General features: G+C 38.9%; 1 protein-coding gene and 1 pseudogene across 2 annotated transcripts; both read left to right on the top strand.

Annotated features, from left to right (window-relative positions):
- Positions 1–21,988: 21,988 nt before the first annotated feature.
- On the top strand, positions 21,989–97,906 carry LOC308429186 (sodium channel protein type 3 subunit alpha; the record flags this gene model as incomplete). The annotated part of the gene is made up of 26 exons (XM_080927933.1): positions 21,989–22,252; positions 27,570–27,680; positions 28,956–29,050; positions 31,774–31,902; positions 32,601–32,692; positions 33,501–33,773; positions 34,179–34,242; positions 36,722–36,863; positions 37,580–37,786; positions 42,428–42,718; positions 48,398–48,745; positions 49,766–49,898; positions 50,730–50,968; positions 57,961–58,134; positions 59,185–59,541; positions 61,393–61,863; positions 71,886–72,006; positions 73,175–73,329; positions 74,040–74,213; positions 85,288–85,410; positions 88,972–89,244; positions 90,097–90,150; positions 90,955–91,096; positions 92,159–92,256; positions 94,352–94,622; positions 96,711–97,906. The coding sequence occupies 26 exons, from the start codon at positions 21,989–21,991 to the stop codon at positions 97,904–97,906; spliced, it is 5,997 nt and encodes a 1,998-aa protein (XP_080784059.1).
- A 16,508-nt stretch (positions 97,907–114,414) lies between these two features.
- Positions 114,415–115,215, top strand: LOC308429269 (large ribosomal subunit protein eL8-like; annotated as a pseudogene). Its single transcript has one exon. The product of its transcript is annotated as a large ribosomal subunit protein eL8-like (transcript).
- The last annotated feature ends 367 nt before the right edge of the window (positions 115,216–115,582 follow it).

Here is a 115,582-nt window from a genome sequence, read left to right as displayed (position 1 = left end):
TGCCACAGTCTTCTCTGAGGTAAAGGGCACTCTTTGCCTTTTAGACAGTTTATATCCTAGTCTTTGCCCTGTAAGGTCCTTATCATTCAACTTTACTACTTAACTGGGCTACATGTCCAGCTTCTATCACCCTATTGTTCAAGTCAGTAGAGTGTTCGGTATATCAAGGAGGTCTGCTTAATATACTGATATAGACAACATCTATATTTTGAAGCAGGTAGTTGGTGCTTCTAGAAGTGCAAAAATGTATTACCATGTTCAAAGTCAAATTTATGATGAAGGTCTGTGAGCCAGTACTTGGATTCATACCCTGAGACTAATTCCTTATTTTTAAGAGGTTTATCTTTCTAAAACACACAAAAAAGTTGGGTAATTCACAGTGGAAATATAAATAGTAAGTCAGCAAGGTATTAATATTAATGAAACATCAAAAAAGAGCCCCCTTAAACTTAACAGTGTAGAAAATAAATTTATTGCTGATTTATCCATTCCCCTCTATCAACATGGCAACAGCTACAAAAATAAATTTAATTTGGGTAGAAGGAAGCATTTCAACTCTTTATTCAGTATGATTTGTACATTTTTAAAAGGAAAGGGTAATTAATGTTCAGGAGTCAATGGACAGGTGGCAGAACATATGAAAAATTACGATGTTGATTATATGCAAATGAACATAGAAAAATCAAGATATATCACCAGAATAACTAGAGCCACTTCTTATGTTCCAATAAAATACATTATTTACTCTATACCTCAAAGTTGTAACATTGTAACATGCATTTCTTTACATGCACAGTAATGGTGCGAGTGTCCGACAATATGAGATCAAGCTAATAAGAAAGAGAGAAATATTTTTTGAATAGCCAACACTACACCAGAAAGCTATCCGGGAAGTTTTATGCAGGAAGAAATTACTGCTGATTGTTTTCCTCAGTTTCTTCTGATTAAGAACCCTGAACACTAAATATTTAAGACACAGGAAGGCGCCTGATGTGGAAACTTTCTGTACTTTCCCATCAATTTTCTACAAACCTGAAATAGCTCTAAGAAAGAACCTATGAATTTTTAAAATGTGGAGTAGGGGTGGTCACTTGAACAAGGAACTACACAGTCCCATTCAGAATTGGAATTTTGAATCACCCACATCCTCAATGAGATACCTGGTGCACATAAAATATCTTCCTTCCCTTTTGAGGTTTCCCCTTATGCCTGTCACAGACTGGTTCTTACTTCTAGATTCTTTGTGTTCAGAAGAGTGAGGACAGAGAAACCATGTGAGTGTCCTTGGCTCTCCAGAGAACCTTGCCTCTGTAATCTTATCTAAGACATAAACCTCACTTACCTGTGGTTTAATGGCTCTTCTTTGTCTGCAAAAGAATTGCTCAGTGACCAGCATCCCTCCTGTCTTCCCAGGCGAGAACTTCCTCTCTGCCTTCCCCACTGCAGGACGTGGCATCATCTGCACCTAAATCAGGACAGGGCGCAGGTTCTGCTCTATTTTAGTATCACTGTCTCTGCTCAGTGAGAAGGGGGAAAAAGACAGACTCTCTTGGTCCTGAACTCAGATCCCTGTGAAGATATGTCATTTTTACATTTTCTTTACTATGAAAAGGCTACCCCTTAAGGTGCTTTAACCAAGTAATTATTAATACTTCACTCAAAGAGTAAACACCATTTTGTAGGTTTTTAAAAAACAAAATTTCTGTCATTTGTATAGAGATCCTCCAAAAAGAATTTGATAAGAGAATTTCATGTAAAGTATTGGACATGCATAGTCAGACATTCAGTGCCTAGATCTAGGAAGGATTCAAATCGATTTGTCCAAAAGGCTTTCATACTGTCTATCCAGCAACAGGCAGATTTAATAGAGATAAAGAGGACATTGGCAGGTGCTCAGTTCACTAAAATCTTCCCCAAGTCAATGCACACTCTGATAGGTATAAACACTCTTGTCTCAGAAAAGTCTTTAAAGCAGGGTTCAATGACCTTTGTGGAAAAGACCAAGTACTGTGAGACTCTCCAACCCTAATCTCAGAAGAAATGAACATTTAGAGTACACTATTCAGAGTCCCAAAGTCTAGGCACAGACCTAGGCTTTCCCAGATAAAAATAGTCACTTTTTCTGTATTTTTTTTTCCTCTGGGTGTAGACACTAAATATGTGTGAATTTTTTAAACTATATACCATAGCAAGCAAGAGCAGAAAATAGTGCAATAGTTTAGAACACAAGTTACTTGAATGATAGCCGATGTATGTTCTACACCTTGTTTTTATCTCCCTATTTTTATCTCATTCTGCCCCCTCTGTCTCTCTGTTTGTCTCTGTCTCTGACTGTCTCTGACTGTGTCTCTGACTCTCTCTCTCTCTCTCTCTCTCTCTCTCTCACACACACACACACACACACACACACACACGCACACACATCGATCACTTTCTTAAATCTTGTTTCTAAGAGTCAGGAGTCAGGGGCACACACTGTATGCCACCATCAGGTGACCCAGGGCCTCTGGTGTGAGATCCAACACCTCTCAGAACACTCTTGGCAGAGAAGGCCTCACCACGCGCTTGGCCTTGGGCTAAATGAAGAATCACACAGGATGAAATTCAGAACTTCTCAAATCACTCCATGCCTCATCGGGGCCTGCCCCTTTCACTGTTCTGAAGGAAGTGATCAAAACCTCCCTGGTTGGGAGAAGATAAACCTGCATCTGGGAGGGGTGGCTGGATATCTGTAGGGAAGCCAACATCACCATCTTGAAGTGATAGAAGCAAGTTGTACCCCAAGATCCTCAGGTTGGCAAGCAGAAAAGGCACTCGATTCTCAGCACTGCATTGTGAGAACAGCGTGCTGTCATTTCGGTCTCGTCAGTAAACAGTCTGTGTTTGCCTGGAAAGAAACTGCCTAGAGCACACAGTACCATGGAGCAGGAGCAGAAACACTGCTCAGGGCAACCCACAGGGCTGTCAATATGGCTGATGTTCTAGTGGGTGTAGGGATGGAGGACTGGCCATTTGTCTGAGTGTGTTGTTTGCTTTCTATTCGCAGTGTTACCAATTTATTTCAGAACAGAGAGCATCCCATAATTCTGTTGTGCTCAGATGGAAATGTAAGGTTTGCTCCACTGCACTCACACCGAGAATGTTCGCTTCGGGCAAAGCCAATTTATTCACTGGAGTATTTCTTCATACGAAAATCTCATGCCCTAAGGACAGCAATATGGCTAAAGGAAAGAGAAAATTGTCGATCCAGAGACAAAGACCCTTTCTTTGAGGAATTCTCAGGACATGGAATAGCCCTTGTTAAAGTAATACATTTTCAAGAGCACTTAGCATGTTCCAGGCACTGTTGAAGGAATATGGGATGTATGTCTGCTTGCAGGGGGGTGATGGAGTAAGGGAACCCTCTCTACAAAACAGCCACTATCCTATGGAAATATAACAAGACCCACACATGTGCCTTTAAATCTCCTAGATGCTAACACTAAAATTGAAAAAGGAAGGAAAGTCAAAATAATTCTTACGGATGATATGATTTATTGAAGATGTATATCTAATATATTAGTATTATTTCAAAATTTGGCACCACAATTCCAGTGCTTAGTCTTTATGTGTGATCAGTGGATATATATATATATATATATATACATATGTATAATTAGACAGACATTTTCAAAATTCAAATTAGGTAATGGGGTTCAGCGGGTATTTATTTATTGAACAATTTTCTAGTTACTGTAAGTAGTCGGAATCCTTTTAGCCTCAAAGAATTTGCTAGCAGACAGAGAGGCAGAAACATATCTTTGCGAGGAAACTGAAGACGGAGTTTTCATTGCCGCGTGAATTCGAACACAATGTAAGTGCACTTTGAAGAAGGAAACCTGACTTCTGACTTAGAATTGCTGTGAACTCTGCCATCGAACCCCAAAGTATGACTCAAACCAAGCAGAGTAAGCTTTTTATTTTAACCCCACTCCAGAATCCAGGGGCTTTGTGGGGAATGGAAAGTTAATCATTTTTACTGATGACATAGAAGGGGTTATATGTTTACAGAGAGGTTGGTCATGGTTTTTTTTTTTTTTTTCAGTAGACAGCCATTGGCCTTTGTGGCCTGTGGTCAGTTACTGCCCTATCTTGCTCAAGATTGTTTGCATACCTTAAATATGAGAGCACTAGTCACATGTATCCTGTGTGGTTGTTTTGAACGCATTAGTGCATCGGATACAGTAGGTGCTTAAGCAGTGTTCTTTCTCCCTATCATTATTGTTTCTCTAAGGCATTTTGGAGTGAGATACTTAGAATGAAGAATTCAGTTTTCAGGTTGCCTTATTATGAAGAGAATTCAGTAACCAGCAGAGTTATAGGTTTATCTTTAGGGTACACAGTATTATAATGCATGTTTGATCTGGACCAAATAGGACACATGATAGGAACATACTGTACCTGGAGAGAATGCGGCGTTGTTATTGCTATGAGTCCTTTTCCTGTTTTTATTTCATCCTAATGGGTGGACAAACTACCTTGTTTACTTAACCGACTCTACATCACTGCACACTTCTGTTTTTCTGGTGCTCTTGCTATAAAATGTCTGCATGCATAGGAAATGTGACTTTGAAAAGTGTGTGTGTGGGGGGTGGTGGTGAATATCCTATTACTAACACTAAATGCAAAGCCATGAAATGTTTGCAGGAAAAAGACTGAAATCTTGAGTGATCAAAATAAAATTCATTGAGCACTTAGCAAGTGTTCTGTGCTGTTCCAGGAACGTGTCATGGGTGGTGCCCACGGTGACCTTACAAGAGGGCAAATACTATACCATAGACCAGCTTCTGTGAGGCACCACCCCAAGAGGCAGCAAATGACTAATCAGAATTACAGCTAAGATATGCAGCCCATGCTAAGGGGACTTGCTCTTTGGAGACAGTCAAACAGGCTTGGGAATTGAGGTAAGCAGGTCGGTCTCCTTAGGCAGACAATATTGGTCAGTATTTGAAGATGAGTCTCACGTTTCCCAGATTCCTAAAGGAGAAGCATTTCAGGAAAATTCAGTCTATATGCTTGCAGGCATACAGGAGCACCAGAAGCTAGTTTGGAAGGCAACGTGAAGCAGGCGACTTTTTTTTTCTATGCAGCTGCTGGAGGGTTCTGTGCAGAATGACACGATTGAATTTCTGTTCTCCCAAGATCACTCTGGCTGGTGGGATTAAAATAGGCTATGTGGCAATCAGGCTGGAGGCAGGGAGACAGAGAGCCATTGGTGGCTTCTGGGAGGCACTGCCATCAATCACTCCAAGGCTCCAGAGTCAGTGGAATCACACTGCATGACATTAAGTGGATAAATGAGACAGAGGAAGCTATGCTTGTCGTTTCCGAGAAGTCATTAGATGAGAGACATATTGCATCTATGCACGGGACATTGTGTGTGTTTCTAACTTTAAATGATAAAAACAAAATATTGCCGACTGTGTTGGTGCATGCCTGTAACTCCAATACTTGGGAGGAGGAGGCAGGAAGATCGAGCGTTCAAAGTCATCCTTGGCTGTGCAAGAAACCAGCTGGGCTACATGAGATCATTTTTCAACACAACAAATGCTTAGCTCTGCCCATATTGGGCTTTCTTTTTGGTCCATATTAATCATAATTAAATAGTAAGGTCCTTATTACTTTCTTCTCTCTGCTCCCCCCGCCATGGTTCCTGTTCTTTGCTTGGTCCCCCCCCCCCCTCCTTTTTTTATACTGATCCTATAAACTAGGCATGACCATGGTGCTTGTGGCTTCTAACCAAGCGTGTCAGCACCAGTTGTGTGCAAGTTAGAAATGCAGAACAAACCTTACCCAGCCCCAGCTGTTGCTGCAGCTTTGGGGAGGGGCTGGGAAAGGTTCAATTTAACAACAAGCCCTCTAGGTGAGTCTAATGCTGTGTTTCATGATCTCTGTTACAAACTAAATTAGAGAAACAAGATGACTTGAAAGATCATTTCCAATCTGAAGTTGTTTATTGATGTGTTCAACATTCAATTTTTTTGGTATAAAATTAAGAATAGCTCTATAGGAGGGAAAGAAAGGTTATTTGCAAGAAGTGTAGATCAATGCCCAAGATTGAGTAAACTTTTTTATTTGTTGTCATTGTTTTTCTTTTTTTTAAACAATAGATCCTGAGAGTACAGTATTGTTTTTGTTTTTCAAGACAGGGTTTCTCTGCGTATCCCTGGCTGTCCTGAAACTCATTCTATAGACGAGGCTGGCCTTGAACTCAGAGATCTGCCTGCTTCAGCCTTCTGAGTATTGGGGTTAAAATTGTGTGTGCATGTGCACGCACGTGCACATACACACACACAAACACACACACACACACACACACACACACCCCAGCAAGAATAAATGATACTTTTAAAGGAAATACCTAAATCAATGTGATTTTTAATTATTTTATTTTTACTTCTTTGATAAGAGTTATGATGGTGGGTGGGTTATTTTGTTGTTAATGTTATTGTTCTGATAGAGGTTTTGTTTTTTCATTTGTTTTTTGGTTTTGGTTTTATCCTGGATCATGGTCAGTAGAAAGTTTATGACAGGGAAGATACTTTAAATGTATACATGATATACCACAGTTAGGACTCATAGGTTAATTAGCTGTTCTTTTAAAATATGAGTTTAGCTGTGACTCTCCTGAGTCCAATGTTGAGAGTAGAGAAATCCAGGGAATTTATTTAATGAAAAATTTTATTTTAAGTAAACATGGACTGCCGTGCAGTGTTCGGTTTGCTCCAAGGAGAATGACGTATGGTACACTGAGGGCTGGATGTGTGGTTAATTTCTTAGGCACTTCTCAGTGCTTCCCACCAAGTCACCTAAGACATTTGGCCATTTAAAGCTACCTTCATGATAATGACCTCAAGTCTCAAAATCAAATATGAAGGTATAGGTGTTGCTGTTACCTAGTTATGGAAGTAAAATAGGATGGCCCCTTTCCCATGCCAACATTGCCTGTGGGTCCTTTTCCCAGCTGCTTAGCTCCCTCGGTCTCTGAACCAAGCACTGAGGAGTGAAGGTTTTCCAGGCCATTAAGCTCCAGGATGGTTTTGAACTGGAAAGTTCTGAAGCAGTGTTATTTTGTAAACACAAAGGAAGATTGTGAAATACACAATGTATTTCAGAAGGATGGTCAAATCAATGCAGTGCCAGTGAAATAAAAATATTAAAACCCTGGGAGGGGATCTGGGAAGACAGCGTAGTGGTGAAGTGCCCATTGTGTAAGCAAAAGGACCTGAGTTCAATCCCCAGCTCCCACATAAGAAGCAGGACAGAGCAAGGCTCCCATGTGAACTCATGTTGGAGACCTGCGGTAGGAAGAATTCTGGAACCAGGTGAGCAGCCTGTTCAGCCAGTTAGTTTTTTGAGCTCTAGGCTCACTAGGAGATCTGCTCTTTAATAATGAGATAGTGAACTACTGCTATGACTCCAGGGACTGACCTAAGTGGGGAGGTGATAGAATGAAGGAAGGACAAACATGCGGACACCCCAAAAGCTGGGATCAAGTAGGTTGGGCTCTCTCATGGAGAAGATTCAGCATCTCATCCCAGAAGCCCAGTGTATTTATTTCATACAGTTGAGCCAGGAGGGGTGGGTTATTGCATACAGTTGAACAAAGAAGGGGTTGTTATGTACTGATAAACAGGGAATCAGAGTTCTTATATACCATTCAACAAGGGGGCAGGATTATCTGCTCTTGGTAGGAGAAATCTATAGGGGAACAATCTTCAGGCAGTAAAGATCTTGGGGGAGAAAACTAAGGTAGACTTTTCCCACACACACACACACTGCCAACATTTGCATATGGACCAGAGGAAGGCTTTCCTGTCCCACTGACCCTTATCCAGGGAAAATTTTGCCATTTCCCATGGGTCTGAAGCATTGGGGTCCTTGACATGACCATGCCTATGTCAAACCACACATATTCACTCTCTACACCTACCTGATGTGAATAAGGACGCAAATACATGCTTCCCAACCACAGAACGTTGGGAATTGGGACATATTAAAAGCTTAATAAGCTGTCAGAGCAAATGGAAATTACACAAAGGGGACCATAAAAACTCAACTTTTTAGAAAATTCAATTCTTGATGTTAGTGATATCAAATATAAAAAATAATAATAATTTGGATTAAATATGTCTCCGGCTCTACATTGACCAGTTTCAGAGGAAAATTCCCATCATGCCCTCTGAGCTACCACTTCCTCATTTATGCAGTTTCTCAGCGAAGTTTCTAGAATGCTGAAATTCTATTAAGATTGACTCAAAGGTAGGCTCACCATTTAAGGAGACTCTCTCGGTTTAACATGCAGCTTCGTTCACATGACAGCGATGTTTATGGACCAGTGTATTGCTTTCTAGATGAAATTCACTGTTCTGAACTAATTTTATCCGATAGCCTTAGATGTTTAGGCCTTAGATGAGTCTCTGCTAAATTACTTTTGGATGCCTACTGAGGGCATCGGCCATTGTTTCTTAGGGTAAATGCTAAGAAAACTGTCATTTCTCCAATTTAGTTCTTAGAATAAATGTGTATCTTTGTGCCTGAGTTTTGGAAATTTGTATACAATGATACTCTTCAAGAGGACTCAGGTACAATCCCCAGGACCCACATTGCAGTTCACAAGTGGCAGTAATTACAGTCCCAGTGGACCTGACACTTTTTTCTCCCCTCAGGGGCCATAGCAGGCACACAGTTACACAGGCATACATACAGGCAAACCACCCCAAGACACAAAATAATAAATGAAACAAATACTTTTACTTTAAATATAACATAATGGAGTTTGTGATGTGGGTCAGCTGGTAAAAACCACCAAGACTGCCTGAATTCAAGCCACTAGCCACATGTTAAAAGGAGAGTCCTATGATGGCCTCACTTCCACATTGTGGCCAGCGCTCTTTTCTAGATGCACACTTGCACACACAGAAACAAAAATGCTTTTAAAAATAAAATCAGGCCTAATTGACTTCTATACTAGAGTTCAGATGTCTAATTTTATAGTCCAGTCTGTAAATAAATCATGGTTCACTTTTGAAACTAACTGAGACAGAAGTCACATTAGAATATAATGTAGTCAGGCTCGGTGTGACAGACCTGGAATCCAAACACTTGGGAAACTGAGGCCAAATACCAAGTACAAGGTCAGCCTGAGCTATAACAGTAACCTTCAAAACAGTCCCATCTGGTCAGTGAGTGATACTTTGTCTCCAGCCACACATCACAGAATATCAGAAGCTGGGAGATAGCCTATCTGGAGTGCTGAGTCTGATTCCCCTACACAGGGAGTTTGAAGCAGGGTTAGATGAGACCCTGTCTTAAAATACTAAATTAAAGAAGAAGAATAAGAATAGGAGGAGGAGGAGGATAAAATGCAGATCAGAATGAAAGGCCACATGTAACAATCGCTGCTCTTTCTGGTGGGTACTTGGGATTAGAAAAATTGTCTTCTCATGTAAAGCCTTAGCCAGCAGATACATTAGCTCCAGTTTGTAAATACAGCTTTTTAAGAATGGGAAAGAGAGACCAGAGGTGACCCAGAACCTTCTGGGCTGGGGTTTGGGGGTACACTGAGACTCCCCTCTTCTCTGCTTATACCCCACCTCCACTATGCCCCCGGTGAAGACCTTTCAAATACTTGAGAAATGTGACTAAGCCGACTGTTTGGTTATTTAATGTCATTCTCGTTATATGTCAAGCTAGAGGACAGAATATTTAAAATCTAATTACCTGGAAGTTGTGAAGTCAAGGAAGCGATGTTCAGCAACCGTGTGTCTGGGAAAAGAAAGCATGAACAGTTATTGGATGGCTTTAAGTTCAGAGTAAAGCTTAAGTCTGGGCATTCCTGCTACTGTCTCGTAGTGTATGCTATGTTACACTTCTGACACTTGGACATGATACCTGAGAAAATCTATTTAAAAGATCACATGTTTAATTTGGGCTCGTTTCTGGAGTTCGTGTTTTTATGACCCTGTCAGTGGCTTTGTGCCTGTGATGGAGGAGTTTAGCATGTCGATCTTCTGCTGCAAAGGTTTGTTTACCTTCTAATGGTCAGAAATAGAGGCAGGAAGAGGGAAGAGCAAGCTCCCAATATCTTCTTCAAAGCTATGACTCCAGGAATCAAAGCTCTTCCTGATATACCTGTCTATGGCCACATGGTCTAGGGACCAAGTTTTCCATCAGTGGGCCTTTGGTGAATACTCCATATCTAATCTATACCACATGAGAAAAATAGTATTTGTGATACTATGAACATAACCAACGCTACTAAAAAGTCTCAATTTACACAAATTATGTGTATATGTATCTGTATACACACACACACACACACACACACACACACACACACACACACACACTGTTGGTATCAGGAACTGCTTTTGCCTCCAGCAGTGATGTCACCTGCAAGCTACAGGGACCTGCATATATGTTGCCATGACAATGGCCATACATTCCCAGCATACATTTGGTTCAGCTCCCACCTTCACCTGGGAAAAGTTACATCACAGTTTAAATAAAAGGCAGACCCTCCTGTCCCCTTCTCCCTTTCTCTCTTCTTTCTTTCTTTCCCCTTCTTGTCTCCGTCATCCTCAGTTAAACCTCTTCCACTTGGAATTGTCTTGGCCTGGTGTGGTCTGTCCAGACTCGAGCAGAGATTCTATTGCAGCATATAAAATTTAACCACATTCTAAAATATAAAATTTCTAGATACATTCCTCATTTGCATGTATGAAACTACGGCTGGATTGGTGAGGTGACCCATGCTGACCTGGAGAATGGGAGAGCAACAATGTCCTTACCACAAAGTAAACGACTGGAGAGGAATGTACAGGTCAGGTCACAGAGGCATTTGCAGTCTTGGCTGAAGTGATCCTAAGTCACTGAGAGATGCTGACAGGGTTTAATAATATTCTGTGTCTGGTGACAGGATAGAACCGAAGATTGGCAGCTCTTGAGAGCATTCATCTAGAGACAGAAATTTTAATAGATGTTATGAAATTTTAAAACAAGGATTTAAAATTTTTGCCAGAAAGTAGAAAATGGGAATTTCTTAGTAGGCTTTGTGAATGTTGTGTAAGTGAAGTCAGGCAGGTACTATTTTAAATATCCACTTCTGAGTGTAGACTTGTCACCTTGATTGGTACAGTCGTGTTTATTGAGTTAGCCTGTGATAAGCCATTGCTAGTAGAAAGAGCTCTGATGGTTATTTTAGGTTAGCACGGTGCTCTGGTTTAACATGCTTACCTAAGAGTTACCTTTAGAAGCCACTGAATATGCTTTGTCTTATCTTAATGAGTCAATGAAACAGCTTTTCAGATACTGAGAAAAAATAGTCGACAAGAGAAGCAATGGGAGCGTCTTAGCTCCCTCTGTGCTCTTTGAGACATATGAGGGGGAAAAAAGCAGGAGGGGAGAAAGTTAAAGCAGAGAGGAGATGAAGAGGGAGGAGGCTGGACACATCCCTCCACCTGCCACTTGAGTCTAGAAAGTCTGAATGAATCCGAGCACCTGCAGGAGAGAGTCTTACCCACACCCAAGGGTCCTGGACCCTGCTTACTAGAGCATGCCAGGGTGTGCTGTCTACAAGGACCAAATGGCCCCCTTTGCATCCAGTCAGCTTTTCTGATCAAAAGCCCCAGGTAATCCGAGTCTCAAAGCCAAGACCCAGAGCCAGAGTACTGCCACACTACCAGTGGCCAGGGTACCTGCTTAACTTCACTGTGCTCTCTTCTTACACAGATTATGGCGAAGCAAGGGAGCTGAAGTCACACACACCAGATTTAGTTAGCAATGACATATCTGTCAAGGATTCATGGCAGAATGACTTGCTGGGAGAAAAAACACAGAATCCCTTCTAGGGATATTGTGAGAGCAAATGAGATCATCCCCAGAAGGGTCCTGGAGCTTTTCTAAACAGAGGTGCTGTGACTCTCAAGGGTACCTAACCTACTACTTCGGAATAAAACTTGTGTTTGTAGAAAGGAAACTGAAATCGTTATTGCTAAGGAGGAAAGGGCCATTCCTCTCCCCTCCCAACCCCCATCCTCCTGTTTCACCAAATAAATAGATGAGTCGTGGGTGGCAGGAGTGGCCCTAGGGTAAGTGTGGAATGACACCGAAAGCCAGAAAGGGAAATTAACCCAACTCTATTTCTTTTTCCTTTAAGAGAACATTTGTTCTGTCCATTTTATAGATTGCCTAAAATTGTGTTTGCTTTCGATTTTATTATATTTATTTGGTAATCGGAGCCATAAGTCACCTGTCTCTCCTGGGCAAAGGACATCCAAATGAGTGGTTAGTACTTGATTTGTGCTGGCTTCTGCACTGGCTAAGTTTTGGACTGACCAGTAAGTACTTGTTTATTTGGTATATCAGCCGCAGCTAACTAGGAAAACTGTCAGAACAGATCGTCATCAGGAAGGATGTTTATTGGACAGAACAGGCGGTGCAGAGGTTGTTTGGGTCCAAGAGCTGAGCCGTCCGTCAATAGCCCAGGGGTAAACATGTCTCTGTGATCGGCCACACTCACTGTGTCAGCTCTGCCCTCAAAGTGGCATCCGCTCTTCATGAAGGCTGCCTGAGACGGTGCTACTGATGCGACTGGGATGAGGGAAGGTGCAAGACAGAGAGGATGCCTTCCCCTCGGTCCATTCCTAACCGTCTTAAACAGCTCTTTCAGCCTGCCCCCCCCCCCCCCCCCCCCCGACAAGCTGGCCTCGAAGTTCATTGGCCAGAATGGAGTCGCTTATCGTTGCCTTAAGTGTTGATTGCCTTAGCACTTGGAGGAGGTATCCAGGGTGGAGAGCACACTGGGGATCTCACAAAACCTACTTCAGTGTCCAAACATTCAGCAAGAAATGTCAAGGGCTATTAAAGCCAGTAAGACTGATTCCTGTATAACGAGGTTGGCTTAATTGTTGTCATTAGCTGGCTCTTGTCTCCTCCGCTTATAAGTGATCTGATAAGGACAAAGTCACAGAGAACATCAGCCCATGTAAGCTAATTATTAGTTCCCAGATGATTGTTCCAAAGACAAGTTGAACCCGGGCTTTCCTTGGCAAATCCCGTCTCCCCATAATATGAATCAATGGGGAGCAAAAGACAATAATGAATCCAGTTGTTCAACAGGAAATTAGTAAATAGTGTTCATGTTTGACAATCAGTCATCATTAGACAGTGAGGGAGCATTATCGAAAGAAAGAATAGCATTTGGCTTTGGCAATGGCGTGGTACCCTGGCCACAGGCTTACTTTCATACTAGGTTTGGTCATTCTCCTCAAGGTGCTCAAGTCCTTAGTTAGACACTGAAAAGCACATGACCTAGAAGAACAATCCTAGGGCTTTAATTTGGTTTTATACAACTCTGAAGTTCCCTGAATATCCGTGATCATATATTAATTGCTTATGTGCTAGTATTTTTATCATGAATCTACTTACAAATGTGTCTGTTTATTATCAATGCTTTTCTGTTTTCAATATTTTCTATGTGAGACCACTCTATTGGCGGTACAGATTCTACACATACCAAACCCATATTGAGATGACTAACATCCCGACTCCATGTCAGGAAATATGATTTACGAATCTGTTTCTTTCCACAGTCTTAGAAACATGGTTTTTTGTCTGAACTATCCAGTTTTGAATATTGGTTTCTCAGGTTACTGATTTTGAAATTTAGACAAATGAACCTATATCAACAGAGCAAGACTGTAATCAACATGATAAATTTGCTATTTGGGACTTTATAGACATAAATTACTAGGGTGTATCTGGGATATACAAATCATTTAGCAGAGTTCTGTTTTATCATGGAATCTCAAAGCCATTTGGCTAGGAAATTAGCACAACCAGAAATTACTTCAAAGCTCTTTTAAAATATTGAAAGTAGTATGTAACTCTACCTGTGGATATCTAGTAACTTTTGAGTCAGGGTGCCAAATGTTCAATATATATGTTTAATTAAAAATTATGCTGTTTTTCAAGATATTGACAGAATCATTAATAAGTCTAAGGCGGCCAGTAGTTCTAAATGAGAGTCCTGTTGGAGAAAACAGGTGTAGGCATTACTCAGTGGTCAAGCACTTACTGAATTTGCTTACTAATCTGAGCAGAGATTCAATCCCTAGCAGGCAGGCATGCAAATGTGTGGTTGTCCATCCCCCTCCTCTCCCCTCACCCCACACACTGAAAGGAAGAAGTAAAACCTCTTTTTCAGAGGAGGATGATCTAACTTAGGGCTGGAGTGTTGCCAACAATGCATAAGGACTGGGTAAAATCCTCAGCACAACAAAACAGTTTCTTTAGCAGTGGATATTTAATTAGTTCAACTTATCTTTTAGACTCTGCCTTTCCTATAAAAATCTTTTTTTGTTGATACCAAGAACACAGCACATATTTTCTTGAGCAAAGGGCCCAAACTTTCCTGTTAACTCATTCATCATCAAGTACATAAAAATAAGTTTTTGTGATATTTCAGGTTCTGGGCATAGAGCAATTTTTCATCTTCCAAGATGATGGTAGATTTACTGCCTTCTGACAGACCAGAACTAATTGATTTTTGTCTCCAGTGTGCATTATCAGATTGAGAGAGAGAGAGAGAGAGAGAGAGAGAGAGAGAGAGAGAGAGAGAGAGAGAGAGGGACTTACATAGAGAGAGGGAGGAATGAGAATATTAACCAGTCATACATCTAGCAATGAATTTCCCAAATGTCTGCTCTGGAAATTCTCATAAGAGATGAGAAGCCAGGGACCACATGACTACCAGGGATGAGCGTTGATAGTTCCACAGCATGTCCCTAATGTTTGCTGTGTCATTCTTCTCAGACTTTGATTCACAGACAACTAGTACAGTGTATAATCATGGTATTGGTTGATTTCACAAACATCCATGAGCTCATGATAAAAATCTTAGTACACTGATACAGAAATCAGAGCTGAAGGGACCAGAGGAATTTTTTCATTGTTCTTATGCACGACTTAGATCTTTAAACTCCAATTGTAAAGTAGCTGGGTTCAATGCAACATGACAACAGTACTGGAAAAACTAATTCAACAAAAATGGAATATGTAGAAATTTTTGGTCTTAAAGAAACATGTATGTTTGGCCAGAGCCATTTCAAGAGTTGTTGCTTAGCTTTTCTGGCTCTTTTTCTTATTTTTCTTAAGATGAAGACTTCAGCTCATTGCTGGATCCAATCCAGGGCCTTTAATTAACATCTTTGCAGTTTCCGTTCTGATATGTAGGTAATCACTCTGATTTTACTACCTGACACTCTCCGTGTCATCCCTCCCTCAAGACCCACAGTCATATCTGCTTTTTCATCTTTGCCCATTGCTCTTAAATGATGTCTTGTGGGGTCTCTTAATCAACATTTTCTCAGCTCCAACAAACAGCTTTTCTGCATCTCAGACACATATTTTAATTATGTACCAGAGGTCCTCCAGGCACCTCCAACTCAGCAGGTGCTGAAGAGAATTTACCATCATGCTTTGTGAGCCTACTTTGCTGTTCTCCTAGGTTTTTTATTGTCAGTGTGACTTACTCCAGAGACCTGGGATGAGGTGTAGCTCACATCAAGTCAGGGACCTGGGGATGAGGTATAGCTCACGTCAAGTCAGCATTCTGTGTCCTATCATCCTGCTTTGACTAGACATGTTGACCACGGTCCTCCCACCCCCCAGCTGACTGGCCTCCTCTCTCTATGGGCCACTGTACTCACCCTTTAGGTGGATTTTCATATGTAAATGTCAAATTCAGCCCAGGAAGTGCTTTCCATTCTTGTAGTAATTCTTTCTGTTGCAGAGTGAGGGATGTGGAGCTTAGAAAGAATAACAACCTGTTCTAATACTGCACAGTGGCCAAAGTCCATTTGCAGTTACTGAATTTATGCCTGCTCATATAGGCTGTTGCTATACTCTCTTCTCTCCTTTCCCTATCTGCCTCCTTCTGAAGAACTGTTGTCAGGACATGATGGTGGTCTTAAAAACCCTTTATGGGGAAGACTGTGAAGCTACTCTGTTTTCAGAATCACATCAGGATCGCACTTGCCCTCTCTTGGGAGTTAACCTTGGCATTGGTCATTCAGGCATTGCAGGGATTCAGTCCTCTGCGGGCAGGAAGGCAGATGCATTGATGTGGGCTGTTTATGTTTTTTTTTTTTTTTTTTTTTTTTTTTTTTTTTTACTGCCACATAATGTCAGTAAGAAAACGTAAAAAGTCAGATCACAAAAACAAACCTCCAGTGAAGCAGTCAATGTCAAGCCTAAAGAAGCCATATTTTTAATGTTCTGTATAATGAAACAGGAAATACCCAGGTATCTCTGCTCTGTACTAAAGCCACCAGATTGTCTCTAGAAAGAGCCCCAGGGATTATTAGATTAAAAAACCAAGCAAGTTGGTTCTCTCTTTCTGTCTCTGTCTCTATCTCTGTTTCTGTCTTCTCCCTTTTGCTCTCTTGTGTGTGTGTGAATGTGTGTGTGTGTGTGTGTGTGTGTGTGTGTGTGTATGAGTGAGGTATGTGTGCATGTGAGTGTGTATGTGAGAGAGTGTATTGGATGTGTGTGAATGTTTTTGTGTGTGAGTATATGTGTGTGAGTGTATTGAGTGCGTATATGTATGTGAGTGTGTGTATGAATGTGTGTGTGAGTGTGTGTGTAAGAGTGTGTATGAGTATGTGTGTGTGAATGTGAATGTGTGTGAGTGTATGTGTGAGTGTGTGTGTGTGTGTGTGTATTTCTTGGAACACCATTTTCACTTAAAAAGATCACTGACAAACAATGATATTCACACTTGGGTATTTGTCTCATATATTCAAAAAACGAACAAAAGGGAAGCCTGTCGCTCAGAAAAAGCAAATGACAGCATTTGTTGTCAGTGTTAAAACTGGAGCTCTCAAGTGCAATTGGAATTTTGGAAAGCTCTCACCTGCCACTTGGAGCTTGACAACCCTTAATACACTGTGACTTTTCTCATACACTCTCTGGTGACGTTTCTCATGCACTCTCTGGCAACATTAAGGAATGTTGCTTTACAAATATCATATAATGAAATCCATCAAAATTTGAATGATTTGCATAACAAGGTGTTGGTATCTTCCAAATGAGTCATTTATGGACACAAAAACACATGCATGAATGCATAAGATATATTCAGAAGACTAGATTGGTCAACCATTTGTGGATACTGTTTCCAGCTTCTCGAAGAAACCAGTGGAATTACTTACCATTTGTAGAACCTTGATTTGATAGCAGAGAAAAGTATTCTCAGTTCCTTAGAAAGACAATTGTCTGGTTGTAGATAAACTAGTGAAGGGATAGTAAAGATTCCAGAAACTCAATCATATGAAAAGCATTGGTCTGAGATCTCTCCCTCTCTGTTCATTTGGAGCATCAAATTTGGGATATTAAATTCTGTGATCCAGTTCCACAATAAGAAATACTGAATGGCAATCTTTCTATTAACCCACTGAGGACTGTGTTTGCTTTGCTCATAGGTACCCACATGCAAACAAGAAGCTCATCCCTTTGGATTCCCTTTATTGATTTTGTCTTGAAAAGATAATGCTGGAAACAGTATGGTATATACTTCATACTACCTCTCACTTGCTAGTTTGAGACACAAGCTGATTGTGCCCCTTGGTCTCGATGCTTATCTGAGCATGCTCTATAGCTTGCCTAAGCTTCCAGGTTTACCTCACACCAATCTCTTACTGGGACTTCCTACCAAGCTCTACATATGCCCTCTCAACTTTGTCCACATACATTCACACACACACACACACACACACACTTGCTCAGTGTCTCTTGTGACATATCTTCTGGTCAACCCATCCCAGACTGCCACCACCACTAACATCACCTGTCAATTCCTGTTTGGTTTACCTATTCCTTCCTCTGGAACATTTTAGGGACCACACCTCTGCCTCCCTTTCCTGGTCAGAATAAATCGATCCACTTAGTGAACTTCAGATAGCCAGTTGTTTATATGTTATATTTTGGATATCTGTATTAATATCTGATAGCATCTGTATCTTGTGTTTGTTTGCAATCTTCTCAAGGAAAAGGCTGATGAATGTACTGATATCTTCCATAGCCCATGGACAGTTTCTGGTACATATTATTTCTGTGATGAATATTCCATGAACAAACAGCCCAAGGGTTCCTTCTGGGTATCAAATTCTATGATTCAGCCCCACAATAGGAAACAGCGAATGGCAATCTTTCTATTAGCCCACAGAGGTCTATGTTTGCTCTGCTTGTATGTATGCACACACAGGCTCTTTGCTTTTTAATCAAGAGGATCAACTCTTTGGATTTGTCCATCTTTCCTGTCCTGAAAAGGTAGCTCTCGAGACAACATGGTATATTAAATAGTTTAATTTTAATAAATTATAATTCATATATGCTCATTAATAATACATGTTCCACATCAAGGTTTGAACAAGAATTAAAATTTAAATATCTGTTCTAATATGGATATAAACTTATGTAAGGGTTCTATAATCAGTTCACAATGAACTAGAAGGAAGTGGGAGAAATTTTAAACGGATTGATCCCCTGGGAGCTGATGGGATCTTACTATACAGCAAAATGGTAAGTGAAGTTAGCAGCTCCTAGTATCACTGAATATGAAAGTCTGTCCAAATATTGGCTGTTCTCTGATTTTCCCTAGCCTGTGAAAGATTAGAAGAGGGGACTGACCTGTCTGCTCAGGGTTTAGACAGATGTCAGAGAATTCTACACACATTTATACTCCATTTTGCCCAGGAACCAAATTCTCCACTATGTACCCCTATAAGCAAGTAATGTAAATTATTATTTCTTTGTAAGTAAATATTTATGATTTTTTGTGACAATATCTTGCTCTGTATCATTTTATAGAATTCAGAATGAGCTGTGGAGATTTTTGAGAGATTTTCACATGTGACATTTAAAATATAATTTTATTTCGAAACGTGGAGATTTAGAAGCTTTCAATTAAATGAAACAGAATCAGTGTATGAGCAGCCATTTCTCTATGACCAACTATTAGCACCAAGCAGATGTATGTGTGTGTGTGTGTGTGTGTGTGTGTGTGTGCCTGTGTGTGGAGACACCCATAACACTGTACACATGTGGAAAACAGACTTAAACTACTTGGTTCCCTCCCTCCACGTGTATTCTGGCAATAGAGTCCAGAGTGTGAGGCTTTGCTACACATCCTTATCTGCTGAGTCTTCCTGAGCTTCTTCCATACTGAGATGGCTTTGGCAAGGCTAAATGATACACACAGGACCTCTGAGACTGACTCCATGGGATCCCCAGATGCTCACCCCATATCCAACATCATTTTCTCCCAGTGCCAGGAAAAAAGGCAGCATCAGTTCAAAGTGATGCTCAAATATAAAAGCAACTTTACCCTACCAGGAGAGCTCTTTTGCCCTGCGCTGCCTTCCCATAGGCACCAAGCTCACGACCATGATATGAAACTGGTATCCTTTGACTCTGGATATTAGAAACTAGCAGGAAGCACCAACTTCCTCTGTATTTAGAAACATGCAACCAAGAGAAGTTTGAAAATAGACCAGCGGCGGCTGAAAGCCCCAGTTCAGTTTTGTGCAGCCTGCTACTGGGAAAGAACACAAAGGAAGTGAGTGGTTAGTTCACTTCTAAGTAAATCAGAGCTGCCATCTCCCTTTCTGACCTCTGTGCTACCTGATCTAGAAAAATAAAATGAAACAAGCAAAACACCCGGTGTCATAAAATAGGATCTCTTTTTACAAAATTAGTGGAAGAATAACTGATTGTTTTGATGGGACTCAAACATTGTGTGATGGTGGGCTGTTATAAATGCCAACTTGATATCTTGGATTGAAAACTATCTTTTTTTATGACCAAGAGGCATCAGGGGACTAGTAATTCCAGTACAAATTCAATAAAAACAAACAATATGATCTGTTCTCTTTACTAAACAGTCCAGATTTTCTCATTGTCTGTGTGCTCAGTATTTCCACATGACAATCATCAGAGGGCGGTTTAGGAGTAAATTGCTCCAAGACTAGAATGAATGTGGGGGCTGGTGGGGGCAGGGAGGGGGTGGGAAATGTCAGAACGACTTTGATGCTTAATTCTGTGCCATAGTTGCAGATCCTTCTCCAAGGTGACTGAGGGACGAGTCATGTTTCATTATTGCCATGGTTTCGACTTTTCTCTCTGCAATTTAAAGACGGGACTTTTGTGGACAACACACAAAAAGACTGCGACTTCTGTTTTGACATTCTCATAGTTTTTTAACAGCTTGTCATACTTCCTGCTGAAGTAATTGTTTTACCTTCCTTGAGAAACTGAGCCAGGCAACACTCCTTGCTCTCCCAAAGCCGGAGTCAGCAGTGGCCCCAGCACACCAAGAGCTTGTCTAAAGGAGATTGGTTAAATGGTGAAGAGTCCTGATAAAATAGCAAGTAAAATGGTTGGTAGAGATGACAATACATACCTTTAGCAAAGTGATTTTTTTACTGCAAGGAAACTATTTTTTAGAAACAATATAAATGGATACATTTATTTCCAGAAATATGAGGAGGTCTAATTTTCTATTATTCCCTTCTTGTAGATGAGGACTGATGCAATAAGGGGGCACAGTATCCAGTATCATACAACCCATAAGCAACAGAGTCACAGTGAATAGCCCAGGAAAGCAGTTCTCAGGATCCATTCTTCAGAGCCTACTCTGTCTGCAAAGTCCAGTACTACAACATCAAAGTTGTTTCAAGTACTTGAAAGGCAGTAAACCCAAAGAGGAACTAAGTAGAATTTAACCTGTTCAGAAAATGCCTCCAAAGGGTCCAAGGAGAAAAAAAAGAAAAAAGAAAGAAAAGAAAACAGAAAAAAGCTAAAAGGCAAAAAGATTGGCTTAATTAAAAAGAGGAAACAGAACTTGGGTGTTGGAGAGGGCAATACCTCAATTGTTAAAGTTTTAGCCCTATAAACAGAGTACCTGAGTTCAATTCCCAGAACTCACATAAAATATCAGGGTAGGCACACACAACTGCAGTATCAGTGATGCAGAGGCTGAAACTGGTAGGTCCCTGGTACTGCTGGCTGGCTAGTCTACCATGTTCAATACTCAGCCAATAAGATACTGCCTCAAAGGTGAGGGGTGTTCCTGAGCATGACCTAGGTTGTTTTCTTGCACTCCCAAGCCCACCCAGGCACACTACTAGTGTGTACACATACATGCACACCTGCATATACACGAACAGACTCCCGTAAATAACAGAAATGCATATATGTATTTTGCAAAGATGAGTCTCTTTTTCTAGAAGTGCTGGTGATTTCTGGTGACTCGGTTGATGATGCTGACAACTAGAACATGGGCTGGATGAGACAAAATTTCTCCCCTGTCTTGCCAAGCAATACATTAGGCATGTATTGAAATAACTATATTTTTACCAACATTTCTTTATTTGGGGAGCATATATTGTGATGCCGGAAGGGTGGTGAAAATAGCCCCTTAAACAAATTGATAAGCATTACTGCCATTGCTGTTTTAACCAAAGTGCACAATAGTACATTTGAAATCTTAGGACTTCAGAAAAGACTATTTTTAAATGTTTTATTTTTTCTATTTAACCAATATACCCTATGTATTGTGTATAATTTGAAACACGCATACATTGAAAATGGCTCAATTAGGCTAATAAATGTTCAAAACAGGTTTCTGCACTGTTTATGAAATTTACCATTTAAAATTACTGAAACATGTTGAAATAACAGAAAATCACATTGAATGTTATTTCACAATAAAAATTTGTAGCTAATCACCAAAACAGGACATTTTCCCCCAAAGCCAATAACTGCAGGGTTTTCTTTTTTATTCCTTCTCTGTCTCTTGCTTTCTTAACAATCGTGCATGTTTTCCATCCACTTAGGCAATTCTTATGCAAGAAGCTTAACATAATTAAATGTGCAGGATGAAAAGATGGCCCAGGCACTGTTGGTACCCCCGGGACCTGAGAGCTTCCGCCTTTTCACTCGAGAATCTCTTGCTGCTATCGAAAAGCGTGCTGCAGAAGAGAAAGCCAAGAAACCCAAGAAAGAACAAGACGTTGATGATGAGAACAAACCAAAGCCAAACAGTGACTTGGAAGCTGGGAAGAACCTTCCATTTATCTATGGAGACATTCCTCCAGAGATGGTGTCGGAGCCCCTGGAGGACCTGGACCCCTACTATATCAGTAAAAAAGTGAGTGATTACTTTATCTGGCCAATGCATTCTCAATTAAATGTGCAAACCAGGGGCTTATATGCATTAGAACATTGTAATTACTGTCTGTAAAATAGTTCATGGCACTCTTTAATGCTATACATCTTGAAGAATAGAAACATTGATGAGAAATAAAATCTCTGCTACAGAGGAATAGGCATAAACAATTTCCACCACTTCACAGCATCAAGATAAATGGGAAAACTTAAATTTGACAGCAAAGATAGTGATCTGCTACTACTAATTTATTCAACTGCTAGATATACAGCCAGATTGTAGTTGTAAAGTGGATGCTATACTTATTTTTTAGTTCATACTTGGCTTCTATAAGACAGCAATCAATTTATCTATTCCTATATACAGGTAATTCATGGAGAAGCATGTTTTCTGAGACATTCATTTTTTTTCCAACTTGTTGTGAGTAAGAACTTCTATAGGCTTCATTAAGGTTGTGATAGGAGAAATTCTAGACAAACTGCAAGTAGTTAAATCATTACCACAAGGAAAGAAGAGAAGACTGGAAGAGAAAACACAGGAATAATAATGACAAGAGTCTCCATGTCATTTAAAGGAACAACTATGACTATGTTTTTCTGATGTTTAAAATGACTACACGGTTTAGTCAGAATTAGTTTCAATAATCGAACCAGCTTTGTGAGACCCATCAACAATCGAAATAAAGAATATTGTTTTAATATCTAAATGAACATTTTGGCACCTCTTAATCACAATTTATAGCTTACCTTCACAATGAGAAAACAGTTTATTGTAAAGACAAATTAACACCATTCCAAGTTGACAATTTTTGGATTAACAACTAAACAGAACAACTTGACTTGTCAGAGTAGAACTTCACAAAGCAATGGTTGAAGACACTGCATTCTTTAAGTAGTGCACAATATGAACTCTTAAGTCCTGGGACTAGGAGATGTCTCATTCAGAGCACTCGCTGGTCCTACAGAAGACTGGGGTTTGGTTCACAGGGCCCATGTCAGGCGGCTCAGGGTTATCTGCCAGCTCCAGCAGATCTGACCCTCTCTCTGCGAGTACTCTCACACATATGTGCATACACATACAAAGACATACACAGATTAAAATAAACAAAGTTTTACAAACATTACAGGTCCATTATGCTAAGTTTAACAAAGGAAGGCATCAAACTACATCCATATGCTTTGACAACAAACTGTGATATACCTCAGAGATGGTCAAGAACTATTTGAAATTTAGAAACCCTGACATTATAAAGGATGATTAACAATAAGAAACTTCTCTCAGAGACTAAGAAAATAGACCTCACTTGAGGGACAAATGAGTCTTAACATGTACATTTGCAAACATGTCTACTCTCTCATACTTGTAAGCCCAGACTTGGAAGACAGAGTCAGAGTCATGAGCTCGAGGCTAGCCTAAGCTACAGAGAACAGCCTGAGCTACAAACCCAAAAGTATATGTCTTAAAAGTTATTTGCAATACACAAGAGTTTGTTTTACATTGATTTGAATTTGTTATTACTCCTTTAAAAACAAACAAAATCAAAGAGCCAATAAGTTTGTTAGGCTTACCAGGGTAGAAAGGGAGAAAATGGAGATATTACTCAATGGAAGGAGAATTATATTTTTTTTGTATTAAAAGTATTTCCTTTCCAATGACAATATTATCTCTATATGAAAGGCCTACCTTGGACTAAAACCCACCATTTGATTAAGTAAGCTGTTTGGATTCCATGATCAACAAGGACTCTCCTGTCTGATTTGTTTTCCCATGGATTTCCTGAGGAAAAAGCACCACTAAAATTCTTTCTCTACATAAGACTATAACATACACATTTTAATGACAATGGCTGGCATCTGATTTTACAGGCCAGGATTTTTAATTTGGTTAATTCCCTAGTTTGCTACTAGAAAACAGAATTGTTCTCTGTGCACGGGAAAGGGCGGGCATTACTCACTCCTCACTGGAAACCAGACTTGGATCATAATTCGTTGACAGTGACTTTGAACTATCAAGGGAGAAGCCCTGCCTTTAGTCATGAAATACCTCTGAGGATGAGGATGCAGGTGCTCCTTGCAGAAACGTGATTTAGGACTCACAGAAGCTAAAGGGAGACGGTAGTGTATCAACTCATAGAATTTTACCATAGTGCAAAGCCATGTTACTACATGACAGTTTGTGTAGAAGGCAACATGGAGGCCAAGGGCTTCATGTAACGAGTTGCTGTTACTGATTAGTGATGCATCTTAGTGCCTAATATAACTAGATGAGTAAGAGCACAGTATATTTTAATAGCATTTAAGTTGGCCAGGTTAACAGCTGAAAAATAGTGGCATGTTAATAATAGCTAACATTTGTTGGGCTCACCCTGTGTCAGGGGCCACTTGACTACTCCAGTTCACTTCATACCACTGAGCAGTGAAGCCCTTACTGTTGTTAGCCTCAGTTTCCAGATGGGGAAGTAAAGCCAAAACCAGTTTTTTCACTTACCAAAGTCACACTCCAAGGATTGGAGCCGCATCTGACCAGCTTGGGGCGCTTGACTGGTAGTCAAACTCTCTGCAGTAACAATAAATGTAAAATAAGATTGTCAAAAGGTGCTTGTACCATCTTTTTACACACTTTTTACTGACTCTTTGTGAATTCCACATCCTGCACCCCAATCCCACTCATCTCCCTGTCCCTCCATATCTACCCTCTCCACCCCACATATAAAAACAAAACCAACCAAACAAGCAAAATCTATCCAGCCATGGAAGCTGCAGTGTGTCTTGGTGATCACACGGTACACTTTTTGCCCAAACAGCCTTCCTGGCAAATGTTCATTGCTATGAGTCATTGGTCTGGTTCCAGGCCTCTGGCCTCTGCTACATCATCAATACTGAATCCTCATAGGGACTCCTCTCAGACATCCTGTTGTTGCCCTGGGCTGTACCGTCTTTTTAAATTCGCTGCTGGATATATTCCACTGAGGTGTAAACTAGCTGCTTCCTTTACAAAACGTATTAGTATTTATTCAGGAAAGCAAGTCATCAGCACTACAGATAATAACCTTTATAACAAGCTTCAGCCACAGCGTTTATAACAATACTGGGGACAAACACCAAATCTTGTCACGTGCCCAACCACCTACTGTTACTTGGAAACCTGACCTGACAGTTGGTGTTACTTTTCTGCGTTCCAGCCATCTCTTACACTCTTGTGTAGTTTTTGGTGCAGGTACATCATTTGGTACCACCGGAACCTCAGACTTCAACCATTTCCTTGTAATTCTTTCACTACCGAGATCATTAGACTTTTGTTCCTGGTTTCTCGGCCCTTGAGGTCTCCATGGTTAAACATTCAGAGAAGAAGCACCACGTTCATCAGTCTAGGAGTCACTTGCACCTGCAGGCTAACCTTGCAGGAGAGGCAGAGGGTTTCCTGTTTAAAAGGACAATTCATTCTTGCGTAGTCTATTTTGGGAGAAATTTCAAAAGCACACCCCCTTTCTAATGTTGCAAGGAGAAATTGCTTTTTCGGGGAGATTGTTTCAAAGAGCACAAGTTAATGCACTTTAAATCATTGTGAAATTTTACACACGGTGGCTGCCACTAATGCCTAAATGGATCTTGATTGCTGTACTGTGACTTCGTGACAGCCCACTAACGTTTCTGTAGTTCAAGAGCAGGCGTCGTGAGGCTCATCATCACTGGCAGGCAATCTTGATGTGAGTAAGGGAGAGTTTGCTTGCCCCCTTCCTCAAGTTTATAGAGCTCAGCTCATTGAAAATGGGTAGTTAAGTAACAGCTGGCTCGATGGTCTTAAACCCAGAAGGGCAGTGAAGGGGTTGCTCGTTGTCCCTGCTCTTCCTGTTCACAGTAGAAACATTCCTGCCTGCCTCCTCAAACAGAGTGTGTTGCGAGTTGCTGTAAACGTATGGGATATAGCCTTAGTAAAAGGGTGCAAACATATTACTAAGGAAATCAGCACATACAACAGATGTCATGAAGGTGAACCGTACCTTAAAGGTAAACCCGTATTTAATTAGAACAAGCATTTATTGGCAAAGCATGCTATTAAGAACTGTGGGGGAACTGCGGATTCTTTGTGCTCAGTCATTTATAAAAGCATCTAACCAGCTTCTCCCACAAATGAACCCTACGTGAAAATTGCTACTTGATAGGGATTACCAGCAATGTGTGAGAGAGTGCAACGTAATATACTAAGAGTTGGTGGCCGGAGAAACAGCTAAAGACTGATCAGAAGGCAATGCAATTTATCTGGGAAAACGTAAAAGGGGGGATGATCTGGGTACTGAGAATGGGGAAAGAGATTGGCTAATAAGACTGCCTGCATATTAGAATCACCTGAAGAGAATGTTGAAAACACCTAAATATCTGCCTGTACCCCCAAAACTTAAATATTGACAAGTCTGAAGAACTTTTAGGACATCCTAGCATGAGGGTCATAGTAGGCAGGATAAGCTTTCTACAGGTATAGCTTTCTTCACTGAGTCTACGACCACACCAATCACAGCTGGAGGGATAGATTGACAGGTTCTGAGGGGACTGACAAGTAGATTAAATGGCTGGGATAGAAATGACTGTAGTCGTAAAAAATAAAGGATGATCCATCCTGGGAGCCTTGAAAAGTAGCCCTGGGTCTGCATAGCTTAAATGATATAATACGTTGTCTGCTTCAGATCATAGACTTTTAACCATGGCTTGGTCTTTGAAGTCACGTATTTAAAATTAATTTTCAATGCAGCTGTCTTTACGCAGTATAAGCTATGAAGTGGATCCTGTTCAGCACCCAAAATCAGGTTCTATAACTCACTTAAATGCCTTAGATCAAGGCAGCTGCCTACAGAAATGATGGAAGGCCACCACAGAACTAGGATTAGAGGGTTTGAAGTTACTAATTTCCATAATTAAATAATGATATCCATAAAAGATGACCTTAACACTTATATGTACTGAATGATCTGAACAGCTACCAAAGCTGGAAACAGATGACAAACCTCAGATAGACATGAACCTTGAAAAGTTCTTTAATTTAATTTTTTAAAAATATTTAAGTTTGTATCAAGTTCGGAGACTTACAGGCAGGTAAGGTCCACTGGGCCTTTGTGTGGCTATTTCTACAGGGGAGAAATACTTATCCTATGCCTATTAAACAAGATATTGGCAATGTTCCAACTGGTCTAAATGAACACATTTGTACAAAAAAAATTAGGTAAAAGTTCTTGATATGTGTCGTAAACACTTCAAATAAGCCCGCATGTCTAATTTAGTAATCTCTCTCGTATTTTCTTTTTCAGACGTTTGTAGTGTTGAATAAAGGGAAGGCAATTTTTCGATTCAGCGCCACCTCCGCCTTGTATATTTTAACTCCACTAAACCCCGTTAGGAAAATTGCTATTAAGATTTTGGTACACTCATATCCTTTTCGTGCAGAAATTTCATTTCCAACAGCTGGCTTTCAACGAAATGCCCTTCTAAGGTTTTTATATTTGTTAAAATTTCTTTACAGCAAACTATAACATTGCTAGTTTAAGCAATTGATTTCCATTGGCCTTCTGTTGTTTACAAAGTGCATATAGTTTATCATGAAATTATTATCTTGGTTCTAAAAGCGAGGATGAAGCATGGTAGCAAGTTTGCCGATGAACTCACCATGTTGTACAGCAAGAGAAGTGCTAATCCTTGTTCTGTTCTCATCCTCAACTAAGCCATTTATTATTGTGAAGAAGCCTGGCCTACTACAGTTATTACAGTGCATTATACCACATAGAATGCACAGTGTCACCATAGGTATCACCTATGGTGATGCCTCCTTCCTTTCCCTCCTACTTCCCCATATTCTCCCGTTTCTTTCTTGTTTGCTTCTTTCTTCTCTTTTCTTCCTTCTTTAAATATTCATGAAACTGCTATGAGTCTATGTACTTGGATAATAATATATTAAAAAGTCACCAACCTTGAAATTTTTTATGGGTCTGTGACATGACTTGGTGATACAAAACTAGCCCAGCATGTTCAAGGGGCTAAATTTGAGTCCTAGCATGGCATATATAGGTGTATAGTATAATAGTAAAAACTTCATGTTATGGGAAGAATAAGTATAGATTACAATAGACCCTGAAGTAACGACAAATATGTTTAAATGGTGTTCTGTAGTGGGCCTTTTCTATAGGCTACTTCAGAATAGGCTTATATAAAGTAAGACACATTATCATATGGATACAGAAAACAGGGGATGATAACCTTTTGGCATCCTTATGAATTCTCTCTTTCTCAAGCTTGGTATTAGAAGGTATTTATATTTTAAAATAAAATTATTTGTCACATGAATTTCTGTGTAGTGAAATCTGTATTAAACTAGCAAGACCAATGTTCCTACCAGAATAGCTAATGATTCCATTTTATCAGCACAAACATCCCACACACAGCATGCTGTTAACTATAAAGAAATGAGTTACATCACTATGAGGCTGCTTCAGGACCTGATTACAAGAGAATTCCTAATCAGTTCCTAATCTTTTGGGGAGAATAGTAAGCCATAAGGCAGGCTTTGTCTTTTCTTATTAACCATGGTCTTAACCCAGCTAAGTAAGATTGATTTCGTACTTAAACTGTACTTTTGAATCTTTTGTGTTGGATAGACCTTTGGTGTCTCTGATGAATTGACCTTTATTCCTTAACCACAGTTTACTTTATTCAGCATGTTAATCATGTGCACTATTTTGACCAACTGTGTATTTATGACGTTGAGTAATCCTCCCGACTGGACAAAGAATGTGGAGTAAGTAGAACTATGCTTTTGGGATGAAACACACACACAGACATACAGACACACAGACACACACTCAGATTCCCTGGCAATCTCTTTGTGGTACTGGTCTGACTTGTGCCTTCTGCTTTTTGAAGTCGCGCTGAACACTTTGTCTGTATTTATTCTGTAGTTTCGAGAATGGCATCCAAGCGAACAACATCAATTTTTATTTTCAGTACTTTTGGAGATTACCATGAGATTACCTCCCCATTGTAAGCCACCATTTGTCAACAATTTATATTTTAGCAAAACAACACTTAGAATATTTAAAAATATTTTCAACTAGATGTTATTGTCATCATGGATCCCATTCTTAGGTTGAGGCAGATTTTTCAGCTGAACTACCAGGTACCCTTTATGACTTACAGTTAACAAAACTGAAACACTTATAAACTTTGACTCTGTATAAACTTTATCCAATAAGACTAAATGAGGCATTTAGGCACCTATAAATTTCATTTAATTTTAATAATATAATATGAAAGCTTAAGTAAAGGAGATATTTGGATATGAATCTTTTTATTTTATTTTTTTATTCGTATGTGTATATGAGTGTTTTGCCTGCATATATGTCTATACAACACATACACGTAGTACACAAAGAGATCAAAAGAAAGTGTTAAATACCCTGAACTGGAGTACAAAAAATGCAATCATAGTCATTTGAGAGACCAACCATCTGTCTAGCCCTGAATGTCTTTTTTTTTTTTTAAGCAAAAAGTAGCATCTTTGAGATGTTATACATGCTATTAAAACAGTTTGAGTGTCCCAGAGATTTTGTCTTGTACATTTCAGTTAGGTAACTGTACAACATTTCTAATCAGCAACAACTGGTAGTTCTGGATGTTGTTGTTTGCATTGTAGCAGGAGACAAGAACAATTGTGGCTGTCACTGCAGATAAATAAATAAAATGCAACTAGTGAAGCCAAACAGAAACAAATCACTGTGGAATCTAAGGAAAAGAGAGGGCAGGAAGAAAACCCAGCTCTGAGATAAAAACTGATTACTTCACATAGTTCCCAGACATCCAAACTGAAATACAAGCATCACGTAGTAAAATGCTTCTCTTCCTAACACCCAGCTACTTCCTCAGTACCCATTATACTTTCTGCCTCTGTAACCTCTGGGGTTGGGTGGGGGTGAGGGATGGAGAGAGAATGTGCTTGGGAAACTAAATATAATGATTTCTGCAACTGTTTCTTTAGACCTCCTTATGAGAGAATGTCTCACACAAAAGCATTTTACAAACACTGATTCTAACACTTCGCACATATCAAGCAATTTAGCCTATAAAACACAATGAGTTGCCATAAGACAATCAAATGTTTCTTAGATGACATACTCTGAAAACTACACTCAAATTGTGCTTTTAAAGGACATGATATTTAAAAAACAAGTACTTCCCACTATTTTTGGAAGAGACAAAAATAACTTAAGAAATAACTCTGTCATCACACAGAAAAATGGGCTGGAACACACGAAGTCAGACCACAAACTCAAAAGCTGTTTGCCCCACTTGAAGGCTGAAGCTGGATTTCAAGCAAATTTAAATAGAAAATTAGATTAAAGAATTTAGAATATCTGTGATCTGAGGATTTTAGGCAAACACGAATACTTAAAAACTGATACATTTTATGTGATCATAAACATATACGTGAAGGAGACAGAGAAACAGATGGGAGGCAGTTTTATAATTCTCTACCTGACTCTTAAGAATAAGAAATGAATAACCCAGTCACAAAAGAACAGACATAATATGCAGTCACTGATATTGGGATGCTAACCCCAGAGGCTTGCACTCTCCCAGAAACAACTCACAGACTGTATGAAGTCCAGGAAATAAAGAAAACAATATATATATATATATATATATATATATATTTACAAAACAAGAAGACTTTGACAATTTCCATGTTGCGTTTTGTTTTGCATGTACTTTATGCTCATTGTAACTATTAGGTTTTCAATGCATACTGTCAAGCCCTTGAAAAAATCAAGTACTGACTAAAAAATATATTCACATAGTTTTATGTAAAAATTATTTTAATATCTGAAAAAACAGTACTGACAAAAATGTATAATTTTAAGCAAAATATGTTTAAAATCTGTACATTTATCTTTGTTTTGTAAAATAAAGTCGTTCAAAAAAAAGAATAAGAAATGAAATGTATATCCAATCCATTGTAATAACTTTGAATGTGTTTAGCCATTGAAAACTTGAATAGGAATATTTCAATATAAATAACTGAATGCACACCGTGTGGCCTCTCAAAGAAGACACCAACTATTGGTTACTGGAAGTTAAAGTTTGGCTAGTTCTTGTGGGCACAGAATATGGAAAACTATTCTTCTTTTTAGGAACGTCTTTATTAATTCTTTGAGAATTTCACACAGTGAATTTTGATCCTATTCATTCTCCCGAACTCCTCCAAGAATCTATTGTTATAAAAATGTAAGCAGCTTAACAACAGCTTTGAAGTACACATTTATGACAAAGGTATTATTTTCTCTTAAGTTTAATACTTCACTCAGTCTGATAAGAATAATTAAATTAAGATTCTTAGGTAAGTACAAATAAGAAACTTTATTTTGTAAAACTAAGGGGGAAAAAGAGCTAGTGTTGGTCATGCTCACAAAAACCATCTCTTTAACTTTTTGTGAGTTGTTAACTTGGCCTGGGTACTTTTTCTAGGTATACATTCACTGGGATCTATACCTTTGAGTCACTTATAAAGATCTTGGCTAGAGGGTTTTGCTTAGAAGATTTCACATTCCTTCGTGACCCATGGAACTGGCTGGATTTCAGTGTCATCGTGATGGCGTGAGTAATATTTTTTTTTTAAGTCTGGCAAATTCAAAGGGATGAAAAAGTTTGCTTTACAAATCAATTTAAGACATGTTTTGAATACGAAGCTTCTTTGTTAGTAAGATACATTATGATAATATGAATTAGACTAACTAATAAAAAGTAGGTATGTCCAACAAATTAGCAACATATGAAATTATTTTATTGCCTCTTAGTCTTTGAGCAATAAATAGAGATATTTTATATCCCACCACTTTTTCCTCATCAAAATCAAGTTACTTATTAACTACAATTTAATAGAAACTAAAGTGCCATGATATGTTTTACAAACAACCACTGTCATGTAGATGAACATTACATTAAAATGAAGCTATATATTTTTTCCCTTAAAGGCAGCTTTTAGCCTTTGGCATCCTGAGCTTTCTATCAATCCTGTTTGAATATCTCAAGGGGCTTTAGATGCCAACCCAGCAATAGTCACTTAAAATGAACTTTGCCAAAACTATCAGTAACTCTGATTTAATCCTACAGGTATGTAACAGAATTTGTAAGCCTAGGCAATGTTTCAGCTCTTCGAACTTTCAGAGTCCTGAGAGCTCTGAAAACTATTTCTGTAATTCCAGGTAAGAAGAAAACGGTGTAAGGTGGTAGGCCCTTATATCTCCAACTTTTCTTGTGTGTTATTGTGTTTGTGTGTGAACTCCCTATTACAGATATGTGACAGAGTTTGTGGACCTGGGCAATGTCTCAGCGCTGAGAACGTTCAGAGTTCTCCGAGCATTGAAAACAATTTCAGTCATTCCAGGTGAGAGCTAGGTTAAACACAGAGGCTGACTTTAATTATACCATAATCATATTGGAATCGCTACCCCACCATTGGCCATGTGGATTTCTGTTCCGGTCTGTCACATTCAGAAAATGGCAGACAGTGTTTCAGTGTTTGTTCAGTTCTTTTAAAACAATGATGATTTCAACTTTACTCATAAAGTCAGCCTCTGAGTTTAACAGAAAGTCGCATGAGATATCCACATATCATTGATGAGTGTTTTTGTAATCTCCTGCATTTAAGATCTATGTCTTCTCCTGCACTCGGATAAAGCTTTGATGTCATGCCCTTACTGACTGTCCTGTATTTTACCATTTGCTCCAGATCTATTTCAAAAATAGATCATTATTCATAAAGGAGAAAAGGCTATGGAGCGGCATGTGTGTGGCATGGGATCTTTATGGCCTTAAAATTCTTTTTGCCTTTTAATTTGCTGCTAGTTGCAAGCTGGCAGAAAGAATGGGTTGAGAGAAACAGCTTCATGAAGCACAAAAATGGAAAGAAAAAGTAATTTAGTATTCCACATGTTTGGGGCAACACTTGATAACACACAGACAGAACTTCCTAAAGATTTGAGAACATTGGTTCAGAACCCTCTGGCAGCATGGTGTTTATATAGAAGTGGTCAGCCTTCCATCTGTTTGCAAGTCATGAGACTGTATGTAAACCTTTTACGTCTATGTAACCAAACTACCATTCATGGAGGCTGTAGAATGTGTGCACCTATTAAGAAGAGCTCTTGTCATATACTGCACTCCTAAGCTGACATATAGTTCTCTCTTTAAAGGTTTAAAGACCATCGTGGGGGCCCTGATCCAGTCGGTGAAGAAGCTGTCTGACGTCATGATCCTCACTGTGTTCTGTCTCAGTGTGTTTGCTCTAATCGGGCTGCAGCTGTTCATGGGCAACCTGAGGAATAAATGCTTGCAGTGGCCTCCGAGCGATTCTGCTTTTGTAACCAACACTACTTCCTACTTCAATAGCACAATGGATTCAAATGGGACATTTGTTAATATAACAATGAGCACATTCAACTGGAAGGATTATATCGCAGATGACAGTAAGACTCGTTGCCACTGTGGGTTAGCCTTAGTGTCACTGAGTGAGTTTTCAACTGTAAACAATCCAGACTGTGTTTGAAAGCCACTTTCTAGATAGATTTTATTGATGAGCCATTGGGAAGTGACTAATATAATCAAACTGATGAATTATTTAAAAACATTATTGAGGGGGAGGTGTGGATGTACCTGTGCACAAATGCACACATGAAGGTCAGGGGGATTGTGGGAATCACTTCTCTCCATCTAACAGTGTGTATCCTGGGGATCAAATTCAGGTGATCCAGGTCAAAAGCAAGCACCTTTTCCCTGTGAGTCATCTCAGCACATCAGCCCCAAACTCTGCTCTGTCGTTAAAATAAATAGATTTATTATGGAATCAAATTGGTTATTTTTTATATTAACAGGCCACTTTTATGTTTTGGATGGACAAAAAGATCCTTTACTCTGTGGAAATGGCTCCGATGCAGGGTAAGGAGAAAATAGTACATTGTTATTACTACTAATAATATAATAATAATAATAATAATAAATAATGTAGAAGAGGTGGGAGAAATGCCATATGTGTAAATAATAAAGAATGACTGTCTCTCTTTAGGAAGTGCAGTCTCTGAGCCATAGATGAGCATTGGAAAGAGAGTTTGGAAGATTTTTAGAGAATAAACATAGTCACACCACCATACTGCCAGATAAGCCAGGTAGTTAGAAAATACATTTACAAAAGAAAGAAAGGAAGGAAGGAAGGAAGGAAGGAAGGAAGGAAGAAAGGAAGAAAAAGGAAAAAAGGAAGGAAAGAAGAAAGAAAGAAAAAGGAAGGAAGGAAAGAAGAAAGAAAGAAAGAAAGAAAGAAAGAAAGAGAAAGAAAGAAAGAAAGAAAGAAAGAAAGAAGGAAGGAAGGAAGGAAGAAAGGAAGGAAGGAAAGAAGAAAGAAAGAAAAAGGAAGGAAGGAAAGAAGAAAGAAAGAAGGAAGGAAGGACAAAAAAACACATTTACCCAGAAATCTGCATGCTAACATGGTCCTCAGCTGTACACATAAATCAGACCAAAATGGAAACAGCTGAGATGTCTTTGCATCTGCAAATAAACACATAAGCTGTTGTATGCACATTATAACGAAATATTGTTAAATGATGAATGAATCTAAAACTCATGCTCATACATGAGGAAGATAAAAAAATTCAACCTGAAGAAGCTATGCACTACAAGATTCTAACCATGTGTTGTCTGAAAAAGACGAAACAACAGAGATGAACAAAAGCTCAGGGCTTAAAGGGACGCAGATGGGGAGAGAACCTTGTGAATCACAGTATATTTCAGGAGAAAAGAGTGTTCCATCTGATTCTGTGATCATACAAACATCAAGCTATTGTCAAGTGATGGGAGACATATTAAAAAAAATTGATCAAGCTTTGGAAGGTAGGTTTGGAGATCCCACAATGAAACTAAAAAAAAAAAAATGCATATGACAAGAGAATTTAAGGATAGCACTAATACATGAAACGAACTTTAATGTGAGTTAAAGAGAGCAGTGGAGGTACATTCCTAAATGTACCTTAGGGAGTAAAGCCTGTGACACTAGGAGAAAGGAGCAGTTGCCTAGCAATGAAGTGTCTCCCACCATATTGTGGATGGCCAATCACGAAGCCCCTGTGTGTATACGCTATTGTTGAGCAGCCAAGGAAACAGAGAGAGATGGTGTGAGGCAGCCTGCTCACTGTGAGCGAGAACAGTTACAAACAAGCAATGGGAAAGGTCTAGAATGATCCTTGTGCTGGTGGGTTAGAGTTCTTGGTAAAAGAGGTACTTCAAGTGCAGCTCAACAGAAATGCTTACATGTACAAATATTCATGTGTTTGTGTGTGTGCACATTACAAGTCAAAATGCACACACGTACCTTCTTGTTCCACCAGCTGAGGGAAGGGCCAAGAAGTACTAAGGGTTTACTAGCAATAAAGGCCAGGTGCTACCATGATTGGTTTCTGATACTATTCTCCAGAAGAAGAACCAGGGTTGGCAGAGGCACACTGAAGACTAGCACTGCCCCAGGAAATAGAGATTAGTTTGAAATACACTAGAAGGTTAAGATGTGCTGGTGAATAAAAACAAAAACAAGGTATGAAATCATGGAGATTATCTGTTTTAAGTGCCAATTCAAACAGTTTCCAGAGATCAAAGATGGCAGTTTTTAGCAAGACATAAAATACCATTCAAAATATAAAATAAATACCGATGACTATATACCGATGTGAAAACTTAGTGACTGCAGACAAACATCCTATACAGTAAAGTCCCAGGTAGATTTCGGACATACCCTGCCTTCAAAGAAATCACCACTTCTAAGCTATTAAGTATTCACGGAACATTCTCACTCTATTCCAAAGAGTAGAGTCTAGAAAGGAAGGAAAATGTAAACTCAAGAGTGGAGAAACCTGAGACAGAAGGGTGCTAAGGAAAGACTGAGGACATGAGCAAAGACCATACTTAACCATGATGTGTTGACATTAAAGCCTGACCATCATGATACAGGAAATACCATCTTCATCGTTTCCCATAAGATCACAAGTTCGGAAATGTGTGGTTATTTTAGACAACTGTACAGAGCTGGCTAACAGGTGATCTCACTGAATTATTTCTCATCTGTTGATGGTTTCTTCTTCTTATTTTTAAATGATTAGTTCTTAGCCCTTTGTAAAAAGTGAGTAACGATGACATCAGAGCGGGAAATGTCTGGCTGCTTCCCTCTTGCTTTTCTAAATGGCCATAAAATTGGCTCTCTTGTTCTTCCATTTTTTGGCTGCTGTCTCTAACAGATTTCACCTGTGAGCAATCAGCTAGAGTGTTCTGGAAATGAAATGACTCTGGCTTTTGACAATTCCCATAAATAAAGGGTGATTGGGAGACATAGCTGCACTGTCTCTGCCACCCCCACCATTGCTTCTTTCTTTCCCAGACAATGTCCAGAGGGGTACATCTGTGTGAAGGCTGGACGAAACCCCAACTATGGCTACACCAGCTTTGACACGTTCAGCTGGGCCTTCTTATCACTCTTTCGACTCATGACTCAGGACTACTGGGAGAACCTTTACCAGTTGGTATGGACTTAATGCACCCTGAGTAGGATTTGTGTTGATGAACTCATACAAAATGCTAAGTACTAATTCATAACACCCAGAGACACTAAGGATGTCTTGCTATTAGTGGGAAGGGAGTCCTCCACATGCTCCTCTTCTCTTCCCCCCTTCCCTGCCCTTGCGTTTCCCACTCCCCATTGCCTCTCCCTCGCTCCCATATCACTCATATACAAACTCACATATACACACACTATTGTAAGTTTCATAGATAAAACACCCTCTGCCTATGGGCTTTCTTCTGGAAGTACAGACATGTAAAAATAGACACAGAAAAAAAAAAAAAACATGGGGAGCTTCTTATTTGGAGTATATATATACATTATACAAATGCATGTATGGAGAATTTCTTATATAAAGAACATTTAACTAAATCTATATACTGGCATGGCATTTATAGCGTTGTCCTGCTTTTGAAACTTTAATAATGATACTTTAATATAGATTGAATAACTACTATTTTGAAATGTATTCACGTCAAATGACATGGCATACTGCCGGCAAATTGATTGCTATGTTTGTGTGTACATTTTTGTTCATTTTAACACCAAAAAAAATTTGGTCAAAATAGCTGTATATTAAAAAACCACCAATTTCCTGATTTTTAGTTATTGTAGTCTGCTTTTTCTTGAGGGATACTATAGTAAAACATTAACGAAATTATCCCTTTTCTACACTAGACATTGCGTGCAGCTGGGAAAACCTACATGATATTTTTTGTCCTGGTAATTTTCTTGGGCTCATTTTATTTGGTGAACTTGATCCTGGCTGTGGTGGCCATGGCCTATGAGGAACAGAATCAGGCCACATTGGAGGAGGCTGAACAGAAAGAGGCAGAGTTTCAGCAGATGTTGGAACAGTTGAAAAAGCAGCAGGAGGAGGCTCAGGTATGATGATAGTTGGTTCTTTATTGCTCCTTTAGTTTCTTACTAGGGATCTTTTCCTGCTACCGAGCTGGAGTTACTATTTTGTATTGTATGAAGCTATTGATGTTAGGAGTCTCCAAACTATTCAAACTTCAAATTGTTCATAGAATTGGAATCAAATAAACATTTTAGATTTCATAAAGTGATTAGCATCCAGACTGGTATTCATCAGAGGTGAATTTTCTTATGAAATATTCTCATGAAAACTGAGGGTGGAATGTAAGAAACACAATTAAGCTTTCCAACTACTCATGTACCATCTCACCAGCAATCTATGAAGCTGTGTTCTGTACTTCATTCATCTTTAAAGTTTTCAAGAAACCTGTGTGAATGGCTGTTTGTTTTAAAGGCTTCTCTGGAGTTTCTATATTCTATATAGCTGTTCCAACTAAGGTACCAGAAAGGCGTTTAAATTAAGTAACAATGTTTTTTTTTTTCAGTACTGATGTTTATTTAAGCTAGAGACATGGTGACTGAGAAATTTATACTTTGAAGAGGAGGGAACATGAGACTGGATTATAAGATGTGGGTGTGCACTCTAGTTACTGCTAGGTGAAGGTTGTGGGCAGATGGAGCAGGAACCAATGACTGTCATTGTGGTCATTCCTCCCTCCGTCCCTCCCATCCCTGATAACGTTGGGCAAGGTTAGTCTTTTTTGTGGGCCTTGATTATAAGTATTTCTTTACAGTTATAACGTGTACTTTTCTAACAATGAACAAAGCAGAACAACCTTCTGTGTTTTTTTCTTCTGTACCTTTCTTTTCTGAAGTCTGTCCTGAAACCTTCAGACACTTCCTCCTCTTTCCTTTCCCTTTGTTTGGCTTTGTTTTCATTTTTAACGTTCTTTATTTTCTTAGTGAGTCTGACATGGTCATTGGGCACTAGAGGCACAAGTCTTTGACATATGTATGTTTTGGTGGTGCAGGTTTTCCATTCATCTGATAATAAATTGAAAGCAAATGGTTTTCTTTTCATAAAGCAGAGTTTATTACTTTCCTTTGGTTTTGTTGGATTCAATGCACCTAGACTGTTTTTAAATAAGCACCTCAATTTTGCCCCATACTGTCTCCCAAAGTTATGCAACTTTCTGCATTACCTTGTGCTAAATTCACATTCTATGTGTATGCATGCATAAAATGTTAGTTATATTATATACGTAGGAAATTTTCAAAGCTATTTGGGGAATACAATATAATTTCTCTGCTAAATTGACTTGGTATTTTTGTCAGAAGTTAGTGCCCATATGTGAATCTGGTTGTATACTCTATCCTGTCTAGCTGATGAATTAGTTATATTATTCCTTACACTATAGGAATATATATTATTCCTATATATATATTATTCCTTACACTTAGCACTATAGGTTTAGACTATATAATAAGAGTTTAAAGGAGTTGGTTGTCTACCTCATTTTCAAATCATCCAAAATGTGCCATTCTGCACTAAATTATCAATTATTGAATTGTAGTGATCAAACCAACATGACTGGATATGATGTTAGCTTTAGGTGACTTAAAACATAGTTTATGGGAGGGACACTGGAACTCAGAGTACTTAGTCCATTTTGGTTCTGTATTGATAACATGGCTAATAATGACTTGTGAGTGATGGGGAGAAAAACAGTTACTTGGTGAACCATGAGATTGTGTATACCTCATACCTCATGAGGACCAGGTCTTTCCATTACTTAGGACCTTTTAGAATGTGTCCTCTAGCCAATGACCTCATGAAACATAGCATTGCTTTCATTTGTGTTTAAGGTTTGTTCAGGGTCCTATAGGCTTCCTTGTTTTGTAGAAATAAAATGTACACAACTCAGTGGATTTATTAGATGAAATGTAAGTTTTAAACATGGGAAAACTAACATCAGACCAACATATTCTATTCTCAACCCCTGTAATTGTACCCTTTACTTTATTAGGGACTTTTAAACTTCAATATTGCCCAGTTTAGCTGATTCCAGGCTCATTAGGTCTACTGGGCAAATATTAGCAAAAGCTATTTGAAATCATGACATTTAATAGATATACTACAAAATGATAGAATTGGAGCATGTATAGTTCATGTCTTATGACTTCGAATGGGGTTTTAACTTGATTCCGTGTTTAAAATGAAGGACTAGTCATGTGACTGTGTCTTTTAGAACTTATAGATACAATATAAGTTGTACAGTTTGAGTCAAGAAGAATTGACCTAAGAAAATGTCATTTACTCAGACATCAAGCACTAAGCTGTTATTGGCTGTAAGAGGAATTTAGGATGTTCATTGTGAACAATTGGCTGTTCGTCTGAGCCTGCAGGAAGTTGGTAGCCTGGAAGGCTTGGGCAGGAACAGGTGCATGAACATGAGCAATACAGGAAACATCTGCTTTTGAGGGACTCAGTCAAGCTCCGAGAGTCGAACCAATGTCAGATTTGAGCTGATGAATGACATGGAAATGTGTTTGCTGTGTTGGAGGTTGCTTTGGTTGCCTTAAAAGAAAAAAAAAAAACTGTTTTTGGTTCTGGATTGTTTGGACTGTTACTCACAATGGACAGGGAAATTGTGTCATATGCAAAACAAACTCCAGAAGTGATTTCAGTGAATGATAATTTCAGGACCGTGGCTCGAGGGTATTAGCACCACTTCCTCGGTTTCCAGAGACAAACAAGTTGATCAACTGATCAGCTCTGGCAGCTCCGTGTCAGTGTCTCTCCAAGCAGGAAGGGAAAACTGGGACTTTACTTGGATGGAGCAGATATGTGTGTATTCGTTCATTCGACAATACACAAGTTGCATACCACACTTGCTACCAACAAGTACTTTTGACTTGCTTTATTGCACAAGAAGAGTTATACTCGGAAGCATCTTTGCTACTCCCCGTCTGTCTGCATAACAACAAATGACAGACAACCAAGAATCCAAAGAAATATTGACTGTTGTGCTTCATACCGTGTTATAAACAGCTAAATGCTGTGGAAAGGTTTCAGTTACTACAGGCAGGCCTTCTATCATAGCAATGCTTAAATCTGGGACCCTTCATGGGTCCGGTGCTTCATATAAACATATATGAAACTCAAGATGGGACTCAGTATCCAACAGCCCACTGGGATCCTGATGGTTCCAGAGAAGCTGCACCGTGGTGTTTTTAAGTTTAAGGCTTTTTACTTTAGGTGGACATAAAGTTGAAAAGCAGAATTACTAAAGAGGGCTTGCTTCTGCTCCAGAAAATACAAAGCATGAGGGGCCAACAAAATCGGCTAAGTGGCTTTACCTGTATTCCTTTCTAAAACACAGTTCCTCCACACAGCCATCCCTGAGACCTTGAAAACCAAGACCAAGTTGTCCCCCACTCTACCTCACTGCCAGACAGTTGATAGTAAGATGCCTTTTAAATCTTTGCACACCCAACATTCACTGAGGGTTTTCTAAGTCAAGCGGCGCACCAGCCACTGCAAAGAGTGAAATGCCCATGTGACTTCCAAGAGGAAGATAGGAAAAAAATGTAGATTTATTAGAATTATTTATACTTGATGATGACACATGTAAAAAAAATGAGACCAATATTTTCCTAATTTAACCTTGTTTTGCTCTGAGCTTATGTTTAAAAACAGGAACATACTTAATGGGCACTTGGCTGGATACATGTGTTGCTTCTTATCCTTGTTAATTCATGGTTAAATCATTTCCAGCCTGAAAATATTATTCCTACAATACAAATACAAAACATTTGCCATGGTTTGGTTTCTCTGCCCCCCACAGAAGTGGCTTTGTTTCATTGATAAATCCAGAAATTCAAATTTTATTAGAATGCTCGATGCTGAGATACACAAAGAAAATGCATGAGATGGCTCTCATAGGCTTAAGGAAAGAATCCGTGCATTGTTTATTGATATACTTATCGCTTATAAAAATAGTGTGAAATTTGTAAACACGTACAATTTTGAAACCAAAGTGCTGTGCTGCACTGTGTGACATTAAAACACCCTAGTGATGTGAGCCTTGGGACTAAGTATAGCCCAAGAAAAAGTTCAAAAAGAATTGGCCAGTCTGTGATGGCCCTTCCGTGTCAAAGAGCCACAGACAGGTTTGGGTTTGGTTGAGTTTGGAACGAGACCCATGTAGTTTAGGCTGGCTTCAAAAGCCCTGTCCTCCTTCCTCTGCCCCCCAAATGCCAGGGTTACAAATGCATATCACCACCACCTGAGTTTTAAATTTCACAAGATCCAAAGAAAAGCAAACAAATGAAGCAGGACACGGGGCTCACAATCGCACAGAAGAGGGACAGCTCCCGGGAGAAAAGGGACAGTGGTCAAAGAGGATCCATCTACCTGCGAGGAAACAGGAGCTTTTAATGTAGACACGCTCATTCGGGTCGGCAAATGTCACCTGAACTAACCTGCAGAGAATTTAGTACTAAAGGCCTGTCCAACGCAGATGCTCCACTGAGCTGTTCTTGCTTTAATGCACATTGTGTTATGCCCTTTAAAAAGAAAAGGGTTATTGTTAAGTAAACCAGAATACAGGATTCCCCCTCCTATTGATCATAGGAGGCAGCATGCTGGCCTTCTTTCCTGTTCCTCGGTGCTTACTTTATGCTTCTTGCCTTGATTCTCAACAGGCAGTGGCTGCGGCCTCAGCGGCATCGAGAGACTTCAGTGGAATAGGAGGGTTAGGAGAGCTTCTGGAGAGTTCTTCAGAAGCTTCCAAGTTGAGCTCCAAGAGTGCCAAGGAGTGGAGGAACCGGAGGAAGAAGAGAAGGCAGAGGGAGCACTTGGAGGGAAACCACAGAGCTGATGGAGACAGGTTTCCCAAGTCGGAATCAGAAGACAGCGTCAAGAGAAGAAGCTTCCTGTTCTCCCTTGACGGGAACCCGCTGACTGGTGACAAGAAGCTGTGCTCTCCCCACCAGGTATCCGGGTCTGATGATCTGTAAATCACTGCTTCAGGTTTCAATAGATCTCCATAATGTGTCCTTTGTGTGACAGGGTACTGGCACCGCTGAGTTACTTAAAAAATATGTCATTAATTGCCTTAGAAAAAGATTTTTAAAAAATCAGTTCAGGGAAGACTTTGAGAGAATTGTCTTTAAACATTTTACAGTTTTGAGAGCGGATTGTTGAATTTTTTAAAAACTATGTTTGATCTCTCAAGATATGTCATTGGACTTATATAAGAAGCCTCTGTTTAGTTCTCCCTTATTAAATATTCTGATAAACTTAAGGATACAGATATATATATATATATATATATATATATATATATATATATATATATATATATATATATATGCATATATGTATGCATGTATATATGTATATATGTATGTATGTATATATGTATGTATATGTATATATGTATGTATATGTATATGTGTATGTATGTGTATATATATACATATATATATTCTGGAAAGGAATGTCTCAAGACTTGCCTGTTTCTTTAGCATGAAAACTCAAGTTAGGAGTCTCCATTGCTACATAGGGAAGAATTACAATCTAACTGCTCTTGAAAAGGGAACATTAGAGTTACTCAATTAGTGGTGGAAATTAAGGCCAACCATCCAATACACACTACCAGAGTTAGCATATCTTTTAGACCAGAGACAACAAAGTAGTTTTGACTTTTTAAAAACTTAAATAGGGTTAAAAGTGGTTAAAAATATCAAACTGTAAATAATACTGAAAACTGAGAACAATATCATTGTACTTTGGGGCCTATTTTATCTACTAGTACATTGTATACCATAAATTACAAAATTTTCAAATATATTCATTTACTCAAAAACTATACACAGCCATCAATGCCTTGAGGAGCATATTAAACAACCAATTTAAAGCAAAAACAAAAAGCTGTGAGTCAACCACAGGGTAAAATATCCTAATAAGGAACAATACTTCAAGAAAATTATAAACTTTGACATCATAAACATTGACAAAAAGAGAGAGTGGCAATCACAATTTTTATCCCAGTAGAGCACTTGGCTATTTTCATGTCCTGATTTTGTTTACTTTTTGACAGGGCCTCACTCTACAGCCTACCCTTGAAATCACAGCTTTAGCCTTGAATTCACTGTTTTAAAGAGCTATGTAAGCATTAGATAGGAATCCTATGTTATTAGGGAAAAGTTAAAACTGATGACTTCTAATGAATGAAATAAAGTGTTGAATGGTTTCAGTCATTTATGAAGGCACAGGCATAGTGTTGATGATGGCATGACAATTATATGCCTTTTGAAAGTGGGATTATTCCCCTTCTTGTCTAAAAATGTATACATCACTTTCTTCAACAAGCAAATATTTATTAAGCACTGTCTGGGTTTCTTTTCCAGTAGCTGTGATAACACAGACTCGGTGAGTGAGAATGGGTTTACTTTGGCTTACGGATCCAGGTTTCAGTCCATCATTGTTGGGAAGTCAAAGGGACATTGTAGGGAGCTGGAGACAGCTGGTTCTGTGGTATCCATACCCATCAAACAGAGCCACAGTTCTCACACTTGCCACCCTTCCTTTCTCTTCAGTTTAGGACTCAGTCCATGAGTGGTGCCACCTACACTTATAGTTGGTTTTCTCACAACTCAAACAAGACAATCCTCTCTACACAAATGTTCAGAGGCCCACCCTCAAGGCAGTACAAGAATCTATTAATTTGAGAATTAACACTAATCATCACAATCACCATTTAGGTAACAGAATTCTCCCTAGACGTCAAAAATTCCTTAGTGAACAATTTGATTCCTTTCACTGTTACAACGGATTCTAAAGGTTGCTAGGATAATCATGTTAGACCATGTTGCATACTACGTTGGATGGTGATAATTATGTGGGAACAGGAGCCATGCAGTTGATGATAAAATTTTAGGTTGGATCGTTTAAAATGAAATTCTAAGATTTGGGGGTCAAGAAAAGAAGATATACCATGGAACTCCCTTCCAGGGCCCAGGGCTAAGGACACTGAAAAATCCTTATGTGAGAATATGCCCAAAACCCTCATAGAGTAAGGGAGGCTTGGGTAGCTCGTGCTAGGGGAGCCACATAGAGGAAAGAGCAGGAAGAAGGTAGCTGGTAGTTAATATTTGAACACTAAAAGCAAAACCAGTATGTGCACTTGTATTTGTAGACAGGCAGATGAAAGGTGATTCATGGTACTAGGTTAGTTGGCTAGAAGATAGCAAGATGGATAGACCTTTGAAAGTAAAGGAAACACTGAGGAGTGTTGTCTCCAAATCTAACTGGAAAACAAGGCATTAGAACAGCACACTCAAGTAGGACCATGCCAGAAACTCTTTAGAGTGTGTACTTTGTAGATATCAAAAGGCTTTCTCTTCAATAAAAGAGAGTATAGGAAGGCAACAGGTACAGCAAAAATTAATCAACTGGATACTCTTCAAAACAATATAAATCTCCCGAGAAACCATAAGTTATGGGCACCTTGCCTTCCTTCACTGATGTGGATTTAAATGTTATTTTACATTTATTGCATTGTTTACTTTTATCAGCATAACACATAGTCACTGTGTATCGTGAAATCAGTTAAAGATATATAATGAAGTCTTTCCCCTCAGGACACTTATCCCTGTTGTTTGGACGCACTGGGCCCATTTAGGGACTTGTAGCTATAACCAAGTATAGTTGCTGATATATTTAAGTTGAGATGTGGCACAATTGAATGGGTTCCAACAAATTCTCATTCTACAAAGTCTACTACAACACCTGCTAATTCCCGTCATCTTCTTCACTGTTCTCAACCCACTTTGGGCTTGGACCTTACAGGGTTATGTCACAGAGAGTCGGTACACTGACTCTTGAGATTTAAGAAAAAATCCCTGTGCTTATCTATTTAGAACAGAGGAAAACAAAATGAAGCCAACACCTGTAATTTATGTTCTGAGGGGCATGAGATGAGGAGAAACGGTCCTTCGGTTCAACATAAACGCTTTCTTTAGAAAAAGGCTTTGCCACAGCTGTGGGTATTCCCTTAAGTCGACCTATCTTACAAGGGTGTTATTTTTGGTTTATTTTCTCTGAATACTATTTTTGTGATCTTCTTTTTCTGGTTCTGTTGCCTTGAAAGCTGTGCCCACACCCATTATTATACTTTCCAAAGAATGAAAAGAAGTTCAAATAAACTCAAAGATCTGGACCGCCTCTGTAAAATACCAAAACACAAAACATGCCAGTTTAAGGCAAGTTCAGATATGTTATACATGTAGAACCACAAACCCCAAAGAATTATAACATAAGCAGATTCTCACTTCCAGAGACAGTTTTAGAATTCAGGTAGAATAAGATGATGACACTTAACCTTCCTAGAAATTAATGTAAAGTTGTACCAGAAAGAAATGTAAGTTTAAACTCTAAGTATAGAGATCCACCTGGGCTTAGAAACTGCTAGAAGGTGAGTTGAAAATCCAAGTTACATAATTACATCTACTATGTCTTCACCATGTGGGGTGTGTGTGTGTGTGTGTGTGTGTGTATGTGTGTGTGTGTGTGTGTCTGTGTGTGTGTGTGTGTGTGTGTGTGTATTCAAATGTACTCAGAATTACAAATTTAATTTTCTGAAAATACAGTTTTTAATGTACGATGTGATTTGTATGGGAAGTTTAAAAGCACTCAGTCTCCTATAGCTAATAGAGTATTCCGTACACCAAGGGTGGGACTAAGCATAACAGTATTCCTAAAGTGAAGAACACAGATTTGAAGGCCTTGGATAAGAAAGCAGTCTAACCCATACTGGGCACTGGTTCCACACGCTTGTTTGAACTGGGTGCTGTACACAGTATAGCTTTGGCACACCCTACAGCTACTGGGCCCTAAAACAAATTTACCCAACAAAAGCTACATTTCAGAATGAAAAGTTCCTTTTAGGAAGTTCAGAAGAACAAAGGCAGTCATCTGTGGAAATTCATAATCATAGAGTTAAGAATGGAACCCAAGACAATTAGTCTAAGCTAACGAGGCAGAGAAATAGAAAAGAAAAAACAAAAACAAACTGAATCTGTTTTTCCTGTGTTTTCTCTACTGAGTTATATTTGGCTGTTTACTGGAGGAGAAAATGGGACCAGTTGCTGTCAGTCCGTGATTAGCATATTAACATATATACATATATTTAATGTATTAGTATCTATTAGTCTCTTCTGTTTTGATTTGATTTGTTTTCAAGACAGAAGCTTGCAATGCAGCACAGACTGACCTAAAATTCTCAGTCTTTCTGCTTCTGGTTCCCAAGGACTAGCACACTAAGCATGTGCCTGTCTCCATGTTTCACACATGGCTACATAGTACATGCATGTGCATTTAGGTGTGTGTGTGTCCGCACGCATGCATGGGTGCACATGCTTGTGTGCATGTGAGCGTGCATGTGCCCATGTTTATATAATTACAGTGGTTACGAAAAGAGTCGAGGCAGGGAATAAGAGAAGAAGAAAGGAAAAGAGAAATATCATTATTAATGATGGAAAGAGCAAACAAATATTTTATTGCCTGACCAGGAGTATTTTTAGAAACTATCACCAAAGTAAAATTAATCCTGAGTTATCCAATGCAGTTAAAGATCCATTCAAAAAATCAAAGAGGGATATAAGATGCATGCTATTTCCTGGTATTAGAGAACAGCTTACCGGTTTATTTGTAAAGGTGTCTGATAAACATGTTTGTGGGCTGGAGATCTAGCCCAGTAGGATAGTCTTGCCTAGCCCATGCTGAGTATGGTGGGGCTTATATGGCCAGCACAGGATAGGGAAAAAAATCAAGAAAGCCCAAGATGTCTTTATTTTGAATTGCTTAGCTCTCATTAATGACATTAACGCGAAGTCACAAGAATCATCTTTGTTCTAGTCTTCTTTTATACCTTGGTTCTTTAAGCTAGTGTTAAATTTTTAGTAGGTGGAGAACCAGAGAGAGCATTAAAATCCCTCTTACATTTGCTGTGACACATAGACCCTCAGCTCAAGTGAATCGCTGATAGTCCTGTTGGAAATGGTTAGGAAATCTGGAAGATAAATTCTGTGACTCACTTCCCATGTGGGTAGAGACAAATGGGTCTAGAGACTTTCCTGGTAGAAGCCTGAGGAGAACACAGACACAGTGGTACCTTTTTCAGTACTGTAGTTATCAAGGTGACAATTTAAGGTTTTTTTTTTTTTGAATTTGGTATAAATATTTAGAATTTGAACAGTCTCAAGGCGGTTTCCCCCAAGCTGTATGCCCTTCAGATGACAGAACTGAGTCTGGAAAGCCACCTCCTACTTCTGTATCCTCTCCCTGTCCCCTCCTTTTGTGATAACACATTCCATCTCACAGTGCAAGAGGGAAGCTTAGATGAAGTGCTTGTGAATTTAGTCAGTTTTGATTCGGGAGTCTTAGAGTGGCATGCTGTATAATGAAACGTATCCTGACGTTTGCACTGTGGTCTTCGGTATAAAAAAGCAAACCTGTGTGTCCCTTAGCATTCCATTTACCTGTATTTAAGAAAATGCTGACAGCAATCCAAAAAGCAAGCGATTTCTGCAATCTAAGATTTTTATTAAACAATTATGTCCCCACCCTACCCCTGTCCCCGATCTCTTCCTTCCTTGCTTTCTCCTCAGTCTCTCTTGAGTATCCGTGGCTCCCTGTTTTCCCCAAGACGCAATAGCAAAACGAGCATTTTCAGCTTCAGAGGTCGGGCGAAGGACGTGGGGTCTGAGAATGACTTCGCGGATGATGAGCACAGCACCTTTGAAGATAGCGAGAGCAGGAGAGACTCACTGTTTGTGCCACACAGACCTGGAGAGCGACGCAACAGTAACGTTAGTCAGGCCAGTATGTCATCCAGGATGGTGCCAGGGCTTCCAGCAAATGGGAAGATGCACAGCACTGTGGATTGCAATGGTGTGGTTTCCTTGATAGGTGGACCATCAGCTCTTACGTCACCTACTGGACAGCTTCTGCCAGAGGTGATAATACATAAATCAGCTACTAGTGACACTTCAATTGCAAAGAAAAATCCAGGCCTGGGCAGTTGAACCTGTTCTGTGATCCTAATTCCTCCAAATGAAAGTGCTTTAAAGTAACATGGTTAGGTGAATGAAAAACAAAAGAAAACAACAAAACAAAAGCAAAAAAGCAAAGCAAAACCCAAACTTGACTTGTGTGGAACTATTAGATTTTTAGGTTAAAAGAACTTAAAATTTAAAATCTGAGATAAAGCAGAAATCTACGACTTCAGTAGATTTATTAGAAACACAAAGCAATGAGCACTTTCACAATCAAATCTTCATTATTAATTTTTCCCTTAAATTATATAATTACCCATCAGGCCATATTTTAAAATGTTTGTATTCTTAAAATTAAATATTATAATGGCTAATCTATGATGATGAACAGTTTTAGACAACTGTCAATATTATAGTGTTATTTGAAAAGTTATTCTAAAATAAAACATGTTGATTAAATATCATATGGAAATAAAGAAATTTCAGGAAAGCACACACATTTCATTGTACATCTGTGTTTGTGCATGGAAAAAATGGCCCATATATGTCAGTTTGTCAATATAGCCTCAAAGAAAATAACCCAGCCTTGAGACTATATAATAATATTGAGTTTTGTGGAAAGACTGACCTATTCCTCACTGCCATAAGTTGAAGAATAATTTGTATTTGAATGAAAAACTAATGACAGCATGCTTATAAAAAAATTTCCCCCAAACATTGCCATATTGTTTAGAATGCTTGTGTAAAATAGTTGCTTTATAAAATTGCATCCAGTCAGTGAACTCTTGTCAAAGGAAATGTGCTCTTAAAAAAATGGTTATAGGATAATCTATTCAATGTTTTAATGTCTTATTATTACCTGAAATTGTTACCTGAAGAACAAAAACACTTGCATGAAGCATGATTTTCCAGAGAGACGCTATATATTCTTGTGTTATCAATGGAGAAGGGTGGTTTGAGCCATCAGTATTTGGTTTGCAGGGTACCACTACTGAAACGGAAGTCAGGAAGAGAAGACTAAGTTCTTACCAGATTTCGATGGAAATGCTGGAGGATTCCTCTGGAAGACAAAGAACCATGAGCATAGCCAGTATCCTGACCAACACCATGGAGGGTAAGAAGCAGGCTGTGAGAGTCTGCTTTACGTGGACTGTCTGCTCTGAACATTGTTCCTTTTGCAAACAATCTAATGAATTTTCGAATCTAAAATTATGATATATAGAGATAGATAGCGATAGAGAAATAGGCATATGTACATCTGCATGGTGCTTATAAAAACAAGTATTAACCTAGTTCTCTTTCACTTGACTTTTTATTTTGCCTGTTGATTGGCATTTCTCCCCCTTGATTCTGTATCACCGAAGACATTTTCTAGTGTTCTATTACCCAACAGAGTGACCCTTTCTTGTTTTAGCCTGGTGTGTAAAGGTCAGTGATGTCAGGGTTAGAGAGGGACAGCAATGAGTTGGACAAGGCTAAGACTGTGTTCCATTCAAATGAGGGTCCCCAAAATATGCTTTCCCCATGATCTGTATTTACAGTTGTAAAAATCCTCTAAGGGAATCTTGACACAAACATTTGGTGATTTTATTCACTGTGTAAAATCCCCATAAAGTTTCTTTCACAAGTTCTTTTTGATAGTGATATAGTGTGTCTTTCTTTCATTATATTACTTACTTTGAGGTTGAATATTAAGTTTAAAGTACTTGCTTATATTAAGAGAAAGTGGGTTAGTAACAGCATCTATTTTAATGAACATTTTACGGATTTCCACATGTAATAAGGAAAAATATATAAGATTGTTTTATACAAAGTCTATTAATCCAAGTACTGTGAATTTCTATGTTCCTGAATAGGCATCTTTTATGAAACAATATGTCATTTACTAGGAACAGTAATTCATTTATACTGTTATTTAATACTTTTCCTCTTTATTACTCACCAGAACTTGAAGAATCTAGACAAAAGTGTCCACCATGCTGGTACAGATTTGCCAATGTGTTTTTGATCTGGGACTGCTGTGATGCATGGTTAAAAGTGAAGCATCTTGTGAATTTAATCGTGATGGATCCATTCGTTGATCTTGCCATAACAATTTGCATTGTATTAAACACACTGTTTATGGCCATGGAGCATTATCCCATGACTGAGCAGTTCAGCAGTGTGCTGACTGTGGGCAACCTGGTAAGTGCTACGGGGAAGGGAGCAATGTAACAAAGAAAACCCGTCTGTGCTGTGCCAAACTGTATCTTCTCTCTTCACAAGAAGAAAGGATTATTACGGCGCACCTCAGAATCTGAATTTCATCTGTGTTGAGGTTGAGTATGTAAGACAGCATCTTTGCAGATTAACCCTGGTGTCTGAGAGTTACAAGTCCCCACACTGTAAAGAATTAAATACTGGAAATGAAGGCCCAAAGGAAACATGACATCCATAAGACTTAAATTTGCAGGGTCTTCACAGAACCCATACCCAACTGAAAGGATAGCCAAAGAATCAATTTTTACTTCTAGAAGGCATTATCCTTTAGAAGTGAATAAGTTAATAATAAGTATCTTCACTGCTAACCAATCAATGGAAAAAATAATGGGTAAAATGCATTTGTAGAACTTTCAGTTTGGGAAGATAAGTGATCGTAAGGTAGATTATACTAAGATGTATTTTCAAACAAGTAACCTCCCCATTTTTTTCACGACTTTAACACTGTTACCAGTTAACCTGTTATTCCCCGAATATGCCTAGAATTTGATTTTGGAAACTTTGACTCATTCTATTATATTTCAAGATGATTTGCCGTATTCGAAATCATTTTCACAGCCTGTAACATATATATCTGTAACATCATCCCCAGGCCTGTGACTCACAGTAGAGAGTTCATTGCCAACTATAAAGTACTGATACCTATTTTGATATTTAATCTTCTGTAGGTAAATACCTGGATGCTTTATCTTTCTATGAAAGCTATTGCATCTTTGTAAGGCTGCAGGGAATTCCCTGACTGGGACTGTGAAGTACTTAAGAAAAGGAAACAGACAGATGGACACAAATTAACTGGGATTCAGTAGGTGGGCTCTCTAGTAGAGAAACTTCAGTCCTTGGAAGCTCAGTGTGCTTCTTTGATTAATGAGTTGAACAGAGGTGGAGAAGTTGCATATGGTTGAACAAGGAGGTAGGGCTCTGCCATGCAGGTAAACAAGGAGGCATGGTAATTATACACAGCTGAATCAAGGAGTCAGTCTCAGTAGAAATAATCTTTGTTGAGGAGAAGTCTTCAAATTGTAAAATGGGGTAGACAGAAACTTCTGTGAATACATTCTGAAAACACTATCGACATCATGGAACATACATGCACCAGAGGAAAGCTTTGCTCTTCTTCCTAACTTCCAGGATGAGGGCTTTGCTCATTTTTTTCCATGGTTCTGAGGACAGGGTTCTTGACTTGGTGGCTCATGTCAGCAATACATATTTACTCAAGCCTTCATATACCCAGGGCTTCCTTTGGTTGCCCACAGAAGTCCATGGAAGAAAACCACCCAAACACTTTAATGCTTTCATCTATTTGGTTTTGGCTAGCTTCCCTTTTGAATCATTCAGTAGCAGTAAAAATGTGGAAAACTGCACCTTGTGAGACTTCCCACTATTTGAAGATGCTATTTTTCTATTGGATACCTTTTTCATTGATCTATAGGAAAATTCTTTGCTCTCTGGTTGACTGAGATACCATAACTGTCGCCTGTACCTACATGATATTTTGTAGAGATTTCTCATACTTTTATCCAAGCCTTTTGTAGAACCCACAAATCATGATCATGAACACACTTTAGGGACTTTCTGAGCATTAACGCATACACTATAAGAAACTCTGCCCAGCTCTGGATGCTCCAAAGCCCATTGGGATGACACAGTGGTTAAGAACACTGACTGCTCTTCCAGGGGTCCTGTGTCCATAGTTCCCAGCAACTACGTGGTGTCTCATAACCATCTATAATGGGATCTGATACCCTCTTCTAATGTGTCTGAAGCCAGCTTCAGTGTACTTTATATAAAAAAATAAATAAATCTTAAAAAAAGAAAAAATTATAAACCAGTTTTTCGTTCCCTCTGGAGTACTTGAATCCATGTGTTTTGCTTCCCTCTGAGTCCTTGACTATCAAGGGCTAGCTAGAATCATGGCACACCTGTAGTGTAGTTTGTAATAACACTTGGTCTATCCTAACACATGACTGTATAAGAATGCATTTGTGTTTTATCCATCATTCTCACTAGATGAGTTGAACTTGCCTCGTGTCTTTGTACGGATGGACATTTCTCTCTAAGACCATAAAACACAGACAAGCATGATTATTGTATTGTCTGTAAACTCTGTGCTACATAAGTATTCAATATTTTAACCTTTTGCATTTAGACATAAATTTGTTCTCATAATTGAATGTGTCAAAGTTAGTACTAATTAATACTTCTACCATATGAAAGACAATAAGAGAGTCATAATGAGTGTCCTCTTTTCCCTCCAATGAACCCTCAGTGCCTAATGTCCAGAAAGGTTTCCCACAAACTATTTGGGATAAGGGATTCTTTTCTGTAGCTTCTGGGAAGTACTTTTTAACTGGGGCATATAACTTTCATTGATGGACTCATAAATGAAAGTGGATGTCGCTGACTTGTTAAGGTATAAGGCTCATCACATTATTCTTTTGGCTCAAAGAGTTCTAGCCAGGGCTTTCAATTGCAAGAATCTCCAATTGTGACTAACAAATGTACTCTATGAAACAGTTTTTTTCTTATTATTCCTATCAGTTTTGCATTAGAAATCCCCATTTTTTAGGGATGTGAAGTCCCTAATGAAGACTGTACCTTCAAAATAGGATGATCAGAAGTAGGCACAGTGGCACATACTGAAAATCCAAACGTTCAAGAGGCTGAGGCAGAAGGGACCATGGTTCATAGGCTAGCATGGGCTACATAGTACGATGCTAATTTAAAAAAAAAAAGAAAGGGAGATGGCGAGGAGAAAACAGAGGGAACATGGCTGAAAAGAAGTCCTAATGTTCTCGATAGTTGGAAAGCATTTTGGAAGCTAAACCTTGAGCTACATGAAGGTGAAGGGCGTAAAGATTAATTCATTGTTTCTCAGTTAGACCTAATTTTCCCCAAATATTGGACTTTTTTTCTTCTGCCTGATTCCACTTTACTCCTATTATCTCTTCCCTAGAGTTTCAACTAGTTAGTTGAGTTTACATATATTATTAATTAGCACCTTCTTTTTACTATCCAAAGAGAACTCGAATGATGGGGATAGAGTTGCCTCATCCAGCACGAAAGACGAAGGACCAAGCTCTGTGAAGGATGATGTTGCAGCAGGGATGCAGAAACTAGTCTTGGGGGCAGTGCAAACATTTGTGTCATCTCTCTATGCTAGTTCAAAGGCGGTACATCTCACATCATTTAATAAAAAAAAAAAAGATAAATTCCTTTTTTAATTCCAGCGCAAAGTTTTCAACATAGAACTGTGTTGGGCATATTTCATAGACAATCACTTCTTCTATAACCAACCTGAGTGGGAGGACTAGGTATGGCCATTTCAAAACATGGCCATCCTGAGTAGTCACACAGGTGGAGGAATTAGTCCCACCAGAAGGATGGAAAGGAGGCTAGGAAGACAGTGCCTTAATATGCACACTTATAGCTCACCTCATCCTCTTGGTACTGTTTGTCTCAGGAGAACACCTGCCTTTTTTTTTCAACTTGGACACCTTTCATTCTGTGATGCGAATTAGTCCCAGTTATTTTCTTCATCATGCTAATCACTGCATCGCTGATACTCTCTGTGACCTCTAGTACTGGTTTTTGGGTTCCTTACATCCTTCATGATTCTTTTTCACTCCATATTTTTAGGTCCCAGCAACTTTAGGGACAATAGTGTACAGCAGGAACTTGATCCCGTGTGTCCTGCTGACACAGATCATTGGCCTAGGGTGGCTTTGAGCTCTGCATGGTCACAGCTGAATGGCCATCTTCCCAGAATTTATGAGAAGAGCTATCATCCTCACTTTGATTTTGTGCCATGTTTTAACAGACCCTTCTAGCCACAATGCTCACATGATTAGAGCCACTAGGACCTAACGTTTTCTTCCCATATCTACTTGATATGAAAAATCCATTACTTCTTCCTTCAGGGTATTTACCTTTTACTTTTAAAAACTTAAAAAATACTTCTGGCATTAATGTCCATTGTTTTCTCTTTAACCCCCACCCCCCAGCCACATCAGAAAAACCTTGCCATAACACTACACAAATGCCACACCGATGTTTATGTGTTTAAGTAGTTCTATGCTCATTGATTTCTGCATCCACATTTCAAATGTTCTCACATCTCAATTTATATTCTTCCAAGTTCCTCTTCCTCAGCTTTCTCTTCTATCATGATATTCAGCCCATGTTAAGCAACTTTACCTTATTCTCTAATGAGCTTTCTTATACTAGAAGCTGTGGTTTTTCCATCTGTTGTGAATTTCACAGTGGCGGACCCTGCATTGCTTCTTGTTTTATGTCTGCCACTGTGTCTACATTGTAAATCCTCAATAAATGAGTGATTTGCTAGTTCTACTCCCAAAGATGCTGCTTTGGGAGTCAGGCTTTTGTACAAATGACAGTCACTTCAGAGTCAACACCCAGTAAGACTAGATTATAACTGTCAGTGTAGATTAATAATATACTCTCTGAAAGTGTACAACACTCTGTGCTTTGCCCTTTTATGGTTGAAATGGGTGTCATGATGACCATGTCTGAGGCTGCTGTGCAGGTCAAATGAGGTAAGCTGAAAGAATCTAGCAGTGTGCCTAGCATCCGGCATGCTCTGAATAAACGGCTTCCTTCCTCCCACATGAACACCGTTAACCTCATGAACTATTCATTGAAGTATCAATGGAAAATATTCCTGCTCTTAGCCCTTATGTTTTCCCTGGGATATAGGGATGTTGGGGAAATTGAATAAATGAGTAATATTTTCAAAACTTTCCAGAATGTAGACAGAAATTGACTTTTTGTGGTCTTCCAATGTTGAAGCTGTTGCATCTGTAAGTATGGGATGATATAATCTGGATGGCAGGATAATCAGGCAAAAAAGCAGAAGTCGAAAGAGCTTCAAGTCTCAGTCCTAATGAAAGAGTTCACTTGTTCTAAATAGTACATCATAGGTGGTAAATGCTTATACTTCGCTGGGAGTTTATTGAAGCCCCCAGTGCATGTCAGTTTCAACAGGCTAGCCTATTGTTTCTCCAATGACTATGCAGTGGTTTATATGTGAAAACCATAACAGTGCAGGCAGAATTAAGATCAAAAGACTGGGATAGGGCTGTGGAATCTTCTGGCTGGACTTAGATCAAGGAGTTCACCTCGCTGTAGTTTGTTTCTGCAGTACATAAACATTACATTCCTCATTGGATGACTGGGGTGATTCGATTTGCGTATCTGGAGACCTCAAAATCTCTGTTGAGTCTCTGCTACTCCGGACTTTCACAAGATGTTGGTGTCTGTTTGTTAGTCATTTTTCCTGCCATTTTAAATTCAAGCTCCTAGTATAGGGATCCTATAAACCTGACTATGCATTATATTATGTTCACGAAGCTCTTTCTAAACAAGTCACTGGACAGTATTAAAACTGCAAAAAACATAGAACAGCCTTGCCCGTGCTTTGGGGACCTACACTAGAAACATTTAAGGCACATGCTTGCAATTTTGAAATGAGAATGTTCATTCAAATATTCTTAAGGAGAAGTTTCCTGGCGGCATTCCTTTTTCGATGAAAGCCTGACTCCGGTTTATGCATTTCCTAGCTGCAGGAGGGCTGGCCATCTCCGCAGACCCGAAAAGATTAATTTTGATTTTCTGTAAGAAGAGATATTGAGGAATCTTTAGCTAAAGAGTTCCTAGCCCATTTTAAAGCATTTCAATCACCAGGGTGCCTATTTTAAATAATATCTGCCTTTGAAAGTTTTATAGAAATCAAATTCGTTTGAGTTAGAACTCATTTGACGTTCCTAGGGAAACTATTTGTTAAAAAATAAAATAATCCTATGGCATGCTATTGTATAAAATGAAAATATCTCTTCTTCAAAATGTCTTTCCCATTGCTTACAGTATATTTTACTTCTATATGAGTTTAACGCATACCAACAACAGTTAATGCATGCTTCTGAAATTGCTATTTCCTTTTAGATTATTTGTACTATTTAAAAATGAGATATTGGCTATATGTGTGCTTTTTTAAGAGTTTGCCTGGATTTTTAAAAAGAAATATGATGTTTTAACATACCAAATGAATTTATTTTGATAGAGCTTCTTCAAGCTAAAGGTTGAGTTACTTTAGTAACTTTGACTTTAGCATCATCAAACAGACCCTTTACCCACAAAGGATTAGGATGGCTATTTAAAGAGGTTTTGGCAGAAATAACTTCTCAGCCCATCATGTGTTTCCATTCCTGTTGTCTGTGGCTTCAAGTGTGAAGTTACTGTTTAATGTGTCCTGTTGTGTTTGTTTCTGTTGTCAAACACACATTTCTTCTATTAATCTTAATTATGGATGTGTAGTACTGAGAAGATTCTCCTGCTTGTCCCAGTGAAATCTGCAGTTCCTTTATTAATCCATCAACCTTAATTATGAGGCAGGCAGCCAGAGAGCATTATAACGAAACGTTTGTGGCAGACACTCTTTTGTTCAAGAATGTATATAAGATACAAAAACAAACCGCGATATTTACAAGGAAAATGTATATTTTTATTGATTTTAAGTAACTTTTAGACTTCCAATAATATGTGGATTTATTTCCAATAATAAATTTTGCATCGTTCTTATAATATTACAAGAAAAGCCAATGTGCTGTTTCATAGACTCATATTGGACCACACTGACAAAAATGCCAGAGCTATTGTCCTGACTGAGATTAAAAATGTGCACAGCGAAAGGTCTTAAAGTTTGTTTTCCCTAGAAATCCAGCTGATCTGTTAAATAAGACAAATCTATTTAGCACAGCGCCGGCTTGTGGAAAAGTTTCTCAGCCGATATTGATTTGTTTTGTTTAAACGTCAGATGTTTGCATTCGCTGCGCTTTAACACTCTAGGTGAATTCCCGCAGCATCCGCATTTGATGCTCAACTGTTGCTCTGTTTCCCTCCAGGTCTTCACTGGGATCTTCACAGCCGAAATGGTCCTTAAAATCATTGCCATGGACCCATACTATTACTTCCAAGAGGGCTGGAATATTTTTGATGGAATTATTGTTAGCCTGAGTTTAATGGAGCTCGGCCTGGCAAACGTGGAGGGGCTGTCCGTGCTACGGTCTTTCAGACTGGTATCTCCCGCTTGACCTGTCCCATCTCTCATTAGCATAGAAGTTATTTATAAATGCATGTTTATATAATTATCATAGTTTGTGCAATCACATTTTAATTACATAAGTCAATGTCCCTGGGAAATGTACTATCATGACCTTTCAGGATAAGTATAATCTGTTTTCTAGAATAACAAAAATGATAGAAATATGTAGGATAGATGGATGGATAGATAGATAGATAGATAGATAGATAGATAGATAGATAGATAGATAGATAGATAGATCTTCTAAGTTGGTTTTCGACTCTGGAAATGTTTTCATTTTGAGGCGAAGAAAGAAAAAAAGAAAAAGAAGAATTGTAAATAAAAAACGTTAAGCCCCAGTAAATGTCAGGATTTTTTAATCAACCTTATTAGAGGAACTACTTTAAAGCATGTAGAAGCTGGGAATATGGTGTACATCTCTAACACCAGTACTTGGGAGGGGAAGTCAGAAGAACTAGTTTAGATTTACCCTCAGATATACTGTAGGTTAGAGGCTAGCCTGGGCTTCGAAACACAGCAGAACAAAATCAACACATAAAAATTTTTTGATGCATTTAGTATTTTGAACAATGATATCACAAAATTTTTTGAATTATAACAAAAATAATTTTTAAAGTACCTACATTTTACTTGGAATTAATATTTATTATATATATATACATGATATGTATTTGAGCAAAAGCTTTTTGAAATCTAATTAACTTATATCACAACTTTCTGAAGAAGAAAAAAATATAATTTATATTTTCAACATTCCTTTTCAGTTTTCTAGAGTAAAATCCAAAGAGACAGTTAATGTATTTACAGTGTCTGTAATTAGAGTAATAATTTTTCATAGGTATATTTTTCAGTAAGTCTAAAATGAAAATTATTTTAAAAATTCATTTAAATGATATGACGATATGACTTGATTTACAACTGTAATATTATTATCACCCTTTTGTTTTGAATCTAGCTTATGGTTGACTCATAAAATAATAGTCTGGCTTCCAAGTGTACTACATTTCCTTTCATTTCATTACAGCTGCGAGTCTTCAAGTTGGCAAAATCCTGGCCCACACTGAACATGCTCATTAAGATCATCGGCAACTCGGTGGGCGCACTGGGCAACCTGACCCTGGTGTTGGCCATCATCGTCTTCATTTTTGCCGTGGTCGGCATGCAGCTGTTCGGAAAGAGCTACAAGGAGTGTGTCTGCAAGATCAACGAAGACTGCAAGCTGCCGCGCTGGCACATGAACGACTTCTTCCACTCCTTCCTGATCGTGTTCCGTGTGCTGTGTGGGGAGTGGATAGAGACCATGTGGGACTGCATGGAGGTCGCGGGCCAGACCATGTGCCTTATTGTCTTCATGTTGGTCATGGTAATTGGGAACCTGGTGGTACGTATGTCCTAAGAATGTGTCTGGGAATTTGGAAGTACAATGGCTTAAGCAGGAAATATCTCTCCAATTTTACTGCCCGCAGCTGAGTGTCAAATTCCCCTATAGGCAATCACAGAAGGACCATCTCATTCAAATTCTCTGAGGTCAGAGCTCCCTGTCTGTGTCCATGGGATAAAATGCACATGCTATGGAAGCTATGCAGATGAGAGGTGCATTTAAAGCATGTTTGGGGATTGAAAATAGTATATTTACTCTTTTCCTGTCAAAAAAAAAAAAAAGGATTTTCTTATCTAGACTAACTGTATCCTGATAGTATTTTGATACAATAATCTCCTTAAACCCTGAAAATACAACTACCTTTTACATGTTCATAATTCACACTGTTTTATTTAAGGTGTGGATTAGACACAAATTTTAAGGACAAACTTTAAAGGAATAAAGTATTCTACTTTAGCCATGGTTTACTGTAGGGTATCAAAAAATGTTCTTATCTGCATTTGCTTTATTAAAAGAAATAAAATTATAGGATGAATAATTACACACATACAAACATGTATGTATACGCAAGCATACACAGAAAAAGACAAATACACACAACACAGAGAGAGAGAGACAGAAATGAAGACAGAGAGACACAAAACATTTTAAATACTTTCAGCCATGTTTTAGACTCTAAAGGAGGGTGGACAAACTGTCTTTAACTTGAATGCTAAACAGAGCCTTGTGGGAAGAAGAGAGATGGAGAGGTGTAGCGGGGTGGGCCTGGTTGGTGTGTATCTTCTATACATGGATGACATTGTCCAAGAACAAATGTAAATTATTTTAAAAGCCCTAACATAAAGCTATGCATTTTAACACTTAAATTCCTCAATACTATATACATATAGTAAGTACCTACACAGTCATTTAAGATCTCCCTTTAAGGAGTACACTTCAAATAATACTCAAAAGAGAAATAATATAATGTACACATTATTTTCTTAAAATAGACAAATAGATAGCCCTAGATTGGGAACAAAATCCGATGTTTAAGTTTAAAAACAACCCAGAGATCTCAGTTTGCATTTGTCCTTCTACTATATGAGGAAACTCAGTAATTATATTTTAAGCTAAAAATATCCCTGTGCATAAATATCCTTTTCCATCAGACATGGTGAGTTATCCCTGTAATGGCCACAGGCCACCAGGTACCCACTGATGCGAGTCACAACGACACTCCACAAATCTAAGGAGAGAAGGGATTTACATTCTATGAGTCCGGCTGAACCTCAGAACATTTTAGAATGTTCTCCACTTTCTACCCCATTTGAAAAGCCAAGTTTTAAAGTATACCTGACAGGAAATGTATTAACCCTTGTGTAACATGCTATCTCTATTATTAGAGTTTATAGCCACTGGACCAAAGAATTCTGTGTCTACCACATATTGGCTTTGTACAAATTAACAGGCTATCAAATAAGTTGATTATTTGTATACATGAAGCTAGACACTCCCTAGACAAGCTGGTGAGAGGAAGGAATGAAAATGCAAACAGCATTTTTGGGGGTGTGGCAAAGCCATTGAGAATGGGAGTTTGTCTTCTCACTGGCCAGTCTGGGTCGACCTGATTTATTCCTCTTTTCCTGCTATGCTTAGTAGAGAGGGGACTTCTAATTCATCCTCTTTACCGCAGGTAGAATTGATCACATTCTTCAAATGTGGTGTGATTCTAACGTGTAGCCTGATGTACACTATTCATTCAGAAGCTTTTCATAAAACCACCTTAGCAAAGATCTGAGCTCTATGTCCTCTGACTATTCTTACCCGTGTTTCAGGTTTCACATGGCCCGTTTACTCTTTTGTCTTTAGGTTCTGAACCTCTTTCTGGCCTTATTGTTGAGTTCCTTTAGTTCGGACAACCTGGCTGCCACCGACGATGACAACGAAATGAACAATCTCCAGATCGCGGTGGGAAGGATGCAGAAGGGAATTGATTACGTGAAAAGTAAGATCCGGGAGTGCTTCCGAAAAGCCTTTTTTAGAAAGCCGAAAGTTATAGAGATCCACGAAGGCAACAAAATAGACAGCTGCATGTCCAATAACACGGGCATCGAAATTAGCAAAGAGCTGAACTACCTTAAAGACGGTAACGGAACCACCAGCGGCGTAGGTACCGGAAGCAGTGTGGAAAAGTACGTAATCGATGAAAATGACTACATGTCATTCATCAACAACCCCAGCCTCACTGTGACTGTGCCCATTGCTGTGGGAGAGTCTGACTTTGAAAATTTAAATACTGAAGAGTTCAGCAGCGAGTCAGAACTGGAAGAAAGCAAGGAGGTAAGCAAGCTTTGCAGTTCAGGCTGTACTTTCTGCATTATGCACATAGTATGGCTACTCGGTATTGTTTTTGCCTGTAGGTGCTTTATCAACAGATATTAGTGGGTTGGGTGTGTAGCTCAAGAGTAGGATGGTTAGCATACATGAGGTCTTTTATACCCAACACCACACACAAGAGCAATTTAATATAATATGATAATGATGGAACATCATGAAAAATAGGTAAGTTCATTTAATTACGGCTTCCCGTGGGAAATCACAGTTTGAGCGATTAAAATGTGCATTTCCAAATGTCCATTTCCTTAATTACTCAAAGGCCTGATTGAAAATAGAACCCTGAACAAATGAGATACCATTTAACACATTTTTTCCCCTCATTCGTGATTTGTTTGAGAAAACTCAATTAACTGTATTTTGCTGGTGGTATGCCATCACGTGAAAAAGTTTACATAGCCTTTATTCACATTTAAGTATTTCATTTACCATAAGAGAGTACACTGTCTATGAAAGTATTAGGAAGTTCCAAGTCATACCAATATTTTTCCTGTTAAAGATGAGCAAACCTATGGGGTGTTCTATATTAACTTGAAAACACTGAGGTATAACACTCAGAGATTATAGTGGGTCTTCAGATGGGAAATGTAGGCTCATACGAGTAGTTGTTAGAATGAGGAAAAAAAGATAATTTTCATAGGCTATGATTTGAGCTCATTGGGTCTAATGACAATAGCTTAGTGGCATTACTTCAATTAAAATATTTTATTATTATTTATGTATGGCCTTTGGACCTAACAGCTGGAAGTTAATCTAGCACAGATGGTGTGATAAAAGGTCTCTAGTTGGAAGGGGTAGCATCAACACCCTGAGAATCAGACCAATGATGTTTGATTTTGTGAATTCTCTTGGAACTTTTGAGAACCAGTTATACCAAGACAATTTGCTCTAAAATCCTTATTAGAAGTCTATGGCATTACAGCTCACCGTATTCCCATTCTTCTCATATTTTAGATTGTTTTAAAACTAAAATATGTGTACAAAATGAGGCAACAATGTTTTTCTTCAGAGTTGCACACAAATTGTGTGTAGCACATGAAATTTACATTGTTCACCCTGGTAACTAAGACTCAATTTTGGCTTTATTTTCCATCACCTGGCATAGATTGACTTGAGATTCACAAAAGGACTAGCAGGCATTCATTGAATACTTTTTCCAGTTTGCTCAAGGACAGTCTTTATCATGTGGCTCCCAACAAGCTCACAAAAAGTTTGGTCTTACAGGCCTGTGTTCAGTTCTTAGGCATTTAAGAATGGGAAGGGAGGTGAAAGGAGAGAGGGTTGAAATAGGCCTTGTATCATTCTATAAAGAAAGAGCTGGGACTGAGAGTCAGCTCCTATTCCTATGTGGATAGCTCTAAGCAGAGGATGTGTTGGCCTGTCTGGAAGCTTCAGATTGCAGCCTTTCAAAGTAAGTCAGAGCTTAGAATTGGCTGCGTGGTCACAAAGGAGTGCTCCAACACAGAAACAATTAGGAATATTGTGTTATTAAAGAGCAAAGGACATTAGACTGAGAGATGGTGGAGATTATCTTCCACATTGTTATAACAATGAGGTGTTAAAAGTCTGTGCTACAATAATAAGAGAACTGAGAGTAATTGGTAAGTGAATAGACCTAAAGAATCTGAAGAATCAGAAAAGGGGCGATTCTGCTTCTTGATAAGGTCATCGGGTTTCTGTGGAAAGAGTTAGATTCGGGATTTAAGCTTTGCACATCATGCCCATAAGTTCTGCATACTAGAGTTCAGTTTGCTCTGATCAAAAAGATTGCAGAAAAACATGTCTATTGAATAGATTCATACTGTTTTCTCATTTTTCCCTAAAAGAATTAAGGGTAATAATTATTTACATTATATTTTTGTGCTGTAGATAATCTAGATATGAGATTGTGTATGTTAATGAATATACTGCAAATACAAGGCCAGTTTATATCCATGTCTTGTACATCTGTTGGTTTGGATTTTTGTAGTCCTGGAACTGATCCTCTGTGGATAACGTGGGATTGTTGGGCTAAAGGTAACAGTGTTGGTCAGAGTCAGAGGTCAGAGCTAAAAGGAGGCTAAATAATGCAATACTTAAAATTATTTGGTTCCCTAAAAATAGGAGAGGTCAAAAAAATAATTATAAGGCAAAAAATAGGGTAAACCTACCATCAGAGCTCCTGCTAGTGTAAGGTCACGAAAAGACAGAAAAGCTAAAACAAATAAAGAAACTTCTATTGCCTTAATAACACACTAATGACAGTGGCTCAGGAAGAATGAATACCTCCATTTGTTTCTGCTAAAAAACAATTTTTTTCAAAGCCTCCCTTAAGATCCACACATACTTCTCTTTAATGGCTTCAACATCATAAACCTGGGATATAATGATGTAATTTGTCATTCATCATCACTTCCTGGAGAATATTAGTTTCCCCAACAAAAATTTATTATTGAGCAGTTTCTATAATTCTATCTGCATTCAACCTAACTTTGAGTAGATGAAATCTATTTCCAGAAAGAAACTAATGACATTTTTAATATATAAATGCTAGTAGAAACATCATCAAAATAAACAGAAGCACACATACATATATGTATATGCTGGGTTACTTTTTGAAATCATAAAAAAGCAACATTAAATATTGCTTTACTGTGGGGCTGATGAGATACCTCAGAGACTAAGAGCACTTGGTGCTCTTGCAGACCTAGGTTTTCTTCCCAGCACCCACCCACATAATAGGTAACATCTGTCTGAAACTCTAGTTACAAGGGATCTAACACTGCTCTAGACTCCAAAGGCACTGCATGGCTCATATCCATAAGTACAGAAAAAAAATCACAGAATATCAATTATACATATACATATTGTTATGAAGATTGATGGTAGGGAGGTGGGAGAGAATCTGGGATAGGGGAAGGAGTTAATCAAAATTCAGTGTATTAAATTTTTAAAGAATAATCAAAAAATTATTATATGTTTCTTGATATGTTCTGTTCAATAAATATTGTTAATGTATTCAACATTAAATTTTATGCAAATGATATATTTAAGTTAATACCACAAAAACTTAGCCAAAAGCAATAGGAAAATTATCATATATGCTCAGAGGCATCGCATAACATAGAACTTTTAAAAAATAGAAAATATTGCTAAGCTTTAACATTACAGGGCATATTTAGCTAAATTCCACCTAAATATACTTCATATCTGATCCACTCTGCACAGGCAGGCACACACACACACACACACACACACACACACACACACACACACACACACGCATGCATGCACTCACATGCACACAAACACACAAATGATACTTTGATTTGTTTTTTACGCTGAAGTAAAGCACTGAGTTATACTTTGGGAAGCATGTGATATCCATTGATTTTGCTCACAGAGTAGGCCATACAGAGTAAGGCCGAACACAACAGAATTCTACTACATTTATCCTTAAAACTAGAAAACAGTTCAATTACATGCCTCTCCTTCCTTTACATTAGGTTGTAAACCAATCTGCTTAGATGATTTGAAACCTGAGCTACTCAGGTATTTCTACTCACTTCTGTCAAAAAACATGTCTAGCAACTGCCGCCCGAGATCAGTTAATCCCTGATATAGGTGTAAGCGCTAGTCTTTTATGCATTACCTAATGTGTATTTCATAAATATGTTAATTATATGTGTATGTATATGCCACTTATATAAACAGGCTGATATGGAAACAAACTCAAAGCTTTGCATGAAAGGAAAAATGAAGGCATGACTTTCAAAGTACTTTTTTTTTTATTATTATCTTAAGGACACTCAAAATTCTACAAATAGTGTGGCACTCTCTAATGTATTATTCTGGTTGTTTTTTTTTTTTTTTTTGGTTTTAATGTTTACATAATCCTAACTATAGATCTTTCTAATTTAGTATTTAAAGGATTACTGGCTTATCTTTCCAAAGGAAAGGTTTAGGAGAAATGCTTTTAAAGACCATGTTCTTAGCTGATTTCCAAATTCAGTGTAGCGACAGCCTACTATGACCTTCACTTCTGACCCTTCTTACTTCTCACAGGGGTGAGACCAAGCTGGTGCCATCAAGAATGCCGCCCTGGTGTTTTTTAAGCAGCCAGAGGCTCGAGCCACCACTTGTACCCAGGTTACCCAAGCAAGTTGCGCTCGTACATTCACTTCCTAAGTGAATTCTGACTGGCCTGCATGTTCCGCAGCTCGATTCCTTCCGTGCCACGGCAAGGAAGAGCGAGGCTGGCCCAGCTGCTGGAGCGCGTGACACATCACAGCATGGTCAGGCGAGACGGGCAGTCCCAACATCACATTTAATTCTGCTGATGGGCTTTCCACTTTAGTCTTTTAGGCTCTAAAACAAAAATAATTGCATGCCCGATAAGATTTATCACAATATCAATTTTAAACATGCTAGAAATGCTTACAATTGGATATAATCAAACACTTAAGAGAGCATGCGTATTTTTTTAAATTTTTTTTCTTTCATTAAAATAAGACCATAGCTTTTTTTGTTATTGATGATTCAGCCCTTATATGTAACTGTGCCACCAAAATAAGCCTCAAGTGATGTGTGTGTGTGTGTGTGTGTGTGTGTGTGTGTACACGTGTGTGCTTGTGATAATACTGAACCAATTCCCATGCTCCAGATGGAAATATTTTCTTTCCTGCTTTCAGAAAGGCTCTGTTGAAAGCAACAGGAGAGAACTGAGACCTTGATGAAGCCAGATATTAGTCTGAATATGCATTTGGGCAGCAGGAATCTAGTGTAGGTATCTTTGAATAGTTTGGGACATTTTTCAGTCAAATGCCTGAAAAAGAGACCACAGTGATTATCATAAAGCAGTCCAAAGGAAGACTCCATGCTCTAAGCATGTGACATGTGACACACATGACAACTAAGTCATTGCTCTCAAGGACTTATTTGGGGTTTTTGTTTGGTTGATCTTAAATTTTTTTGACTTGGTATTTTCCTCTGTACATTAATTTCTTCCATAAATGTTCTGCCTTAGACTAAGTGTGCAAGAAATGGCACTTGGAACATTTACTGTTTTTGGTGGTTGGTTATAGTTTTGTGAGGAGTGGAGTCATCTCCTGCAAATACTGTGGTATTCTGTGTTAGCTGAGTCTTTTCCCTGTACTGTCTCGGGTTGGTACCATTGCTTACTGAGCTTAGACAAAGTGCAAGTTTTAGGGGGAAGATCAACCAGAAATTAAACATTGTTAAATGTTGGATTTTTTGCTGGGCTAAAATCTACTTTAGATTTAAATTTGTCTGTGAGTCTAATTTATACAGGCATTCTTCTTCAGGAGCACTGAGCCTTAATTATTGCGTTCAACCAATTCAAAAATATTCTTTAATGAAAAGTGGAAAAATTCTGTATCATAGCTGAATACAGTGAAATGTTGTTGGGGAGTCGTAGGTCTCATGTTCCTTGCAGGGAGACTCATTCCTGAAGCTTTTGTGGAAATTTGAAATAAGAGGTGTTTGACTGAGTTCTGGACCTACAACCTCCTGGAAAAGGCACTTTGTTATTTCCAGACACTGATGAATGATGGGAAAATGACTTTAGCTTTTGATTTCTTGACTGTGTCTTTCAAGTAACATTTGCAGAGGCAGAGATGGGTGTGTAAATAGCCACTTTAACCCACCTCGACCTTTAGAGAACTGTCTTTGTGTTCTTCTGCAGAGGAAACCCCAATTAAGTCTGGTTTTGATGGAAATGTTTGTCTCCCTGCTCAAGATAAGTGTCTTTTCTCTCCGGCTTTCTCAATGCCCTTTGCCTTACTCTTCCCCTTCAACACAATTACTTTCCATTTTATATACCATGCTTTTATGAATATGGCTATTTTTACATAGAAGGAGCACTAAGGGTATTGTGCATTTACCGTACGTCAAGGAGAAAACAGATGGTGGCGTTTTTTTTTTTTTTTTAACTATTTAGTAAGTGGTTGAAAAGAGAGTTATTGGTTTTAGTTACCTCTTGCCTTGGACAAGCAACAAATGGCCCCAGGGTATGGCTGCTTGTTGTGCATGTAAAATGCTTTAAAGCCGGATATGAATTTTCATATCCAAGTTACCAGACCAAGGCCCTAAAAAGACTTCCATTGTCTACCTCTGTGACAAAATCGAGAACTCTTGGGAGTAACAGCTCGATTTTTGAGGCAATCTGTAATGGCTGAATCTTTTATTTTGTCTCTTGAACCATACAGCGGTTTTGATAAAAGCCAAATCCATGAGCACTGATTGAAAAAATGAATGAAATGTGAGCGCACTTCAGTGGAAGTAGGCCAGTTGCTAACATACCTGTCTCTCTCTCGGAGGGTCAAATTCTATTATCTAATTGGACAAAATATCGAGAGCACTATTCTTCACACGCTCTTCCTCTAGAGAGGACTTTCTCTATAAGGTCACATGACCTGGGGGGAACTGTCCTCATGGCCTGTTGGGTTGCTAATTCTGTCATCCCTCTGAGTGAGTGGTAGTTGGAGTTGACTTTCTAATCGGGGACCATGTTTGAGAGCATGGTTTTTGGATCAGCAAGCACTTCCACAGCATTGCGCCAGGCTTCTGCTGTAGCCAGGCATGTCTTCTATGGCTGAGATCGGCCTGGAGAATGTTGCATCTTAAATCCTGCTTCCGGCGTGCATTCACAGAGCATAAGCCAACATCCTTCTGTAGACTCGGCTTTCTCTACAAGGGATGGAAGACTCTAACCTTTAAGGGCCGTGTGATATCGGGCAGGTTAAGGAGGCAATAGTACAAGGAAGGGAAACTGGACTTGTACTATGCTGCTGTATCTGGACGCCTTCTGCTGTTATGACTATTTCCCATCTACGTTTATCTGCTCTAACTACCTCGGGATAAGCATTGACTTTGGCTACGTAGTGTATTTATGTAATTTAATATGGTAAATTTCACTTCTGGTTTCTTTGCTCTTTTGATATCATTGTAGTATCACAACTCTGGCAATATAAATGAAAGTAAGTTTTTTTTTCTCCTTTGTATTTATCATCAGCCACTGTTTTTAAATAAGTCATATGCTTTTCAATTGATCTGGTCATCGTTTTGGCATAGTGATAAAAATTTCACCCTCTGCTAGAGTGAATTTCATAGCGCTCTGTATGTAGTTATTTATATTATGACAACATATAGAATGTTCTTATGTCAATATTTGGAATGTAAGTGCTTATTTTTCTAGAAAGTAAAAGAGTGATTTTAAAATGCAGATATGAATCTCTTCCTGTACCCAATGACTCGAGAATACCAGGTAGTATATTGGGCAGTTTATGCCACTTAATCTGAACTCAACTCGTGGTTTCATTTACTAATGTAAGTAAAATTGAAATAGGATTTTATGACATCCAAATGTGTTGCCTATAGTCATACATTTATCATCTTAAGGCAACACAATAGCATAATTACATTCAGTGGCCCACTCTGGGCAAGCTAGTCATGCAGGTTAGTAGCTGGTATTGATTGTACTCTTAAGCAGTATGTTAAATAAGTATTTGTATTTATTTAAGACACAAGTATAGCATTTATAAGATAAATGTGACTGAAAATTAAACATAATACCATTGGTAATTGGAAGAGAAGAGTAAGTATATTTTCTAAAAGTATTCATGTGTGAAAGCATGTATGCATGTATTTTTTAAGTAATGCTAATAATATTACCTCCTAAAACTTCTTTATTGAATGTCTGGTATAATAGAAAATCATTTAGAAGTGTATGTTTCTAATATTAAAGCACCTATCATTCATTAAAAATATTTTCTAATTTTGCTAGACATTATTCAAATCAATGCATTCGCATAATTCATCAAAAAGTAGAGATGAAGAGATCTAAACATTGTAATTCTCTGTAAGAGTAACATAAAAATACATTCATCTATTCACTCTTCATGGAAACAATATAAAGATTTAATGTCTATTCTATATCTTGTTTTATAGTTGACATTTTAATACATAATATTTATGTGTACTGTGAACTTGGTATGTATGTGTAAGTATATGTTTGTGTACATATACATGTATATGTATTCACTCTCCTATACATAAATATGCATGCACATGTATAAATGAGCGTATTTGGTCAAAGGCAACAAGTGTAGCAAGCTAAATGAACTGTGAACTTTGACTGAGGCAACCATGTAAGACAGATTTCACAGAAAAGGTAGACCATGATGACGCCCAGAAGATGTTATTGAGTATAGTGGGCCAAGAGGTAGACCATGATGACACCCAGAAGATGTTATTGAGTATAGTGGGCCAAGAGGTAGACCATGATGATGTCCAGAAGATGTTATTGAGTATAGTGGGCCAAGAGGAAGAAGATGAATATCAACCTTTTTTATGACTCATCTCTGAATGCTTGGATTTCTTATCAGTGCTATTTATGCAGTGGTAAAATTGTGCTCACCCATCTGAAGTCATGGCATTTACCATCCCCCCAGCCACTGGTGTAGCTGAGTGCTAGCTAGTGCTAATCTCCCAGTATACCCTGAGTCACAACAGAAACTGCTGCAACTCTACTCAGCCACAGCTTTCCTGAGCTTTTTTTTTTAAAAAAATAAAAATATCCTGTCTGAAAAAAAAAATACCAAAAATCTTGGGAGGAGGAAATCTGTCTCACCTTTCCCACATTTCTCAAAGTAAAGGTTAAAATTCATATTGTTTGACAATTGTAAAACCCATCAGCACAAAATGATCAAATAGTCCCCGCTTTTGGCATACTACTCACTAGGAGGGATGATATAGTAAACATACATTATTACACATAATTAGATATTTTATTATATATTTAGTTTGGCATGGTTAACTCAAATAACAACACAGGAAGCAAGCACTATCCTAAAATTACTCTTCAATTTCAGTTCAACATTTCAAAACTATTAAAACCAAATTGGCATTGAGATTTAAGATGAGTCGGGAATTATGAGCCAGTTATTTCTCCCAAAAGAATGTCTGCTTAGGAAACCATTTAGGTCTTTTTAAAATGGCATGTAAAGTCTTTCGAAAGACTAGAACAGTGTGACCCAAACCCTTGGCTGCTGAAATTAATGGAGCTTTAGAAGCCATTGGTCTGTCCACAAGCTGCTCTTCCATCCTAAAAGCTTTATATCTCCTAAGCCTGGTTGTCATACCTTTGACTCAGTTTCCATAAAACACTGCACATCCATGATGTCTTCCCTCATGATCCCAGAAAATTTATTAGATATTTATTCTGGCAACATTAAGATGGCTATTCTCGCCATATACTGTGTCACAATGATTTATTTAGAGGTAAGATCTGCAGCCCGATCATTGCATTCAGAATGAGCTCCTAATAAAGATTCCAGACAATGTCATTTGTGGAGAAATTTCCATTTCATTTAGAATCCTTTGCAAGTGTTGAATTCATTTATGATGTTCAAAAAAGAATGAGAGGGGCTGATCCATCATTTTCTGCTAGTAAAGTCAGGGGAAAATTATGTAAGCTAGAGAAAAATATAGCTCAAAGCTGAGCCATAGTGGGTATGATTGATGTTAACCTGAAGCCCTGCCTTGCTAAAATTACAGAAACACGGACAGTACTTAGAAGCAACTAGAGGTATTCTTTGCCCTCTGAAAAATTCCATCTGAAGAGGTGGAAGTTGTGATCTGATTTGATGCATTTAATTAAAATAATAAGTAGTTAGATGAGAGCATCCTGAACTTTATGAGACCCTTTTTGATGCGGCATAGGGGTTGGCACATGGTATTCATGTGCAAATGAAGATTCTAAAGCACGTTTGTCTGTCTTTCCAAGTGTCCACATTAACCACTGTTCTTTCTGTCTGAAGAGTAGACTTTGCCCATTTTACTAGTGCATCATCATCAGTAGAATTAAAGGTGTCACTTTTAGTGCCATTTCCCCCACATATGACAGTGTTTCCCGATCACTCGAGAAAAGAAACAGAGACTCATATATTTGACGTGGGTTTTGTTTCCAGAAATTAAATGCAACCAGTTCTTCTGAAGGAAGCACAGTGGATGTTGCTCCACCTCGAGAAGGTGAACAAGCCGAAATTGAACCTGAGGAGGACCTTAAGCCAGAAGCTTGTTTTACTGAAGGTAAAGAAGCTCTAACTTCCTGAAATCCTTCATCCCTACAGAATCTGAGTAAGCCTCATTCAAAAGAGACATGTAAAAAAAAAATGGCGAAGGCATGTTTATTTTGTTTTCCCTGTTTCATCCGCCTTGTATGTCTTAAGTCGCCTCAGATCTTAAGATTTCCAGATTAGACTATAGCCAAGCCTGTGTCTGGACGAATGAGAAAGTGTGCTAAGCACATGCATTTGTTGTTGTTGTTGTTGTTGTTTACTGTTTTGATCTTGTTGTCGTTATCCTCCAGAATAGAATAACATCTGAGATGCCCAGCATTCTGGGTGGTCACATCATTGGCATGGTAGTTCCTTCAAAATGCACAGGGAGTAGGTTATCTGGACTTGTCCATGCTACAATAATTATAACCATTCCTCCTGGGTCCAAACTTCTCTAAAATGTGCTCTGACCAGAGCTGTTTGGAAATGGCACTGTGCTATAGAGTGTTGGCATGCTGGCATGCGATTCTCCTGGTGACCAACTCATCTTGCCCAGAAATCGATACAGATTTATTGATTCATTGCGATATATTCGATGTGACAACTAGTAGCTGAGAGAGAGCAGCAGATGAGACAGAGATTGGAAAGCATATGATGTCTAGGAGGCAGAGGAGAAGAGAGCAGAAGAGGCAGGGACTGCAAAATGACTCATAGGTGTGACTAAGAAAAGAAGCAAGGCAGAACATAAATTAGCATGAGGAAACTGACAATGGCTGACACCTAGGGAGACAGTGGGCTTCTCTGTGCTTGAAAAGCAGGGAGTGAGTACCCAAGTCACATGGGAATATGAATAAACAACTTGTATATCTGGCCTTCCTCCCAAACCACTGAGATGAAAAGGGACTTTATTTTCCTCAGTGCCCTCAAGGCAGAGAGATTTAACCTATATTGAAAAAATAAATAAATCTTTTTTTTTTTAACTCAAGCAAATGTACAGGAATTCTATAAATTCTAAGTCTATAAGTTTAAGTCAGACTCATTATATAGGAGAGTATTGAAACAAAACTGGGCTGTAACGCAGCCAGTTACCTATGAAAAGTCCTGGAGTTGGGATGCGAAAGAAGTGAAATCGTTATTTCTTTCACAGTAATGATCAAAGTCTATTTTTCGTAATTCATTATATTAATATTGCCTTTTAGGGTGCATTAAAAAATTCCCCTTCTGCCAAGTAAGTACGGAAGAAGGTAAAGGGAAAATCTGGTGGAATCTTAGGAAGACGTGCTATAGCATCGTGGAGCACAACTGGTTTGAGACCTTCATTGTGTTCATGATCCTGCTCAGCAGTGGTGCCCTGGTGAGTGATCGAATAAAGGCACAAACCGAGTTCCACTGAAGCAGCCAGCCCCTAACGATACTGCGAGTGTCCATTCAGTTTAGAAAATGAAAGAAGAGGTGTGTCTGTGCCGTGAAGAGCTGAGAACCCTCCAACGGTTTTGCAGTAACAAGTCAGAAACATGAAAAGCCAGAAGGAATTCCACATCTGGTCTTGGCCCACCAGGTGTTTCACTCGATGACATACCATTGACAGTCCTCTGCCTGTGCTAGCACCCCATTGAAATGTCACCCAGCCTGCCTTAATAATTGTATTTATGGATTATCTCTGAGTCTTGCATTCTTTAAGTTCAATGAACTTATTCTTTGAAAATAAGAGATGGAAGTACAGCAGATATTGTAGGAAGAAGCCAGTTCTGGCTCTTAGGAACTAGATGTCTTTAGTTCATTGTCCATGAATGGAAGCATGCCTTTTGGCAGTGACTGGGGTAGATACTTTTCGGTGAGAAGCAAAGATAACAGCATATAAAATCAATATAGATGCCAACATTCCTATGCCAATATTCCCCAGCTAGCTTTGGTCTTTAGCTTCTGCCTGATGAAGAAATATCTGAGCGATTTGAGCCAGTACTTCTCGAAGTGTTGCTTGGCTCTCGCTATTAGACTAGAAATATGTGTAAATGTTTTGGGAAGGCATGCCATTGTAGTAAATAAGGTTTTGTTGATTCACAGGCTTTTGAGGATATATACATTGAGCAACGAAAGACTATCAAAACCATGCTGGAGTATGCTGACAAAGTCTTTACCTACATCTTCATCCTGGAGATGCTCCTCAAATGGGTGGCCTATGGGTTTCAAACCTATTTCACCAATGCATGGTGCTGGCTGGACTTCTTGATTGTTGATGTGAGTATCAGAGGTGATCTTTAGGAATTACTCCTTAAAAATGAGTTTCCATAGTTCATATGCTTCTGTGATTGAGAACTTCGCACCAAGGACCTTGCTTCATTCATGCTAATATAAATGTGGAGATTAGAACAAAACAAAATAAACAAACAAACCAGCACCACCAACAAAGCCTGCAGTAAATTTCACAATGGGTCCTAAAGAGGAAGTGCCTCAAATGTCAAAGTGGTAAAAGAAAACACATGGGGGCTGCTCTGTCCCTCAGACAGACCACATTTGAGGTTTTGTTAGACATAAAGTAAAAAAGTCTTTCTGCTGATGGGTTGGATCTAAGCATTTAACTTATTAACAGATCATTTAAAAAATTTCAGGAGATTCGGTCATGACTGAGCCAGGAATTTTGAGATTTTCACTTTATGTCCCAACTAAATTACTTGTTCCTAAATAATAAAAAAATTGACTTGTTCTCTGTATTCCTTCAGTCACATATCTGTACAGACAATAAAATACTTCTGTTTTGCAATATGGTGTTAGGAATTCCCATAGCTAGTGAGATATTAACCATGCAAAGAATAAGACCAAGGTCTGTTTTGACTGACCTGAGGGGAGTGTCAAGAGGAGCATCACAACATGGACTCTGTCTAGCTTTGGGACTATTTTATCATTTTTATCTAAATTATAGAGACACACTAGGGAAATATGGTCAGTTGGTGCCCTGTAGTCTGAGATGTCTCATTGTAAAAGGCCACATGGTCTCTCAAATGAAACAAGGCTCTCCACAGCCTGCCTTCTAGGCAATCGAAATCACTCTATTTTTAGCTGTAACATTTGAATATGAAGCAGTGATTGCTGTATATTGTCCATTCACTTTAGCACTTTTAGCAAGCCTCAGGTCTGTTCAACTACTACTGTCTTTCTCACATACACTCACTCATTGTTCTACAGCAAAAGGTATTCAGCTATCTGAGTTCACCCGAAGTCGGCTAAGTTTCATTTAATGCACCATTAAATGACTTCTGATCTTTACGGCTGGTCTCTCATGAATAATAGAGATTAATCTTAGGTTGTCCTGAAAACGCTCTTCAGAAAGGAAAGTTTAATGTTCTTGAGTGTGAGCTGGAATGGATCTTTAGAGAGGGCCTTCACTGTAATCTAGACACTAGGAAACTAAAGTCAGTTTCCTAAGTAACTACTAATCACAAAGTTGACACTTGGTTCCAAATTCCTTGATTCTCAACTAGATTGTTTTTTTCTTCCTGCTATGTCGCCTGACTAAATATTCCTATTTTATTTTTGTTATGTATGACGACAATTTACTAATGAGGTAACTTCATGGATTATATATAATATGCACATATATATCATATAATATATTTAAACTATCTAATATGGATATTTTGGCATCTTCTATTGAACAATATTTAAAGGAGCAAGCCAATTACACCAAAATTATTTGTCTTTTAGTGAGCTAAAAATTTGCCAACCTGCTACTGATTAGTGAAACCCTTTTACTTCTAGGCAAGTTGTTTTATATTAGATTTTCATCTTCTGACCCCAAACAAGATCTGAAATATATAAATTCATATTAACAGGTGATAACTTAACTTCAAAGAACTGGATAGACTGAGTTAAGTTACCATATACATTGTATTAATATCAATTTTTTAAGTATAAAAAAATCTTTTTATTTTTCCTTTTTATATGTATGGGTACCATAGAGGTACACATGTCTGTGTACCACACATGTGCCAAGTACCAACTCCGGCCAGAAAAAGAAATCAGATCCACTGGAACTAGAGTTAGAGATGGTTATAAACTGTCATGTGGGTCCTGGGCATCAAACCCAGCTCCTCTGGAAGAGCAGTCACTGTTATTAACCCTAAATGAAGCACCTTAAAAGCAAATTGCTGACCCTGTACCAAAATGCCACAGCAATGTTGCAGGAATTGTCGAAATTGCAGCAAGGAATATTTCCTATCTTTGAAAAATTCATTCATATATTTGAGGCATGAAGCTATGTTGTTTTTTTTTTTTTTTTTTAATGTCACCTATTTCAAATCCTATGAAATGTGACCAGAGTGGTCTCTTAAACCTCCTAAAATTAATCCATTTACTCAACAAATCCACTTTAAAAACTTATAAGAGACACAAAATATTGTAGAGAAAGAAGATGGGTGGAGACAGGCAAATCTATAGCATCCCTTCAAGGGATGGGAAGTACAGTAAATAAGCTTCAATCATGAAAACAACTAAATCTAAATGTAGGATCACTGCTGTGTAATACCAAAGAGTCAGAGAATAGGATGTGACTCCAGGTTGGGGGCAGGAAGTCACTGTCAGCTTCCATCCAAGTAGGTGTCCCCAAGGGGTGATCAGAGGGAGGCAGCCCCCATTCAGAGAAAGGAGTCATGTGGCTCTAACTCTTGGCTCTAACATGAGGAAGAGAAGCTGAAGTGTAATAAACAAGGAGAAAAATTGTTCTGCTAGCCTGAGATAAAACACGGGGTAAAGATGGAAACTGAGTCTGAAATGGACCAAAGGCCTCACCAGACACATAATTATATCTGCAGAACATGTTGACTGTTTATGATACAGCATTATGAGAGGAAGACTTGGGGAGTCAAGTCATGCAGAGATGTTTTTTTTTAAGTGATGATATTTGGAGGAAGGAAAGTAAATGATGGAAGAGGGGAGAAGGGTGAGAAAGTTGCTTTAGTTATCCAGTAAAGGAGATTTTTATCTCAGACCAAGATCAGGATTACTAATGGGTGGTGTATATGGAATGAAGAAACAGAATGTATCCAGCATACGAGTTTTCTTCTACCTTGAACACAAGAGTATCAGACAGAACCAGCCACAGTGATACGGACTATCAGAAAAGTTTGGCACAGTGGGTATTGGAGAGAGAGAGGTATATTTATCAGACAGTCAGGAGCAGATGGTAAATTTTATACTAGTTTTACACTCAAGAGAGAATCCAGAATCCCATGAGTGAATTAGGGGTTACCAGGCTAGAGACGCTTTTTGAAGTTACATACATGCTTCAATTTATAGGTAGAGGATTAAAAATTAACAAAGGAGCCCAGAACTACAGTCTGAACTTTAAAAATTAAGAAGTTGGGTAAAAGAAAATGCCAACAAGATAAACAGAGAAAAACCCAGAGTAAACAAAATGTACATAGAGCTTTTCAAAGGAAGCCATTTTTCCACCCTAAGATTTTAGTAGGGCTTAGAAGTGTAAACACAGAAAACAGAAACTTGGGTATAGAAAGCAGAGGTCAATGCTGATGTAGATGTCACATGGAAGTGATGGGATAACGTTCTGAATGAAAGGAATGAATAAGGAATAGAGATGAAGAATTCTACAGCAAACGTGGTGATACAGCTTAGAACTAAGAATGCCATCCTAATCCATGTCTCTTGTCTACCGCAACGTTGTACTAGACAGATCACCTTTTCTATTTGCCTGTTTCTTATCAAAATGATATTATACTCATAACCTGCAATATATGCTATAATATTTCCAGTACTATATAAACTACTTTTTACCAATGCTGGTAGACTAAATGTATGACCTAATTAATATGTACTTGACATTTATTGAAAACAATCAGAATCCGTATGGTCCTTGTGAGTTTTTAATACAAGCATAGCACCACCCATCAGCAAACTCATCCTCATCACTTGTAATTATTGACATCATAAACAAGCGTAATCACTCTCACAGCCAAATCTACACTTCAACTCCAGGCTTGCACTTGATTACGATGATGTATCCATTAACAAAGACATAGGATTTTTTTGTTTGTTTGGTTGGTTGGTTTTTTGGGTTTTTTTTTTTTTTTTTTTTTTTTTTAGCATAAATGGCATGCAGTGTGATTTTGTTGTAATCACCTTAAAAGGTTGAAGAAATAAATATGGAAAGACCACATGGTTCAAAATATGCATTTTTAAGCAAACAAACAGTGTTTAGAATGTTTATGGAAAAATATCTGTGTAAGTCATGACTTGTAAGTACCACACAGTACTTTCCAGTGATGAGTCTACCACACCGGACTTAAGTCTACCACACCAGAGATAAGCTTTTAGGTCATCTTCTCACTACCAAAAACAAAACTGCAATGATCAGGATGTCTGATTTTTTTCTAATCAAGACCAACAAATATGCAATAAAGGCCTAAGAGTAAAGAAGCAAATAAGTTCAAATATCCTGTAGTATAGATTCCCATTGTTATTGGTGGTGAGCAGTGTGTGTGTGTGTGTGTGTGTGTGTGTGTGTGTGTGTGTGTGTGTGTGAAGACTCAGGGAATTTTTTCCAGTTCAGAAAGCAAACTGAGGTTTCCACCAACCAGTTCATGCCACCAGTAATGAAAGGAGTAAAGGACCAAAGGTAAAACAGAACAACGAACGTCGGGAAAATTGACTATAAGACATAGTGCACACCAAAGAAGGGACTCAGTGGTTAAGAGCACTGGCTGCTCTTCCATTCATCCTGATTTTAATTCTCAGCAACCACATTGTGGCTCACAACCATCTGCAACTCGATCTGATGCCCTCTTCCGGTGTGTCTGAAGAGAAAGACAGTGTACTCACATACATAAAAAATGAATAAATAAAAATTTTTTGAGAAGAAGGGATTGTGTATAGGAACTAGAAAATATCATCCTGAATGAAGTAACCCAGACACCAAAAACCACACATAGTATGCACTGACTGATAAATAGATATTAACTCAAAAGTTGGGAACAACCAAGATATAATTCACAGACCGTATGAAGCTCAAGAAGGAAGACCAAAATTGTGGATGCTTTAGTCTTTCTTAGGAGGGGGAACAAAATACTCATGGGAGAAAATACAGGAACAAACAGTAGAGCAGAAACTGAAGGAAAAGCTGTCCAGAGACTACCTCACCTGGGGATCCATCCCATATGCAGCCACTCAAACCCAGTCACTATTGCTGATGCCAAGAAGTGCTTACTGACAAGAGCCTGATATGGACACCTCCTCAGAGGCTCTGCCAGAGTCATACTGATACAGAGGAGGATGCTTGCAGCTAACCATCAGATGAGCATGAGGATCCCAATGGAGGAGCTAGAGAAAGGACTGCAGGAGCTGAATAGGTTTGCAACCTCATAGGAAGAACAACATTATCAACCAATCAAACTCTCCAGAGCTCCCGAGACTAAAACACCACCAATGAGTACATATGGAGAGACCCATGGCTCCAGTTGCATAGGTAGCAGAGGATGGCATTGTCTGGCATCAATGAGAGGAGAGGACTTTGGTCCACTGAAGGCTCCTTTTCTCAGAATAGGGGAATACCATGTTGTACCCAGAGGAAAAAGCATCATACTATACAACATCCTATTTCTCTGCCCTTACATATTTTCTGATAACGTAACCTGAATGAGTGGAGTACATACTTTTGTAAGGCTAATGTCATGAAGAATGTATTATAATGAAGCAAAGAACAGTGACTTTCTGGCTTCTAGATGGTCCCAGGTGGTTGCTGTGTTCTTTTGCTCTAATTCAGCTGTAAAATCCTACTGTTCCATGAATGTTTGGTAAGAACTCAGCTAGCTTTTCAAAAGTTATTATTATTTTTATTTTTTCTTGTTGTCACAGGACAAATCAAGGATCATTAATAATAATAATAATAAATAAAAACAAACTCAAAATAGTGTTCAAGGACTATTGCTCTCTCGGAGTGACAGAATATGACAGGGAACTGTAAATCCTACCACCTTCTCAGACAAAGAAGATAAAGAAGAGGACGAAAGAAAGCCATGTCACTCTGCAAGAAAACACATGACAGAACACATGGGCATGGGGAAGGCTTTACAAAAACAAGATTGCCAGAGAAAGCATGTCCTGACATTGATCAGCATATGGAAAGGGGAAAAGGAAGAAAAGGAAGGAAAAGAGAAGAAAAGAAAAGAGAGGAGACAAGAGGAGAGGAGAGGAAAGGAAAGGAAAGGAAAGGAAAGGAAAGGAAAGGAAAGGAAAGGAAAGGAAAGGAAAGGAAAGGAAAGGAAAGTTATACCTTTTTTAAAAATTGAGACTCTAAGCAGTAGACAGGCCACATGACAGAGAAGCCTGATAAAAGTTTTTCAAGTTTGCTGAGAGGGACAAAGGTTTCTGGGGAGATAAGTTTACTATCTCTTTACAGGGATAGTGACTCTTTTCATCTTCTTGGGGTGGCCTTAGGGGAATCAGTCTTCATGAGAGGTAATCTCCCAGCCAGCTGACTGACAGTCCTAGCTGGATTAACTCTTAAAGGAAGAGCCAGTAGTACGTAATGTTGTAGTCTTTGGAGACTAATGACAGGTCTTCACCCAGGACCAGAGGAATAGTCCACTCCTTTGACTGTGTGCAAATAGCTTTACCTTCAACAAAACCCTGCTGTCCACCATTAATGGCCTCCAAAAATACTGTAGCATTCTCCTCTTCAAGAGGAGACCCTAACCACACCTGGATATATACCTGGATCTCAAGGTTCACAGACTACTTACATAGCTTTCTACATTTGCCATTTTTCTGACCAAAACATAAAGTTTGGGCAGTTTTCCTTTTTTTACTCAAAGTAGCATGGGAAAAGTTCCATAAAAGTAAATAAATAAGTAACTAAATAAAAGCTTCTATTTTCAATTAACTCATTAAACTCCGGGACGGGGAAGAAAGAGACAAAACAAGAATTAAAATTAAATTTTTTAACTTTAAAACTGGAGTTTAAGCCCCATATTTAGGAGATGGATGAATATATCATATATATGTATGTGTGTCATATATATTATATATATGCAATAAACTATAAATCATAATTTTCTATATTTTATAAGTTATAAAATATATAATTAATGTGTACAATAAAATATAAATACATGCAATTGGCTTTCTATGATCCAGCATGTTTTAAAAATGAATTTGTTCATTTTCTCTTCAGTTCCCTTTTCTGCATTCCTCTGTCTTTTTTTTTCTTTTTCTTATTTCTCAAATTTCATCCAAATAGGGAGCAGAAGTAAATATTTACTCAAAAAGATAGGTTAAAATTTGAGTTTAGAAAGAATCTGCATGTGTTATTGTTTGGCCAGTGAGGGAGGACAAGGTAGGAATTTAGGCAGGAAGCTGGAGGCAGGAGCTGATGCAGATGCAGAGGCAGGGGAAGCTACTTTCTGTCTTGCAACCAGCATTATAAAGTTTCTAAGGAAAGCTGTGTGTGGGTTTGTGTTTACCTGCTAACAGTTCTCCTGTCTCCCTATTAACAGTCAGGCCTGGCTGGACTTGGGCCATCATTCGAGGCCACTGTCCCAACACTGCCATATAAGGGGACCTGCTTTAAGTTGTCAAATGTAAAGCACAATTAAAATTGCGACAGTCTTAGAGATACTTGCATGAAAATAATTATCTTAAATTGCTTGATTAAACAAACCTATAACCAACCCGTGGAAATTTCAAATACCCCCTTTATTTTCCAAAATGAATCAAATTCATCACAAATCCCCACAAAGTCAACCAATCTTTGATGATCTGTCCTGAAGCTTTCATAGTACAGAAATAAGGGGCTGGTGAGCTGGCTAAGGTAGAGAGCTGCTAACTGTGATCTGAGGTCCAGCACTCATGCAAAAAGTCAAGTTACCTGCACCCCTAAACCTCATGCTGGAGAGGTGGAGACCAGAGAATCCTGAAACTCACAGGGCAGACAATGCAGCTGAAGCCGGAAGTTTCAACTTCAGGGTGAGACCCTGTCTCAGTAAATGAGAGAGACAGTACCGAAGAAAGCACTAGTGCTCGTCTCTGGTCTAGACACCACGCATGCACACATTGAATATGTATATATATGTATGTATGTGTGTATATGCATATGAGATATTTGCATATATGAAATTAAATATATATATGAAAATATATATACACACATTCATATGTATGGAAAGGAGTGTTTCAGGGCTCGAGTTGTATCTCAGTGCAGGTCTGATATTTTGTCCTCCGACCTCTAAGGCCATTAAAAGTTCAGCTTTACTAACAGCCTCTCAAGCAGTTGCCATTCCGGTTCTGGGTGAATGAATGCCAGCAATGCATCAAACCTTTAAAAACAAGACTTCCTGCGCTCCCATTACCCACTGTGTCTACAAAGGAGAAGAAAAGCTGTTCCTCTTCTTTGAAAGTATTAGCTGATGTCTGTTATGTTCATGAGGGATGAGCAGCCACTTCTGCTTAAAGCCCTCATCTTAAATAAAGGGCGTGGTTGGGAGGATAAGAATTCTTCAGATTGTCAGGTGGCAGTGCCACATCCCAGCACTTGGAAGGCACAGGCAGGTGTATCTCTGAGTTTGAGGCCAGCCTGAGCTATAGAAGGGGGTTCCAGCACAACCAAGGTACACAGGGAAGAAAAGGAGGAGGCAGAGGAAGGGGAAGACAAAGAGAAGGAGAACAATAACAAGAAATAGTCATCTTTAGGTATGATTCCAGACAAATAAAATTAAACATTTGTGAATGTCTCCTGAGATAGGAGCCTGGAACATAGAAACTTATGAGTTCCCTGATAACCACTCCGATTTCCCTGATCCTCTATAGTAACAAGCCCAAGGCATAAATAAAAAAACTTCATAAATTATTGTGTCATTGATGAAATTTAACACTCAAGTAACTAACTCTGTTAGACTTTATGCGTAAGTAATGCTAATCGGTCCCAAAAGGGACAGGGGCTGCATTTGCTTTTAAAGCTCCTATCTCTTCTTCAATGCCCAGTTTGCTTGGATTGATTGATCCATCATGCCTCAGGGTATCACAGGGAGATTTTCCTTAGTCTCCCAACTGCTTTTACACAGAAAATTAAGCTCTTGTGTTCTTCATATAACGAATTAATGTTTCCGAAAAAAAATAAAGAATTTTGATGTGTTATCTTCACAGGAGTCATTTTATGTGTTCTATGACTCTGATTAGAAACACATTTTTAAGGGTATGTAAAAGTTAAAGTATGATTTGAAGTTGGATGATTTGGGTTCCAGTCTTCTCCAACATCACCCCTTCCTATATGAGAATTATGTTCTTTTTTCTTTTCCTTTGTTTTATGTTGTTGTTGCTGCTGCTGCTGCTGCTGCTGTTGTTTGTTTCTTTGATTGCTTTGTTTTTGCTTTTGTTTCTTGAGAGAGGGTATCTCTGTGTAACCCTTGGCTACCCTGAATTGGCTACCCTGAACTCCCCTTTTAGACTAGGCTGGCCTCAAACTCACAGAGATCTGCCATATCTCTGCCTCCTGAGTGCTGGGATTAAAGGCACCCTTCAATCTTTCTTTCTTTTAGTTTTTCAGAAGTGTTTAAGTTTTACATGTGTGGGTGTTCTGCCTGCATTCTGTGTGTATGTCACACAAGTGCCTGGTGCCCTCAGAAGGACAGCAAAGAGCATTGGGACACTGGATCTAAAGTTACAGGTGGTTGTGAGCCATACAACATGGATGCTAGGAATTCAATTAACCTGGTCCTTTGGAAGAACAGCCAGTGCTCTGAACTGCTGAGCCAACTCTCCAGCCCATCTTTCCCCCATTTTCCCTCTCTCCTCCTTCCTTTCTTTTTCCATCCGTTCTTCCTTCCCGTATTTTATTTTTTACTTTTTGATCAGGATATGTGTGTTCTGAGTAATTCTCAGCTTCCTCACCAATGAGTTGGAGACAATAGCAGTTCAGATTTCTTCAGACATGTGCCTGTAGCATCAAAGTATATTGAAAGAAATTCAAACTAAAGTCCTCTGACCCCCAAAAGATATGTTATTTAATGTTGTATATGTTTAACTAAAATTCAACATAATTACAAGTATCTAAAAGATGAATGATCACGATCACTGTGAGGAAGCATTGTATTCTTATTAAAAATCTGCTGAAAATAAAATATTTTCAGATAAATGCCCTCTTACTAGTTCAAAACATTGTAGTTTTGAATTTTATAAGTGATATGCTAAATGATTCAGTCAGAAGACAATGGCTCTACTAATGTATATCTAGTCAGACCATATTTGATATATTAAAAACAGTTACACCCCAGCTAATAAAATGCTTATAAGATACAGAAGGAGAAATTAAACATCTAGTCAGTTGAATAACTCTGCTACCTAGCAAATATTTCTAGGATTTATAACCTCAACATCATAAAATTCAGAAGAGTAGTCTACATTTTATTTGGCAATGTTAAGCAAAGGTCTATGAAAGATCAGGCTTTTGAATTAAGCCATGAGTTACCTGTGGTTAAAAAAATACACATACTGTTAGGAAAAGGATGAAGAGAGTGGGGGATATATGGCCCATGAAGATGCAGCGAGGCCTGGGGGCAAGAGAGATGCCTCTGGGGGGCCTATGTTGGGAATCCCTTTCGCCTGAGGGACCAGCCACAAGATCAAATAGTACAGAATAGAGTTTATTCAAGTTATGGGATACTTAGAAGGACAGTAGAAGCAGAAAGAGAATAGAGAGACAGAGATAGATAAATAGATAGATAGATAGATAGATAGATAGATAGATAGATAGATAGGAATAGAGAAGTAGAGAGGCTGGCCATGAGCACATCGAGGGAGAGGGGGAAAGGGAAGGGGAAGAGGAGGGGTAAGGGGGGAAAGCAAGAGAACATGAGAGGCGAGAGAGAGAGAGAGAGAGAGAGAGAGAGAGAGAGAGAGAGAGAGAGAGAGGGAGGGAGGGAGGAGGGGGCAAGCAGCCCCTTTTATAGTGTCAGGTCACTGGGGCAGAGCATACCTGGCTATTTCCAGGTAACTGAGAAGTGGGGGTATACCTGGCTGTTGCTAGGTAACTGAGGGGTGGGGTTTACAGAATCCCAACACTTACTTTGCAGGGGTCTGTGGGATAGCCCACTGGTAAGAGTTAGTATGATCAACTATCACATCTTCCAGGTAGGTAAAGGACAGCTCCAGTTGAGGCAGGCAGCATCAGATGGTGCAACTGTGCCGGAGATAAAAATGAAGGGTTGTATTCACATGCTATTGATTCTCAAAAAAGAATGGCCAGTGCATGCTGTGCCTCTTTCTAGAAGTTTATTTTGTAGCAGATTAATGGCTTGTTTTCCATCTACAGGTTTCTTTGGTTAGCCTGGTAGCCAATGCTCTTGGTTACTCAGAACTTGGTGCCATCAAATCCCTACGGACACTGAGAGCTCTGAGGCCGCTCCGAGCCTTATCCCGCTTTGAAGGCATGAGGGTAAGAAGATTCAGTGACGCTTTCTAAAACTCAAGTCAGAGTTTCGTGCCGTGCCACGAATGACTCAGAACCATGGTAGTCTCTTCACGAAATTGGATAATTCAGGGCTAAAGTCAAAGAGAGCAGCAAGCCTTCTGGAAACTGCAGTTTATTTAAATACACACTCGGAAATTGAGACAGAGCTACACACACACACACACACACACACACACACACACACACACACACACCTTCCTCATGCTATTACTTTTATTGTTCTGGTACTTTGAAATGAATGTTAACAGCAATCATCCCACCAAGACCTTCAGTAGATAAGTTTGAGGTCCTCAAAGGGTAGCAGGTTAGTTTTAAAGGCACAGTGATTTCAGAATGCTTTGTTTCTTGAATTAATGTAAATCATAGAATCCAGCAGAACCGGTACATCCATCCCTTACATCCAAAGCAAGTTGCTAGGATAATTAGCTACATATTTCTAATAAGCCTGACTTCACTTCATGGATCTTTTAGGCACCATTCTGAGTGAGGCTTGCTTTTCCCACAGCCCCAGCCTTGTCCTCCCTGCTCCCTCCCTCAGCAAGTGCATCTTGTCTCTCACTGTAAAATGCACGCTGCCACGCCTTCAGAACTGCTTTGCACAAAGGCCGGCTTTGTTTAATCTGCTTTGCAAATGCACACGGATATTGAATTTCTTCAAGGCCATGGGGTTTTTATATTAGGAAGTGGTTTGTTTGGGGCAATAAACCCCTTCAGCCTTGACTGCAGAATTTACTCATCACGGAAAATGAAACCACCCTCCAGCTGCTCTTGCGGCCCTGAGCAGAGAGACCGTGTTTGGCTCGCCCAGCGCAAGTTCTATTTGATTGCCTATGTTAACAAATTCATAAAACTCTGTTGGGAATAACAATCTTCGTTCAGTGCTGACATCATCTGAGCCTACGCCGTGCTTTGTGACTTCATGAGACGGTTTATTAATTTTATAATTTTTAACCAAAGATGGATCATTTTTCTCATATACTATATCCCAATTTCAGTTTCCCTTCCCTCTCCTCCTCCCAGTTCCTCCCCAACTCCCCTCCCATCTGGATTCACCCCCTTTCTGTCTCTTAGAAAATGAATAGGCTTCTAAGGAACAATGATAAGACAGAAAAAAATCCCTAAAACATTAAAATGGGAGAGGGGAGCTCAAGAAACAGATACAGATGCAGAGACCCACTCACTGGTACACTCGGGAATCCATAAAAACACAAAACAGGAAGCCGTTATATAGACAAAAATGACCTGTAGAGTAAAAAACAAAAGGAAGAATATGTATCATTAGGCATATGATATACGCTAATGTATATTAAAATAAAACTAAAGCCTAATCAATCCCTGACATGACATTGTGAGACATGGAGCCTCCAAAGAAGGCACTGGTTTGCTTGTGTTACCGTGGGCTGCAGCGCATACAGCTTAGCCTTAAGATAGTTTGTTTCCCCAGTGAGACTCCCTTTGAATCTCAGCATTTTTATGTTCAAGTAGAGTTATCAACTGGAGATCGCCTTAGGGAGGGAAGTGAGGGAATGGTCTATCTACTTCATCTCTAAGATCCCATCTACTGCAGACTGTGCATGCTGCCCAGTCTCTGTGAGTTCACAAGCACATGGATCCTGTTGATTTAGAAGGCCTTGTTTACTTGGTGCCCCCCATTTCTTCTGGCTCTCATACTCTGCCTACTCTTCTGCAAAGTTCCCTGAACCCTGGGGGGAGTTGGTGGAGACATTCCATTTAGAGCTGGGAGTGCTTTCCAAGGTCTTTGGCTCTCTGGATAATGTGCAGCTGTGGGTCTCTGTGTTTATTCCCATTTACCTCAGGAAGAAAGCTTCTCTGATCGTGGCCGAGCAAGACACTGATCTATGAGTATAGCAGAATGTTATTTTATTGCGATATTTTTGTGTGGTTGTTTTTGTTGTTGTTGTTGTTGTTTGTTTGTTTGTTTAGAACAATACTATTTGGTTTTACCCTAGGTCACTGGACTGAGTTACAGGTTCTAGGTCACTCAGTGTCACGTGTGGGTGGGTTCCATCTTGTGAAGTGGGCCTTAAGTCAAATCAGACTGTGGTTGGTTACTCTCATAAAATTTCTATATAACTGCAGGCAGAACACCACTGTATATTCAAAGGGTTTGTAGCTGAATTGCTACATTTCTTTTTTGGTATCCCGAGAGTACCTTACAGTACCAAACATACTTGCGCATAGGTGTGATGGCTCTTTGTAGGCTCCTGGCTGACTTCTCCATGTTCAATGAGTTTGCAGGTGTTGTCTTTAGCCACTGGGCCTTGCCATCAGTTTGAAAGCAACTTAAAGTCTTGGCAATAGCCAGGGTTGTTTGAGGACTCTCCTGGCCAACAAATGTATGTATAGCTTATGTCATAATGAAAATATCAATTGAAGAAATCTGAAAACTCCCAACTTTCTTCTAATCTGAAAATATTCTAGATTAATATTTTGATTCATATGGAATACTTAAGATTTCAGCTAAACATAGCAACATCTATTTGAAGATAAAAAAATGTAGAGGTGTAGAAAAGGTCATTGTACATAGTTTTAATTCAAAAAGAAAAATAACAAGTGTAATTTGTTAATATTTTCCTTAATTTCTAAATGAAATAAATTCAATTAATATAGGGAGACACTCAAATTTTGAATTCCAAATTTTTTGCGGTTTATATATATCATATTTTAAATAAAACAATAGTTTTGTTGACTATAAGCACTTAACCATGCAGTGCACTTTGAGTTAGAATAAGTGGTATTAGAAAGCTATGTTTGCTATCCTTGAGGTCTTAAACACATCTTCATCTTTCCGGGATTCAGAAACAAAAAAAGGCAATGGGACTTTTTCTTCACTAAGCATGTCAGCCTTATAGAAACAAATAGCACAGCCTCAAGGAAGACAAGGGGGAGATCGCCAAGTAATAATAATGGGATATATTTGGTACTCGTACATCTGATGATAAACCTGATGGTAATATATTCTATGTCTAAAAGACTGAGATTTTTTTAATACAGAACCAAGAGCTTGGAAACCCATAATCCTGACCTTCATAGTCATATAATTATACCTGACCCGAGGATACAAGTTTTCTGTATTTTTCATGCTTTACTTGTGAACGGGTTGTAAAATTCCTCTTTCAGGTCATCAACAGTTCACACATGTTCACAAAACCTAATATGTGTTACAGCAAATGGTTATTTCTGTTGGCATTTTATGCATATTCTTGCCTTCTCCACTCCCCGCCCCGTGTACATTTCCAACTCCATCTTACTATATCAGGCTTTATTCATTTCTTTTCAATGTTTGCTGTATTTTGCTTTCCTCTTTTGCTTAATTCTTCAAACGTACTAATGTTCGTCTATCCTTATCAATATGCAATGTACAACACTAGGAGAAACTTTCTATGGCTAGAAATCTACGGAGGTATCCATTTAACCCCATCCAAATGCGTCTTCATGCCGAACGCATGCGCATCTACAGTGGCTCCCACTTTACCAAGTAATTGCTCCCCTGTCCTCCCACAGGTGGTTGTGAACGCTCTTGTTGGTGCAATCCCCTCCATCATGAATGTGCTACTCGTGTGTCTCATCTTCTGGTTGATCTTCAGCATCATGGGTGTGAATCTATTTGCCGGGAAGTTCTATCACTGTGTGAACATGACAACGGGTAGCATGTTCGACATGAGTGAAGTCAACAACTTCAGCGACTGTCAGGCTCTTGGCAAGCAAGCCCGGTGGAAGAACGTGAAGGTCAACTTTGACAACGTTGGGGCTGGCTACCTGGCATTGCTGCAAGTGGTAAGTGGCTATTGTATGAACCTGAAAACATCAAAACATGGTACCCAAGAGCAGCCCACCCCAACCCTCCATGGTGTGCTCTGAATAATTCTTATGGAAAAGTGGGAAGGTAGGTAGGTGATAATCCCTGGAGAGTTATTTGGCTCTGAGGAAGACATTGCAGTTGTTTTATTCCCTAGGAGTGCAGTTTTTAATGTTTTCACAGAATTTTCTTCTTCCTGTGTTTTTCTTGTTATATTCTTGCCATTGTTTTGATGTTGAGTTTTCTGTAAAAAAAAAAAGTGTATATTGGAGTATCAATTATATTTTATATGAATGAATTAAATGTATGAATGTTTAGCCAGAGACTTTCCATAGTGTCTAAAATAATGTAATACTATTATATGAAGAAATGCAAATCTCAAAGGATACTTTTCAAAATGTATAATGCGTAATATTTTTTAATTTTGTGACAGCATGTATGCTGATCAGTTATTAGTGAAAATGAGTTGTGCTTGAATATAACCATAGCTTTCAGCCACAGATTTTTATCTTCCTATTAGAAGGTTTTAAGATAAGAATAAGATGGGATTTTCATTAATCAAGTCTCCATTGTGTTTTACTATAGAAAAAGTAGCATAGAATAGCTCCCAAGAGAAGTAAAGAAATCCTAAATTCTAAATACAAATTTTGATACTTAGCAGTAGGAAGGTACTTGATGATACCCCATTTAACTCATCTGAACACCCGTGTAGAAAATGTCATGATCTTATATGAAAAGATACTTATAAAATGATGTTGTATTAATGTCTGATAACTGCACTGCATCTGAATGAGATGTTCACTAATAATTCTAATATGTACTGAATACAGGCCACATTCAAAGGCTGGATGGATATTATGTATGCAGCTGTTGATTCACGAGACGTAAGTGGCTCTCAGATGCTATTTACAGCTACTAGATTGTCCATGGTAAACACTGATGGGACGTAAGCTGAGGGACTCGGGATCTACCTGGTATAAGTATTTACCGATACAGTAAAAGTGATGGGGTGGCAGAGTGCTCACAGTGTGGATAGTAGTTTGATTGCTGTGAGTATGATATGTAATAGATAACATGTCTACTGTGAAAATTCCTCAAATTACATAGAGCATATGACATCAGGTTAGTCCTGCAGATAGAGCTGCTCAGCGTACGAAGATGGCTCAGTGTGCAGGAGTCACTTGCTTTTCTGTTTTTATGGAGAACATGATCAAGTCTATGCAGCAACTTCCAGGAATATTAGAGCATAGACAAGCCAGCCGGCTTCAAAGAAACTCAAACTCAGAAATACAAAAAACTGGCTAAAACACATCAGCTTATCCTGACTTTTTCTCTTAGTTGATTTTCTGCTAGTATAGCGATATCAAAGAAAAATTGAAGATGGTGCCAATAATGCTGGAATAATTATAATGGCGGCGATGATAATAAAATAATAGGCTCAGACTGTTAGCTGAATTTGTATGAGTTTTACTTGTGAGGAGGAATATTTGTCAGGCAAGCTACAATGGAAGAACATATTAGATTTCAAAAGCCAACGTTTCAAATGTCATGCTGGTTTGAGAAAATAATTATTTTGTAAAATGATATCCGAAGGCATGGTACGTTCATATTAAGTAACAGCACTCACTACATTATCTGGTCCAAGGGTCCTCTTTGCTAATAGTATTAACTATTTTCACATTGTTTAGGTCAAACTGCAGCCTGTCTATGAAGAAAACCTGTACATGTATCTGTACTTTGTCATCTTCATCATCTTCGGCTCGTTCTTTACTCTAAATCTATTCATCGGTGTCATCATAGACAACTTCAACCAGCAGAAGAAGAAGATAAGTATTTCTCACCTCCCATCCTTCCCTACTCATGGCACCAGTCCCTGACACAGCCAACCGGACCATGGGAGTCATGACATAACTTAGATTGTGTTCCTATGACTGTCAGTCTTACTACGTGACCAGTAATCTACTGGCCGTCCCCAGTGGCCTCTCTGCTTTCATCCCTGGTTACAGCTGTCTTTCTGACTCAGTAATATAACCGTTACTTCAGTACATCAACGTCTGTCCAGTTCTTAGCGGGGTGTATGGGGTCTTGCAGGAATGAGCTCACCGATTTCCCAGCCTCTTCTCCCACATCTCATTTCTATCTTCTACCCCTTCGTGTACTCACTCCCACAGCCACCCCCATCGCCAACAGCACTTGTTACTGGGCAACTACACAAGCCTTTCTGACCTTTTCGGAACTCAGCCACACAATGGTTCCCCCATGGCTTTAGAAGTGATATTTTCTCTTCCTGAGATGCATTGCCAAGCAAACTTTTTATTGTACATTAAAGCCGTAAGCTTAAGCCCAGCTCTCTCGATTTTTGCTGTGTCTACAATGACTTTCCTTCCTCCTGTTCATTTGCTTGATCATTTCTTTTACCCTCACCCCCCTTTGCACAGTATTGTACATTTTTCCACATGTTCACTGAAGGAGCATGACACATGTTACATACCAATGTCATTCTCGTTCCCATCACATCGCTTAGCCAACAAAAATAGTTTTTTAGAAAGGTTAAATACAGCGGTAAAACTTTAAACAGCAAGAGAGGAAGAAAAGATATCTGGCTCCCTGAAAATATATTTAAGAACCTTAAAATTCATTGTAAACATAATATAATCCAATTAGGGTGCTGGACTAAGCAGAATTTTATGTGCTTATGGGCTTTGCATAATATTAAAGTCTTCTGCATTTCATATACATGGTGAAGCAGGAAAATAAATCTATATTTAGCAAGATAATACCCATTTAAAATTGAGACAAGACTGAAGGAAGGCTCAGAGATACTTCAGTTAAAATACTATTGTAACACAGATTGGGGTTGTAACCACGCTGTTCTGTGTGTTTACTTTGGAGGTCAAGACATCTTCATGACAGAAGAACAGAAGAAATACTACAATGCAATGAAGAAACTTGGCTCCAAGAAACCTCAGAAGCCCATCCCCCGACCTGCAGTAAGAAGGCTACCTTGTCCTCACTAAAATTCTAAGACAGTCTTTCAGTTCTGATCTAGTGGATCAGAGCATATTGGGGGACATCACCAATCTATTGCGCCAGTCTAATCACGAGTCCCATATTGCACACAGACTCTGCAGCTTCTGCAGTGCTTGGTAGCAGGCGTCCAGATCCTAAAATACTAGGGCGTTCTTGATAGTTGGTGAGTTGAGACCTTCAACTCAGAGTTCCCAAGAACTGCCACCAAATCAAGAGTCACCCTCCTGCTGCCCCCATGTGTGGTTGCTGCCCCTCTGACCATGTTGACTTTTTAAGTGGATGCAGGCTCCCAGATGGCCCTTTTCATTGCTTTACCTTTCCTCCACATTCTGGCTTCTTTCTTTCTTTCCTGATCCTCCCTGTTTCTTCTTTTATTACCCTTTATGGCACTATACAAAGTAAACAATATTTTATAGCATTTCCATACATATGTATCATCAGACTGCTATAACTTCCATCTTTGTCTGCCCTCTCTTATGTTTTCTGTGCCCTTCAGTCAAGGTGCCTTCCTCCCTGTAACCAGTAGCCTGCTGGTTTCACCTCACATTACACACATTCCATATCTCTTTCCACAATCCCTTACACCCTTTCCTTGTTCATGCTCCTCTGTCTATCTGGATTCATGACATTCTTTCTCTTTGTCTTATCTATAACTTAATATATATTAAGTTGGGGTTCCACACATGAGAAAATCATTTGCGTTTCTGGGTTTTCTCATTCTTGAGGCTAGAAAATATTCCCAGTTTGCTCTGAAAAGAAAACTGTCTCAAGAATTTTGTTTCATTGAAACAGAACAAAGATTATTCAAATGCATAGTCTGTAATGCTTCCTAATGTGGAACAGCATGGTGATGGGAGGTCATGTTCACAGAACTGTACCCTAACTCACCTTCCTTCTCAGATAGGGCAAACAGTGAGACAGCTGAGGCCCATAGCATAACTCTCTCCCTGTTCACAAAACCATGGTCAGCAAAATTCATAATTGGAAGGCTCATGAGCCATATCAGTGACTTGACCTTACTATATATTTAAAGCTGTTGGAACTGGGAGATGTAAGGCAGAGAGGAAAGATGGGACGGTACCTCACATAGAAAGCAATGAATAAACCTGTTTCACCAAAAGTCACTGATATCTACATGGTAGGTTTATGACCTTAGATTTTTTCCATAAGCCATAGGGCTTTTTATTATAAATCATTTTGATTGTCTAATAAAACCACATTTAACATTTGTATTTACACAGTGTAAATAGTGCATGTTTTCTGAAATGGGTATTAATTGTACAAGCACTCAGGTACTTTTAAAAAGATACATGGGGGGGGAGATAATTTGCTTATGCATGTGTCTGGGCCCCATGTGTGTGCCTGTACCCAGGGAAGGTGAAAGACAGAGTCTGGAACCCTGGAACTAAAATTACCCTCATGTGGGTGCTGGGAATTGAACCTTGGTCCTCTGGAGAATCAGGCAGTGCTCTTGGCTACTGAGCCATCTTTCTTGTCTTTTGTGCATTTTTATTGAGGCATAAATAGGGAAAGATGAAAAGAAAAACAGATGAATTAACAACTCACATGCATACAGAACTAGAAATGGTAGAACTAGCTAAATTTAACTACCATTATTTGAGGGATGAGATAAGGAATTTCAGAAATTCTTTAAATACTGATAAAGTAGATTATTTATCTAAAAGTCTATATTTATCTTTTCTTAAATCTTCACTATGAATTAAAATCATTTTATAGAAATAATCGTAATCAAACAGCCTCTAAATATTTTCAACCAGTTTTAACCAGTTACCACCAGTTTTTGGATTATTTTGCTCTTTTTTTCTATAAGTGAAACAAACTATGACCTAAGTGAACAAACTATGTTTATTACTGGCAAGTGGACGATGCTTCTCATTTAAAAAGCAATGGAAGTGAAATGGAGCAGAGAGATTATTTAGTGCACTGTAAGGGGGACACATACCCCAAGGCCATGTGTGGCAAGATCTTACTTGCAGTGTAACCAGACCACTGATAGTGCAATGTGTCCACTAACCCTACCTCTTCTCTTTCTAGAACAAATTTCAAGGGATGGTCTTTGACTTCGTAACCAGACAAGTGTTTGACATCAGCATCATGATCCTCATCTGCCTCAACATGGTGACCATGATGGTGGAAACGGACGACCAGAGCAAATACATGACCCTGGTTTTGTCCCGAATCAACCTGGTGTTCATTGTCCTCTTCACTGGGGAGTTTCTGCTAAAGCTCATCTCCCTCAGATACTACTACTTCACAATAGGCTGGAACATCTTTGACTTTGTGGTGGTGATTCTCTCGATTGTAGGTAAGAACAGTTCGGTTACAGAGACGTGTCCTTTTAGAGAACATTTTCCCCACATCCTGCTCACGGTTTGACACGGAAACGCAGTTGGAGAAGAGTGGGGTGTGTGGACTGAAATTTTCAGTGCTGACATATTTCAACAAAATCCTGAAACCTGTGTTTATTCACAAAGCCTAACTGGCTGGAAACTGAATTATCCATATTGGATTGGGGGAACTGTCTCCTTGCTGTGACTGAATAAGCAACAAGAAGCAACTTAACAAAGGAAGGGTATATTCTGGATCACAGTAGTAGGGGTACACTCTACCATGATGTGGAAAGCCTGCAACGGGGCCCACGGTACAGCTGGTTAAGGTGAACCTGCATTTGGGGATGAGAGTGAGGACAGGAAATTAGAATGCCATATAAAACATCAAGCCCCGCCCCCAAACCCATTTCTTCCAATGATGCTTTACCCCCTGAGTGATCTACAGCTTACTATAGTACCCCCATCCGCTTCATAGCAAGAGTTCAAACACACTAGCCCATGGGAATGGTTTCTAGTCAAGCCACATTCTGCTAGTAATGAACAGAGTCAGGTTAGGAGTGAGGCATCTGTTTTTAAAACACATATGATAACACAGTAGTGTTAGTCCTTGTCTTGATCATTGTCTTACAGTTGTGAAGATACTATGCTTATAAGAGAAAGCATTTAATTAGGGACTGGCTTAGAGGTTTAGAGGGTTAGCTCATGGTCACCATGGCAGGAAGAAGAGAGGCATGGATAATAGCACTAGATCATTAGTGGAGGGCTTTACATCCTGATCCACAGGAAGAGAAAAAGAGGGAGGGAGGAGAGAGAGAGAGAGAGAGAGAGAGAGAGAGAGAGAGAGAGAGAGAGAGAGATCAGGTATGGGCTTTAGAAACCGTAAAACCCTAGACAGGACTGGCAAAAAAAAAAAAAAAAAAAAAAAAAAAAAAAAAAAAACAAAGTCAATGAAATGATTCCTGTTAATATTCTATTATACTCATAGACTGGAATGTAGAACAATCATTATCAGAAAATCTTTGTAAAAATAATTTTTTATTTTTATTTTATGTGTATTGTTTCTTTTGCCTTCATGTATGTCAGATCCGGGAGTTACAGACTATTGTGAATTGCTATGTGGGTGCTGGGAATTGAACTCTGGTCCTCCGGGAGAGCAGTCGGTGCTCTTAACTGCTCACCCATCTCTACAGTTCCCATCAGAAAGACTTTATCCAGCAACTGATAGGAGCAGATACCGAGACTCACATTCAAACACTGTGCAGAGCGCTGGGAATCTTGTGGAAGAGGAGGGGGAAGGATTGTAGAATCCAAAGGGTTCAAGGACACCACAAGAACACTGTCCACAGACTCCATTCTAATTCACAGAGTTCCGTATATAACTCGAAAGAGAAAAATAAGAAAGGAAGGAAGGAATAAATAAAGGGAGGAAGGAAGAAATGAAGGAAGGGAGGGAGGGAGGGAGGGAGGGAGGGAGGGAGGGAGGGAGGGAGGGAGGGAGGGAGGGAAGGAGGGAAAGAAGAGAAAAATCAGGATATAGCCAGCACTGCCCAAAGCACTTAACAGTTTTTCATAACAAAGAGCAAAGGCATTTGACACTGCTCTTGTAAGAAGGGTGGGGTTTGAACAAGAGGAGAAGGGAAATGAGAAAATTATAAAGCTCCAAATATAGAAACTTTAGTTCCGATGTGGTCCACTTTCTCAACCTAAAGAACGGCATTCTCACTGAGAACAATGAGTTAACTTACTTCCGAAATGATCTTTCTTTTCACTGCCATATTTTATGTATTTTATGTATTAGTGGAGGATAATAAGTATAAACTGAATTGGCATAGAAACATTTTAAATCATTTTGGGTTTTACAAAAAAATACATTCTTTTATAAAATCATGTCATAGATTCATTTAAACAAAACTCTTAAACATTGAACTGTCAATATTAGAGTGGATTCAAATGTGGGGTTCAGGTTTTTGTAAGATTATTTTTTTAAAGGAGGGACATACATACAACATTCCTATACATATCGGTATACTCACTGTTCATCTAGAGTCTTTAATTTCCCACAGGAATGTTTCTCGCTGAGCTGATAGAGAAGTATTTTGTGTCCCCTACCCTGTTCCGAGTCATCCGCTTGGCCAGGATTGGACGAATCCTACGCCTGATCAAGGGCGCCAAGGGGATCCGCACACTGCTCTTTGCTCTGATGATGTCCCTTCCTGCTCTGTTCAACATCGGCCTCCTGCTCTTCCTGGTCATGTTCATCTACGCCATCTTTGGGATGTCCAACTTTGCCTACGTTAAAAAGGAAGCTGGAATTGATGACATGTTCAACTTTGAGACCTTCGGCAACAGCATGATCTGCCTGTTCCAAATCACCACGTCTGCGGGCTGGGATGGGCTGCTGGCCCCCATCCTCAACAGCGCACCTCCCGACTGTGACCCCGACGCAATTCACCCAGGAAGCTCAGTGAAGGGGGACTGCGGGAACCCCTCTGTGGGGATTTTCTTCTTTGTCAGCTACATCATCATCTCCTTCCTGGTTGTGGTGAACATGTACATCGCTGTCATCCTGGAGAACTTCAGCGTCGCCACTGAAGAAAGTGCAGAGCCCCTGAGTGAGGACGACTTTGAGATGTTCTACGAGGTCTGGGAGAAGTTCGACCCCGACGCCACTCAGTTCATAGAGTTCTGCAAACTCTCTGACTTTGCAGCTGCCCTGGACCCTCCCCTCCTCATCGCAAAGCCAAACAAAGTCCAGCTCATCGCCATGGACCTGCCCATGGTGAGTGGAGACCGCATCCACTGCCTGGACATCTTATTTGCTTTTACAAAGCGGGTCTTGGGCGAGAGTGGAGAGATGGACGCTCTTCGCATCCAGATGGAAGATCGGTTCATGGCTTCCAACCCCTCCAAGGTCTCTTATGAGCCCATTACCACCACTCTGAAACGCAAACAAGAGGAGGTGTCTGCTGCTATCATCCAGCGTAATTACAGATGTTATCTTTTAAAGCAAAGGTTAAAAAACATATCAAATAAATATGACAAAGAGACAATCAAGGGAAGGATCGACTTGCCTATAAAAGGAGATATGGTTATTGACAAATTAAATGGGAATTCCACCCCAGAGAAGACGGATGGGAGTTCCTCCACCACGTCTCCTCCTTCCTACGACAGTGTCACAAAACCAGACAAGGAAAAGTTTGAGAAAGACAAACCTGAAAAAGAGGTCAAAGGGAAAGAGGTCAGAGAGAATCAAAAGTAAAAAGAAACAAAGAAATGTTTTTGTAGCCAATTGTTTACAACCTCTGAAAGTTAAGTGTCTGTGTCAACTGGACTCTAAGGAGAGCTCCATGCCAAACTGACTGTTTCAACAAATACTCAAGGTCAGTGCCTATACCAGACAGTGACCTCTGTCACTGCCACTCTGTGAGACAGGGTATCAACATTGACGAGAGGTTGCTACTTCCATTACCAGCTGACACTGCTGAGGAGAACTCCATTGTGAAAGTGACCGTCACCATGCCACCAAACTCCATTAGTACAACGCTCCTGTCATCTATTTTTAACTTTCACATTCGCCATATTTTTACAAAATCTGTTCCAGTGTATCTTCCTGGTCCCTACTTCATAGTCTGTCCATAATACTATGTTACTATTTTTGTAAATGAAGTTTACGTTAAGGGAAAATATATATAAAAGAATCCCGTGTTGCTAAGCCCACAAGTTTCTCCAATAATCATAAAAAAATATTTTGCCTGAGAGATGAAATTATTGCTCAAAACTAAAAGAAGAAAAGAAAAGAAATATAAATTCTAATGTTTAACAGTTTCAAATACTTCCACCTCCTGGATGGTGTTAGATTACAAGTATTTTAGTCTGTTATGTTTGTTTATATCTGAGCAGTTATGTGCCTGTAAAGACTCCTCTAATATTTAAAGGATTATTTTTATGCAAAATATTTTGTTTCAACAAGTGCAAATTTTATTCTGTTTCAGAGTTCTATATTTAATTTTAGTTAAATGTCCTCCCACCAAAAATTTTATCGATTTCTGTTCTAAAAAAAAAAAAAAACTATCCAAAGTATCACTTTAGAATAGCTGTTCCACTTAATGTGCCAGTATTTCTTTGCCATCTTCTGCTCTCAGCAAAACTGACAATTTACGTCAATTAAATACCCTCTGTTATGTAAATAGTTATTTTATCCTGTGGTGCATGTTTGGGCAAATATATATAAACGTATATATAGCCTAATACACAAATTCTATTAAATCAAATATGTACCACAGTGTATGTGTCTTTTGCAAGCTTCCAGTGGGGAGGTGTCCTATACCATTCACTGCACAGAAGTGGCTGGGAGGCTATCACTAATGCATGCTAATATTGCCTACGCTGCTCTATTTTAATCAATCCATTTATCACACGTTTTGATAAGAGAGTCACATGTTGGTAGTAGAATGAATTCAATCTGCTCTCTGTCTACATGTCAAAAAATTCTCGTTGATATTACTTTAAAACACCTTTATTTTTGCATTGTTAATTCAACTTGAGTATCACAATGTGTCTTTATTAATTTAAATAAGACACACTGTATAGGGCCTATTACCAAATCCTAGACTTCATTGTTTGCTAAGAAAAAAAAATCAAAATTTGTTTAAATATAAATAATGTAAAATATAATCAGTTTTCTTTGTCAGCATTTGTACATAAGAAAATTATTTTCAGGTTAATGACATGGCAATTTATTTTACCTTATCCTTTTTCTTCTTATTTTTAAATCAGAAACTCCAAACTTTTGCATCCAAAAGACTTTTCAGCAGATAATTTCCTAAAAACAGAAGTTAGACAATGGGTTTTTGTGGATTTCTTTGTTATAATATATTTTCTATCATTCTAATAAGAGATACGTTGGTCCAACTCTCAAACCCTGACCATTTTCTACCAACTCTGGCTGCCTGCAGAGAATCCTTCACTCGTACAATTTTGGTTTTTTTAACTCAACTTTTGTAGTATTTGCATATGCAGACTAGGCTTATTTTTTTAAATCCTGCTGCACTAAAGCTATCATGGATATAACATGGGCTCTGACCTTTTTAACCAGGAGCAAAGTGGGAAAGTTGTGTGATTACCTAACATGATACAACTCTTTTCTTCCTCCTCTTCTTCTTTTTCCTCTTCTTCTTCCTCTTCCTCTTTCTCTTCTTCCTCTTCCTCTTCTTCTTCTTCTTCCTCTTCTTCTTCTTCTTTTTCTTCCTCCTCCTTCTCCTCTTCCTCCTCCTTCTTCTTCTTTTTCTTCTTCTTCTTCTTCTTCTTTTTTCCACAAACCAAAAGTTTAATGTTCATTCCCTTTATGAATCTATTTGCTGTAGTGTACTGATGAGCTGCATGCAGGGAATTCCTACTACTAAAAGAATGGTGAGCTACTTCATTATTGAGCCAAAAGAATAAATATTTCGTTTTTTTACCGTATCTCATTTGTTGGACTGAGTTTTGTTTTTTTTTTTTTTTTTTTTTTTTTTTTTTTTTTTTTTTTTTTTTTTTTTAATTATTGGCAGGTAAAAATTTACACAACTAAAGAAAACCTGTATTTGATTTGACATTTGTATTCATAGAAGTTCACATGAGTTTTGTAACACCCTGCTACATTATCTACCGAGAAGTTTGTCAAAATAAAGACTAGTTAAAAGCAGTTTTGTGAACTGTGACTTCATCCAAGGAGCAGCCTGTGCGACTGAATGAACCTTCAGGTTTAACAAAACCAGTAGTAGTTCTCACCACTGACTGTCAATTTCAGCTCATTTATGGAATTACTAAGAATCTAATCTGATGCTTCTGGGTATTAGTGATTAACACGTCACTCACTCTTCGTTTCCTAACACACTCTGTAGCCTGTCAAGTATTAATGACACAGAATTCACGTCAAGCTTTGCAGGGCTTCTTAAATTTTTATCAGTTCAAGACCCTGAACCTTTATCTCAACAGAAACTCAAGTTGTATTGAGTATTTTAAGAAGACTTATATCTAAGTACATATTTTATAATTGCCCCCAAAGTAAATTCCATAACGTGAGTGATGGGAGTCATTTATTGGCTTCTTCCTAGTCAAGTCGATTTATAGATTTTACCAATACCAAAGAGGCCAAATACTGATTTGCAAAATCCAAAGTCTTTAAAGCACGATGATACACAATCAGTAACCAAGCCTCTGGAAACAACCAGTCAATATGCCGCCATCTTCCAAAGTAGTCTAGAACAGCTTCAGTTGAGAGAACACCTTTGAAAGCTACCTTTCTAGAAAAGTGTTGTAATCCAAGCTTAGAGGCATAGATATACTTTGACAGACTTTTAAAATAACTGCTTTTGTACATAATAAACTCCTTCCAGTTATTTTTTTATTTTGAAATTTTGCGTGAAAAATAATGGTGTCGCAGTCAAATTCTTCCTCCCAGAAGCAACAAAACTATGACACGGAGTAAACTTAGTTTTAGTAACAAGGGATATTGGTAGAAATAGCTGGAAAGTAGTTCTTGAGAAATGAGAGGAAAGTGGGCATTCTGATTTTCAATAATTGCAGCCAAGGATAATGAGTTATGTAAAATAATACCTCTGGCTGGTAGTTCAGGTCAATAAGATACAACAGACACCAGGAAACCCACTTCTCTGCATTTCATCCACTCAGAATAATTGTTGAGGAAGTCAGTGCTGATATTTTATCAAAATGTCATGTGATCAGGGCCAGAAGTCCAGGCCTGTGTCTTCAGCTCCAATTTTGGCATCAGACTAAAGGAGTAATTCAGTAGAATTTCTGTCCCCACCTCTATAGCATAGTGACCTTGAATTGGAGTTGTTCCCTGAACACTGTTACCATGGTCAAGAGCTCCCACATGACTGCTTAGTCTCACATCAAACAATAATGATGATATAAAAATTTACAACAGACTCAGAAGAAAGGTTGAGAACAATTTTTAGTGGAGTCTGAAAGACAAACAATGGGTTGGGCAATCTGTTGTTCTGAATAGCTGCTGGAGGAGGGAGATGGAGTTGGGGATGAAGAAAGACATGCATGGGAGTCTGAGAAACAAAAAAAGCCAGGAGTATCGAAGAAAAGCTTTAACTTGAGCCAGTATCGCTGAGGGGGGGGACAAAATTAGAGAAAAGGAAAAAAAATACTACAGGTCCAGGCAAGCCCCTTTTCCCAAGACAAAGGGTTGGACCAGGAACATATGATTAGAAATACAGTTTATTAAAATAGAAAATACAGCCAAGAATGAGAATGGGTGCAACAGCTGAGGCAAGAAGCCAGACACTGGGCCACAGATGTGTAGCCTTCTCTGGACAGTTACACAGCACCTACCTCTTCCAAGTTTGTATGCTGGACTTTCCCGGCCTGTCTGTTTATTATATAAACTTCAGGTAGAGATCAGCATCCAACCTTTCTATGCAAGTTAGCTTATTTATCGTTGTTATTGCTGTTGGTGATGTTTTAGTGTCTAGTCTAAATTTTCCTGTAATGATCATGTCTTCAATTTTATGTTCAAAATCAAATTGAATATTCAAAGTGAATGTGTTCTTTAAAGAGGTAACATTTACATAGAAAAAAATGTATACTGTCAATCTGCATTTTAAAAATCACTCAGAAAACAAATGATAAAAACATACCACTTAATCTGATATTAATCAAATGAATAAAAATGCCATCTTAGAGTTGAAGGATACACCAAATAATTGAAAGAAGGGTTACTGTTTCTTTTGTGTATTACAGAATTCTAACAGACAGCATCTGGTATAAAATATAATGTATCAAAGACAGGAAATCACTAGTCATTTGGAAAATTGTCCCAGAGGAAGAAACTTGGTTTATTCATTAAAAAAACATTTATCATACCACTTCAAGAGGTTGAGTAAATACATATTTTTAACCATAACTTTTATTACAAAAGAATTAAGCATGCATGCCATTCTCTTATAACAGCCCCGTAGCAGTATTCTACCGTGGCCAAGGTAGCTAGATTTTGGTGCCGCCATCAGGGCTCCTATGATCTTTCTGTTTGCAATATTTCTCTTCTCTGCACTCCTCTCCAGAGCCTTTCTGCCTTCCGTAATTCTAATGACCTATTGAAGGACATATCTAAAACCCTGAACACTAAGCAGGACTCAAACACCAAGAAATCAATTCTCCTTTTTGTGAAGTAAGAAATAACCGTATAATGTCCTCTACAGATGCTCCACCACTATCAATCAAACACTTCAAACCCACGCCCCAGCACCCCTCAAACTGTGTATTCCCCAAAACCCCGATGCTCTGACCTCACTCCATCTGCACTTGCCACATCTTCATCTCATGTCCTTTCCTCTCCCCCTCTCTCTTTTTAATTTTTTTTCTGGACAAATCATTACCACCTTTTCCAAGGCCCTGTCAAATACCTTTAAGAAAACTCCAACTTTAATGAATGGGGAGCTGTCCTTCTCCTTTGGTTGTACTGCGCATGTGCACTGGTGTTTATGAACCTGCTTAATCGCTGCTTCTTTTTTCATTCAGCTCTGTTAACACATCATAGTGTACACAAGATGTGGAATACATCTTGTTAATTTCCTCTCTATTTCTTTTATTGACTATGATTAACAGAGTATATTACTGTCAGTATTTAGATACACAAGTAGTAGAATCAAGTGTTTCAGGAATATGAATGAAAATAATAGTTCTAAAATATTTCATGAAAATCATTCTTCAACTTATTATCATGTACATTCACACAGTCCACCCAGATGAAAAAATCACACACACACACACACACACACACACACACACACACACACACACACACACAAGAAAAAAACTGTACCTCATATTATGGATTAGAAACAGTAGCTATAATTAACAGTAAGTGTGGGACCAAAAAACTTAGTTAAATTAAATTAACTTTACTAGTAAAACAATAGTTTCATCTTCAGTTAGAAGTATGTTGAATGAGGTTTTACTTTCATCCTTAATCATGTAGGTCTTTATTTTAGTAATCCACAGGTACTCTGGTAGTGCAAAAATAATTTCAGGAGTTAGCACAGTGAATATACACTTTTAGCATGCAATGAGACAACTACCCTAAAACCTTCAGATCATCAGATATTTAAGGAGAGAGATAAAGAAGTTTTAAATAGGCTGCAGAAATGCATGAATGAATTCACAAGCATTCCAGAGAAATTCTCTCAGGCCAGGGGAACAAGGTGAGAGGGCTCTGAACTCCTTGCTCTAGAGAAAAGTCTTTGTTCTAGAGACTCTGCTTTGGATTGCTTGCTGCAGTAGTTAATTTTAACTGAACAAAAATGTCTAGGGTGTCAGTCACCAAAGCACACCAGGGGTGATGATATTTCAATTTGATGGTTAGGTCCTGAGGGTTCTAACATAACAAAGGAACCATCCAAAACCATGAGCCAAATCGTTTCTTCCTTAAACTGTCTCATGGGTAAAACGGGTACCTTTGAAATGATAACTTAATATATGGGGAAAAATACCAGAAAGTACTATCAAAGTTAAAACTGGTAGGTGTGTGCATGATTAAAACAAAAATAGTTGTAAGACTCCTCAGAGTCTTAAATGTTACACGTTAAACTTTAAAATATTAGCATGTGGTCTTCTGAGCTCCAAGAGGTTTGGGCTACCTCACCACGATGCTCTGCCAGCTTATCTGTGGCACATCAGCTTATCTCCCAGGAGTAAGCTGGCACCACTTTCTAACGGCTGCTGTCCTCGTTAGGTACCCAACAGCTCTAGGCTATCTACTGCAATGGCTGCTTCTTCTTCAGCAATGGCCTTTAAGAGCCTCTCTGTATGAATTCTAAACTTGTCACAAGGTGCCAAGCACAAGTTGCTTTATGTGCCACTCCCTCCTATATATCTCCCATGCTTCCCGAACCAATACCATGTGACTGACTCCTAAATTCACAAGTTCAGCTTCAGGTGTAACCCTGGCTTGCTTGGACCCTAGCTTTTGAGTGTTAGCCCCCAACCAATGATTTCTGTTATCCAAGTGAAGCATGAGCCTCACTCAGATCAATGGTGCTGATCTCTTATCACAGTGGGTGTTTCAGTCCCAGCTTGACCAGCGTTCTACCATCATGGTAAATCTCAAAGGTGATCATGTCAGTGATGCTAATCTCTTGTTAATCACAGCTTATTTATCAGCCTCAGATGGTCAGAACACACAGATTCTCAGTACAACATTTCACACAACCACCCCCAGTACAGTCCTTGCTTCCTTCTTAAAATTCAACAAGCCAGGCTTCCATGAGCCATATTTCTCTCAGCATTACTATCTTCCAAGTTCCTACAAGTTCAGCTCAATTATGCTCAAGTGTGTTTACCTTGCAAAAATCTAAATGTTTTTATAATCCTCCAACTGAATATTTGAAAAACATAAAGGACCACATAGTCAGGTATGTCATAGAAATAGACTGTTGCTCTAGTACCATTGTCTACTCTTACTTCACTCCGGTTTCAGTTGTAAAACCCAAACCAAAAGCAACTCAGGATAAGAAATGGTTTGTTTTGCTTTATGTGTTACAGTCTATCATTAAAGAAAATCAGGATAGGAACTCGAGCAGGAACTTGAAACAGAAAATGTGGAGGAATGTTACCTGTTGGCTCAGTCACAGTCACATGTTTAGCTACCTTTCTAATTAATCTAGATCCCTGCCTAGGGATTAGTGTTGCCCACAATGGGCTGAGCCCTCCTAAGTAAATTAATATTCACAACAATGTTCCACAGAGATGCTCACACGTTCTTATCTAGACAATTCCTCAATCAATGTTTTTTTCTCCCTCTAAAGTGAATGTAGACTTTGATTTGATAAAGAAATTGGATTAAAACAATGTGAAAAGAAATCTACCAAGTCATAAGAACAAACAGACAAGTACTTTATACAATCAAATAGTTTTGATAACTCAAGTGGACAGAAAAACCTAAATGTGTATGTAGCTTTTGAACATCGCAACTAACACCTGATTTTTAGACACTTGAGGAACAGAACAGCATTTACAAAAGTCTGGTGATGTTTGCAGATATATAGGAGCCATTCTTTAAAATGTGTTATATGGTAGGTCAGAGGCAAATGCCAAAGACTTAGCAAGAATTGGTACCATACAAATGATGTCATGTTCTCCTATATAAATGCAAATGAGTTGGGTTTTGGAATATGTTTGATGACATAAAATTATAGTTCTAGTTTTATCTCCTGAAAAACATGAGGTATCTATCAGTTAGTGCCTCTGACAGAGAACAAGAAGTCCCAAATAAACACAGTTGCTTTAAGGTAGCACAGAGACCACTGCAAAGGATGGGACAGAATTGAGAAAGAACTCAGTAGGGTCAACCCACTATCATTACTAGATATAAGCAGGCAAAATTAAAAACAATTATTTTCTGGGAGCAGAATTTATTTCTAAAAAGAAAAAAAAAAAATGTGTAAGATGTCCAGAATGTGGGGTAAATGTGAATCAATTGCTTACCCCCCTTAAAAATTAACTTGGTAAATTTAGGAGATTTGGTTGTTTACATGATTTTAAGCAAAATATGCTTTGGACATATTTAGACAGCAATAACTCAGGTACATCATGTCCCTTTATCAAGTCAACATCAATAGTTTCCCCCATGAAGGCCTAGACTTCCTCATTAACAAGTTTTGGACTGATTTATGGTACTAGATGTTAATGTCGCCCCGTGAGGCCTAACATCCAATCATAAAACAGTTGGTTAACTCCGAACAGTTCTGCTAACATTGTTTCAGTACTAGCTTCATGGCATCTACTGGTGCCAGAGAGCAAGCCAGCAGGGAGAAAACTTTATGTTGAGGTTGACTATCAACACGGAAAATACTTTAACTAGATCACACAGAAACCGAACCTTTCTTTATCTGATGTTGTTTGATTTCTAGTTTCATTTGCTGAGACAAGGTCTTACTCTGGAGCCTAGGCTAACCCAGGTGGAACTTATCAGATAGTCCATACTGGCTTCAGACTCCCAAGTATTAGGATAACACCCAGCAACAGACACATCTTTAGTGCTGTAATTTCAAACTGCACACTAAATTTTGTTTAAGCAAAAAATATGGGTACTTTTTTCTTTCAAGTATTTATAATACATCTAAGGAAATATTTGGCTTTCTAAGGTTTATTAATATTTGAATCACCACAGTGCATTAGAGAACTAGAAACCCAGTTAAACTTAGTACAGAAGGGGGAGGGGTGTGAAAATCCACATCAGATGCTAGAAAAAGAGACCTGGAATGCAGCTTTCTTGCTGGTGAAGTAAGGTTATGTGGCATTGATTTGGGGTAACAGAATTATGTAAAAATACATAGCATTATGTAAAAGTGAGCATAATTCGGCAAATTGCTTTAAAAGCAGGGAATCGTGGTGATATCATTTCCCAAAATGGCCTCTGCTTAGCTCTTGGAAGATGTATAACTCCAAGCAGCTTCCCTAGAGGACACATGGTTGTCAAGGAGACAAGGAGGGCCCTCCTCCTCTATCCTCTGAGCTGAAACCAGCAAGGCTGGTTTGGGAGCAATATGGGAACACAAGAGTCAGCCTTTTTGTGCTGGCAGTGAAAAGCCAATCAATAATCTAGTACACTGAAAAAAGAGAAAAAAACACAATCACATGCATATGCACACAAAAACAAGCATGTGCACTCATGGTATAGATGTACAAACACATGAACACACACACACACACACACACACACACACACATGCACACTAATACAATGTCAATAAAAACAAAAATGAAACTCCATAACCATCTATATGCCTAGCTAAAATTTAAATAGATCAAAGTACTATCTTTAGAAAAGCCATTGATTTCTTCTAGACTCCAATAAGAGAAAAGCTACTACCTATCTGACATAATTTAATCTCTCTCCATAAAAACCAATGGTTGTAACTAAAAGCATATATATATATATATATATATATATATATATATATATATATATATATGAGCTAGTGATAAAGGCCATGGCCATAGTCCGATAACTGTTTAGACTAGTAGTACAAATAGTTTCCCTTTTTGTCTATAGTTCTGTTAAATTCTAAACTCAGATACTTTAGTTAGAAAATTTGCTGTGACATCATCAAGGTTTATTATGCCACCCCATGTCCTTCATTGAAAACACAAGTATAAAGGTATGTAAATGTATGTAAATTATCTGAATATGGCCAACTGCTTCTCTTGAAACCCATTCCACTTCAGTAGATGAATGGATACAAAAATTGTGGTACATTTACACAGCTATCAGAAACAATGACTTTATGAAAATAGATGCACCTAGAGAATATCATCCTGACTGAGATAACCCAGTCACAAAAGAACAGACATAATATGCAGTCACTAATAATTGGATACTAACCCCAGAAAGCTCTGAACACCCCAGAAACAACTCACAGACTATATGAAGTTCAAGAAAAAAAAAAAGAAAATGAAAAACCATTATGCTTAATCTTTACACACCAAAAGAACTTTGACTATTTCCAGGTTACATCTTGTTTTACACGTGCTTTATGCTCATTTAACTAGTAAGATTTTAATGCATACTGTCAAACCTCTAAAAAAATCAAGTACTGATAAAAGTGTACTTATATACTTTTATGCAAAAATGCTTAAAATCTATACATTTATCTTTGTTTTTTAAAATAGTTGTTTAATTTTAAAAAATAAAATAAAATAAAAAAGAAACTAATTCCACAAGAAAATTCACAAAATCTTTTTTCCTGGCTACCTTTTGGTTACATATATACATAGATAGATAGATAGATAGATAGATAGATAGATAGATAGATAGATAGATAGAAGATGAATTTCTTAGTTTATACAGTATTCAATTAACTGTGTTCTACAACAAGGACCCGTTTTCCTCTAATTATGCCCACCTACATAGAATGGAATCCTCCTGCACCAGGAGGGCAGATTGAATGGCTCTCTGCACTCTAATTCTTCTTTTTAGACACACAAGTAAATAAATGGGGGCAGAAATAATTATTCTGAATAAGTTAACTCAGAGACAGGAAGACAAATGCCACACGTTCTCTCTCACATGTAAATATTAGCTTTTAATAGTTAATATGGATGTTTAAATTGGAGTAGCCACTTAAGTTGGGAGACTAGTGAGAGTCTGTGTCAATTAGAGCTTTTACTGCTGTGTAGAGACACCCATGACCACTGCAAGACTTATACAGACAAATATCTAATTGAGGGTGGCTTACCAATTCAGAGAGTTAGGTCATTATCATCATGGAGGGAAGCATGGTGGCATGCAAGCAGGCATGGTGCTGAAGAAAGAGCCAAGAGCTCTACATCTGATCAGCAGGAAGCTAGGAGAATAGGGAGAGAGAGAGAGAGAGAGAGCACCTCATCCTGGGCCTGGCTTGAGCATCTGAATCTTCAAAGCACATCCCCAGTGACACACTTTCTACAACAAGGCCACGCCTATTCCAAACACAGCTACTCTTCCTAATAGGACCAAATCCTATGAGCTTATGGGGGCCATTTTCATCCAAACCACCACAGGGTCCTCCAGTGGTATTTCAAAGAAGAAAGGTAGACAGCAGTGGCGTGAAGGGAGGGGGAGAAAGAAGTGGGTTAAACAAGTGAAGGAGGGGAGGAGTGTGGCAGATATAATTAACATTAAAGCCCTCTGCAAATGTTGCATAGAAACCTACTAGTGCAGAAGTTCTCTAAAATATATAATTTACATAGGTATAAGGAATTTTTAAAAAGTTATCCTATAACAGGTTAATAATGCCTCATGCAGATACCATAGGCTACCAAATAAAATTCTCGTATTTGAGTTGCCTTTTTATGGAGTTGCTGCCTATTGGGATGTCGTAGACACCCGTACCAAACAGCACAATCTACTTTCACTGCTTTGTGACTCCCCAGAACCTGAGGATAGGATATTACTGCTGAAGACTCTGTATACTGGGTTCATAATTCATGGCAAAGCTGCCACTGACCTGGAAGCTTCATTCCCCTTGGCCGGTTTTCACCATGTTGAAAAGTACTATGCATGCTACCAGGAGAGAAAACTTAACCAGGAGTCCTACTTATCAGCGAAGCCTGTGTGAACTGTCACAGTGACTGGCTTGGCAAGATGCGGCCACTGGTGCAGTGACAGCTTCTTAGCTTCTTTCTGGTTGGATGTAAAGCCTGCTCCACAAGAGATAAATCATACCTGGCATTTTTAGCCGAGCCCAAACCCATCCTTTCTGACTAGTCATAAATCTGAAGAGATGATGTAATACCATTATTAGTCTAGTAAATGGATATAGTAATAAACTGCCTCTGATTCTCATCTTTATACCCATAGATTAGCACATCTCTCACAGAGATGCTTCTTTTCTCATGCATGACAATTAAAATGTACAGTGAACTTTATTAGGATTACTTATAGGAATACTGTTTATGGTTCATTACAGGAGCAGAAATGACCCAAAGATAGCTTCATCACCAAAAGCCCATACCGGCATGTCTTAGAGCCCATGAGAGCTGGAAGTCTCTGGCGCACTACACAACCCGAGGGCAGCTCAACAGGTTTAGTTGACCTGTTCCTCTGGCTTTCCCCAGTCACAACGGGGTTGCCCACATTTCCCCTCTCCTACTTCCAAATTTCACTGCACCACTCTGCGCTAACTTTAAATATCCAATGATCTCTTAATTTGTACTTTTCATATGAGAGCTAAGGAGGCAGAAGCTATTCAGCTTCCCCAGATACTATTTTTAAGTAATTCCAAAACAAAGAATGTCATAGATGTCTGAACACTGGAATTAGGATTTGTCTTTATCTACACTAGATGCGAAATTATTTTCAGATATAATTCTCATCTGCGTGTATGGAGGGTGATAGACTTCAAGACTGCAGTAGACTTTAGGGTAGCACATTTCCAGCCTCCTTCATGCTTTACACGTGTACTGTATGGCTGTGAGGCCACTGGGCTCGGGTCTTCAACTTTATTCTCCGTTCCATGTAACATAATTGGAACTCTTCTTCAAAAAATAAAATAAATTTCATTTTCAGCCTGAAGGGCTGTGCCTTAGACAGCACGTGACGGGGATAGGGATCACTATAAGTTTGGATGATGGATTCTGTCGGCCAGCTTTAAAAGATCAATCCTCCTCCACTTCAGTTGCGTTTTCTAGAACTCATCATGGGTTGAGCTTCGCACACCAGCCAGCTGGAAACAGGTTCTATGCAGAGGTTTCCAGATTCTTCTACCTCAAGATGCTGTAGCCTGTTCTGGAGTCCACTCTCCAGTTGGGAAAAGCGTAAGTTTCTCTGTACGAGGTTTTGTAGAATAGACCCAATGGCTCAGCAATGGTGACACATCAATGCAATGTGTCTCCAACTTTATCACCAATCGTTATAAATTCATCAATGGGAAAATAGACAGCAGCTACTATAGACCGTGATACTCTATGTCTAATGTTCATAAAACATATTCTATCTCTTATATAACCTCATGGAGGTAAGTCTTATCAACCATATTTTATATACGCAAAAATGGAGTTACAGCACCACAAAGCCATTAGGAAAGACAATGTTCAAATGCACCTTGTGTTTCTGCCAAAATCTGCCCAAAGTCAAGCCATTTTGGGTATAGCCTTTAAAGCTATCAGACATAGTACGTATTGCAGGAGTATTTTTAGTCAACATTTTCTATGATGTCACGTTTAATGTTACTTGACCTCAGAGAACAGTCTGAGGAAAGCAACCTCGTTCCATGAAAAGCATGCATCCTCATACCTGTGCATGAAGAAGTTAGCCACACGGAAATGCCACCCGGAGGAAAGGTTTTAGAGGCTGTTCTGGACTGTTGTCTTCCTGTCACGCAGATTTGAGAGAGGAGTGGGGAAGGCAGTCAGTGACTATGTCCCTGGCTTCTGACTGCACATCCCTCGCTTCTGAGCATTGTCACCTCTCAGAAATCTGAGAAGGAATGACACGTGAAACTTGTGGTCTGTTAACGGTGACTACCTCAGTGGATACTCCAGTCTCAGAGTGGCAGCCCTCAGACATTGTAGCCTGGATCCCTAGAGATGACTAACACTTCTCCAAGGGGTCAGCAGAGTCAGAGCCATTTACTTTCACTGCTGTTGACATTGGCATGAACACTTTGGTGCAGAGAGCTGCTAGCCTCTCACTTTTGAGTCAAGCCAGAGACACCAGGTTCCACAGTGAGCGTATTGTGTGCCACATTTTAATTTTTTTCCTCCTATTTTATTTAAAACCATGCCAGATGCCACCACAAAAAAAAAAAAAAATGTATCATGAATTTGACCACTGATTTTTTTTAAGACTTTACCCCCATTTGAAATGTGAATTAATCGTGTCACAAAGTGGTGAGTACCAGAAGAAACTCCTGTGGTATGTGCCACCTGAGGAAATGCAGTTGGTGTCTGAGCTGCAAAGCCAGCCAGCTGCATTTGCCACAGAGCAGCATTTTCTTTGAAAGCACTGACAGACAAGGCAGGCTTAAGCAGACTCTGGAAACTTGACAGGTGTTGTCGTGAAAATGAATGAAGTTAAGGTGTCACTTCAAGGAGAACAGATGACACTATTTTTTCTAACCGATGATAAAACTCAAACCTAAAAGCAAAAATAAAATATTTAGATACTGGTATCTGCTGCCGTGAGCTTGACAGCTTCCCAGTCAACTTCTCTCATGAATCCGGCAGTGAATCTGGCAAAGGTGGATCTGGTATTGCATAATAAAAGGCATCGTTGTTGGAAAATCAGAAGAAATCACTGAAACTGTCTGCCAGTTGCCCAATGCAAGACTGCAAGTCACGTGTGACTCGAGAAGCACTCCAACTGCAAAGCAAAGGAAGAACAGAATTGCCTTTGATCACAGCATGTGGGCCGCCGAATCAGCAGATCCAAAGTCAAGGCCAATGTGAGCTGCATTGTGAGTTCAAGGCCAGCAAGACTGCCTCAAAACCAAATTACTTTTTTTTTTCAATAGGCTGGACATGTGATGGAGAAATGAACGTTTGATAAGAAGAACAGCTTTCACTGAGTGTACACTTGCCACATCTTAGGGAAGCTACGAAACTTGACGGGAATCTAGAAACCTATGACATCTTCTCCCTCTTCCCCCATTCTTCATAAGCTTCAACCAAATCAATACGTTGATGAGATAAAAGGAGAGATAGGAAAGCTTCTCTCCCCTATTCAATCAGGCACTGAAGAGATGATGTGAGAATATACAACAGTTCTTCTTAACACATTTTCTTTCTTTTAAAGTGTGGAATTCTTTCTTAGACACACAGACCTCGTCACCTGTAACACTATTTAGTAGTTTTATTATTTTAAACTAAATCAATAAACGCACCAACTTTAATTTCTCTGAGCTTTAATATCTGACTGAGCAAATAGCAATAAATTCTTGAAATTTTATTTTTTAAGTATACAGAGAAATCCTGAAAACACAGCTAAGATTGCTCAGAAATAAGATATCAGTCTACATGCTTCATGAGAACAGATGGTGTATATACTTGATTGGGAGCTAAGATATCATATGGTCTACCAATACACACATACACATACATATGTTTTATATTATACATACATAACATATAAGTATGCCAACAGCCAGAAGGAAACCTATGAATGGCCTTCTACAGACATCATGAATGACATCACACATGTATTCAGTGTCCAGTGACCCACTGGTTGTTTGTTGGAGAAATAATTGTAATAATGGGTTTGTTCCCACTTCAAAATTCATCCATAAATGACAACCTCTTCATACCTACTGTATTAAAGACATCTCCATTTATATTGACCGAAAAAAGATTCCCAGTATCACCCCCATGGAGTTATTTCCAAACATTATTACAGAATTGTTTTCTTTTACAGCGTGTTCACTCACTAAGCAAGAGGGCTAAACAATAAATCCTTCTCGACTTGCACGGCAATAACCTTGGGCATACAGCACTTGGAACGTTACTATTAGTTCCTGGCTGGAAAGTGGATTTAATTCCTTGAGGGACACTTAATATTCTGTAAGGAGATCTGAGGAAATGTTACAATCATATTATTGCATGATGAGGTACAGTAAGTCTACAATTAGGAAACATGGGAAAACTCATGACCTAAGCGAAGATCTCAGGAAAGGAAAGGTACTAATTTTCTTTTATGCTCGAATTCATCCTCAGAAAAAATTTCTAAACAATTTTTATCTAAAGCATCTCTGGAACGGAGCCTTCATGTGAATGCTGTTGCTAACTACAATTTATTTTTAGCTAGAATTGCAGATAACCCCTTTGTTCTGTTTACAACCCACACACTCGTGAAACATTCCGTCTTTCCTCACCCCCCTCCCAAAAAAATTGTTGCTGCAGAGGTCAGGGAAAAGATTCACTTTGTGGTTACCAGAAACATGAGTCTCTTGGATAAGGCCCCACATTTTATCAAGACAAGGTTGCCATGGCAAGTGGTTCTAGTGTCTAGCTGTGTGAATCTGAGAACACTCTTCAGACTCGGAGTGTATGCGGCTTCATCAACACAAACTGAGGGCTGCTAGTTAAAGAAGCCTAGCTCCCTCCTCTGAGAAGATGTAAGAAGTTCTGTCTAATCACTTTTTTTCCCCTGGCTGAATAAAGTGTATCAGATTTTACCCCAGAGAATTTAAAGGAAAATGAATTTTATTTTCAAGGACCAGTTAAATGTTCAGAAGAAATCTGGGTGCCTTTTTTTCCCTCTCTCTCCTCTAGCCGAGCAAGATGCCCAAAGGAAAGAAGGCCAAGGGGAAGAAGGTGGCCTCGACCCCCACTGTCGTCAAGAAGCAGGAAGCCAAAAAGGTGGTCAATCCTTTGTTTGTAAAAAGGCCCAAGAACTTCGGCATGGGGCAGAACATCCAGCCCAAAAGAGATCTCATGGGATTCGTCAAATGGCCACACTACATCAGGCTGCAGCGGCAAAGAGCCATCCTCTATAAGCGGCTCAAAGTACCTCCTGCCATTAACCAGTTCACCCAGGCCCTGGACAGGCAAACAGCTACCCAGCTGCTTAAGCTTGCCCACAAGTGCAGGCCAGAGACAAAGCAAGAGCAAGAGCAAAGACTCCTGGCCCGTGCTGAGAAGAAAGCTGCAGGCAAAGGGGACGTCCCAACTAAGAGACCACCTGTCCTCCGAGCAGGAGTCAATACAGTCACCACCTTGGTGGAGAACAAGAAGGCTCAGCTGGTGGTGATTGCCCATGATGAAGACCCCACTGAGCTGGTGGTTTTCCTGCCTGCCCTGTGTTGAAAGATGGGGGTGCCCTACCGCATCATTAAGGGAAAGGCCAGGCTAGGGCTCCTGGTCCACGGGAAGACATGCACCACTGTTGTCTTCACATAGGTTAACTCAGAAGACAAGGGTGCTCTGGCTAAGCTGGCAGAAGCTATTAGGACCAATTATAATGACAGATACGACGAGATCCGCCACCACTGGGGAGGCAACGCTCTGGGTCCTAAGTCTGTGGCTCGCATTGCCACACTGGAAAAGGCAAAGACTAAAGATTTAGCCACTAAACTGGGTTAAATGTACACTAAATTTTCTGTACACTAATAGAATTACAAAATTTAAGAGAAAGAAAGAAAGGAAGGAAGGAAGGAAGGAAGGAAGGAAGGAAGAAGGAAGGAAGGAATGAAGAAAGGAAAAAATAAGGAAGGAAGGAAGGAATGAAGGAAGAAGGAAGGAAGAAGGAAGGAAGGAATGAAGAAAGGAAGAAATAAGGAAGGAAGGAAGGAAGGAAGGAAGGAAGAAGGAAGGAAGGAAGCTGAGAGCCAAAAGCATAGAATGTATACTTGTCATATGAAGGAGGCTACCATTAACCTCCCGAGTCCTCAGGTACCATTAGGGTTCACTCCTGTTCCTGTGCATCTTATGCTTTACACAGACTTTAGCC

Source organism: Micromys minutus, assembly GCF_963924665.1.
Source record: "Micromys minutus genome assembly, chromosome: 13".
NCBI lineage: Eukaryota > Metazoa > Chordata > Mammalia > Rodentia > Muridae > Micromys > Micromys minutus.
This window is presented reverse-complemented; position numbering and strand designations above follow the sequence as displayed.